Genomic DNA, 144,179 nt, shown 5'->3' with positions numbered 1-144,179 from the left:
AAAGAACAGGAAGAAGGAAGAGCGATGAGAGAGGTGGCGTGTGAGGAAGCCGAGAGAGAGAGAGAGAGAGAGAGAGAGAGAGAGAGAGAGAGAGAGAGAGAGAAGGAGGAAGACAGGAGGGAGCTCTCAGGATGTAGTGTGTGTCTTGGAGATGCTCAGACTGGAGGATTGTTTGGACATGGCCACCGGGGAGATGCCATAAAGGGCCGATGGAAAAGAAATGAAGTGGCGATGAGAACGCTCGCCGGGTTGAATCGCTGAACGAGCTGTGCTGGGAACGTTTTACCCAATTTACTCAAGGGCTCAAACAGTTCAGCTCAGTAATTAATCATCAACATATTTGATCATTAAGTTATTGTTTTAAAACGTTTACTACTTCAACTGTTGCTTGTCTATTAATCAAACACCTTTGGAAGATGTTTTCCATGTTGCTCAAAGCACTGCTCTGCCTAAGAATGGCCTCATAGAGATACCAGGAAGACTTTAGACTCTTCGGTTTTTTTATTTCTACATTTATGTATATATATATGTATATTTTAACTTATGTACAATACATTTATATACATATCAAGACTGTTAAAACAAACCGGATAAGCCGATTTGTCTCAAAATGTGTTTCCACGATGCAGTTTACCTCCCCAGGCCTCGTCATATAATTCAGGCAACTCAGACAAATAATATTAACTTTTTCTTCCATTGTACATTCCGTGACAGGCAGGTTCGTTGCAGCGCTCCAAGCTCTGCAGCTCAGAACTGTCCTTGCATAGTTTATTTCTTTAATTGAAGTACTCAGAGGCAAAAAATACAAACACCAGACCTTAGAAGTCGCACAACTGAATACTTCCCGAAGCCAGCATATATTTTAGATTCATCATCTTTCATTTGAATTCAGGCAGATTTCTGTGAAGGCAGAAGGAGGAGAGCTGCATGAGTAAGCCCAGAAAAAAGTCTGGTTGCCCGATATGTGGGACTCCCCTGCCTTTGTGCAAGATGCTCCTCCAGTTGGAGGCTTTGCCACCTCTTGACTCCATTTTTTAGCCCTTTGTCAAAGACCAGACTCCTGCAGTGTAAAGGAGAAAGAGGAGCATGGAGAGGTAGAAGGGGAGAAAGACAGATGAGGGGGGATTTTGTTCCTCCTGCTGGGATCAGAGTGATTTATCATCAGAAAGAAAAAAAAAGCCGTATGCTGAGACCAGCGCCTTCTTGACCCTTAAATACACACATGCCTCTCTCCTCCACACAAACATCAGTCGTGGTGTCAGGTCTGAGTCTGTCCCTACACACACACACACACACACACACACACACACACACACACACACACACACACCTCTACATCGTATTTGCCCCATCACCTGCCGTCTCCCACTGATCCGTCTCCCTTTCCATCAATCACGTCGTTTCAGGCTTTCCACGCTGCCTCCATTCATCATCCCTTCCTCCTTCCTCAAGCCACTCTCCTTTTACTTTGTCTCCATCCTTCTGTCCATCCATCAGTGGGTACACTGGTAGTGTTTTGACAAGGGCATGGCTACAGGTTAGCCTATACATCATCAGTGTCGGCTGCCCTCTTTAAATGGGATTTTCTTTTGCAAGTCTTTTAGGTTTACGCTGTCGAGTCCATTAATCGCCTTATTTTGCGAGGTTGTTGTCACCCCTGTCTGTTTTGTTTGCAACTTGGTGGAGGAAACAAATTATATTTCAGTGCCAATCTGCTTAACATCTGGTCAGCATCTGCAGATGGACTCGCAAACACATTAATGTGCAAATGAGCATGGTTGAGTCTCATTATCTAATGTTAATTTATATGTGATCTTTACCTTGGGTACAGAAACAGTGTCCTTCAGGCCACCGTAGGGAAGCAGGCAACTTCCTGTCTGCATACATCTTGCACAAAGAAGTAAAAGATGTGTTTCCATCACTGTTTCTGCTTAGTTACAGTAATTCAACAGTTGCCCAAGTTAGAAGAACATGTGATGTGCACATTTCCGTTACAGGGTGGATCCAGGAATGTTTTCCTGACTCCTAAACATTGCATTTTTCTACATTTCCATCAGTGGAGGCCTTTACATCTTTTCAGCCTGTGGTTGGATTCAAGATGGATTCAGATTTTCAAGACAAAATCAGACGTAAAAAGTTCTGCATCAGTTAATCAATAATGCAGAAATGTTGATTTACTGATTCATGAAAATGCAGATTTCCTCATGAGAATGAGGATTTAAGAAATCCGGTCAATTGTTTTTCTTCTTCATGGATGAATTGTGCCACTTTTCAAACTCTCACAACTCATTCAAAGTGCAAAGAGACAGAGGGAGAAGGAACTTAATTAGCACCCTCTTCCTCTCAAGAGCTCTCTCTTCCTCGCGCTCTCCATCCCTCCTTCACGCCCCTTCCTCACCCCCTGCTCTCCTCTTGCCCTCGCTCCTCTCCGCGCACCCGGCCCTTCCTTCCCATCAGCCATCTCACGCGTAACCTCCTTAATCTCTCCCCTTCTCTCTCTCCCATCATTTCCTCCCTTACCTCCGTGGCTCAGACACACACACACACACACACACACCTGCACTATTCATATGCAAACACGCATTATTCACAGGGATATGCATACATACATGGAGATAAGTGCAAACACAAATGTACAGATTTTCAAAGCAAGAAAACACACAAACACACATGGGGGGTTAAATGCAGACACACACATGCACATGCACTCCCACACAAATTGGGTAATGGAGGATGATTACGGGCAAGAGGGGGTGGCGGCTAAGACATGACCTCCTGACTCAAGTAACCACTCGGAGCACGACATTCATGCGAACTACTCCAACCCCTCCACAAGAGCTTGATTGCCTCCTGGAGGAGCTGTGTGTGTGTGTGTGTGTGTGTGTGTGTGTGTGTGTGTGTGTGTGTGTGTGTGTGTGTGTGTGTGTGTGTGTGTGTGTGTGTGTGTGTGTGTGTGTGTGTGTGTACGTTTGTGTGGGTGTGTGGGCAAAGGTGATGAAGAAAAAGGGAGAAAGACGGGGAGAGACAAGAGGTGGAGAGAGAAGCTTTCTTCCATCTCGTCCACCCCCTCCCCCCCTCCTCTCGCCAGAGTACAGTACTTAGCAGAAAATCCTTGATAGCAGCGATCAGCCAATTCAGCCTTTTACCTGAAGTGACCACTTGAAGCAAAATGCAGAAATTGATTAGAAAGTGTGTGTGTGTGTGTGTGCTGTTTAAAGTCAGAGCCAGTCTCTCTTCAGAAGGTTTTCAAGGTGTTTTGTACATGTTAAATACAAAGCGAGCCTAAAGAATTCAAATCCCACTTTCTTTCTCATCACTCCCAAAAAACACTTTCAGGCTACTATCATTTATAAAATCCATCTTCAGAACCTTCTTAAGCCTTTAGAGTTTCTCCCCAAAGCGAAGAAAGGCTTAGAAATGGCCCGAAATGCCTTGTGTAAGTGCCTCATTTTGATTCCAACTCAAGAAGATCCAGAGCCTGCGTTAGAAGTAGTGTAGTCTTTTTTATAGTATTTTACACAAAACGTAGGCAGGCACAAAGAAACTCAGGAATTTAAAAACTCAGGAGCATGGACAGGAAACACCAGGGAACGTGGCAGGAACACAACAGAGGAACTGACAACCAGGACTGGGCAGCTCGGAGACTAAATACGCAAGGGAGGAGGAGATAACTGGGCACAGGTGAAACACTTTGCAATGAGGGAAACAATCACTAAAGCAGGAAATAGGAAATTTAAGACAATAAAACAAGTGCAACAACGACAAAGACTTTGGAATAACTCAACTGATAAATGCATTCTGAAATGACACTTCTTATTCCTCATGGTACAAACAGACAGAGATTTCTGGGATTATTAAGCAGAAAGCTATAGAACAATTGCAGAATTCAATACTTCAGCCTTGTGGTGTTGGTTTGCCCTCTCCCAGTTCCAACATCTGAGAGGTGCATTTCATCCAATGCATCAAGTCACACATACATTTTCATTTCGGTGCATAATAGCCCAAATCATGCAACTTCAGGTTATAGCTATCCCGCAGTTTTCTTCAGCGTGAACCACTTGGCGCGGAGTTTCATTGACCTTGACCTTGGGAACACGGATTATGTGATAATAAAAAAAAGAAAAAGAAGGGGGTTTCACTCTGTGCCGTTTTCCCAGCATTTTATTCCCTTTCCTGGGAACGTTGAGGACGTCAAGTCCATGTTGAATATTTATTCATACCACAGTGTACGTGTGTGTCTAATTATAACAACAATTCGTAATTAGTAATAAATGCGTGTCTGTTCCATGTCTGACTGAGCTTAAATTGATATCAAGTAAGAGTAAAGCTCGGATGAAATAATAATAATCATCAGTAGGTAAATGAATATGAACAACAATGACACAATGAAGAACAGGGCGAAACGGGATGGGAAGATGTCGGAAATACAAAGTGATGATGAGCAAGAACCGAGGAGCACGGGAGAGGCAAGGTGAGGAGAGAGGAGGCGAGGGAGGCGGATGGCAAGTGAGATAGGGGGGAGATGAGAAGAGCGATAGCGCGATGGACGCCTGAAGGACGCGTGTACTTCGATAAAAGATATCATCGGAGAAGATGCTATCGCTTTTCCTATCGCTCGGCACCACACACTGTTAATGGACAGAGAATAGAGAAGTGTGTGTGTGTTTTCTATAAAGACGTATATAAGTGTTTCCTGTCACGATGGCGGCGTCCGCGTCAACTCTTGAGCCTCCTCTACCTCACCATTTCACTTTTTATTCACCCTACATCTGTCTTTTTCCTGCCGAACCAGCTTTCAAGCCATTATGTGGCTATTATATCACAAATGACTCATTCCAGAGAACAAGAGAATGTGCAAGAGTGGGAGAGGGGGGGAATTATCTAATTGAATGAAATCATTTCTCCAAGTTGGCAAACTGGTTCAAGTGCTATTAAGTTGTTCACGGGCTCGCATTAGCTCCGTGTCGCTCTCTGAAAATGTTGGTGGTTGCGGGTAACAAAAGAAAATTGTCACTGGCTAGATGTGTTTGGGGGCTCATCAGACCCTTTCACGCTGCGACGCACACACACACACACACACGTGCATGCACGTACACACACACTCGGGCACATCCATCAGCCAATCATGTGGACAGATGGGTCATCAGCTCCCTAATTGTGTGATTGGCTGAAATCAGCAGCAGAGGATGCGCCGGACGCTTGGATGACACATTAGGTTTCTTTCCATGTAAACAGGGAATTTGTGTATCTGTGTGTGCGAATGCTTTTCGATCGTGTGCAGAATTCACGAGTCTCCTCTTTTACGAGGCTCCGTGCGACGAACTCCAAAAGTGACAACGTCAGAAAAGAAACGCAGAACAAAAAGATTTTCAAAAAATGAAGAGGACTCTTTTCTATTCCTCCACCACCGTGGATCATAAAGGAGTAGATAATAGAGATGTTGGCTCCGCTGACTTGTGTGTATGTGTGTGCTCATTTTTTTTTTTTTTTGTCCTTGCGGAGATGGCGCCAAAACACATTAGAGCACATCTGTCCACTCCATAGCCTCTCCTCATCCTCCTCATCCCCATTCTGAAGAGCGCACTCTCTCTTTATCTCTCTATCCACCCATCCCTCCATCCCTCCATCCAAAACTTTTCTCCAGTAATTTAATCAGTTTAAATTGTCTTTGTATATCAGCGTGTAGGGGCTTCTCTTGCTTTTTTTCCTCCTCTGCCTCTTCATTGCTCCTCTCTCTTTTGAGAACGAGGGTGTGATGCATGGTTATGATGTGTAGCAGCGCCGACTCCATTCATGATGGACACGGGTCAAAAATGTGTGTTATTCTGTGGTTTAACTGAATTCAGGTGTGTATTAGTTTGTTGTGGTGTATTTGCCTCAGTGGATGCAGGCAGATGTAAAAGATGAAAACCGTCCGGCAGTTATCCTCCTTTATTTTATACCTTTTCATTTGTCATCTATGTTTCTAATTTGTTTTATTATTTATTAAATTCCAGTCTATAATATCTCAATGACGTCTTAAGGTTATATATCTTGTCTTTGTGTCAGCTTTCTAGATATATGATTTTCCTAATTTTCCTACTTTCACGCAAAACACATTGAACATGTCGCTTTCATTACTTTGTTGGAATCCGATTTTGTGGGGGTAGTAAATGCTCAATAAAACTACAATACACACAAAAAATCAATGCCAGTGAATGCCAGACACACACGCATACACACTCACACACAAAAGCGTCTTCCTTGAGATTATTGATTTGTCTTTTACTCATGAGTCTCATCTACAATAACTGCCATTTACTGGAGGGATTACTTTATCCAGTTGACGTCTGTGGAAACATACACACTTGCTCCTGAAATGAAGCTGTGTATTTATGTGTGACCGTGCGTGTGTGTGCATGCGTAAAAAGTGTGTGTCTGTCCATCATTGTCATTTTTTTTTAACTGATCCCTCTCTTAGCCCTCTCTTAGTCTTCCTCTCCCTCATTGTGTCTTTATTTCAGATGTTTAATTTATATGCTGTTACGTCTAATTCAATGTGTTTCTGTCTATCTTTCTTTCTCTTTCTCCTCCTCGCTCCCTGTGTCGCCTCATAATTAAAGTGCACTGATATATAATTACTGTGCATATTTACCTCGAGTCCCATCTCGGTGAATGGGAGGCCTCTCCCCCCTCTTTTGTGGCTCTGCATTATCAAATGTTATTATTTGCATCCCGTTCAGCTTCTCAGCCATCCACTCATTAAGTCTGCGGCTTTGAGAAAATTAACAACCCCGTATGCAAATTTAAAATGAAAAAAAAATAAAAAAGGCTCGCTACTAAAGCACGGGCAATATGTGAGTGTGTGGGATCGCGTGTAATCAGAACTGTGCGTGTCCTCAGGAGCGTGTGATAACATCTTCATGTTTCCCTCCCTGCTGTCCGTGAATGCACCATCAATACACTGTCTGCTTGCACCAATGGCAGTATTCAAGGAAACTTCAAAGTTCATTTCAAATATTCACAATAGTAAGTTGTGAATATTCCTTCAAAACATGCAGTGGTAGATTCATAGAAAGGTGCTGACCTTGGTTTGGTCCTAAACAGACAGAGCTGTGCCTTTATGCAAATTGTCGCAGTCTAATAAAAAGTCACCAATAGCAGGAGAAAAAAAACTAATTAACTTTTTTTTTATCCTCAATGCTTATTCAATTAAAGGAAGATGTCCAACTTTAAATAGTTGAATCTAGATTTTTTTTATGGTTTCTTTACAAATTCCTTAATTGCTCTTCGATCACTTTGAAAGAAACCTGTGTTTGGACGGAGGTCATCTTTTATTGAACTCTTCTCTGATGCCACAAGAGATGGAAAATATGTCTCTTGTGTGTATTCCTGGAATAAAAAGAGAGTGAGCCAGAGAGTTAAAGAAAACAAGTGTATTTAATACGTTTTTATTTATATTTACTCAGCTTTGTGTGGCTTGTAAGTTTAGTGGCTTCCTTTCTTCAGAAGGGAAAAAATGCCCTCATATTTTAAAATACAATTTTTGTAACCTTCTCATGCGAACTAGATGGGACCAACCAACGTTAGAGGCGACTAAGCAACGTTAAATGGGACTAACCAACGTGAGATGGGACTAACCAACGTTAGATGGGACTAACCAACGTTAGATGGAACGAACCAATGTCAGATGGGACTAACCAATGTTAGATGGGACTAACCAACGTGAGATGGGACTAACCAACGTGAGATGGGACTAACCAACGTGAGATGGGACTAACCAACGTGAGATGGGACTAACCAACGTGAGATGGGACTAACCAACGTGAGATGGGACTAACCAACGTTAGATGGGACTAACCAACGTTAGATGGGACTAACCAACGTTAGATGGGACTAACCAACGTTAGATGGGACTAACCAACGTTAGATGGGACTAACCAACGTGAGATGGGACTAACCAACGTGAGATGGGACTAACCAACGTTAGATGGGACTAACCAATGTCTAGATGGGACTAACCAACGTTAGATGGGACTAACCAACGTTAGATGGGACTAACCAACGTTAGATGGGACTAACCAACATGAGATGGGACTAACCAACGTTAGATGGGACTAACCAACGTGAGATGGGACTAACCAACGTTAGATGGGACTAACCAACGTCTAGATGGGACTAACCAATGTCTAGATGGGACTAACCAACGTGAGATGGGACTAACCAATGTTAGATGGGACTAACCAACGTTAGATGGGACTAACCAATGTCTAGATGGGACTAACCAACGTTAGATGGGACTAACCAACGTTAGATGGGACTAACCAACGTTAGATGGGACTAACCAACGTCTAGATGGAACGAACCAATGTCTTGATGGGACTAACCAACGTTAGATGGGACTAACCAACGTTAGATGGGACTAACCAATGTCTAGATGGGACTAACCAACGTCTAGATGGAACTAACCAATGTCTTGATGGGACTAACCAACGTTAGATGGGACTAACCAACGTTAGATGGGACTAACCAATGTCTAGATGGGACTAACCAAAAAGAAAAAAGACTGTACATCGCTTTTTCTTGGTATTTACAAATAGTTTGACCTTAAAACCAAAATGTCAAGCTGTAGTCGCATAACCGTATAACACATGCAAATGATAAATTGCTGCCTTTCCTGCATTGATATGTAAATGAACATGTGTCCACATAGCATCGCCCTTGTACATCATCATCATCTTCCTTCAGTATTGCACCTAAGAGATTGAGCAGCGTGTCCTTGATCAGCTCATTCGGCCTGCTCCATTCTACCTGCAGGGGTTCTTTCAAACTTAATCTGATCTTAAAATATTGATTCGATTATATTTGCATTGTAAAGTATAGTCCATGTAAACTCATGCTGGCTCTTCACTCTTATCTGGTTGACGTCCAGATCACACTTTTTTTGTGCATGCATAAGAAAGTATGTGTTCATACAGTAGTGGTTCAGAGTCAAAAGAAATTCTTGGAATCATCTCATCACCTGTTTCTCTCAGTTTATTTAACTTTTTTAATCGGATATTTCTTTGTTCTCATACATGCAGCAATAGTCTTTATGAGTACTGTATGACTATTACTGTACTAACAACAGAAACCACAGTAGGAGGCAATTGAACTGCCTTTGGATGTTAACAGGAAACTGGATTCATGTATATTCTTAAAATGATAATAGAATATAGAAGAAAAGAAAGGTCAAAAGTCAAACATATAAGTCAAATTATTCTGCCCCTTACATTCACGTATCAAACAAAATTATGTTTTCATATATTCATGACATCCATGTACATGAAACCTAAAGAATGATTGTGGTCAAAGTTTTGCGACCTAAGCCACTGAAGGTTAAGTTTAAGGAAAGCTGTCGGCCGTGATTCGATAAAAACGTATAAATAAAATAATAAAAATGTCAGTGGTGAAGGTGCCTCGACCTTAACGGCGTCAGCTTTCCTTGTATTATTTATTAGTCACCCTATACCAGACCAATGAACATTAATCATTATGCAGAAAAGTTGCATAGAAAAGAAACCTGGATTTCTGCTTTTGAATTATTTGCCAAATGTAAGTGTGATGTACGAAGTTTGAAGGAGAAATGTAAGGGGCAGACATAAAGTTTGAAGAGGTGTAGGTGCTGCTGTCTCAGGGTCAGTAGGTGGAGACTTACTGCTCTCGACCCTGCACCACATCAGACACACACTCACACACACAGTCACAAAATCACTTAGACACACTCTTGACCCTGCAGACATGAAGCACATATTCCGCCACGCACACACACCAATACAGATAACTCTTGACCCTGATGCAGATTAAAGTCGGTTGGTGTTTTGTCGGCCAGTCAGACAGTTTAATTAAATCACCTCAGCGACTTGGAGAGTAAAAGACGGAAGATTAGCAGCGTTGGTTTGAAGACACGGGGGCCAACGGTGTAGTTGTGTGGCAGAGAGAGAAAAGAGAGGAGGGGGACCCGGAGAGGAAAGAAAACGAGAAACACGGTGGAAAATGTACAATATAACATAAGACAGGAAGAAAATGAAAAGCTCCGCGCATGAATACACACTCCAAGGAGGCAGGAGTACGATGAGTGTTCAGTTTGTTTGGGGAAGGCACAGACAGACGGGCAGACAGCATACATTTCCATCCTGATTATGCAGCGTCTATTGTCCGATGGCTTGCTAATTATTGCGATGCACAGTGCTCTGCTCTTCAGAAACCATTATGAAGCTCAGATAAGAAGTCTGACCTCTTTCTGTCTGCCAGACCTGTTGGTTCTTACAATGAGAGGGAGGGGTGCGGGGTAGCGACGGTGAGAGGGGAGTGGAGGAAAAAGGGGGTCTTACGTGGCTCTGAAGAAAATGAGGAGGGAAGGTCGAAGCGGGGGTTGATGGACGGATAAGAAGAACGAGAGTCGTGTTATAAAAGAAGTCAGAGAGAAATGAGCAGATTACTGTGTAGAATATAAAGTATGATATGATATGATGCCATGGAACGATATACTATAATGTACAATACTGTCTAGTATAGCATAGTTTATATAAACTATTTTTACCACTTTAGTGTGAAACAGACTATACTAAAGATAGGTGGTTTGTATTACCTACCTTCTTTGTATTTTGATTTGCTCTATGTGGCACATTCAAGACTCCGGTTAGATACGTCTAATATCCCAATATAATATCTTCTTAATCCAAACGATGCTGCTGATTCATTTGCATTGTCAGACGTACCTTTTTTTTAGATAATTTCCAATATTGTCTCCAAAAAGGCCTTTTAAAAAGTTAGTCTCCTCGTTGTTTGCAGCATCTTTACTGATGCAGAAAAACTGAACAGAAAACCTTTATTATGAGGATTGGGACAAATTACAGTATAGGATGAAGGGTAAATTAAAATTTTGATTTTACTCATGTAGACTTAATCTTAATGCTATTATCGCTGTTACCCATTGTTACAGGAAAAATAAAAACATTACAGCTTCCTGAGTTTTCAACACGAGTCCGTAATGTTGGAGTTCCTGAATGTTTAAATGTGTCGTCGCTTTATTTAAAAAAAAAATGAAGTAACTGAATAAACCCTCTCACATAGACACCCAATACAAACACGCAGACACACCATAAAGCAGCCCATTTAGACGAATGTCACTACCACGTATTGTTCTCTCCCAAGGCTAATGCAGTGTGTGCATGAGAGAGACAGAGAGGGGAGGGGGGATAATAGTATTGTTGGTAATGGATTTGGAGGGCTTAAAATTGGATGTTATTAGGACTACAAGGTTTTTACTACATACTTTACATGGACACAATGGAGTGGAAAGATGGGTCAGTGGGAGTTTGGGTTTTCGAAAGTGTGCAGGATTTTAAAATCAGGGTTGTTTCACGAGGAACACTCGCGTCATCAACTTAAAAAGTAAAATGTTATTTACGAAATATTGGTCATTAGTTAAGCTATTCCTCAAATATTCAACGTGGAACAATATCTTGTGTCTCTCTTGTCCCTGTTGTTGCTGAACTTTGGAATTCATCTTTTAAAATTCACCTTTTATTTCTATTCATCCATCCATTATCTGTACCTCTTATCCTTTAATAAGGGTCTTGGGGGCTAGAGCCAAAACCTTTTATTAAATTTTAGGTCCATTTCCTTGTTGATCTTGAGCATTCAGCCGTATCACATGGTCCTCATCAGGAGATTTATCGGCTTGATTGTAATGAAACTAAAGATTTAAAGAGGTTTCATGATTCTGGGCACCTGTTGGACTTCTCATCCATTGGTGCCTCTTAAAATGCCTTTAAAATGATGCAACGTCAACTTTTAGAAGCCTAGAAGGGTAAAATCATCCAGGATTTTATACAAAAAAACACAAAATACAGATTTTAATGAAGCAGAAAAAAGGGAGCTCGAGTGGAGGCACTAAAATGACCTGGAAAATGCCCGGTCATGCCGTTTTTGCATAAATAAATGTTCTTTTCCCCGAGCTTGTTGAATATTTTGCAACCCACTCGATGCATCCTGTGACCCTCAGTTTGGGAACCAGTAAAAAGATTCAACGGAAGTTCAAAAGTTGTTGTTGACTCAGAAAAACACCAATTGACAATAAATATGAAAGTCCAAGCTACAAATGGACATCAAGGTTTATGCATCTCACTGTTAAGCTAGATTTTCTTCCGTGCAGAAATTAGCAGAGGGATTTAGAAGTCGTTAAGATGAAACCTACTGCAAACTTGCATCATGCAGTCTACTTAAGCTTGAGAGACCTTTATATTCTATACACAATCATTGAGCTTTGGATAGTACAAATGCATAATATATGACCATTCTGCCTGAATACAGGGGCAACACGCACAGCAGCATTTTTGGGGTTTAGAGTGAGCATACAACCAGGATTTCACAAAGCAAAAGCTAAAGTGAGCAGCCACCTGGAGGATTGTGAGCTTTTGTAACCTAGATGTGCTGCTACCTGAATTCTTTGTAAAGAATGAGGAGGAGCGTGTGCACCCTTTAAGTCAAGAATGAAAGATCAAGACTGTTATTCTGTGCATTTTGGGAATGCACCAGCTTGAAATTGGTCTATCTACACAGATCTGGATTGAGATAATAAACCTTTATGGCTAAATTCTGTCGATTTTTGCAGGTTTGAATGTGGGGGAAAAAAAGGAGGTGTAGTAGGAAAGAGTCAGAGAAAGAAACGAGAGAACGGAGAGAACGGCTGAGGATGATTGGGAAGGTGTGGAAAAAAAGCGGAAGGACGGAGTGATGAGAGGGGAGGACTGGGGAGGGAAGTAATCAAAGAGCTGGAGAAAGACTGGAAGATGCTGACAAAAGGAAGGGACGGGAGGAGGAGGAGAAATGGGAGCGGACAAAAGAAATAAGTGAACACACTCCCGAGGAGGTGACAGAGGTAGGTGGAGAACCAAATGGAGACAAAGTTTTGTTAAAAAAGGATTTGAATAAACCGCGAGGCACACACACACACACTAGTTGTAATGCCTCTTCAGATCAGGACACGGTCACTCCTTTTGGAATAGATGAATAGTAATTGATTGGAGCAAGAACAGAACATAATGCCCAGTGTGGCTCCTTCAACACCCACTAATCTACCGAGGAGGGTATGAGCACCCTACGTAGGTGTGTGTTTTTTGTGTCTTAAGTATCAGTCTCCAGTGTGTTAGCGGAGTGAATAGAAATTGTTTGACAGGCAGATATTAGGCCGTCATGGCCAACGTGAATAAAAGGGACTCAGGTAGCAAGAAACATAAAACAGTCATTAATGTACGCAGCCCATTCTTCCCTGGACGAGACAAAGACACACATGTTTTTTCCGCGCCGCAACTCTTGCAGCCAAAGGCACAGACTGACAGACGGACGCGCACCGGGGCCAGAGGTGACCCGCGTATCTTTTACCATCAATCACAAAAGGGATAATAGCTAGGATTGAAAAGATTGTAAATTATAGGAGAGAATCTGAAAGTAATCCCTGAGACGTACACACACAATCAATTCACATAGAAGTCTGTAGAAGCTTGTTTTTTCATATACATACACACACACACGGGTAGAATATATGTGACAGGATGTTGCAGCTACGTTATTAAGTGAAATGGAATCTAAAAAAACAGAGCATCTCAATTGGTGGCTGTGTCGAACTAAGTAGTTTAATAAAGCTTTCATATCCTTATAATAATGCAATGAGTAACACAGATTGATAACAACATCAGATAATTTGGTTGCTGATCTAATCTTTGACTTGAAACATGGATAGCGAGGGTCTGAAATAGCTGATTTGTGACCAACCAGGGGGAACAAATATGAACTTCTACATTTTATCATCTTATCTTCGCTAGAACTGCAATGGGATGAAGGTTTTAGTCGCGCTTGTGTCTGCTGAATGGAAGTCTCAGGCAGTTGTTGGTCTCCAGCAGCTCCTGAAGGAAGCATCTGGGGGAAACAGCTTGATTCTCTACTTTTTTTCACTCGTCACTAACTGTGTCTAACTAACAGTCCCCTTCAATTCAATCAAGCTGCACCAAATTTCACAAACTCGTACATGCACGTACGCAATGTTAAAATGTATCTGCCCCCTGATCGGGATCCGCACCAAAATGTATTGCGTTTTTCCCTGACCGACTCCACTTCCTCTCAAGTTTCGTGGAAATCCGTTCTTTCGCTTTCGTGCAATCTTGCTTAAAACCGGAATAAACAATCGAATAAACAGGGACAGGGGTGAAAATAATCTCATTGGTGGAGGTAATGACCGGAGAGATGCTACATGCTCTGTGGAACTGAGGATGTATCTGTGCACGTGACCCTTTTAACATACACACAGTCATTTGTAGAAACATATTTATGATGGCACTTTTAGAGAACCTGATCTCTCGCAGTAAAAGTCGATGGAACCAGTTGATTTCAGATCTATACTTTTTTAAAAGCTCTCTTCCGTTGCTCTTGGAGGCTGCAGAGGGCGTTTTCATTATTGTTACTCTTTAATATGTCTTGAGGCGGTCACCTGTCACTGCGCACCGATGGCAGCAGTCTACTAAATGATGCATGCGGCGAACGGTGACCGGCGACGTGCAATTGAGCAACAGTTTTTTTGTTGTAATTGTTATCCCTCGATGGGAATCATGAATAACACAGCAAGTAAATAGTGTGCATGTGTGCACGCTGAATAACAAGCGTCACCATTTGTTGTTGTAGTCGATGTGTTTGCTGACTAAGAAGGTGACGCCAACTCTGGATGAAAAGGTGCAGGGGCCAAATATAGGGTGGAAGAGAAGAAGGAAGGAGAATAGAAGAGTAAATAAAGTGAAGATAAGTGGAAGAGGAAAGAGTTTTAGATTTTAAAATGGTTGCAAAATAAGAAAAGCACACATTTTATGGAGCATAAATAAAAAATGTTCCTCCTCCTTCGCTTGTTGATCATTTTGCAACCTTCTTGTGCCCCCCCCCCCGGTTTAGAACCAGTAAAATGAGTCAAGGGAAGTTCACATTTGTTGTTGACCTTGAAAACACCAATTGGCAGTAAATACCAAGGTCCATTTAGTGACTGCAGTAGCTGCAGAACAGCCGCAATTGGACCTTGACAAACGCTGTCCTTCCAAAGACAGGAAGAAGAGAAGTGATATGAAGGGACGAACAGAGACTGAGAGCAAGATAGAAAGATATAAACTTATAGATTAAAAAACAAAATGCCCTCCGTCAGAAAGCTGATTTTCTTTTTTGTGTTGGTGTGTCTGGTGCATTTTCACAACACGTGTCCCTTCAGGAGACCCGTAGTTCCCCCACAATGCTCTCTTCCAAACCCAGAGGCTACACCTGAGGAGTGACGACTGTGTGTGGCAGCGTGTGTGTGTGTGTGTGAAAGAGAGAGAGAGGGAAAAGAGGGAGGGAGAGTGAGTGTGTGTGTGTGACGAGGTGTTTACTGTCCATATTGGGGACAGTCCAACTGGCAAAGTAAAGATGGCAGCCGAAGTGGGCCCACCAAACACACACACACACACACACACACACACACACACACATGCGCATACATTGAGAGTAAATCAAAAAGAAGTTATGTTGTGATGTGCCGTGCAGTAACTGGCAGTGGAGTGGGGACTTAAAATTTATAAAAATACATCACCTTTAGATGATTCTATTCAGCCTCAGTCTATTTCTTCACCTGGTCTATTGAGGCCAGTGACAGTGATATATTATGATTATTGATATTCAGGAGAGAAATGGTTCAGTACAGTGCAGATGCTTGGAAACACTTTGGCAGCACATCAACATGCAGCACGCACCCCAACTGAGACGCATACATTTCATAATGTGAATGAAAACAGAGCCAGTTAAAGATCGTTTGTCTCATTTGCACTTAAGAAGTAAAACCCTACAGATTTGGTGTTAATATAAACTTTGTGGAAGATGTAACACTTACAGATACAAACTGTCTCCTGGTTAAACTGACAGTAATTTTTTATTTTTTATTCATTCTTAGCAAAGGAGCAGACCCTATTATAAAAACACAAAAATCTATGAAAATACATGCAAAACCGTACAAAATGCAAACAGTGACACATTAGAATTTACATTAAACACATGGAATCAATCAAAACAGAACATAAAACACGAGCTAAAAGCATATTTCTTAGGCTTGTTAAAATAGCAGTGTCTTTTAAGCTTTAACAGATCTATTCATATTTCTCATGTTTAATATTACCTGTCCAATTTCTCCCCTTTTAGCTCTGTTTTGGTCTCCCCCAACTCCTCAGGAAAATGTCCTAAGCTGCTAAATGCTCCAAGATAAGGGAACGAACCAGATTCTGTTCTATCAGCATCAAAGCTTAAAATGACTGTGACTGGGGAGCTGCAGTTACACCTGTGACCACCAGTTTTCCCCCCGTCTTCACGTACGACTCCACATTAGGACCCGTTAGTTCGCGCGCCCTCCAAATCGCTGCCCTCTTCACCCCCCACACACACACATACTGTGTATCTGTCCATCTGTGAATAAGGGCCTATCTGGAGTGGACTGCGGGGTACTTAAGGCTATCTGCAGCTAATTCAAGATATGTGAAATTGAAGGGAGATATGACATGAGTGGAGAGAGGGAGCGGGAGCGAGCAAAGGGTAAAACACAAGGAGAAAGAGGGAAAAGGACAGAGGGAGAGAGAGAGATGAAACAAGACTAGGTCAAAGCCTAGAATATGGTCAATGTGCGAAAACGAGGACTTATTGAAAACCCCTGTAGAACCACAATTTGCCAATTAGGATATTCTTGATGTCATTGTGTGACGTTTGCATTAGCGCCCTCTTCCTTTACTCTGTTCTCACATATGCAGTATTCCCACTAAACATCCCTCCATCCATCCCTCCATCCAATCCATCCATCCATCCATCCATCCATCCATCCCTCCATCCATCCATCCATCCATCCATCCATCCCCAAATCTGCACGTCTGTGTCCGTCTTTTTGTATTTGCTGTCAAATGATGGTGTGAAATAGTGACTGAAACATTAAGACGACATATTAACCTGCAGTCACTTCCAATCCATTTCCTCGCTGCTGCTCTGAAATCACTGTACTGCTCAAATCTTGATTTTATAACCAGGACAAAATTAAAGTGAAAAGTCAGTGAATGTAGCGATAAACGGCCCCTGATGACGTAACCTTTGGTTTAACTTCACCACAAACTGAACTGTGTTGTGCACTCAGTCAGTCAGTCAGTCAGTCAGTCAGTCAGTCAGTCACAGACATTGAGCAAAGAGAAAGGGACGTCTTGGAAAAGCTTTCAGATAAATGTAGAAATGATAACGCACAAGGACAGAAATTGTATATAGTGTGGGTAGGAGTGTGTGTGTGTGTGTGTGTGTGTGTGTGTGTGTGTGTGTGTGTGTGTGTGTGTGTGTGTGTGTGTGTGTGTGTGTGTGTGTGTGTGTGTGTGTGTGTGTGTGTGTGTGTGTGTGTGTGTGTGACTTTGAGGTGCAGTCCTTGGCACACAGATGCCCCTCCATTATCTGCCTGTCTTCATCCGCTCAACCTACTCTGCCTCGGGCAACTCTCTACTTTAAAGAGCTGTCCAACGGAAACACACACACACGCACAAGCACATGCACATGCACATGCACATGCACATGCACATGGACACACAGACACTTCCTCGCTCCAAGTTCCAGTGGGGCAGGGTGGCTTGGCATGGAAGAGCTTGGCTAACAGCTTGCAAGAGTAAGGTGACATTTCTCTGTATGCAGTGTGTGTGTGTGTGTGTGTGTGTGTGTGTGTGTGTGTGTGTGTGTGTGTGTGTGTGTGTGTGTGTGAGCATCTCTGGACATTTGTGTGCTTGAGCCTGTGTGCGTCCAACTTTCTAGATTTTTGTTGTGTTGAGTGTCTGAATCGCAGGTTCAGAGTTATCCAAGTGTGTTTTATATTTCTTTATAAAATGATCACAAGACAAGGTCACTTCCAAGCAGTAAAATAAATACGTATGTTATGTCGTAATTTAGATGTTAGACATCTTTCTGATTACTTTGCGTGTGAACGCGGTCTTGCAGGTATATCAGAATATAAAGTTGTCAACTTTTGCACTTAAGTAAGTGGTTTACAAATATCTTTCTGCTCTGACAAGATTTGTTGTTAAGGGGTAAATGTTTGCTAGATGAGGTGACAAGAGGATGTTAAATTACAAAGTAATGAATAAAAAGTGCTGCGTGTGTGTGTGTGTGTGTGTGTGTGTGTGTGTGTGCGCCCCTATCGACCAATCAACGATGCACCTTGAAGACACAGCAGATAAGGGAGGAGATAGTCTCACCTTGTTTATTTAACACACACACATGCAGACAGACACACACACACACATTCACGCTGCTCCATTCCGCTTTGACCTGAGGCTTTTACAAGCTTTTCTTTTTTTTTAATAACTTCAGAGTGACAAAAAGGCTGTTATTTTGTGGCTGGTGTGCTGAATAGATTAATTAGAAAACACAAAGCGAGTTCAGCCTCTGGCTCCTCTCCAGTTTCTCGTCGGCGATGAAAGACGAAGCAGGCTGACTTTGACTTTGTTTTGCGGAGTGGAGAACCCAGTGGGAATCAGAAACACTTCACTTAACCACATGACAAATGTTACTGGTGCGGGGATAAAGCAAATAAAAGAACGAGACAGCCGATAGACTTGGATTAATGACAGTGTTACACAGTTCAATTGAGCACGCAATCGCGCGTCATTATGTTGACGAAAATCGTTTAATTTAAAGCATAGTAATCACCAGAAATAGTACAGGGAGTCATATAAAGGCATAATTCGACTTTGAGTGTATTCATGAAAACACTAAAATCGTGGTGGACCTCTAACGTTGCACTAAAGACGGCTCAGAGCTTGTAAAGGTCTGTTGAAAAGTAAGAAAAAGGCTTTTAAACTCATTTATTGTTCAAGGAAAATGCGACTCGAAGCTTTAAACGCAGCGTGTTGAGCAACGTGCAGCATGTTCACGATCACGCATGATGCAGCCTTAATAGGACAGGAAAATAGGTGGTTACAGGAATTTATGCCACTACATTTATTATTGAAAATCAAATAAGTTTGACTAAAGTGGATAGAAACACCTCACAGATGATCAGGAGAAACAGGAAGGCTATGGAAGTTAAATTTCGGGGGGGGGGTCATAGCTAAATGTCAGAATTCTCAGATCTAAGTGATATTACATTTTTGACATATTTGCGATATTGAGTGTAGATTGATGAAAATTTACCTGCAACATAAAATGGGACATTGAGGTGCTTTGATGTGTTTTATGTGTTTTACGCCACTTTTCAATTTTGGTTAAATATCAGTCCATTTATTTCCTGCTCCGTTTTGTGTGGTTTTTGGTTTGCCTTGCGTGAACTGGACCTTAGACAGCTGAAAACGAAGAACTGACAAAGCCCGTCCCAGCTTTTTTATTATTGCCCCTTATATTTCCCATTCCTGCAAAACAAAATATCCTTGAGAGCATTTACCTTATTGTTTGTTTTTATTTGGTTCTACAATTACAATTTGTCTGTGATTACATACGGCAATAGTCATTGTATCTTTGTGTGTGTGTGTGTGTGTGTGTGTGTGTGTGTGTGTGTGTGTGTGTGTGTGTGTGATTATGTGAGCCATTAGCTGCTAAGTGGACGACAGTGTCTGGCAGCGAGCCCAGTCTGTTCCCTCTGGAGGGAATGAGCACGTCTTAAGACCGAGAGAAGGAGCAGCACTCTGTCAATGTTTGGTTTCTGCTGAGTGTGTGTGTGTGTTTGTGTGTGTGTGTGTGTGTGTGTGTGTGTGTGTGTGTGTGTGTGTGTGTGTGTGTGTGTGTGTGTGTGTGTGTGTGTGTGTCTGAGAGAGAGAGACAGAGAGTGTCGTCTAGAGATTTGAAAATGAGAGAATCCAAATTGTTCTCATTAAGGACACTCAAACAATTTCTTTGCACCATGTTTCTTGCCCTAAAGGGACAAAAGTATGGGGGTTTACCAGATCTGATATTATTTATTATTAGAATTTATTGTCCTAAAGTAACCAGACTACTGTCCCCACCCACCAGGCACATCAGGGTGACTAAATCTAAAGGTGTGAGAAGCATTTGAAAAACTCATCTGTATCAGGTCTGGTCAAAAAAGGAATAAATGTGCCTCAGTCAACGTTACAGACAATATTTAATATTTATTCTTATAGGAGAACTCTACCATCACCTGTAGTGAGGTTATATGTATTTCTAGTTTCTTTCCCTGTTCCCGTCACATATGTGCACGCTCACAAATACCCTCTCTGATGTGTGTACACAGCTCCACATCCATGCTAAAGGAGAGGGGAGAAGTGACCTTGGTCCAGCCTGGGGGGCTTCAGCAGATGGAGAGAGGGGCAGAGGGCTCTGGCACGGTAGTCTGCAGCACACACACACACACACACACACACACACACACACACACACACACACTCGTACGGACAAATGCTCAAGCTGGTGGGGTGACATTGTGCGTGTCTCGGCAGGGCCGGCCTCTCGCTGCAACACAATAGCTCTATTTGGGAAGGAAACCCAGACAGGAACATCCCGGTCTGGGAATGTCACAAGAAGATATCCACGATCTTTTCACAAGAAAAACAAACCATCTTTTTTTTTTTTTTTACTTTTACACACATATATGTGCCGATAAAGCGTAGAAGTTTCGACGTCAATGAACACACACACACACCCACAGACATGTCGAAATCTGTCGTTGTTTTCTTGTTTATTTCCTTTAACAGATGTACATCAGACAGAGAATAAAAGCGGCCATTTGAAATCGTTTTGGTGACAGAAGAATTCATAAAAGGCCATTTGGTCTCACTAATTTGCAATATTTATGTGGGGCAATTTCTTAGGAGCCCAAACGAGGGGAGGGGAGGGGGAGGAGGGGGGGTGGGTGTGCGAATGTGCCGCTACATATGTCCCTCCAGATTGGGACAGCGCATTAAAAAAACAGCAGCTAACGAGACGTGGAGGGACGCAGCACGGGGGAGGAGCGAGAGGGGGAGAGGATGGCGGGGGGAGGAGGGAACATTTGCGAGGCTACGACTCTTTGGAAGGGAAGTGCTGCCAGCCCACCTGTCTGCGAGGCTGCCAGCTGCACGGCACGCACAAACGTGCACGTGCATATGGGGCGGCTGGGGCTCCCGAAAAAAAAAAAATGTCGACACATAAACAGGCCCCGGCAAGAATGCACGAAGACAGATTCACCGGGTGCGACGGGGGTTTGGTTGATGGCGTTTTTTTGAATTTGAAGGGAAGTTTTGCAGCATTTGTCCAACTTCAAACTGTGATAGTGTGAAGTGGAATGTCTTTGTCTATTATTTAGCAGGATTGTGCACAAACTACAGGACAGATTACCTACAGCACGTGGTGGAAGGATGTGTTATGGGTCAGGGAAGACGCCATTATATTTTGGTGGATCCCGGATCTTGATGAGATAAAATTCAGGCCTATTTTGTTGGTATCGGTGAAATGAAGGTCCAATCAAGGTGACTGTTGGGCCTTGGCGGTGGTATGAGCCATTCTAGTTTCAATTTCAAATGCACTTGTGCCCTTCATGGGTGTTAAATTGAGACGTGGTCAGATACGTTGTCGGCACATTGCAGGTTAGTGAGATAGTGGTACAGAGAGGCAATTGTGAAATTATACCTTTTTCAGTGATTTTTACATTTTGGCTTTTAGCGTCATTGACCTTCATCTTTTCACTTAACAGTACATGACCTCCTTAAATTTCATGAAACCTTCCCTGTTCTTTGTATCTTTAAAAGTTCTCCTGCTCTAAACCATTGCTTTTGTCACAGTAAAGTCCATTGGAAGCACTCAAATGTGAAAAGACCCTCATGCACATAAACATGTGTATATATTAGCATTGGACCCCCCCATGTTGTCCTTGACTGTTGGTCCATTTGAGGTGCTTTCCATTGTTCTTAAGAAACATATTCAATGCTGCATCGAATATAGAAAGGCCCCCTAATACATATGTCAATTTCAATTATCCTTCTAAGATGGACGCACGTGTGTTTTTCAAGCAGCGGAAAGAAAATCATGCACAATGCACGAGGAAGAGAAAGAGTTGAAAAGAGCTGCGGGGTCGGATGTAAACACGGCTCATTGTGGAGGCATTTATCTTATTAGGAATGGGGAGTGGAGGACACAAAAGGCCGACCTACAAATAAACGCGCATTAACACGTGACACGAACACAGGAGCACGAGCGCAGAACACGCGGCGGGACTCGGAGAGCCAGCGCGGCCGAGTCGGGCAGCAGTGTATCTGTGCAGAGTTGTCTTCCAGATGACTAGGTGGTAATGAGCATGTAGTGGAACTGATTCTCCCCCATCGTCGTCCCCTCCTCCTCCTCCTCCTCCTCCTCCTCCTCCTCCTCCTCCTCCTCCTCCTCATCGCCCCCCAACCCCAACTCTCCCTCCTTTTCTCAGGACTCAGGTGTGCAACACATGGCATCCCCTTGTTTTCTCACTCACTTGCCTTGCTCCTCTTTTTCTCATCATTCCTCCCCTGTTTAAACTATCCGAGCTATTTTCATCAGCGCTCGTCTTTTTCTGCGAGCACGCAACACGGCAAAGACACACACAGCCGCACGCCTACGTCCCGTGAAGACGATGCAGTCGACCATGCGGTGCTCGCATGTTCTCATGAAAGCCGCCAATTCTTAGAAAACGAAATCTTGTCTTTTCACAGCGTTCAAGGAATATTCCTTTTACGCGCCTTAGCATTCACGCACAAATAATGGCGAGACGTAAATAATGACATCTTCAACAATAAAACCCAAAGAAGCAATCAGCGTTAGACTGGGATAGATAAAAGAAGGTTGATGTTGACCTGTTTTTTGACGTAGATAAAAGATGGCCTCGATAAGAAGCCACTCCAAGTTGTTAAAAAGTTAGACAATCTCTGCAATTCCTTTCAATATCACTCCGGGGTAATTTCCTTCCAATTCGCATCTGCTTTTTTTTTAAATATTTTAAAATTTTCGTAACTGTACTTTTCCGTATGCGCCCATATGCTCCCCTCCTTTTTTTTCCACATCACACACATGCACACACACTCGCTCGCACACACACACACACAGGCTCGTCCAGGGCAGGTCCTGGGGGACGCAGGCACTTGAAGGAGTGATTGCCTAATGAGGGAGAAAATCTGTTTTACTGGGGGACAGGAGGCACAGGAGCAATCAAAACAGACTGTATTTACATTACACATGCACTAATTAAAGATGTAATTGACATCAACAAGGAAACCTCGGTGCACCCCATTTAATCATTAGACATTTTATTTCTACTCCGCCTCATCAGTGCGGCTTGAAAATCCCCCTGCACTGGAAACGGGAGCTTTTCTTTCGGAAGCTGCGATAACAAAGTCCCAATCGACTCACGTTACTCGTCAATGCTTGTTTTTTTTTATTAGTTTAAACAGGGTTGTGTAACAGCAAACCACATTGAACCCTGGCGCCAAATAGCTCTGCAGGAAATGAGAAAAGGGACATAAACAAAAGCGTAGTTACGCTTAGATTATGTAGCTAATAGAGTCACTTAGGTAGAATAAGATTAAGATTATAAGAGGTAATTATCATTAGAGGAGAGCAATGGACGAGAGTGTGCAGCTAAAAATAAGGAAAAGTGCTAATAACTTAATCAATTTTTTCAAATTTGTGTTATAGTGCGTTCTACATATTGTGATAATGATTTCATTTCCAGGTCCCTCTGTCAAGAAGGTTGTGTTTTCCCCCCTGTCTTTTCGTTAGGTTGTTGGTTTGTTTGTTTGTGAGCAAGTTTAAACAAAAACTGCTGGACAGATTACCACGAAACTTGGTGGGAGGATGCGTTGTGAGTCAGGGAAGAAGCCTTGAAATTGTTGTTGTGTATCCAGATCAGGGGGCAGATTCACTTTACTCTTGTTTCGGACTTTTTCACAAATTTCCCCGAGGAAATTCGGTGCAGCTTGATTTAAGGGAACTGGTCTAGTGAAGAATTTGACAGATTTAGATAATGTCAAACACCCTTAAACTGTGTATTTCCTTCTTATTGTAAATTTTTCCAACTGTACCTGGTATCAACACTGCATTTACCTCCACATCCATTCTGCCCGTCTGCATGAATCTACACATTATGGCATGTGTGATGTTGAACAGGAAACATCAAGTGAACCACCTCGGCGTGCATCTGCTCTGATCACAACTGCACACTCTCCCTCTCTAGATTATAATTTCTACACAAGAGCGCGGCTTGATAATGACTACAGGACGGGGGGGACACACAAATGCACACACACACACACACACACACACACACACACACACACACACACACACACACACAGTCACAGGTGTAGTTATCCAGGGATTATGTGGGGAGTGTGTTCTCTGATAAAGAATCTGTGTTTGAGTTTGGGATCTGTGTAGGATTCAGTGTGTGATCAGTCGCTGGCCTCTGGGAAAATAAAAGAGAGAGTCAGAGAGGACGGGAGAGAAACAGACGGGTCAAGCTGAACTGGAAAGAGCAATTGATGGAGAAAAAAAACAACGTATACTTAAAGTGTTTCGTAATAGACTGAACTTGTTTTTTAGCGCGTGTGAATCAGGTTGTTAGTTTTCTCCCATTTAAAGCACCGTTCAAGCATCGTATCAGCCAAAAAAGGTAGAATGGAGGCAAAAGAAGAGTGGTTTGTTACTGTGTGTGTGTGTGTGTGTGTGTGTGTGTGTGTGTGTGTGTGTGTGTGTGTGTGTGTGTGTGTGTTGATAAAGGAGGAGCGAAGCTGTGTTTGGGTTTGGGATCAGAGGGGAGAGCAATGTGTGAACAGCACTCTATAAAGCACACAGATTATCAGGTCAACACACACACAGACATACTTAGTGAAGTGAACAAAAGAGGAACCACTGAACTCCACGCACACACACACACACACACATACACACACACACACACACACACACACACACACACACACACACACACACACACACACACACACACGCACCAGAAAGAGATGCCATGTGATAAACACTCTCAGGCAGGACAAATAAAATACACAACAGGAGAGATGTGCTGAAAGGCGAGGGACGTAAATAACCATGTTTTTGATTCGCTAAACAAAAAACATCAGCATAATTAAATATTCTTCAAATTGTTTTACCAAGAAAGATCAGAAATCATGTCCGGCAACCTTTCTCTCCATCGGATGTATTCTGCTCGGGCACTGTGAATATTTTTGGAGGCATATTGTAAAAAGGTACATTTGTTTTTAATCATTTTTCTTGAACCATTTCATTTAGAAAAAGTGATTTTAAAAGGAGCCCAAGTTTAATTCTGTAGAGTGCAGCAGTGCTGGATGAAGTGCAGACTGGCTGAACATGTCCCCACCTACTGGTCAAATGTTGCAAAGCAGGGAGAGCGACTCAAAAGGCACTGATACATGAAGAAAACATATATGAAATCATTTAATACAAAGGGCAGTTAGAACAGCAGGACCATGACTCTTTACACTTCTTAAATTTAACTGTGTATCATGGAAGCGAGTCCAATAATGATAAAATAATGAGCTGAACTATAAGTGATTCAAAATTGAAATATAAATCACTAATATTACCAATATTATAATTTCACAATATTACTAATATTAAGTGTATTGAATTAGCAATGCAGCCTTTTCCTTCCTGGAAATGATCTGGTTTCCAACATCTTCCAGTCATGAACAATACAAATATATTGTTTTATTATTCATATCATCAATATGTTAATATTTATGTTCAATATAGGATCAGGTATTCAGAGGAATGCATTTTAAAGCTGATGTCTTGTATTAAGCTCTGTGAAATGTGAAGTAGTGGGAGTTTTGTGAGTGTAGAGGAATGCATTCAAATCTGAATGCATATGAATGCAGGTCATTTTCTTCATGTAACATTGATTTTAATACATATACTTCAACCTAAATGCAGTTTTTACAAGTTGTTTACACTAGTTTAATTCTATCAGGTTGTTTAAATCTGAAAAATACACGGTTAAAATTTGCTTCAAGCATTTATGTGATCACCCACAATTGCACATATTTTTCTTTTACTTTTTAAAGAAATAGTTTAAATATTACTACTATCCGTGTCTGTTGTTATTTCTCCATATTATTTAACCGTACATTCATTTCGGCGTCCGAAACTTCCACAACCTCAGAATCCTCCACTGATCTCTATCTGTGTTAGTTTGAATAGTTAATAAAGTTCAGGTTGGTCAGTTCACAATTGATAATTAATGGGGGAAAAAATTGTTTTGAATGGAAGTCTGTGGATGTGTGTATGATACATGTGTGTTTCCTACTGTTCTATTGTTACTTTGTGTGTGTGTGTGTTTGTGTGTGTGTGTGTGGTTTTTTTAACATTTAAAACATGAAGGAAAGTTGAGAAAATTAATTTGGCAACCTGTTCGTAACTACGTGTGTGTGTGTGTGTGTGTGTGTGTGTGTGTGTGTGTGTGTGTGTGTGTGTGTGTGTGTGTGTGTGTGTGTGTTACAGAGACAGATGGATGTGAAGCTGGCACAGAATCAGAGGAAACATCAACAAAGAGATCTGAACACTCACACACACACACAGACACACACAGAACCACACATTGTGCTTACTTGTATTACTGCCCAGATAGGTATTTATATGCTAAAACCTTTAGAGCTGAGGTGGGTGTGTGTTTGTGTGTGTGTGTGTGTTTGTGTGTGTGTGTGTGTGTGTGTGTGTGTGTGTGTGTGTGTGTGTGTGTGTGTGTGTGTGTGTGTGTGTGTGTGTGTGGCTACCTGAGGGTCTCTCGGGCTTTCTCGTCTTCCCGTCATGTCAAACCTGCAGCGCTGTGATGACAAGTAGCCACAGAGAGACTCCCCTCTGTGAAACACACAGGCTCAGCACACGGCGACAACATTTCATTGTGTGTATTTGTGTTCACGCAAAACAAAACACAATCCAAACACTTTTTCCTCTCAGCCTTGACAAGGCACAGAGGCAACAGCTGCAATTAGCCCTTTGCTGCTAAAACTAGTCCGATTAGAGGTCTCGTTAGGCGTCGTTAAGGCTTTTACTAACCGGCCACCTAGATAATGAGCCTGCCCACCCAACAACCAAGATACTAATTCTCCTTATGTCTATGCAGAGGGAGATTAATAATAAAGATACAGATGATAATGGGCTATATTTTTTATAAAGATGTTTTTTAAGAAGAAAGAGGAAACGGGTAACCGATTCTGCTGGTCTATTCTCTTCTGGCAGATTGTTTCTCCCTCACGGCAAAGGCTCCGTCTCCTTTGGTTTTCAACCTAGACTTTGGAAGGGCTAGCAACACCTTGACCATCCCAGACTGCGTCCTGGCTTGTAGGGTCATGAAAGGTCTGAGATACAGAGACTTTAAAAGTTATTTCAAAATCTATCCTAAAATAAACAGGCAGCAAGTGCAAGGATGCTAAAACAGGGGTGAGATGGTAAAATTTGTTGGATTGTGTTGGAAGCCGAGCGGCAAGATTCTGGACTAACTCTAAACTTGTTGATAAAGATCTCTAGAGGCGATATTCTATGTGAAGATTCTGGTATGTACCCCTCTGTTCCAGTTTCGGGTTAATTTGATGTTCACATTTCACAGTTTATGTGGCTTGTAAAAGATCTGTCTGCAACTTTGTCTGCTCAAAGAAAATCCAGCTGAAGTTTGACTCACTTTCCTTAGTTCCTGACCTGAAGTAGTCTGTGGGGTGTGCACACTGTGATTTGTAAAGATAGCGAGCAAGATGGGATAAAAGAAAGAGGAGGAAAGTTCCTGAAAAGTTCCTGAAATTATTGAAACCTCACACCAGGCATTGTGAACACATTGCATTGTAAGTCGTAAGTAGTACTCCTGCAGGGGTGTGGTCCCCCTCACCCCCTCACCCCCGCACCCTGAACCAATCAGCTCCAAAAGTTAATCATCTGTGGAAACACTTGCTAGTAATATTCACAAGTAATTTGGTGGGTGTGGGTGACTTTCCTCCTGGTAAAAACGATTAGAGGGTATATTAGATTATCAAATTTGACCAGTTACTGACATCCGACCAAAATCCACTTGAGAGGAAGAAGCAAGATGTTGAAGAAAACCATAACACATTAGTTTCCTTTATGTTTTAATAAACATGGAATTTGTTGCCAGTAGAAACAAAGATAATCCTCTAAAAGCATCACTTTTATTTTTAAAATCAGCCGTGGTAGGAATATTGTTGTTCCCCTTCGCTAATACACTGTAATCTCCAGTTAACACAGAGGTCACGCTCGTGCAGGGTCAACTCCCTCTCTCCCCCGTGGCCCAGGGGCACTCTGGGAGTTTCTCGCAGCAAATCACATCGCCGGGTCAAAAACGTCACGTGTTTTCTACGCTTCCTCCGCCAAAACAATCACGACTGTGATAACGCAGAGGAATCACCTGATCTCAGGCGGCACTTCAGCCCCGCAGCAGCATATGGACTAATGCAAATGGACTTAATAGTTGCAGTGAGTATTAATTGGACACGTGCTCTCACCTCTGTCACCCCCTCACCTGCCGCTATTATTACAAGGCCTGCCACATGACAAACACACACACACGCACGCACACACACACTGGAGCAACACACATGTAACACTAAAGCATTTGCATAATTTTCAGATTATGTGAAGTTGCGAACGCAGAACAGACATATGCAAATGGCTCCGCAGCAATTTACCCAAACAAAGCTGGCACTGCTGTCACGTGAAGGGAAGGGGACGGGGTCGACGACACGGCTAATAGACATGCTAGCCAAAGGTTCAGCGTGTGTGTGTGTGTGTGTGTGTGTCTGTTTGTGTGTGTCTGTGTGTGTGTGCACCTGTACTCATTGGAGATGGACTGAAACAGATGCAAAATGACCATGTTGTAGGACAATAAAGAATTTCTATATTTAGATCATGCGTTACCAAGTTTCTATCATTATCAGTATCAGTACAGACATTCATAGTCTGCATCCTACATTAAAAGAATTGTAACTTTTCCAAATAAATTTCAGATTCAGTATTTTGGAAACAACCTTTTCCTCTTATTCGTTTCCTTTTTGCATCAACTTGATTCCCTTTGATTTTGATTTTTCCATATTTCTCTTTCTCTCAGGAAAGTGAATGAATTAAGACGTAGCAGACGTTCTCAGCAGCACCGTTAAAAAACAGTGGCAAAGTGATTGAGATGCGAAGAGGAGAAATCTATGTAGAAAGACTGAAACTGTTCAAAAACAACACACACACACACACACACATATTTTGGGACTGATAGAGAGATGGAGGGACTACAGTTGACTTGGCAGGAAAGGTGAGAACGCTGGGAAAAGGCTAAACATGAAAAACAGAGAGCGAGAAGGTCAGCCAGCAGCTCAAATGGAAGACATTTACAGCTCCAACAAGACCGTATGCACACACACACACACACACACACACACAAAAATATAAATACATCTGAGCCAATGTCTTTGCTGGAATAATTGCACGAGCGAGCACATCTGGTGCACTTTGAGAACGAGTCCTGGCTCAATGCAGCGATGGTAATGACGGTGTGTGTTTGTGTATGGGGGTGTGTGTCCACTCCAAATGCCACTGTGGTGCTTCACAGGGTTCAGCTCCTCTCATTGTCAGTCACAGAAAAAGACCTCATGGTTAAAAAAAAAAAAAAGAAAAAGAAAAAGCTTTTCATCCAGATTGGAACATTTGAATTTGTAAAAATGAATTAGAAAAACTGTTATTATAATTTTTTTATTTCCAGGCAGATAAAGGGAAGTGGACGCTTTGTGTGTTGATGAAAAACTGTTTTTCTTATATTTTCCACATGAATTGTCTTCAAACCTTTTTCTCCCCGTGCTGGATTTTCTTTGCAGGATTCAACAGTCACACGTTATCTTGAATAAGTAAATCATACCAACATGATAGAAAATATTTTTTAAATGTTATGTTAATTACCTCCAATATTTGTTTGATTGTTGGTTAGTTGTTTTTTCTATTTACCACTAAACCTGGCGGAACGATACAGTATGCGTCAGGGAAGCACCCGTATCATTTTGGTGCAGATTTAGGATTTCCACTGATTTCCCAGTGAATAATTCATGGTTCTGTTAACTGGAATTTGGTGAGATTTGGTGCAGCTTGATTGAATACAAGAGGACTGTTGGGCCTTGGAGGTGGTGAGTGTTCACTAGTAATTACGGACCAAGCTTCACAATAACTCAAGAATTCTCAAAACTAATATTTTTAAGTAAGTTGCATTATATTTTGCAGACCTCTTATCCTGTTCAGTGAGACATAATGAATTAGTTTTACAGAAATACACTTATTAGCTGAAAATCGGCACTATTCTGGTGTGCAGACGTTTTAGTGTGGCATCAAGAAATAAGTCACGTCAGGGAAAAATTAAAGGCATCAATTGTCTAAACTCTGTATCCTGTTCAGTGTAACATGTTAAAAATCAGAAGTATTTCAGTGTTGGTGTGGCTGCAGGGAGTTATCTGACGAAATCTGATAGTTTCTTAGTAAACTGCTGCAGTGGTACCTGTGCAGCTGCGGTGATACAGACGTGGTGAGAAGTGAGAGGGAACACACGAGGCGACAAGGAGAAAACTTATCCCAACCACGGAAATCGCCACGTTGCTTTAAAGTGTTGTCTGTGGTGGCCTTAACATCTGACTGGCGCTAATGATATGCAGAAAGACACTTGAGTGGCCACTAAAAAATGTCCAGTTGTCATGGTGACAGAGGCACTCGAAGCGGCACCTCACACCGAAGGGAAGGTCATTGTAAACACAGTGGAGTCAAATTGGCAGACGTGCCGCAGCTCCCTCTGTCACTTCCTCTCGCGGCGGAGACAAAGAGGTCTATGAAGCCCAAACAGGTGACGGTTGTAACGCTATAATAAACTGCGATTGTATTTGAAGGTCCACACTCGGTTATTTTTGCTTTATTTGTTACTTTAAATACATTTTTCCCGCTCAAAGCCACATTAAATATTTCAAAAAGTTAACAAAAGTCAGCTCTTTTCATGCTCTCATTGACTCTTACACTTTAAACCACCTGAACAGAACTACGGTTGAACATGGTTAATATCAGTATAAAAATATCTCTGCTATAAAACAAGCATTTTCCATTTACTATTATCATCAGGTTGAGGTTGGGGGTATCAATAGTCGAGATCAAATATATCAAACAACTTTAGTACATATTTATAACTCCTTCAACATTCTAACAGTCTAAGTCTAATTTTTGATATTTCTGAAGTTGTAACCACATGTTCTGTTCCTCAGCCACATAAGATTGAGATTAATCCCATAATGTAGGTCACATAATAACATTTAAACCACCTCCAGGATAAGTGAGCATACCCACCCATAGATGAAGACCATACCCACAATGCCACACTGCCATCCGATACCACATACCTGTTTGCCAGATCTGGGCCACAAGTAAGCCGAAGCAATACCGCATGTCGACCAACGGTGTCTCTCATTTGTTTAGTGCTTTGTGGGCCATATTCACCATTCACCACATGGGCCACTTTAGGTTCACGTCCAGATTGTACCCACATTTGTGTTGGGATATTTGGGTCCCATTTGCTATTCAACAATTGGGCCACTTTAGGCTCACATCCACAGAAAAGGCCAGAAGTGACGCATCATTGCCAGAAGTGGCCCACGTCCGTATGCTATCTGGACAGGATGTGGCTAAAAGCTTCAGAAACACAATGTAAATGGACCTTCTTTTGTAGACGAGGATGAACATTCAATTAATATTACTGTGTGGAACTTGACCAAAATATTATATTATTTCAACGTACTTCTCCCAGTTGCAGATACCAAACTGATATCACACTTATTAGTAAATGCTCTCATTATCTGGTGCCACAAGAAAGTGTTTTGCATCTTAAACTGGTCTCTAGTCATTTGGCGCTGATGCCAAACGCGCCACAGGCTGCTGGTGTGACTGAGGCGACTGGCCTCGAGCCGCTGAGCAGAGCGCTGGCTGCGAAGGCCCCCACCTCCGCTGGTAAGGCCTGGGAGGCATCTTAAAGTGCGGTCATTAGGCAGCTACTTGTGTAGGTGTTCTTGCAAGAAATCTTGTCAGGCAGATACCTGCTGTCTAATTAGGCAGGCGACACACACACACACACAGACACTTGCTCAAGGGGAAGAAACAACAAGCGCCGTCAGTGGATGTGCAATGTAGTGAGTAGGACCACTGCTCAGTGTGTGTGTGTGTGTGTGTGTGTGTGAGTGAAGGAGTGTGTGTGTGTGTTTGCTAATAATGACCTGAGGCTCAACCTGCTGTTGAGAACAGTAACTTGTGACTCGGTGCCTTTGTTCACCCTGTAACATCTGGCTGTGACCGAAGGCAGTGGCTGTGTTTAAAATGCATTCAAGCCGAATGGGCCATTGCTCAAAGAGTGTGTTTGTGCCTGTGTTGCGGTGGGGGCGAGGGCGAGGGTGAGGGTTGGGGGAGGTTACCGAGGCAAGCACAGCAAGGACTAAGGCGCGAGGAGTTGATCATCGTCGTGGAAACCTCTGAGGGAAAAAGGCCTGGAAGCCCCTTCTGTCAGCTGGGCTCCGCGACGCTTCCCCTCGACTGCCTTCGCTCACACACACACACACACACACAGACACACACACACACACACACACACAGGGTCCCTCTGGAGCACCAGATTAAGGTCTGAGTGAGTGTGAGCAGAACAATACCCCAGTGTGTGTTTGTGGAGCCGTGGCTAATTGTGTTCATTTGCTGCTCAAGTTGAGACAGCTAGGACACTGGAGGGGTGTGTGTGTGAGTGTGTGTGTGTGCGGTTGTGTGGCAGAGAGAGAAAACAAGGATGAGAACAAGAAAAAGTGGTGATCGGGGTGGGGGGATGGAACAAGGACAGATGAGCAACTGCACAAGTGTGCGTGTTTGTGTGTGTTTTGCAAGGGGGGCGAGAAGCGCAATGTGAGGCCATGCAGGTAATCCTCATTACGACGGGGAAGTGTTCATTTGCGAGGTGTGTTGATATGATGTGAGGTGAGCTGAGTATTTAAGAGAGCGTTCGTTTCTCTCCGTACATCTGCCCGTCCTTGCGCGCATTACACACTAAGATGCACTCGCTTGGGTTCTTGGAAACACACACGTTTACAAACACATGCTCGCTGGCGTTTTGCATGAATTCACTGCTCATGCTTGCGATTCAACTAAATTAAAACGCTAGGAATTAAAACGCTTTTTTTTGTTTTTGTTTGCCTTAATCTTTGAACAACGAATACCCGCGCCAACTCTCACAAAAGTTACTTTATGCTGAAAGTCACTCCGAGGCCTGTGTGTGAAGCCAGTTAGACAGAGTCAGGTGCTTTTATATGCATATAGCTGGAAAGCTCCGTTTATCCTATCATTTTATACAGCATCTATTGTAGCTTGGTTAAAACCCCCATATAAACCTAAATAGCACAAAATCTCATATTGAAACTAGTGCAGTGGAGTTTGCTTTATTGCTATTCACGTGTGGCCTGAATATAAGTTTGAATGATTTACTGAAGTGGTGTTATTTTTTTACCACATTGCATGTTGCAACCAACACAATCTTCATACCCAAGTTTTCGAAACTTTTCAAAATAAGAGATCTCTGATTCAGCTCAATATAAAGCATCACAGCGACCAAAACAAACTTTGCGCCTTGACTTTGACGAACAACATGCTGTAGAAGAAGTGACTCTATGAATGTTGTTGCCGGGATGAAGATTAATTCAGACATTTGTGGAATTCGTAGGTAGAGGTCAAGGAAAGTAAAGACAAAAAGGTAACAAGGTAGAAAACGTTAAATTCTCATGCAGCACTGTGTGTGCAGGGAAATCAGCACCATGGAGAGTTCCATAGTTCTACTGTGATACCTTATTAAAAAGCTGCACTAACCAATATTTCATATAAACAATGCAACAAATAACTTGTGCGATAAGGAATCACTGTGAATCAGTTTAGTGTCTTTCAGCTCATTGTTTTGGTTTTCTCTCACCTTGGTCTTCAGCTTTTTCCAACAGCCGCAGCAGGCAGGCGTTTTTAGGGGGACTTAGAAGCCCGCTGTATTCTACCTCTCCAGCCCCACACAGCAGGCGGGCAGACTAGCTGGTGAACAGAAGGGACCATTTAGGTATTGAGTACAAATGCAGCTATTTCCTTCAGGAGTTGACTGACACAAAACTCAAAGGAGCCTGAATATTAGAGGAGGCGTAATGTACAACTGTTTTTTTATAAGGTGATAATATATCAATACAATATTAGGGATATTTTTACGGCTTTTACGTTCCCCCAAATATCAATGATCAATGATATTTGATCTTATTCATCTCTAAGCTTCCATGCGTGTCCAAAATGGGAGTTACAGTCCAGTCTGTACGGGGGCTTTGGAAAGCATCAATCTGTATGTTTCAAATAAAGATATAATATTAACATCCAAGTCATAATCACAAATGGGGGTTAAGGCTCAGAGTTTGGGGAAAATGTAATAATAAACCCAAATTCTCTCCAAAATAAATGGATACAAGAACATTGAGATCAGCTGAGGTCTGTTGTTCAAGATATTTAAATGCTGAGTATGTTGTCTATGTGCAGCAGGTTTAATTTCCTCACCCAAAGGAATGGTTCATTGGTAGTTGCCCATAGAATAACAAAGTTTAAGGCCTTGATTTACAAAACAAAGCAAACACTCTTTACCTGGTTTAAATTTCCAGGCCCTGATTTGAGTCATTGACCAACAGCACAATTGTTTTACCTTTTTCTTGTCACGAGGGAGCCCAGTGTCGCTGTTTGTCTTTAAAGACACAACAATGGAGGCCGATTGTCGGTGCAGCCGTCCCAGGGAGAAGAAATATGAAACAGAGGCAAATCAATGGCAAATAATGTCATCTTAGAAGGTCACACTCGGACCTTTCGGCTTCGTCGATACAAACACACACTGTAATTACAGCGGCATAGTAACATGCACACAAGCCGCCTGACATCTTTATGACATTTCTAATGATAAAATCACACACACCCACACACACTAAAACTGCGACGTGAAACTTACACACACTTGCACTTTGTGTCTCTGTGCCTCCCTCACTTGTAAACTCTGCAGGCTACTAAGCTGTATTAAACCTCCCTGCCTGGCCACGCTGTGGTTTTCCCGACGCAAAGTGTCCCTCTCTCCTCCCTGCCCGAGGCGAGCGAAGGAGAAAATAAACAACTAAAGAGACAAACAGCGAGAGCCACTTAGAGCCACTTAAAGCCAAGGCTCCTTCCCACAGCGAAGCACTTCCCTAGGGCTACTGATCCGCCTGCCACGGTGGGAGACGGGAGGCTGGAGAGAAAGAGAGAGGAGAAGTGGAGTCAGAGAAAGTCAAGTCAAGTCAAATTTATTTATAGAGCTACGGTCGGCCAAGGTGCTGCACAGTCAAGATATCGGAATCGTGAAAAAAGTAAAGAAGAAGTGAAGGAGAGGAAAGGTATTGAGGAAAGTTTCAGAACAGGCGGAGAGAGATGGAAAGATAGAGAGATAGAGAGAGTCGAAGGGAACATTACCACACTGTGAGCCTCCTGTATGCCGAGGAGAATCAGCCTTATGAGCAGTGGCAGGTACATGCAGGGAGGTGATGTCGATCTGGATAGAGCCTTCCTGATGAGTTGAGACATGTAGCCCTCCCTGCTGTGGGCAGATGGGCAGATACGTATCTCCGCTTTGAAATTTAACTTGTGCCCATGAGGTATGAATTATTCCTCACTAAGTAATTTCAGTCTTCAAATAAGAAAGATCTTTTTATACATTTTTTTGGTCAAATGTCATTAAATAGTGCAATATTGACACACATCTTTGGATTTAACATCGAGAGGATGCACAAGTTCAAGTATTTTCAGCTTAAAGAATCCAAAGATCCATCATATGAGTCACCAAAACTGATAAGATCCACAAATTGATCCAAATCATTCCCAATATCATTTAAAAGTCCCAATAAACAAAGTTATGTTTGCATCTGGTGTTTCTCATAGGTAGAGATCTGGGTACCTTAATTCTTGTTGTGCAGATGTGCCATGTGATTCTTCAGGACAGCGTAATAACCCTGCAAGAGGTCTGGTCCAATGTCAAAGAGTATACAGTTACAACAACATGTGGAGTGATGCAGAGACAGGTTAAACAACCTGTGAAGGCCAGTGTATCATGTACATGTCGTAACCATAATGGTGCCACTGAGCATTTCAAAGGAAAAGAGGAAAACATTTCAAACGTATCATCTACGTCTGTGCACAGAAAGCAGGGTCAGTGGCAGTTGACCTTAAAAAAAACATGGTGTCAAAATGTTCATATCCTGAAATGTTAGTAGCTGCAGATTTAAAGATCTGTTGTAATGTAATCCTGTCGAGTCTAAAGGAGAGATATCTCATAACGGGACCTTAGTAAGCTACCATAATTACTTTTACTCTTTTGTTTTCTCCTTATTTCCTCTGGCATCAAGGAATTTTATTCGTACTTACTCTTAACCAAGTCAGATACAGTATGTAATAAACGTTTTAATTCAAAATGCAACGAAAAGGGGAAAAATAGACTCGATCCCAAGACCTTTAGGGCACCGATCTGTATTAGGCTCTGAACCTGTAGTAATCAGGTCTATTTTCTTCTCCTTTTGTCTCCTCATCTTTATCTTCTATCTCCTCTTTCTATTCCTAATCTACTATCCTCCTCTTGTTAAATGCTTTTTCCCCTTCCACTCCTCTCTGCACTCAACCTCCGTTCCCTGCGCCCCACCCCCCTGCCCTGCCCTTCCTTCCTCCCGTTTTGTCCCCTGACTGCGAACCCAAAGGTCACCTCTCCCCTGAGAGCCCTGTTTACCTGAACCGCTCCCCTCTTTTTGACATTCACCTACTTGGAGATGGAAGGAGAAAGAGGAGGGCTTAGATTTAGGTTCTCTTGGCTCGGGCGGTTATAATTGCTCTGCAAAGCGGAAAAAACAAAATGTTGCTTCTCGGCAGGAAGCTTCATGATAACTTCACAATGGATTTACTGCTCTCTTTCTTCATATGACAATATTCAACTTTTATAATTTATGATCTAATCAACTATGTGGACCCCAAAACATGAAACACACAAAGAAAACACAAATATTTGAAGCTTGAGGGGAGAAAAAAAACAAAGAGTTTGAAATTGACTAGTCCTGGAAATGCATTCACCACACGCTAATTGATGCTTTATTTACACATAAGGAATTCCGTTTCTTCCGCGAGACAGTTTACACCTGGTGTGTGTTTAGCTCCTTGAAATCCCTTTGCTCTGTTCACTTCCAAAGGGCTTCTCGGTTTTTAAGAGGCATGCCATGAAAAAAACAAGTGGCCACTTTAAAAAGGATCCAGCCATGAACAAGAGCCTACTAGACTGTCACGTGTGTGCAGGGTAATGCATCCGCACCTGTGTTTGTCAGCGTTTCGTCCATGAAATGACACTTTAAACGTCCAACAAGCTGCTTTTTCAAGTAGTGCTTTTAAGACAGGAATAGGTTCTTTTCCTTTTTTATTTAAACACACAGCAGACATGCACAGGTTTCGTGTATTAAGCGCATGGAAAACAACATGATACACTGCTACATAGATGAGCTGGTTACTCCTCTAATCATCTTTGAAGCTATTGTAACCTTGCACGGCGTGTGATGTGTGCCTGCGTGCCTTTGCTGTCACTTACACGGCTAACAGTGTGTGTTTATGTTGAGTGTTATGCATGCTGATGGTGACCCAGACCCCCACAGGGCCTCCCACCCCTCCGGTCCTCCCCTCCTGGGGTGAGGGCAGCAGGATGGGGTCAAAGAGACAAATCTACCCCCCTGCTCCATGGAGGCCTGCCCATGACCATTAGTATCCATTACCAGGAGGCATGGACACACCACAACCTGCGGTGCCTGGTCTGCACACACACAGACACACTTGTACAAGCAGAGTTGCAGAAAACACTGAAGTCCACTCGCAGTATTTGTCAATTAGTCTTACAAGCATTAAAAAGCTCATGTTTACATATTTTCACACGTGGCTACATAAGAAAAACAGTTAATTAACATATCATACGTTCATAAATGTGAAAAACACACATGTATACTTAGGCGTGTAAAAATCTTCATGCAGACAAACACACCTGACAGTGAATCAGGCCTCCAGCAGCTTGCGACAGAGGTCCTTACTTCAAACAGACATTCCCAGAGGGGATGACCTTCTGGGAGGCTGTGGGGTGTGTGTGTCTGTGTATGTGTGTGTGTGTGTGGACACGAGGGCGATGAAGGTTTGAGTCGGGCGCAGTGCAGTTGGCCATGACACGTCTCAGTCACGCACAAATGCTGTACACGCACCCCTCAACCAAACAGGTGCGAGCTAAATGGTTATGAATGGGGCTGCTGGACGATCCGACAAGTCTTTTACGGCCGGTAATGTCGTTTTAATAGAAACATCAGGAGCAGCAGGCCGACCCATCTGTCTGAGAGAGACACGCAGAAGTGATAGAGACGGGGAAGTTTCAGAGAAAGGGATCAAATGTTGGAAAAGCAGAGCAAGAGAGAAATGAAGAGAGCAAAGATTGTGCTTGGCTCTTGCAAACTGTGTGTGTGCGTGTGTGTGTGTGTGTGTGTGTGTGTGTGTGTGTGTGTGCGTGTGCGTGTGTGTGTGTGTGCGTGTGTGTGCGTGTGCGTGTCTGGCATGTCAGCTGTGGCTGGCTAACAAGCTGCACCCTCAACAGCCTATTATCTAGAGCATGGCAACTGGCCCATACCTGCAAGGTGTGTGTGTGTGTGTGTGTGTGATTCAGAGCGTGGCAGCTGTGTCATACCTGCGAGCGTCTTCGGGGCGCTCCCCTCGTCTGTAATGGAGCCGGAGAGGGGGATTGTGGGAGAGATGAAGGACAAAACTGATATCTTCTGTCTCCCTCTCGTCTTTCCCTCCCCCCCATGTGAAACAGGGCGGCGTGGACGTTTCCTCCATCCTCCTTGGAGGACAGAGAGGAGACAGGGCGCCAGAGGCCATACACTTACATTCCGCACACACCCACCCATGCACCATATACACACGCATGGTTGCATACAGATACTGTATGTTTGCATGAATTAATCCATATGTCAAGGACAATATCGGCCGCACCGTGCTAACAAACTCCTCATGATCCTTTATCGAATGACACGAGAAAAGCGAATCGCTCGTCAATGGCTGAGTAGTGGCCTGCATACTGACAGTTAAAGAGGAGCTTTCAGCAGAGAGCGCCAGATAGTTCCCTCAGGAGTTCCCACACGTAGAGACCAAAACCAAACCTAGAAGAGAGGGAATATTAGACTTTTGTCTCCCAGGTGGATGAATCATGGCTCCAAATATTGTTAGAAAAAATTCAGAAACCATTTATCCTCATTTTTGAAGCGGAAAAAACTACCAACAAGATGCCATGTGGTTTTGAAGTTTTGACATAGAAACAGGACAAACCAATCAGATTTATCTTTTTTGCAGAAACGAATCATAACAATGACAATTTTGGGGGCGGTTGTGCTTCAGGAGGTAGAGTGGGTTGTCCACTAACCAGAAGGTCAGCGGTTCGATCCCCATTCCGCATACCTAAGTGTCCTATCAAGGCTAGAGAAGCACCATATAAATACAGACCATTTATCATAATGATCATAATGATCACATCAGCCCAAAAAGAACCAATGTATATTGAATCAAATAGTTTAGATTTGCTGTAAAACAACTACTAAAGTGTTCTAGTGCTGCTGGTTATGTGAATAATAATCCGACTTTCCGAATAAAATACACCCAGGTGCAGACAGGCAGTGTTTCCTGTTCAGCTGCGTTGAATATAGACATTCTTTCTCTCCATCCCTTCATTCCTCCTCTCTTCTTTTTCTTCTTCCCCTCACCTCTCGCCATGACCAGAAGAAGTTCTTCTGCACTGGTGCTCGTCCATCCAACCTTGCAAGCAGAAAACCTGCACACACGCACACAGACGGACACATTTCCCACCTACCCACACACACACACACCTCCAATGCATGCATACACACTCACTCACACACACACACTTCCCATCCCCCGCCACATGCGTACACATTCACCACCGGCCACACCAGCAGAGGCCTTAGGGCTCAGCCATCTGCTGCCCACCCACCCCATCTCCCCCCACTGAAGTGCCCACCTTCCCAACATATGCAGCCCTTGCCCTGGGTAAGGTGTCCGGGGCACTGGCCACAGCCCGGGCCAAAAGACGTGGGTGAAGGAGCACATATGTAGCCCAGACGGTGTGAGCTGCGCGAGAGGAAGGGGAGAAAAGACGCGGAGACAAGTCAGGGGCTGGAAAGCTCTCTCCTTGAATCTCCACATCTATTTCTCGCTCTGCCTCACCCATATGGCTCGTTTCTTGCCCGTTCACCACCAAGGTCGCACCCTGCAAAGGGCTACCGAGGCCTCAAGCGAGGCAGTGAAGACCGGAGCAAAGAGATGGAGGCATGGAGCGAATGAGGGGGGGGGTGGATGGGGTAATGATGGAGGGGTTGGCATCGTCACTGAGACACCTTTTTTTCTATCCTTCACTTCCTCTCTCTGTCACTTCCCTTTGTTAAATCTTGCCTCGGGGCATCCTCTCCCATCATCCTTTTCCATCCATCCGCCCGACCCCCTGTCTCGCGGATAAGAGGTGTGTGTAGGTGGAATGACAGCAGCGGCGGACGTTTTGTTTCAACACTTACATTAATTACATTGACTATTCCACAGTCTTCCATATTTCATGAGTGTTCTTTTGCATGCACAGGCGATGCCCCACTCTCCCATTCTCTTTAGTCTTCCCGTGCCTCTTTACACGTTCCAGGAAACCTGGCGCTCCTGTCAGTGTCAGGTTGGGTTAGAACGCCAACAGGGAATTGGGCCAAAAATCGTTGGAAATTGCAGTTGTGGTTACGGCCGTAGTTACTGGCAGTTGGTGGAGTTCAGTTTTAGTAAAGTCAGGTGAGTAGATTTCAAGAACTAATAGGAAAACATGATAATAACAGAAAATACGTATCTTTGGATGAACGTAGTAGAAACAATACTCGTGGTGAATTTCCCAAACGCTCTCAATATGTCGGTGTGTGGACAACAAAAGCAGCTTAAGCACAACATGTGCTGCCAGGCAAACAATCATCATTTCTGTGAGTATAGCTTCACCACAAACTGGTCAAACACAAAATTAAATAACTTCATTAAAAGAGCACCTGTAAAAACAGAGTTACACACCAGAATGCATTCACACACAAAAGCAAACGCAAGACAACTTTTATTAAAGAGTCTTAATCTCTTATTCTAATGCAAATGCATGATGAACACGACAGTTCTGTTCGAAGACAAAAATCCTCCTGTTCATCCTTCATCTTCTGTTTTTTTATCTGACAGAGGATTAAGCTGTTATGTACGTGCATGTGTGTGTGTGTGTGTGTGTGTGTGTGTCTGTGTGTGTGTGCGTCTGACGGATCAGTGATTAAATAAATCATGGTAACCTTTGCTGTAACCTTTCCCCCCCCTCCCCAACCCCTGTCTGACCTTACAAGACCCAAACACATTAAAGACTCCTTCATCTCCACCCCCCCCCTTTCCTCACCTCCCACCCCTTCACCTCTTCTTCATCTCCTTCGAGTAACTGTGATTCCTTTTGTTTTTTACTTCCCCTGCTTCTCCACTTCCTCCTTCCTTGTACGGAGTTTACTAAGTGGGACAAATTGTGTAATATTTTAAATTATAAAAGATTGAATAAAGACAACCCCTTTACAATACCCTCATTCCTTTTCTCTGAATAAGTAAAAGTAAAAAAAGTACTTAACTAAAGATATTCAGCAAAAATATATTAATTTGATTAAAAGTATGATAATATTAACTAAAAACTAATGGAGGACTGTTGCATGGATGTTACTTGAAAAAAGCAAGGCGACATTTCCCAATCACTTTTAGGAGGTTAAGTGAACTTCTTGTTATTTTAATTTAAGAATAAGAACCTGTACCTGTCAGTAATATGCCTTTTACGGTATGCTGAACAATTTATTGAAATCATTTCTAAGTTAAGTTTGCCCCGTGATTGTGAGCAACTCTACAACTTTCTCTCTCTTAATAATCACATCTCGGACGAGTGGTTTACTTTGGATGAAAGAAAAAAGGAGTTTTATTTCTCCCAGTGGACTAACAACAACCTGTGCAGCTGTGTAGATCCCGAGCTGTATATCTATTTACAGTTTGTGTTAGTCCACTGAGAGCAAAGTTAAACCACAATCAAATTCCTTATATGTGTATATGGTCAATAAATACGATTCTGATTAAGGTTCCATGTCTTTCAGTTTCTAGGTTTCTCTCAGTGGAGGAAAACCTTTGGACTTAAACTTAAAAGTTGAGCTTGACAGTTTCTTCTTGGAAACTTTTTCTCCTCTTTCTGAGGAAATGTGATAGTGTAGCATCCGTTTTTAAGGGTAAAGGGGCAGAATCACTCATATTTTATATCATCACAAACAATTAGTAACACGTTGTAATTATTACCAGTGGTCAGTATCTTCTCTCTCTATCCACTGAGCAATATATTATCCATCTTTATCAATATCACATTATCCCTGCGTTCCTTCCATCAAACAATTAATCTGTGTGTGGTTGTCGGTGTGTGTGTGTGTGTGTGTGTGATCTTTAAGATCCGCAGGTTCAAACGACTCCTCACACCACGCCTTGCCACTGAACTCACCGAGAGGTCGCTGAGACACCACAATGTGCACAAACGTGTGCGTACTAACCTGACTGTGTGTGTGGTGTGTGTGTGTGTGAGCTGACACCCTGATCTCCTGCTCTAATACCCTGAGGACCTTTGGTTCCTTAACTATAGGAGGTCCTAAGCAACCGAGTCGCACACACCCACGAACAAACACACACACACACACCCACGTGCACACACACATCTTCAGAGGATATCAAAGATTAGACATCAATCACTCTCACCTCTTGAAGTCTTGAAGAACAAGCACCTCACATGAAAGGTCAGCACGCGCCTGGAGAGCTGTGCCAAAAATCAATATGCAATGATGAAGGTGGTGATGGTGAGGAGGGATGGTGGAGATGATGAAAACAAATAGTAATGACATAACAGCAAAACAATCAAATATTAATCATCATGAATATAAGTAGAAGGAATAAGAGATGTGGTGATTTATTGGTAATCGTGCAAAGACGGATCAGTAAATTGTCATTTAACTTCCTCCACTTACTTTCTTCAATGAAGTGCATCAAGTAAAAATGACCTCTACTGGTAAAGAGGAGGAACTGCAGAAATAGTGGCACAGCTCCCTTAAATCTTCTCATCACTTCAGTCCCTTTAGTGGTAGAAGCCTGGAGCTGATGCAAGTTTATAGCATAGGAAATAATTTAAAACTTGTAGGGATCCACCTTATGTCTTTTTAACATGTAAGCTGCGAAGTAACTAGAATAATAACATGCTGAATTCAGTATTCTAACTGTGTCGACTTAATTGAAAGAATTCAATCAAGAATTCATCAGCTTGAAACTTGGAATCACGATGAGATTGAGGTTGATTATTACAAATAAGTTCAAATCAGCACAGTCCATCATTTGTCACTGTGTTTTTCGACTTTTGCTTTTATTGCCATAGTGGTAGTAACTAAGTATATTTACTCAAGCACTGGAAGTGAAGAACAGATTTGAGTTACTTTACTTGACTATTTTTTATTTTATGCTACTTTATACTTTCACTTCCCAACAGTTCAGAGGAAACTATTGTATTTTCTACCCTGACAACTTTAGTTAGTGTAGCGTTGCTTATTTTTTTATTTTCCCTCTTAATTTCTCTCAATGTTTCATTTTGATAAATGTTGAAATTATCCAATATCTCCGCAAAAATTGAATATGATCAATAAAACAGTGCAAACAGATATATGCACAAGATTTTATTTTTATTTTTTCTTGTCTTCTAATGCTTTTTCATGCATGACTCATACTTATAATGGAGTCTTTACATATATCCAATTGCTATATAGACTGTACCAATCCTCTGCATTAATGCATGCATGGAATTTGTTGAAAGGATTTACACAACGTCGAGTTTGTTGTGAACAAAGGTAAAGGTTTCTGAGTGGGTTAGGATCCGAAGTCTTTCCACACACACACTATACCCTCATCTCTGTTTCCCTCAAGGCCACGAAAACTTTTTCTTTTTCAAATTTGCAGATGGAAGAATAATAAGTGCTTTCTCTTCCGTTGGGTTTGAAACCTCCGTGCAGTTGGGTTGTGCTGAACTTAGTTTGGCCCAGAGTGCCGAGTAACTGATTGAGATAGGAAGCGGCTGAGGCTTATCTCTGAACGCTTGGTGTTTGGATACGTATGATGTCAGACCAGTTCTCAGAATGCTTTCTAGGCTGCGTGCACAGATAAGCTCTGGGATCTGGAGAAGGTAGAGACATATGCAGGTAGCAAACAAGACACAATTGAAATTGGAGCAAGAGAAAGGGTCTCTTTCTGTTTGTTTGTTCAAGTGTGGGTTTGTTTTTTTGTGCATGTGTGTGTGTACGTGTGTGATGTTCTTCTACGCCGAGCTTACTTTAGCTCACCATACTCCCTGAGCAGTGACCGGAGCAGTAAGCCCCCATCCAAGCACTTGGAATCTGGAACGAGGCGAGGAGAAAGAGGGGATGGATGGGAAAGAAAGAGAGCGCTGCGATGGGGGAGAAAAAGGATGGAGCGCAAAGAAAGGGAGGACGGGAGAAGAGCGGAGGCAGAGACAGACAGAGCAGCCGCACATGGAACGGCACGAAACGGAAAGAACTGACGAACGAATGGAACCAAACGAAAGGAGGAGAAGTGTTGGATTGAGGGATGAGAGGGAAGGCGAGGCCACCTCTTCTTCTCCCTCTCCTCCTCTTGTCCCTCCTCTTCCCCCCGTGAGAATGCAGCGCGCGCACGTGTATTTTCTTCCTCGTCAGATCTGCCGGCGCTTTCATTCGCACACAAAGATGGGACGTAGACGTACCTGGCACAGGGGGACGTGAAGGAGCTGGCAGAGGTGTGTGTGTGTGTGTGTATGTGTGTGTGTGTGTTTGTGTGTGTGACAGAGAGAGAGAGCGGATAAAGAGACACTGGCTCACCTTCCTGGCAGACATGGGTGGCCTGTCTGTCTGAGATGTCCCACTTAACACTGACTCACACACTTAACCCGCTCAACACCAGCATGGGCTCACGTTCTTCTCTCTTCCTGCTCGACATTGTTGTGTGAGTGTGAATATTTAGCGTTTTATTATAAAGATGAACGTGACTTCCGACCAGCGTTGACCTGTCATAATTGCCTTGACACCTCCTTAACTAATTAATTGGATGTGGAAGTGCATCTCCCACGTGCTGAATTATCTACGAATTCTGATTCTCGTGATATTTTTAACTTTTTCATGGTGTAAAGACGATGAAGCTGACCGACACTTTAAACCTTTCAATGCTGTGAGTATCCGATGGTTAGATGCTTCTCAGTTTTATTATCCTATAAGAATTGAGCCATTTTCACTAGTTTAATTCATCTGTGGATAATTTCCCCTTTTTTTGTTAAGCAGTAGGTTTTTGGCTAAAAAGCCAAATTGGCGCCCGGCAGCTGCAGCAGGATGAGTTTTTGACGCCAGTGTGAAAATGTGTCCATGCTAAAGAAATTGGAGGGGTCCGCAATGCGACACAAACAAACAGTAAACAAGGAGGCAAAGCAATTGACACATACATGTACAAACACACGCACACACACACAGAGAGAGCAATCCTCTATGCTGCAATTAGCTTGTTTTAAAGGAAACAAATAACAGTAATTTCAACAGAACAGCATCCATAACAATTCACCCCTGGAGGGGATCAGCTATTTGAATACACACACACACAAGAAGAAAAAAAGGATACACATGCACAAGCACACACGTAGCTGGGTATGTGGAAATGGTCATATTTAAATACAACAGACGGACACACAAACACACAAAGATGCACGTACATACTAACACACACAGCTCCATGACGTGGACTTGAGAGCAGCGGAGAGGGTCAGCTCAAGTTATTATGCTACTTTGTTCTGCCTCAGTGGGAAGGCGACACCCTGCGGCCGCGTGCACACACACACACACACACACTGACACACACAGAGAATTGTTATCGCCCATCGACACTCAAGGTGCAGATATAAAAGGGTCGGTTTGATAATGGACTCAGAGAGATGAATTAAAGAACGGGTGAAAACATAGATGGACGGACGGAGGGAGAGCGAAAGACTCTGGTCACTGTTTCTTTGCCTGTGTGATAAAGTTTGCACCTGGCTGTACCCCCTCCCGTCTCTCCATTCTCTCTCTCTGGGTGCACAACAATGGTGTGAAACATCTGCAGCCATACCAGGTAATTACGGCAGGGCCAGAACAGCAGGCAGCGCCGCACCGATGAGCTCCGGCAACCCCCCCCGCAATTAGCCCTGCATCTCCATCTCCTCTCGCCGCGTCGCTCCTCCGATGACCGGCGTGTTATCTCTGTGACGAGACCCCGGGGAACAGAGGAGAGTGGAGAGGGACAACAGAGAGACGAGTGATCTCAGAGGGAGAGGAGGGCGGCCACGCTGCCAAAACTGTCTGAATACCTGAATAAGTCATGATGTCTCATTTTCAAATTCCTTGGATAGTGTTCAGCAGTAATTTGACAACTACTCTTTCACAACTCTTTAAGCTCCACTTAGTTGAAAAACCCTCCGGTGCACAGGAAGTGATCTCTTCAGTCGGATTTTACTTTGACACATGAAGTTTCAAAGCTTGTAGGTTTTGACAAAGACGTAGAATCTGTGGAATCGAAAAAGATGACTTCTCTGGTTCTGCCGCTGCGATAATAAATTGGGCTGTTTTTTTATTTTCATGCACAGTTGAAAATCGTGGAAGGAAAATCCCAAAATCGTTATTTTTTGCTGAGTTGGAAAAGTTGGTGGAGCACGACAAAATCATGCTTTTAGGCTGCGGGTCATTTTAGAAGGGAAATCAGAAGATGAGTCTGCTGCCTGCGTCAAAATGAGAAATGTGGAGCATCTTGTTGAGTAATACTTCACGATAGGTTTCACTAATAGTTAAATACTTAATAAGAAACTGTCTTTTCTTCGAATACAACTTTACTCTCGTAATCTCAGATATAGTTTTTTTTGTAGTGAGATGCAGTAAATAAATCTTAATGAACGTGAAGCAGGAACAAAAAGGCCATCTTTCTAGCTTTCGGTGGCACTTTAACTTCGCAATGTTTTTGCCCTTGCTGCTGTTTCGTGACCCCCCCCCGACTTGGAAAATTAGCACAATCGAGTGTTTATCGTGACAAGCCAACTCCTTATTTACGGTATGGTGGACGGAGACGTGCGCTAATTCACATTTGCTTTCGCCAATTTTCTGGAAGTGAAATAAAACGTGCGAGCCAAAACAACCTGGCTGGTGTTACAATGCAACGCTCAACCAGCAGAGGCCTCTTTTAAAGTCACAGGTCTTCCCACTTTGATTTTTGTACAATCCGACCTCTGTGAAAAGTCGACAACTTTATTAAACTGTTAGATTTTCACCCTCTGCTCAGTCTTTCCACGAAATAGCAGCACTCCTGTGACTAATGGAAGTTACGCTCGTGGGCTTTGGAACAAAACGGGGCCCTGTTCACTTTTGACGAATCCAACACGAATGTCCGTCTTGTCGCATTTGATTGTATCATCTCTATTTATACTGAGCACATCTGATCGCTCTCAGCATTAAAAAAGCTGCAGTAAATAAAGTTGTGACGGCGAGGAGGACGGGGCGTGGAGCCAGCTGGGCATTTTGAAGCTCCATAGTTTAGCAATTCAAATCCCAGCTTATTTATTGTTTTCCAAACTTTTCCGTGGGGGCAGCCTCCCCCCCGCCATCTCACATTTACCATCCACTGTGTCTTCATTACAGGCGTTTGATTGGCCGGTGCATGAGTGTTTGTGCGCACACACATTTACACGTGTCGGTGTGTGTCTGCGTTTACACTCCTCTCTGTTTGTGCGATTGTTTTGCTTGTGCATGTGCTCCCCGAGAGCGTATGTGTGCTTTTTCCCCGACTGCGGGTGCAATTTATGATGTGTCCTTTTTTTCTCTTCCGCATCCAGGAGTCCCCGTCAGGACCCCTAGGCGTCCCTGTGCCCGCCTGCCAAAAACGTCTGCATCTCCTGGACCCCCTCGAGGCAGGGGACAGCCAAATGTCACTTGGACCCTCTACAGAGTGGTGAGGGGAGGACAGGAAGAGGCGAATGGGAGAGGGGGGGTGGCGGTGGAGGAGAGGGGGAAGGAGACGGGGAAGTGAAAGAGGGGGAGGCAAAAGTTAAACAGGATATATCGAGTGTCCAAAGTGTTTAAGGCGACAGGAAGAATATTTTGCAAGTGCTAGTTCTCATCTTTTGTCCCAGATCCTATTTTTGCATCATTTTATCCTCTTGAAACTTTCTTAAAATAATAAAAAATAATGGATAAAAGGTCATAAACTACTTCAAGAATCCTTTTTAAATTGCTGCCGATCAGTTTCCATAAGTTCTTATATCCATTTTCTCCCTCCCCCCCCAGACAACCAGCGGCTTTGGCAGACCGCTCCATGCGAACGCAGCACAAAGATGCCCAGCACTCTACAGCGGGTAGGTCTGCAGTATCACATTTCCCCGTGATCACACACACTCACAGACTCACAAGGTGAACACAATACCACCCACGCTGCTGTGGCGAGAAATTAATCGTTGCTATTTGCAGCTCTTGTAATTTTTTGCCAAATCAATGTTACTGCCGCGCGATTGAACAACCGCAAGACGCCGAGCTCGATGGAACTTCTAACATCTATAGCGAGGTTTGCTGGTTGGATGTCGAACCTGATTAATGGGGAATGCTGCAAAATGAATGTTATTCTTTTTTTTTTTTATTCCTTGTGATTCCAGCTTGATTTTTTATAGATGTGAGCCGACAACATAGACAAAAAGATAGATGTGAGTAAATGGGTTTAAGATCGACTTTACTCTTCTTTACTCGTAGGATTTCAATCTAAACGTGCAGTACACTTGACATGACTTGACAAGAACGCCTTGAGGGAATTTCTTCAGATTTGGTACAAACGTTAATTTGGTCTCAAGGAAGAAATGACTAGATTTTGATGATCAGAGGTCAAAGGTTAAGGTCGCTGTGACTCCACAAAGCAGTTGTTTTTTAGCCTTGTGAAGGAGCAGGAATGTGTCGAGGGAATTTCTTCAATTTGGGCACCGACGGTCACGGTGACCTCGTGTTCTTTCTTATTTCGTCACATCGACAAAATACAACATTCTTTTTCTTGAAAACATGTTATCTTAAGATCACCTCGAGACAGAGACAAAGAAAATTTGGCTTTGGACGGAGGTCAAAGGTCACGGTACCTCGTGTGAGTCTGTATTTATGTAGAGTGAAACTACACTGATCGTCATTGAAAACTAAACACACACTTATTGAAATAGAAATTCAGCTCGATTACACACGTTAACAATGATTTTCTTTTCTTGTTGCAGCTCTTAGATGATGCTTTCTCTCATTTGAATCGATTAATTAATAAATGCAGTGTAACATTTCATCCGATAAACCCTTTGCATCCAAATTACTTTGTCAGTCAGCCAAAGAAAGACCCTTTACATTGTTAATAAAGGTCTCATATGTTTTTTTCTGTCCACCTCCCCCATTCATCATCTGTGTGTGAATTAGTGGAATTTGTATTGTATGAATGTGTGTGTGTGTTTGTGTGTGTGTGTGTCTTGCTCCTTGTCCTTGTGTGGAGGACAACGCCAAGACAAATAGAACATTTATTCATACTGCAGACTGTGAAAGATATAAATCTAGTCATTTTTTAATAGGAAACATGCTCAGTTTAAGTGTGTGTCTCTTTGTGTGTGTGTGTGTGTGTGTGTGTGTGTGTGTGTGTGTGTGTGTGTGTGTGTGTGTGTGTGTGTGTGTGTGTGTGTGTGTGCAAGAGGTACATGAGGTAAATGAAGGAGTATGAAGGGATAAAAACATGTCTTATTCTGGGTCACAGCTGCTGAGATGAAAACACACACACACTTGTAACCTTCTGCTTAACCCTAATTCCCAATAGACCTGTACACACACACGCGCACTCTCGTACACACACACAGACACACAAACAAACACACATATACAATGTCTACAATGTCTTCAAGTCCCCCGAGTGTCCTGCCACACTGGGGGATATACAGTATCGAACTGGGATGTTCATGGAACATGAAAAGAAACAATAGAGCAGCCTTCATACTTTTATTCCCGATTGCTACGACGTGAACATCTCTGCACCGATTGTGGGTCAAGTCCACAGAGAAAGAGAGAAAGACTTAACCATGACGAACAGATTTAATTTCAGAGTGAAGTAATAATACAACAGAGGAGGGGGAAAAAAGCTTTTCGCTGTATTTATCCATTTATCGGATTGTAAAGAGAGTTTTCTCATCACATAATAAATCAAGTCGTATTGACTGTTGGGCATTTTTATGGTTTAGTTTGGTTTATTAGGGGAAACCTAAGCAGAGCATGAAGATGACTCCCCCATCTTCCTTACCTCCCTCTCATAAATAGGAGAAAAGAGTTCATGACAAAAAGAGCTTTTCCTCTCAGCAGGGACGGACTAGGACTTAAAACATGGCCCTGGAACTTTCTCACCCAGAACAGCCCTGCATGTTATTTATCCGAGGCCCCAAGGAATTTCTCGTGAAGAGGGACGTTTTGCAACTTCTACCACAAGCGGAGAAGCAGCAACACAGTTCAGTTTCAGCTTTTTCGCGAGACAGCGGCCTAGAATGAGGAATCCTCACGGGTGTCACAAGTTATTTACAATATTAACGACAAAGCTAAGCGACGGCACGGTCTGCTTGGGAGTTAGGGGAAGTTAAATGACAGGCGACATCAGACTCTCGGCCAATCAGCAGGCGCCGTCTACACCGCGATGTACTAGAAGAAGAAGAGGCACACAACAGGTGAACGCCACCGCACTGAGAGCAACCGAATACAAATTGTGACTCGGGGTCATAACAATTTAAATCACTCAGTCCCAGATTGCAGTATCTTCAGTAGCTAAAGTACGTGTGTTAAAACGCTGGAATAATGCTGCATTAGAAAAGGCAGGTAAGTTAGAATTAGCAGAGAGAGCGGGTGTGTAATTAGACACATTGTCGTTGGTTTACACTCAGGTGTATAATTCAAGCAGCCATGCACATTAGAGAAGAATGAACAGGCTTCAGCTAGTAGCTATCTCTCCAAACAGCAGCTACACTGCAATTACAGATGAGAGATAGGTGTGTGTGTGTGTGTGTGTGTGTGTGTGTGTGTGTGTGTGTGTGTGTGTGTGTGTGTGTGTGTGTGTGTGTGTGTGTGTGTGTGCGTCCACTAATGGCTGTGTGGACGCGACAGTTTAAATGTGTTCATTTGTAACATTTTATCCTGGTTCACCTCACTCAGCCACCGACGCGCAGCAAACACGCACTCAAAGACACACACACACACAAATACACGTGCTCACAAAGCAGAGAAGAGGAAAGAGAGACGAGGACAAGTTAACACAACACAGAGAGAGAGAGAGAGAGAGAGAGAGAGAGAGAGACGTATCTGCCAGCCCATTTCCCAAATTAGGTACTCGGGAACTTTTACAGTTGAGGGATATTTCCCACCTTTATTTTATTGTTTCCTGATCACAGTTTTGTCCTAAATATATATATTTTTAATAATCTTTTATAATGCCCTTGGCCTTCCTGTCCCAAATATCTCTAAAACATTAAATATTAATGGATAAATAATCAGCAATCAAAATTAGGAGTGTCATTTATTAACAGTTAAAACAATAGCTTGGGTTCATATATACCTAAACTCTTTTTGGTTCAAATAATTTTTATTCCAACTGATCCTTTCCCATTAAAGATAAGTACACAAATGACAAGTAATAATAAAGTTTTAAAATAGAAATGACCGAATATAAACAAACCAAAAGAAACAAGTTCATGTAAGACCCGTAGAATTATAAAGACATGGTAAAAAAAAATTATAAATATCCACATGTGTAACTTTTAAAGAGGAAGCACGTCCAATGTCCTTTAAATCAAAATGCATTAGCTGCATTATTTGAGCCACTAAAGCCTCATATAATATAGTGAAATAAATCAAAAGTCTATAACATTTTAAATTCCGACTTAATAGGAAGCAGAAAAGCAAGAACAGATACGCCTGGTTACTTTATGATATGGTATGTGGAGTCAGAAATAGGCCAGTGACGAGGGCTGCTCATGTTATGTCTACATAATAATCTGATATTTAGACGTCCTCATGATGCAACAATTTCTCTTGATTCCCAAATGGGGGTCAAGGTTTTAAACTGCAAACTGGAAATTATTTTTGCTAATGTGCTTTTATCTAATGCAATTTTTCCTCCCGACTGACTTGTAAAGGCCATCCTGTAAATATCAACAAGGGACAGTAATTGCAAACGCTGAAAATCAGAGGAGATGTTCCCTTTGGTGTCAATAAAAGTGAATAAAATAAGGTATTTCTGTGGCTATTCGGGATTTCGACTGAAAGAGCAACGGCTACAGACTTAAATCCTCATTCAGTGGGAAATACTCACCTTTATGTGTTTTAATGGTGTTCTGGAATTTAATTAATCCACATTTCATTATTGTTTAAATTTATAAAACGTGTGGGGCTAATTAAAGTGTGCAACCTACCTCCTTTCAGCACGTTTATCAGCTATTCATACTTCATTAATTAAAGTATCGACAGACATGATCATGAATAGGTGCTCACTTAGCTCCCCCTTGTGGTTATTTGCCGCCCCTACACTTCAGTCACAGGAGATTGATTTTAAAGGGAATTTCTGCCAATCCAAACAAATGGAGGAGAAATATATACAGAAATGTATATAGAGACTTTATTAAAGTATTGAAGTAAAAGGAAAAAAGAGTAATAGTAGAATATAATAAGTAAGAATAAGTAAATGATAAAATTATATTATAGTGAAAAAATCTAATATTGAAATAAGTAAACAGTTATGCTTCATTCATAGTTCGGACCCAACATTTTCCATGGGTTGTATATGTATAATTATCAGATACATTTTAGGAAGTGTTCTCTTGAGGTTACATTGTTGTGACCTTTTCTTGGAACGTTTTCTGCAGGTTACATTTGTGCAACCAGCCGAAAACTCCCTAAAGGTTCTCCTGAGGTTGCACCTTTCAGGAACGTCCATACAAGGTTTACCTTAAAGTTATAGTTTTGCAGCCTTTGGCGAGCTTTCTAGGAACTTTCTTTACAGGTTGTTTTTGTGGAACTAAAAGGGAATCTTTAGGGATCACTCTGCAAAGGTTCTCCTATAAGGTTGCATTTCTGCAATCTGAAGGAATCCACTCTACAAGTTATTTTTTGTGGAACCACCAGAGAACCTTCAGGGAACGATGTTGGGCCCAGTTCCATTTCATGCTGCAGGGACCTCAGAGGAACACTACACAGACCAGGTGAGAAACAAATCATGCTGCAATAAATGAAATCCCTAATAGTATTTAAAATGTGTATTATCATCCTAATTATTGTGTAAATTTAAGTGATCTCCTGTGTTCAGTTAAATTAGAATAAACTAATCCGTGTAGATTTAGTATTTGGCCCTGATTGGCTGTGTTGGGTCACACCCACCAAAACAGGAAGTGTGCACTTTTAGTTTGCAGGCTAGTTAGCCAGCTAGCCTGCTGCTAGCTACACAGGGAGGTCGCAGTGATCCAGGAAATGTTTTAATCGTGTTGACAACCGGCCAGTGTCCCCGCTAACAACGGTTTTAGTCGGATGCAACTGTGAGTAAATGTATAAGTTAGTGTTTGGTTGTGGTGTTTAACTTGTACGGGCCCCTGGAGTCTGAAGGTTAGCCGACTAGCTAGCTGGGTAGCTGGGTAGCTGGGTGTGACGTTAGCCAGGCTGTCAGGTTCCAGTTTCAGTGGGATCAGCTGCAGGGCTCAGAGTTAAACTGTGTCCGGTGTCATCTCCCCGTGTTTCTCCCTCCAGGCACCGTAACATGAAGTCATGGAGGAGCGGAAGCTAAAGAGAAAAAGCCCCAGGACCACCTCCACCAGCACCCCGGCTCCGACCGGGGGCTCTGGCCGGAAGAGCAGCGCTTCCACCGGGGGAAGGCGCGTCGGCTCCGGCTTCAACGCAGGAACCAACCAGAAGAGCAAGAGGAGGTAGGAAGTGGATTTAACTCATGACAGCTTCGTGCCATCTTGTTTATCCGTGGCAGGATTACAGAGCTGATTTACAGGAAGTGTAATTTCTGTTTTTCTGTTTCCCAGGGGAGTCAGAGACAAAGCCAGGTGTCAGGCGGGTTCGGGGACTAAACCGACTCAGAACCAGGGCCAAGGGGCACCGATCATCCAGCACTCCTTTCTGACGGATGTGTCGGACGTGCAGGAGATGGAGAAGGGCCTGCTCGGTCTCCTCAATGACTTCCACTCAGGGAAACTACAAGCCTTTGGTACTTCACACAAGATCCATAATGTTAACCTAGCTCAAGATTCACTCATTCACGACGTTTAGAAGTTACAGGATTTTAGGGGGCGGTAAAGTTCCAAACAAGACGACAACCTGACACCATTTGACAGCAGCTCTCCGTGTTTCCTTCACCCCAGGCAACGAGTGCTCCATCGGCCAGATGGAGCAAGTGAGAGAGATGCAGGAGAAGCTGGCCCGCTTGCACTTTGACCTCTATGGCGAGGTGGACGAGATGCCGGAGGACCAGAGGAAAACGGCCTGTGACACCAACATGGACAATTTACTTCAAAATGTAAGGCAGCCGCAGTATTTATATAAATGTTTGCAAATTAGGCATTATTTAAAAACATTGTAAGTTATGATATTTTAATAAACAGGACCACTATTGTGATGAAAATCCCCACAGAACAGGTCGGGAACAGATTAGCTCTACAAGTATTTGTCATGCAACACATTGAGCTCTTTAAGTTGCATGATTCTGTTTAAAGCTGTTCATTGGTGGGGTGTTAGCTACTTAGTGTTAAACTCTTTAGGAGTTTAGTGTTTTGCATGTATAACAGGAAAAAGTCTCAAATGTGATATATTATTATCAAGATCCAAATGTTTTTTGTCTTCACAGCTCGAGGAGCTGAGTTCTTCAATGTATCCTTTTGACATCAAGCCCTTCATTACTTCTTCATTTCATTTCAATCTTCATGTTTTCTCCCCCGTCTGATCCTGTGACCCGGAAATACGTGTTTGTCCTTGACCCTGCGTTTTTCCAGTCAGAAGCTGAATCTCGCCGATTCCCAAGAGATCCCGAGGACTGCCAGCATATGACTTCCTCTCCTCTGTCGTTTCTCAACCTCGTCTGATCGATTTGTATTATGCCACACACAGAGGAGGCGGAGTTAAAGCTGCTCACCAGCGTTCCCCGTCTGCACAGCGCGATGGATGTATTGTAAGATGTCCGAATAAGGATGCACCGACAGCTTTGCTTTTACTGCAACAGTGATTGCGAAATACAGTGTTTGTAGGAAATAGCTCAGAGTAATGAGAGTACAGTATATTTTCCACAGTGGCTTTGGTGCATCCCTATTGTGGCTTCTTTAAAGTCAAGTTGTAGTCAGTTCCCTTGTTTCCAAACAGTCTGCGTTTGCAATTCTTTGCTTAACCAAAGTGAAGCTGACGATTGGAATCGAGCCGACTGCAAACTTTAGATTTTTTTTGTAAACTCACTCTGCACTTTGTCGCATATCTTGTCACAGGGGGGGAGCCGTGTCTGTCACGTCACTCACGCAGCACCCGCCGCTACAGGTTTGAACATAGAACCTAAAACAACATAGAACCTAAAACCCAAGTATAGGTCTGATCTGTGAGATTGTAAAAAGCTCAAATATATTTCACAATGTCGTAGTTGAATTCTTAAAATCAGCCAAAAATAACATTTGACACGAGAAACTTTACTAAATGTCCAGTCTGTAATTTTTGCATTTGATTTCTTGCTACATTGTGAGTGGCCTGATTTCACCTCCAGCACGCTGCTCGCTCAGTGTTGAATATATTTGCACATATCCATGCAACATGCTAAACCCACTCATCGGTGTTGTGTTGGTCGGACACTTTAGGAGACGGATTAATCCAAATGTCGACACCACACCCAGGCCTTAACTTTTTGATTTAATCATGTTTGCCTTGTCTAACCTGTTGATAGACCACGTAGGCTCAGATTCTGATGATGTAATAATTTTGATCCTGCTTTTTGATTGTAAATCCAACCTTATTCTTTCACATCATATTTTAACCAGTGTTGTTGGGGGGTGTGGGAGTAGTTTGAAGGGTTTTACTGTTTTAACTGTTTGCTGGATTTTGTTTTTATGGACTTGTTAATAAATGTGTTGTCTGACTCTTTTGGCACCGATGTTTTTAATCTGAATATTGTCTGAATAATACCCTGAAAACTTCTGTACTCTTCAAGACCGAAGGAGAATTATTACTCCTCCTGGTTTGTGCTGCGTCGTTAGCTTATGTGTTACACTGATGATGAGGAGTACGAACATGAGGAAGGTCCCTTCAAACTTGGAAATAAATGGTTTGAAGTGGTAAATAAATGTGTTTACGTGGAACAAGTGTTTTTTTCACTTCTACTTCTTATTTCTATCAAAGGTTTGGTCTTAATTTAATTTAATGTTATATGAATAAGATCTTAAAAACCCTGAAATGTGTTCTTGACATCACATCGGAGCATCCTTTGCATTTAACTTTTTCTTGAGGCTAATATCTTTTGCTGATGGTACTGTATTTTAGGTTTTGTATTTTAATTGTAATTGTAATAAATCATTCACCAATCAAATATAATTTATGAATAGTTTAAATGATCATTGGCAGATAATCTCACAGACTCTGGAGGTCAAAGGTCAAGGCTGTGACCTCACAAAACCCTTTCTTACCTCATGAATGCATCTGAAATGAATTTATAATTGATGCTTTTTGGAAACTCGTGATATGAGTGACTTGAGCTCATGTTGACAACCTGCTGTTTGTGTTGTGCTTGTTCAGGCGCAGGAGGGATGAAGGGAGGCGATGAGCTGTGTGAAGGAATGTGCTCATCCTTGTGTTGACTCGTCTCTAAGGTAACTGGAGCCGCACAATGGCAGCAGGTCGGTGCCTAATCTTTCCCCAGAGAGGAGCCGGCTCTGGCAGTAAACAGTGAAGTTCAGTGGGTCACACTGGTTTGAGATCGAAGCGGGGTCTTTCTCTCACGGTGAAGCCTCGGCTCACACATGGAGACGGATCTGAAAAGGACTGGAGAGGCGGTGAAGCGGTGGCAGCTCAGCGGGACGGACGGCCTGCGCTCCGGGACCAGCTTCAGCACCTGGACCCCGCTGAGCAACAAGCAGAGCAACGCACAGGTCAGAGGAACCGACACCGACCACAGACACCACTGACACTTCACATAATCAACTTTAAATCATAGTAGAGTTGTGCTTATTCAGCCACCAGAGGGCAGAAACGGACAGACCATAGCCCCGTGCGTCACACACATAAAACTGCGTCTTTTGGGAGCAGAGGAACAAAATGTAAACTTCCTGAAGTCCATTTATACTTATTTAAAAACCTTCAAACAACGTGAACACATTGCGTGCTGTGCGTTTAGTGAATTCAACGTCTCCACCACGAGAAAACAATTGCGTTTGGTTAATTGGCACATTTGGAACATGTGCGTAAAACTGGTGCGTAACGGTCGCCTCTCTGCCTCCAGTGGAATCTAACGCTGAGGTAAATGCACTGTTTTATTCTGAAAATCAACTTTACACCTTGTTGTTTTTCCTTTATGTACAAAAGTGACTTAAATTGCGTTTAGTTACATGCAACATGATGCTATTTATTCACCCACTGTCATTTCTCATGTAGTCAGTGTGTTTACTCTCACACAAGCAATTTCTAAAAACTATCCCCAATGTAAATTACACACATGCAAACTTTTTACATTTATTCTTATTAAAAAAACTATCCTTGGAGGAACTTGTCAGAGGTAAGGCCCGGTATTGACCTAAGGTTGCAAGTAATGGATGTGAATAGATCAGTAATGTTTGGTGGTTCATTCAGAAAGACTGATATTATGAACTTTCACCTTTATGTAAAGATAAGATCATCTTAAAGAAAAGTTGTAGCTTTATTGATCCTCCACATAGAGGAAATTCAAAATTGACACAGCAGCACAAAAGAGTAGCAGCACGAGGGGTAAATGTGGAAATAGTAATAGAAAACTCAATCCAGAAGAAATAAAATACAAGTAGAAATACTATATGCAATATAAGACTGTTCTATACATAAAGATAAAAGCTGTGTGATTGTGCAATTTGTCCAAATTCTTTATTGCATCTATTTATGGTTGTTAATCACTATTGTTTAGGAAGTAGTTCTGCTTGTATCTCTGACTGCAGTTAAACGACACTTATTCTTACTGAACACATATTTCAATACAAGCAGCCTATAGATACATATGTGGAGTTAAAAAGTAAAGCCAGACTTGACCCAACTTGATTTTTTAGCCGTTATCACACAATTCATCTAATTTTCAATAAGTAACTGGCGTTTTGCCGTGCCGGTGTTCTTTTTCATTGTTCTGGAAGCCAGTTTGTAGCTTTTGGCAAAGCGTCCAGACTCTTATGCAACAAGGCGCAGCATTTGTTCGCCGACGTTTTGTCGCTGTCCCCGTTTTCTCGCAGTTATTCGAGGAGAGAGTGAACCTTGTGCTCCACTGGTTTGACCTGTGGACCGACAAACAGAGGAAACACCTGCTGCATTCTCTGCTCACGCGCTGCACCAAGACACAGCTCACGTAAGCGCATTCCTGGCCCCCACCCTCACACCTCTGATTAAATGTTATTTAATTACATTTTAATGACTAAAAGGAAAATTCTCTGATATTCCGAGCAGGTACTGCAGGGATTTACTGAAGGAGACTGTTCCTGTGACTCAAGTGGACTTCACGGCGGTCCTGCCACGGTTTCTGTCCCTGTATGTGTTGTCGTTCCTGTCCCCTCGTGATCTCTGCTCCGCCGCCCAAGTCAGCTGGCACTGGAGGGTCCTGGCCGAACAGGTGAGAAGCCCAGAGTAAGAAATCTATTCGAACTGAAGTTGAGAGCCACTGAGCACGTCTCTCCTCCCTCTCCTCCCTCTCCTCAGGACTGTATCTGGACCAGCCGATGCACCCGGAGAGGCTGGTTCCTTCCCTACGCTCCCGGAGAAAAGGAGTATGGAGCGTGGAGGAACCACTACGTCTCCTGCGTCTCCACACTGGACTGGCTCACGCCGCGGGAGGCGGCTGAGCAGTACGGCACCTTGAATCAGCAAAGCGCAGGGATGACGGAAGAGGAGGAGGAGAGGACTAAGGAGAGGAGGATCAGGGAGATGATCAGAGCAAAGCTTCAGGAGGAGAAGAGTAAGTGACGGAGAAAACGACAAGGTTTTCATGCTCTCTCCCAAGTAGCTTACATCTGTGATATTTGCAGGACTGTCTATGAGAACCAGGAAAGCATGGGGCAGCCTCACAAAGCAAATCCGAGGTGGAAGTACCCAGATGAGGAGGCCTGACTCTGGGATAACTTCCAATTCTTGGCCTTCCCTTTCCTGGCGTCCAAACACTGTTGGGTCTTCCAGCCTCTGTCTTAGCCGGGACGGGGCTCAGTCCATGAGCGTGGAGGGACTTCAGGCCTCCACTTCATTCAGGTGAACATCCACAACGGTTTCCCTATGATGCTGTAAATCAGGTAGTTCAGCAGGAACATTTGGCAACTGAAGCCGAACTTACGAAGAATATCTAATGCCTTACTTCATGATTCATTGTTAAAATCAAACCATTTATCCTCTTTTAGCGAAAGGCCAAACAAAGCCTGTGCAGCACTGTCCTCCTTCACCCACAGTCCTGCACAACAACACACAGTCTCGCCCACCTACCCCCACACAACTTTCTTATTTCTGATCTCCGACAGAGTTCCTGCTTATGAGGTAAGTGGAAAATACGGAAAAGAGTCTCATCAGTCTGTCGGCGCAAAGCCCTATCTCTGCATGAGATGGAAAAGAAGGGGGAATCATTGTAGATGTAGAATTACAACTCCCTTCCTTTTCCTCCCCATGCTGAACTCAGTTGGTGCTGAGTGGTGTGAAGGCAGGAGTGACTGCGATCTTGTACGACCACAGAGGGACCCTCTCAGCTCTGCTAACCCAGGTGGAGAGGGCCATATCTGGGCAGAGAGTTCAGAGGCTGGGCCTGCTCGCTCCAGGAGGAACGGAGGAAGTCTATCTGCTTCAAAGTGAGAAATAATTATCCCGTGTATCTTAATGTGTGGGAACACCGCCGACGTTAATTCCAGTCCAACGTCAGTGCTAGAAGTTTACCTCTCAGGATACGGTGAAACACATCTGCTACAACCATTTCACTTATTTTATTTTGAAACGAGAGAAATCCATGGTTATCCCCGTCCTTTGAGCCGAGATCTGGGTTTTTTCAGTTTTTGAATCCTTGTTTTACCCTCGACCCTCCAGGTTACACTCTGTCAGAGAGGACCTTACTCACCCCCGACCATAGAGGATTCTGGGAAAAACTATGTGGCTGGGTGGCACCAACTGTAGACGGGGGAGGAATCGACATCTTCGCCCCACTGGCTGCATCTGGTAGGAAGGTGTTGGGACACACGTACTACTCAGTAATTAGTATTTCTGCTTTATGTCATATTTCCTGATTTCCTATTCCCACAGCATCCGGAGTGGCACTCATCCAAACTCTCTCTACTCTCACTGGTGTGGAGGTTTGGGCCCCGATGGGTTTTGCGACCGGAAGTTTCCAGAACAGTGAGTCTCTCATTTGCAAGACTTTGAATCTGTTGTGAATGTTGCTTTATCTTTTTTCTTTCAAACACCAACTTTCCCCCTCTTCTAGTTCTGAGTGAGTGGTCAAACAGCGGCGGGTGTGCCGGGCCATCGAACCAGCAACCAGCGCTCCACTATGTGACCGAGAGTGTTCTGGAGGGCTGGTGCCGACAGGCCGGGTGGATGGAGGAGGCTCTGGGGGAGCTGAGGGTCGGCCTGGGGCCACAGCTGCAGCAGGTCAGCCTTCAGGCCAGGGGCCGGGCTCTGGGTGGGTGTCACGCACATGTAGAATCGAACACATGCACACAGAGCGTGTTGAAACACGTGTACATGCTCTGTGTCCGGTAAGAATCTTTAAATATTGTTTGTAGGTCATTGTCTGTGGGAGAAGATCTGCCTGGAGGAGCTTTCTGTGTCTAAAGATCTAAGTGAGGCTCTGACTGAGGGACTCGCCGCTCTCACCCGACAGGAAGAGGTGCGGACGACTGTGTCGTAAGGCAGAAACATTAACCTTGGATCACAGCCTATCAGTCCAAGGGTCTCATTTCACATTTCTGCTCTTGCTCCTTCAGGCCAGACCTTTGGAGTTTCTCGCTGTTTTTTTCACGAGGTGGAGTGAGGTGAAGGAGAGAGGAGGGAGTCCTCCAGAGGACGAGTGGAGAGCTGAAGGAGCAGACGGTTTCCCGTTGGCACCGCGGGGCTCACAGAGATTAACGCCTGAGCTACCACAAGTGCGTGCACCTTAAATTTGTCCACCCAGAGACGGTTGAAGTAGCACACTTGATCTTTACAGCTCCTTGTTTTGTCTTTTAGACCGGGTTAGATTGGAGAGGTGTGGCTGCCAGAGAGCTGCACCACAGCGAGGGTCTTTATCTGGGGAGACTGGGCGCTGTGCTCAAGGTAAATCCTCCAGAAGTTTCATTCAGGAAATGTGTTGATGATATCTGACTTTAGAGGCTATTGTTTCAGGTGCAGTCCTTCCTCGGAAACCGATTGAATATTAGGTCATACAGATGCTAATAAAAGATAGGAACTCATTCTTTCAGCAATCTACGAGGAGTTTATAGAATTCCAGGTGTCTTAGATATCAAATGAATCATGGTTCTGCAGGTGCATGACCTATTTCCCCCCCACTTTTTATCAGAATGTGAATCCACCCACCCAGAAAGTGTTGTTTGTCCATTTAAGTCGAGGCGAGAGAAGAGAAGATTGGAAAACCTAAGTATTGACCCTGCTGTGTGCCGCAGGTGTACCAGGAGCCTCTCGCTGCAGCTCTGAACTCCAACAGAGCCATTCTCAGCTACGCCGACATCCAGATTATCCTCAGCCCTGTCGCGCACATACTGGAGCTCAACAGGTACACACACACACACACACTAGTGGGGCACAGTCTCATTTGTGTCCCTGTGTGTGGACGTGACACGATCGGCGTGCGTGTGTTTGTTGCAGAGTGTTTCTGGGAGATCTCCAGGCGAGGCTGCAGCAGTGGGGGGCCGAGCAGTGTGTTGGAGACGTGTTCGTCAAGCTCTGCTCGGGTCTCAGAGTCTACACCAACTACCTGAACAACTACACCACGGCCCTGAGCACCATCGACAAGGTAAAACCAAGGCATTTGTCTGAGGTCATCACTTTATTTATCACTATGTAACACAGGATTGGGTTATGAAATTACAGTTGCGGTCCCGCTGCAATAGATATAAGAACTAGAACACAGTGTACTAGTGTAACCTCTCCAAAGACTCAAACAGACCCCTTAAATATATTCATTAATGAAGAATCATTTAAACTGTTGATTCCCTACTGATCCACATTATCTACAGCCACACATTGGAGGTAGTTCCTGGTTTGCAGATGTTTTTGTGACAGTTTGACGGCCGAAAATCCCCCCCACCCTATAAAACCACATTTAAATCCACTCACGGGGATGTTTTTATTAAACATGCTCATAAATATCAGTCCCCTACATATGCCAGATTTTTTTCTAGAAAATACATTCAGTAGTTTTCTGTAGTTCCCGGTGAAAATGTAACCTTCTTGTAGGTAATCAAGGTAATAACTTGAGGCTATGCATAATACAAATAATTAAATGCTGAAAACTTTTAGTATTTTAAGTTTCCGAAGTCAGCTTTGTGTCTTTCCTCTTTCTTCTTCTGTGTGTGTGTCTGTCTCAGTGCAGGGAGACAAAACCGACATTTCGAGCTTTCCTGAAGAGAACTGACAGAACTCTTGCAACCCACATGCTGAGGTAACCACACACACACACACACACACACACACACACACACACACACACACACACACACACACACACACACACACACACACACACACACACACACACACACACACACACACACACACATGCATATATATATCTTAAATCATGTACTTGATTCCAGTTGTTATCCACATCTGACCAAAAACATGCCTGTAAACATGTGTGTGTGTGTGTGTGAAGCCTACAGGAGCTGCTGCTGTGTCCAGTGTGGAGAACACAGGAGTACGTGACTCTGCTTCAAGCTCTGTCCTTACACACACAACCCGGCCACCCTGACCACACACACATCTCCTCTGCCCTCAGCACGCTGCGACGCTACAGGGACTTCACGCAAAAGGTACAGCGCCCAAACACGTCACACAAATACTACACAAAACCGTGCTCAGTGCAGTAATGACACAAATGTTCTTTTCTGTCTGTCTCAGTTAAAGCGTAACTCGGAGAGAGACAGACTGATGGAAGAAACACAGCAGAGGATCCAAGGCTGTCCGGTGAAAAACACCAGCTCCCTTTGTCTCCGTTTCATTTTCTTCCTCACACCCAAAACTAAACTTGTATTAATTTGGTATGAATCTGTCGTGTGTGCAGAACCTCAGTGAAGGAAACAGGCAGCTGGTAATAACTCAGGATGCTGCTCTGCTCAGGAGTCCTGACGAGCAGATTCCAGACTCTCTCAGGTAACAACCCAAATGGTTTCCGTTGGTTTAAAAGAATTCTTTCCATTAGTTTTGATTGAGAAATGATTTTCGACGAGAATAAGACATTTCTCAAACTATCTGAACAACTCTCTGTACTTAAAGTAGATAAATGATATTATTTCACGAAGCTAGATAGATTTGCTTTAATTAATATGCTTGATTGTCATGTATTCATCCTGTGTGTTTTGTGTGTACATGTCTGATCAGGGCCTATGAGCACGCGTCAGACGTGGGCCTCTTCCTGTTTAACGACGCTCTGGTGCTGACACGGCGAAGTGTGCATCACACACCTTTCGCGCTGACGCACCGGAGCACACACACTTTCCTGGCGTCCGTGGCCCTCACCAGCCTGGCTGTCAGAGAGATCACACACTCGCGCTGTACGTTTGGTTTCCGAATGAAGAATATTCAATAATGTCACAATTATAATATATTGTTTTTTGATGAATTGATGTCCCTCCGTGCAGACGTTCGCCACGCCTTCGTCCTGGATGGTCCTCGTCGGTCGTGGGTCTGCGCCACAGAGAGAGGTGAGGAGAGGGATCACTTCCTGTCCGTGCTGCGTTCAGCCATCAACGCTGCTCTGACCCCACGTCAGTGACACAAGGAGGTTTGGACACCACACCACCACTGTTTTCAAAAAAGACAAGGAAAGCCTCAACAGATAATAGTTTCATATCGCTAGAAACCCACAACGCCCCTGCTACCTTGTTGTATGGCAGATTCTGAATGTCTTACTATATCTATCACTGAGTATTTCCAGATCGAATAATGCGATTTTATAAGTTAACATAAGAATATTTTTTAAGTATTTGGAAAGAGGTATTTTATCACTACTCAATCCTGCTGTTTTATTAGCACAGTATTACAGTACACTGTCAAACTGCAAAACTAGATTCCCCAGTATCTATCAAGCATACCATTACAGCATGATTGATGCTGCTCATCATAATGTCTACTCTCTTGCACTGTGAACCGGGTATAGCTTGAACTGCTGCAGTGGTTTTGTTAGTTGTAGTTGTTTTACTAGTGAAAACACTCTGCACTTACCTGCTGTAAATACAACAAAGTGGATTTTTCTAGAATGGGAATCGCCCCCTTTGTGAAAACACGTCGCCCTCGATGTCCTTGACATCTTTTAATTTGTCCGGAGCTGACGCTGCTCCAAAAACAATTCTCTACTCTTTATATAATATCTTAAATAATAGATCTTGTGTCTCTCATTGCACCACTTATATGTCCAACAATATACACTAGTGTAAGTGTGAATAAAGATACATGTAAAGTTTTCATTTGACTTTCACTGAGTATGCATGCTTTTCATTATTTTTGGCCTTTTACAGGATCATAACTTTAATTTGGGGCTCCACTGGAATAGAGTTACATGTTGTAACGTTTAAGATGCACATTATTAGTCTCAAGTACTTATTTTAGTTCATGCTCAAGCCCGCCCTTCTCTGATTGGTGAACCACTTGGAGCATGTGTCAGAAATGTTACTTCCCTTCGCCAGCGGCTTCCTAATCCGCTGTAAACACCTCTGTAGCCTCGGTAACATTAGCCTCTGTTCAAATGAGGCGTTTCGGGCTCCTCTGTTTTCTGTATCAGAGAAAATGTCGTTTTACTGTGGACTTTGGACCTTGGCTGACTTGTTTCTGGCCCGAAAAAGTTACGAAATGAAAGAGAAAACCCAGAAAAATGAATACAGCATCATAGTTTCTGTCCCTTTTTAAATATATATTCAAATCCGAGACAATTCTCTTGTTCAAGGTATAAAAAGTCTTTATTGATAACCAAAAATAACACAAATGTCACATTAGAGAGATTATCACTATCAAGAAGCTGCGTTACAACACATTCGTTTTACACTTATGTACATTATTGCCACTTATTCTTAAAAAATATGTGTTCCTTCTTTAGAAATGGATAAATGACTGTTTCAGGATCTGTATTTAAGATGGACACAAATACACACAGTACAAATGAACGTTCATTTTCAACAACATGACGATACATCACACTGGGTGCTCTAATATTCAGTTTCACTCCACTTTGGATCACAGTGACACACAAAAGCTGCGACTGTATATAACGAAACCCATTTATTGAAACGAATCTACATCGGAACTACATTCTACAAATGTTTGCTCTATCAGCGTGTGTACGGACACAATAAACAGCTGCACTTTGCGGTTTGCAGAGCACCACAGATGAGGATTGGGGTTATAGAGTTGCAGATGAATTAAAGTTAAAAGACTTTTAGAAGAAAGCAGTTTCGACTGTTATTTTTCTTTTGCAGGTAGTTTCGAAGCAAAATCCCTCATTTTAGGTTGAAGTTGCCATGAGGATGTTTTTAGTGAAAGTGAAATATACTGTAAGCTGACTCTCTACCCTAAAAGATGAAAAAGCAAAGGAGTATCATTGATGTCACAGTTTGCGGTTCACCAGATTGGGGTTGTTGTTGTTGTGTGCTGCCGGCATGTGTGTGTGCTGCTCTTTCCCCGTGGTGACATGTGCGTGTGGCGGCTGACTCTTGCTCTGCGTTCCCGGGTTCGCCGCCGAGCCGCTCGTCCCTTTCTGGGAGCTGTAGCTTCTGGGTTTGGGGATTCTTGTAGGTCCTGATCGTCGGAATGCTTCGAGAGGGACCTGCGGGGGAAACAATGAGGGAGAGTCAGACGGAGAGTAAGACTGCCGTGTTTCCTAAATGCAGCAAAGAAAAAGATGAGTGATTGTGATTTGGACTTTCTCCAGAAAAGGCTGGAATGTTTTCAGTTGCTCAGTCAGGATGGTTGCAATACTGATTATGACCACTAGATGGTGGAAAATCACAATATATGGACAGTAAACGACCACAAGTTTTACTGCTGCAATAAAAGCACTGTTATGGAAAAACAATATTTTTCTACTTCTATATGATATATAAATGTTTGTCTTGCATTTCTGTAATAGCACTGTAAGATTAACACTTTAACCAGTATCCCCACTGAATAGGTGGCTGTGGAAATGCATGACAGTACATACATGTTCAGTGTAAATATACTTTATTAACTACAGGAAATACTTGTGCACGTCATTCAATGTCCTATAAGTAAGAGATCAAAATCCAATAAGGTGAAACTTGGAGCATTAAGTCGATAAATCAGTAAGAAGAACATTTATCTGAACCTATTGACGTACATTTAGCATCATCATAGTGTATTTTTCATGTTTTAGACAAAATTTATAAATAATAAATCAAGTAAATAGTTAGAGTTGTCCAGTACACACACACACCTACACTGCATGGAAAACTCCTAATGGAAGGTTTCTTAAAACTGCTTCCTATTAACGAAAACCTGTTTTGACTGTTGTAGCCCCGGTTCATTTTAATAATAATAATAACAGTGCAGGTTTCTTAGGAACCAGTGCTTCACTGTTTTCGCAGCAAACAAGGAAAGGGAAATATGACGGGAGACCTCCGCATTTCTCAGATTCTTAAACAACGTACTGCTCCGCTTGCTGTGCAATCAGGTTTCAATCAGCGTGTTTACATGCGCAGCAGGATGCCAGGACACTGAGGTACATCTCTTTTTGGATTGCTGCGTGCACAATAGAGACCATATCCTGTTTACAGTAACTCTGATAAGATGTTTCCACAGTTATGAGAAACCTCGACGGGGGCTCGCACACTGAGCCACATGCGCTCCCCGTGCGCTCGTGTTTACTTCTCGCAAATTCATGAGCAAGATTCAGTGATTTCTATAAACAGCTCGAACGAGCAATTATCCAAAGTGCTCTGTGCGTGCAACCACACGAGCTGTCATCTTTGTCATCGGGAGTTTTGCCTTTTTCAGAAAACGCTCTCGCTTCTATCTTCCTAGATTTCATGACTAATGTTTAAGAAAATGTAAAACTCCTGAGTGTCCAGACAAATGAACAGTCAGACGTCTGAGTCTGCTCCAGAGACTCAGTCACTCAGACAGTAGTCACCGGGCAATTATGTTCTTCCAAGTTGCCACTGGCACATGATTTACTTTTTCAATCACATCATCACAGCTTGAGTCTTTGTTTCTCTCAGAAGGTAATTGCATTTTTCAAAAGACGCCCTCATTTGATTTAAAGTCACTGCAGCATTTGAAGACACTGTATCTGTTTGCCTCGTTCCTATTTGAAGATTCTCTACATCTGAGTTCAAGTGAAAGTTTCCAGTGTTTCCATGAGTTTCATCACGTCACTGACTTCATTCCCAGGAACCATCCTCTCTCTCTCTCTCTCTCTCTCTCTCTCTCTCTCTCTCTCTCTCTCTCTCTCTCCAACTGGATAATGTTCATGTGGATCTTGAGGTTTTTGAGAATTAACAAAAATCCGCAGTGAACTATATCCTTAAATATTCATCCAGGGTATAAATTTCAGAATAAGTAGGGCCTTCGCTTCAACAGAACTAATGGGCCAGAAAATCGCTACGGGCTCCACGTCATGGGAGTGTTGTTGATTCTACGTGAAAAAAAAAAAAACCCTTAATGTGCAGCTTTGTTCTCTCATATATCAGCGGTGCAGCGGGAGTTCAACTAAGTACTTCCTCTGCCCGGCGCTCTGTAACACCGGCTGTTTCCACAGCAACCAAACACGAGGTTTGTTGTGGTGCTCATGCAACAGTGGGAGAGGAGACGTTCACAGCGTCCACACACACACACACACACACACACACACACACGCAGGCCTTTTGTTGAGAGAGTGCCCCCACACCACTGTTTGTTCTCCTCCTCCGGTTTATTGTGCCCGTCAGTCAAGGTGAGGAAACCCACCCTCGCCATCAGAGCGGTGCACACCTCGCCTTTCTGGCATGCGGTTTGGTAATTAGGCTTAGATGTTTGTTTAAATTGACCTCAGCGTGTTTTTCGATATTTTATTTCCCCCCACATGAATAATCAGCGGCGGCAGTGTGTGTGCAGTGCGATTACCGCCTCGGTCTCAGCCAACAGAAGCAAGAACTGCTGTATGCTTCTCAATGAAGGGCCCCTCTGGCGTCCAGGCGTGTCACCAGATACTCGTGCTATCAGTCTGGCGAGGACGCCGTGCACAGATCTGTCCTCTTTGGCCGAACCAGATGAGCACAGTTTATGAATCGACTGAGTGTAAAAGTGAGTCAGGGGGCAATTGAGGTCGCAGACAGCGATTCCAGCTGCTGGACGCTTTCTGGAGTCGTGATTTAATGAATAGCATCTTGTTTAGCCCCTGCATCATTTCATCGCGCCCAGACGGGTTTGGATCCGGTTTCTCCAGCTGCGCTCCTTCCCACTCATTCAATTTAATGCTTGATTTAATCATCTTCTCTTTGTCGCACCGGCTTGTGTGTGTTTGCGTGTTTGGGTTGTGTTTGCCACTTTCCTGCAACAGTTGTCTCCCTCCATCTAAACGACACTGAGGATTTGGTGATATTTTATAGTGTATAAACATAAACTTACCTGTCTAGTTGTTGTCTATTGAAGAAGGTCATGTGACGTCTAATTCAAGCTCATCTAATTTTCTATGATTTTTTGGGGAAAATTTTAGAATTTAGGAAAGTTTTTAAGAAGAGGAGTGGATCATCTCAAATCTGCTTTTTACCCTGGAGGAGCTTTGGACAGTTATTTATTCAGGTGTGGCTCCTGCATCTTCACCTTGGTGACCTGAACTGATAAGTTTTCAAGTTTGAAGCAAAGAATTCATAGTATTTGTAGTATTTATCTATAAGTTACAGTACACATTAAACCCTCTCAGTGGCTTTGAACTATCATAGTTAATGTGCACAGTTAATAATTATCTATTAATTCCCTTATTAAGACCTACATTCTTGCTTTTATTCACATTTACAAAAAGAAAAATTCAGATTTGGTCCCTTGAGATGTTCTGTTTCGTTTGGTATTGAGTCATGACACGGATGAGTGAAAACCATCCCACATCCTCCCCAATGTCTCTCATCTCTCCGTCTGCGCATCATCTGGTTCTGACCTTAAGTGCCGTCCGAAATTCAGACAAATCGCACGTATGTGTGGTAACTTTTCCACTGTGCGTGCTTCAAACCACACGTTGAAGGATGTTTACATGCGGGGGAACATTCGTAAGTTCGACTGGTGATTAATTTCAAAGGACGTGATTCATGGGGAGAAAGAAAAAGAAAACAGTCGCTTCGGGTTACAGCCCTCTATGGCTCACAGGCTAAGTGAGACTTTCTGCTGAACGGCCACTGAGGTTAAGTTATCAACAAATCCATAAATGTTTCTGCGATCCAAACACTGGATCAAGTTCATTGTGTGTTTCCTGGGGGAGCAATTGTGCAATATGGACCATTTTTTTTCCTCTGGATTTCATAAGAACGATGTGATTTTTGGAGTAGTACCTCTTGTTGAGTGAATGTGAGAAAGCATAGTCATGAATACAAACAACTGTCATTGAGAACCAGAGATCTATTCGTCTAAATTTGTGTTTTTTTATCAATTTCTTAAGCAGTGAACACCTTTTACGCACTAACTGCATTCAGTTATGAACATAATGCATAAAATTCATGTGTGAGTTCACTGGAAAAGAGCGATTGTAATTCTATCAAATCTTAAACCGCTTTAAATGCAATAGCACCACCCTCAGGTTTAAAGGTTTTGAGCAGAGGCTCCACTGTATCATTAAATAGAGCTTCGAGTTCACATCTCGCTGGTTTTCATTCTCGGTCACTGGGTTTCTGTGCAAGAAGAAAACGATGACATCAGCCTATGATTGTAACTCAAGCAAGCAAACACATGTGAGAATCCCAGGATCTCTTTTTTTAGGGGGGGGGGGGTCTTGTCATCTGGTAAAGTACGAGCACAAGGTTTTTTTTTACTCTTTGGTATTATTTAATTAGATCTAACAGGAGTGTTGACAGGTTTCATGTTAGAATCTGAGCACGTGAATTGCAATCTTTTAATGACACATAAATACACTGGATTTAAATCTCGAGTGTTACAAAAAAAAAAAGTTACTGTGCATGCACCAAAAGAAATCAAGTCAAACAACCTCTTTCAATCTAATTGCATTGTCCTCCGATTATTTATTTTTTTATTTTACACAATCAAAACATGCTGGATTTAGTGAATAAATGAAATTGGCAAGCATGGATGTCAAACTAAAACATAAACACATGGTTTTTGCACACTTTAATTCTCAGGAAAGTCCAAACAAATGATTCATAATGCACTATGTGTTATGTGAAGTATAAAAACTGGTATGATACATCAGTGTGAATAGTCGGACTATATGGCACATTTGCCATTGAGTACAATACAGTAAGTGCACATAAGTTAAAACCCTGGTGTTGTGTCAGAGTGTGTTCAAATGATATTGTTCTCTCATGCAGGCAAACAATTGAAAAAATGAAAACATTCAAACCTTAGTCTAAGCTCATAAATCAAGTAAAACAGACATGTAAATGTATCAGGGTGTAGAGTTGGGGGTTTAAAGGGTCTTAACTGGAACTGGATTTCATGGGCGTGGTTCAAACAAAGGATGGGATGGAGGGTTTGGGGGGGGGGGTTATCAGGTCAGTCGTAGACATTACTTACTGTAATTTGTGATGGCCTTTGGATTGGGGTGGACGTGGGCTTAATCATGATGCTACTTGTGATTTTGCTGTGGCCTTTGGCAGCAGGAGCGCTGCAGTTGGCGAGCACCTGAGTCCTTTGCTCTTGGAGTCCGGGCGTGTGGCACGGACTCAGCGTTTGTGTCGGGGTGCTGATGCTCTGGATGAAGGGGCTGCCGAGGTGAATGTGGATTTTGTTGTCTTCCGTGGTGATGACGTTGGGCCCCGAGCTGTTGGACCTCTGGACCTGCCAGCTGCTCTGCCTTTCCGGGGTCACGCGGAACACGGCGTGCCCTCCGACGACCTCCACCGGCTCCGTGGAGAGGGAGCGGTCAGGGGTGCCGGTCGTGACGGACACGATCTGTATCGGTGACAAGGCTCTGTCCGGTGTGACGGAGCCACAAGAGTCTGGGGTCATTGCTCTGGAGTACGTGGCCATGGTGAAAGGCGAGAGGGCCCTATCTGGTGAACACAGCTCATCGGACAATGGGGAACCTTTAGATTTTGTTGATGGGGAGATGGATTTTGCAGTAGGGGATAAGGAAGCGTTCTGGATGATGGTGATTCTCTGCTTGGGTGGACCTCCACTTGTGGGTATGACGGCAGTGCTGGTGAATGACTGGGTGCTTTCTGTGGTTGGGCTGGTGATCTCTAGCGTTGCTGTGTTGTGTCCGTGGTCAGGAGTCACTTTAATGTGCAGAGGCTGCCCGGGACTGTGGGTCAGCACGACATCTCCGGGCTGGACGTGATTGCCGTTCTGCCGCGGCGGCACTCTGCCATTCACCTGATGTGGGGCGTCTTTGCTTTTCAGGAATGGGACTCGTGCTCTTCTCATGTTGTTGTTCAGGTTATTCACGTTATTGATGAGTGAGGGGCTGCATTTGGATAGCTGAAGCTCGTTACTGTAGTTTTCATTATCTTCCGGCTCGCTCTCGTCATACAGTTTGCCGTTCACCACAGCGCGCTCCAGTGGGGCCACCGTCTTGCCGTTGGGAGACATGAGGTCGAGGGGCTCTGTCTGAACTTCCTTGGTGGCAACGTGGAGGTCTGAAAAGCGTCTTCCGTTCATGCCGGGGCGGAGACTTTTGCTGAATCGCCTGTACCTTTCAAGCTCTCGAGTGAGCGTCTCCATTTCTCTGGCCAGTTCTTTGTTTCTGACCTCCTGCTGGGTCAGCTTTCTTTGCAGTGACGAGTGGTCAGTTTTCATGCGGCAAATCGACTCCTCTGTCCCCATGTATTCGTGTATCTTCTCTTTCAAGGCTGCCACCTCTCTGCTCAGGTGACTGGACTTTGCCTCCTCCTCCTTCAAGCGCCTGTAAAGAACATGCTCTTGGTTGCACTCTTTCTTTTCAGCCAGTTGATACTGGGAAAGTTCTTTTCTGGATATTTCCAGCTCCTCCATCAAGGCCTTTGCCTTCTCTTCCTCGTTGTTGAGTCTTTTCTCCAGTGATTCACACTCCTCTGTTTTTAATGAATCGCCCTCGACCACCTTCATGTCCTTCAATTTGCGTCTGAGGCGTTCCACCTCCTGCGTCAAATCCTGAACTTTGTTGTCCTCCTGGTGGAAGCGGTTAGCAATAGGTGTTTTGATGTGCTCCTCTTTAGCTTTGTTCCTCAGGTATTCCCTTTCTTTGGTCTCCATGGATTGCATCCGTTTCTTCATCATGTTGATCTTTGAATCCAAATCCAAGCTTTTTTCCTCCTCCAGCCTCAACTTTGCCTTCAAGTCGTCCCTTTCCTTTGTCGCGCTGCACATTTTCTCCTCCAGCTCAGCCTTTGACCTCAGTGCTTTCTTACTCTCCTCAATGAGCTTCTCCGTGACTGACGTAACCTTGTCCTGCTCAGCCTGAAGTTTGCCGGTGCTGTTCTGGACCTTGTTCTCCATTTGCTTTATCTTCTCCGCCATAGCTTTCCTCTCATCCACCAGCATGACTGTCAGAGTCTTTAACTTGGTGAGATCTTCCTTCAGTGTCAGCTCAACTTTTCCCAGTTGGGTTTCAGCTGCCTCCAGCTCCTTGACCCTGACTTTCAGGACTTCCAGCTCACTGGTCAGCACCTTTGACACTGTCCTCTCCTTCTCCAGGTTACTTTTGAGCGAGCCGCACTCTTGTTTGCTTTTGCTGAACGCGTCCTCTAATTTCTCCAAGTCCATAATTCTGTGGTTCAGTTTATCGACCTCAGCCTTCAGACTTCGGCTTTGATTGGCCTCTTTCTCCAGTTTCTTGTTGAGGTCCCGGCAGTGGTCCTCCATCCTGATCAGCTCTTCATCCTTTCCCTCCATTTCAAGGACCCTCTTACGTAGTTCTTCGAGCTCAGACATAAGGCTGGAGTTTCCACAGTCGCCACGGCTAATTTTATCCCTGAGCTCCTGCAGTTCCTCCTCGGCTCGGCGCAGGGTCTTGTTGGTCTCCTCCAGCTCGTCAAGCTGCCTGCTGAGAGTCGACATTTTCTGGCGCAGCTGCCTGCTTTGGGCATCCTCGCTGGTCAATTTGGCGGTCATGGTCTCTTGCTCCAGGTGGTATCGACAAGCTTGGTCACGCAGCTCAGACTCCAAGCGAAAGACCTTTTGCTCCTCTTCCTGCAGACGGGCATTAGCTGAGCTCAGCTCCTCCTGGGCCTGTGAGGCGCTGGCACTTAAATCTTGGACTTTAGCCGTTTGTTGACTCAGCTGCTCGGTGAGACGCTGCTGTTCATCCACAACCATCAACGCAAACGACTTGAGTTTTGTCAGCTCGTCCTTCAGACTCGTGAACTTTTTGTCGCTCTCCTCGTCCTTCCGTTCTTGGTAGGCCTTCTCCTGGTCAATTAACAGCTTCAACCTGTAACAAAAAACAAAAAACAGGGCAAACGTGAAGATTTTCAGTGATGACGTATTATTTCCCGCTGCAGTTGCAATTTCTCAGTAACACCTTCAAGTAAGTTAAATCATTGTGAAACTAAAATTGTCAGGGTTTTTTTTTTTGACTTCTATGAAAGGTGCTTCCCCATTGGGTCAACTCCAAGCAATGGCACATCATAAACACTGTTATTCTCCCTGCCTTTCTGAGGAGGACTTAAGGTTTTATGTCATGGAAAATTTAACACATCATAAAATACCAGAACTACTTGAACTCTCTTAAGGTTGGCAGTCTAAAATACCTGGGGTTCTTTTTTTTTTGTTGCCAACTAATTCTCACATGGGTTGCTGAGTTGCAGCTGTTGAATATTCAGCCTTGAATCAGGGAATTTCTAAAAGTTTCCATCAAGGGTGCACCAAAGGACCTGTTCAGTCCACTGGGAGACTTGGAGAAAAGACGAAGTGTGACGGGTTGTTAATATGAGTGATCAGGTTGGATTTTGATAAATCTGCAGCATTCTTTTTTTATCAAACATATTCCCATCATTAACTATGTATTCAAGAAGTTAGTACATTCATAAACTGCTGAATAAATACGTGTCAAAGAGAGGAAACGGTCACAACATTGCCCAATAAGCGACATAACTGATATATTAGAATTACAAAACCCAATAGCAGTCTGGTAAAAATCAACGTGACAGTTTTTGCGTGTTTGATTTATATTTCCGTGAATAATTGCGCGTGTACACGAAAACCCACACGGGGTGAAACAAATGATCCCGAGGTACATTACACATGTGCCATTAGTCGCAGTTGCAGCGCTTTGAGTACAGTGTGTCGCCGGGGTCAGGGCGTCTGGTCCTATGCATATTGTACAGTACCGGGGCCAGAGTCTCCACAGCCCCAGGGGAAGGGATGTTATGACTGCTGTGTGTGCAGCTGCCAGGCATTTCCACACAGATGGCCCACTGGCATGGAACAATCCTTTAATTAAGGGGTTCCTCTACTACCAACCCTCCTCCCCACTACCAAAAAAAACCACCACCCTCCCCATTTTTTTTTTTCGTATACATTAAAAGGAATTCCCCCTGCTTCCAAAGGCAATTACACTCCCACAGAGTTTATACTGAAGTGTACACACACACACACAAAGAGAAACGCACACTCTCAGGGATCGCTCCATCCACGTGCCCGCTGGGGTTTTGGGCCCATGATGTAAGTTGTGGTAGGGCGGGTCACTTCTGAGCAGTGGAGTGTGTGTCATTTCTTTCTTCAGTAGCTGCTAAAGGGTGGGAGTGGGCTGGGGGGGGGGACACATGTAACTGGATCCATGTGTTGTACATGAACACTGGACCATACAAAACACTCAATAAAATATTATAAGGATGTGCGTAATAATCGAGAGTTCATTATTAGTGTCGTTGGGGTGGATTAGGACATGTTGGGGTGTTTTTATGGCCATGTTTCAAGAAGCAAATAAACTGTAATTATACAGACTTGAATTTTTTTAAAGCTGCTCCCTGCTAAAACGGAAAATCCATTCCTCAGAAAGATGTGTCATTCAGCCAGGGTGTATCGGATAAGTTAAATGTTTGCACTTTACAGATAAGTAATACAAAATGCATTCAAAAAATAATGAATACGTATATAAGGATTTTTCTTTTTAGCAGAGTATAAAAGTTAAAGTCTTGCCTTCACCTTACTTCACCAAGTACTTCTACTTTTGGTACTTTGCGTATTCGATACTTGTAATTCGTGTACTTTTACTCAAGTAAGTTTGTGAAAGCTCCACTTTGACTTGTAACTCTATTTGTAAAAGATCTGAGTCCCTTTTTTATCCACCTCTTACATTTTGTGTTAACATCGCTGCCACCCCATCATTTTAGTCATTACAGTTTTCAATCAAACCCCAATTCCACCAAGAACTTGCTCCACTTGAAGGTCTGTGAATATTCCAGCTGCTCAGACTTTTCTCTGTCTGGCTTTTGTGGATTTAAAGTTACCCTTGGCTGTGAAGAAATGCTGATAACATGTTTTAATCATCAAGACTCTGGATAAGTGTGTAAAGGACGGGATGAGTTATCTAGGAACGTGCATGTGTGGAAAAATTGAACTTTCCGTGAGGGGATATTTCGAAACGGTGAGTAAGACTCTTATGAAACAAGCAGACATCTCCCTCTGGGACCAGCCTGTCGCCTGTAATCACTGTTTATTCAATCCCTTATCTCAGACCCCGCTGTTTTTCTGGTGATGTCATCCGCCGAATTCGAAACAGAAATGTGCTTTGCTCGCTGGTGGGACTGGAAACTTTGTGTATCGCACTGTATGTACATGAGGCCTCTTTACATTAATAAAGGCAAGTCCTGTCAGAGGCAACCGCTCGTAACGCTCAAAACACGGGGCCAGCGTAGCCACATCTGAGGCGGACTTGCGAGCTGTGGGGGATAATGGACGGAGTGAAAAAAAACGTAATGAGTAATAATAGCTCAACTGACCAGCCCTTGCATCTAATGCACGTCAGTCGGAGCAGCTGCCACATGCATTCAGGGAGCGCGTAAATAATCCAGCTGATCTATCCAGCATTCGTCCACATTTCCGTCCCCGTCATGTTTTATCTCGGCCTTTCATGCGGAGGTCCGCACACATTGAAAGAACATTATTTTTTGGGAGACATACACTGTAAAGCCGGTGACGTAACGGTTTAATGGCATCTGACCACCCACTCTGCAGCCTGTCCAGCCTTTTGCAAGAGGCACCAATTTTTTAACACCCGGTTTCCCATGAAAGCTGACGCACGACCACCATTGCTGGTCGTTAATGTTCCGCGGAAAAACGGGTCACGCCGAGTGATTCGGTGGATCCGGGTGCTAGAGCGGACAGCTGAACTTTACACTATTGTTTCTGGCTTTGTTGCAAATATCCTCGTTGACTCTCTCTCACGTGCACGCAGACAAAAGTGAACCTAACGAGCAAACATTACTTTACAGTGGGCATCCCTCGCTTTACTTGAAGCTGGAAACTCCGGCTCACCCGCCGCGCGATGCTGCGTTACATGTTCCATATGTCAGGGCTGCTGTGCCATTTCCTGACCGCAAGTGATGAGGTTATATATGTGAGAGAGTGATGTGTCCTGTGCGCGCACACAGGACCACGTCAGTTTTAACAGGAGACTGGTGCACGGTGGGCTGAATGCCCTCCTGTGTGACAGAGTTTGGAGGGAGGACACTGATTAATGCAGTGTATTTAAAGTCCACACAGGCTGAGTGATGTGCCCCCAGAGTGCAATCTGCATGTGTAAAATACGGAGCAGTGATATTTATTAACTTCCTGGTGGTGGCATTACAGTTAATGTAGTGGTGTGTTACCAAGAGGCCAGATTTAACCGTCCTCAAATAGTATTTTAATAAGCTGCTACCTTACACCCCCCCATTCAGTATTTTAATGCCACAGACAATTTTCTGTTATTAAAAGACAAGTGCGCTTTCGTAATAAGTTCATTTCCAGAGGTGACTCTTCATTTCAATTCTATAACGTGTAATTAACCTCCATGCGAGCTGTAACAATTATGTAAGAGTGAGTCAGGTTTTCTATATCTTCTGTTCAAACAAGGATTTCTAAGTTGGTTCCTTCAACCACAGTCTCACAGGAGAGAAAAGATCCGGATTCATCAAATCATTATGAGTCGTCAGATGTTTCTAATAAATTAAAAAGTCAAATACTAAATGCTAAAACACAATGAAATGTGAAATACACATTTCATTGTACATCATACAATCATCCTTGCATGAGGACCAAGTCGTCTCTATCTTCACGTTATGTCATTTTGACCAGTTCCCAATGGGACGAAGTTAACTTTCCTCTGGGATACAGATTTAAACCTCATCCCTGTTTAGAGTCATTTAAAGTCATTTCTTGAGTCACTTCTCAGCCAGCATGTTAGAACAGTTACTTCCTCCGTTTCTGAATAATGAATCAAGTATATGAAATTTAACTAAAGGAAATTAAAATCAAATTAGTTAAAGTTTCTGCTGAAATTGACTTGTATTTTAAGAATTTAAATCCCTTTAGTTACATTATTTAATGTTTACTTTTGGGAAAACATTATTTTAGAGTTATTAAAGTGTTGTTTTTTAATTGACACTTAGTACATTAAAAAACCCTTTGACACAAAGTACACAAGAGCACCAGCGTGAAATGATGCTCCCCCTGAACATCTCTAGGTTTCCGAGCCAATCGGGAATTCTTTTAAAAGTTTAAAAACTTTTCCTCCCACAGCTGCTGAGGTTTGTGTGAATGTTCCTTGTGCCTACCTGCGCCAAAGGCTTCCCCAGTTTCACTGCCATAAGCTCCGTATGCTGCCGCACAACACCCGACCCTCAACTCTTCCTCTGTGTGCGAGTCCCGCTCTCTTAGTAGCTGTAATGTGGGCATTCCTACAGTCAGACCAAACAATAAGGGATGTGCTCCCTGCCTATGGACCATTACATCATCAACATGTCCTTATAAGGAGTTTTGCATTGCAGAGGCTCGCAAGAAGGGGGTGTGCTTGCTCGTATGTGTGTAAGCTCGCAGTGTGTTCATGTGCGAGCGCGTCCCCCTGAAGTAACTGTTTAACTAGAGGATGTGGCAGAGATGAGGGAAAGGTTTCTCGTTGACGTCTGTAACGTGTGAAATATCTGGCCGGTCTGTCACTTGCTCCGGAGGCAGGGAAGTGGGTGAGGAGAGACGAGGAGTTCGAGTTACACCGTTTCCTTCTGGCTCTTGTCAACTTAAGTCACTTGTTCAGCCAGGGAGGCAGGAAGAAGAAAAAAGAAAAGTCAGCTCGCAAAGTTTAATTCTCGGATGGGGATTTGTAATTGAGTCCACCGCTGAAGAACAAGACAAGACATCTATCTTTTTAAAAATGGGAAATGTATATTCACGGCCCACACCTAACAGATCCCCTGACATTTCGATTTTCACTGAAATGGGTTTGTTGCTGATTGAAATCACAGAATGACAATAGGCTCTCACTTCTCGTCCGTGTGTAGTTTCAAGGGAGCGACGCCAGCGCTGCTAACAAAATGGTTCAGGGAAACCCAGAGGCAGAAAACTTTTTTGGACTCAGACGTCAATGTGTCCCTCTGACAAGTGCTTTTATTCTCTCAACATGTGTCCTTCAAATATTTCCACCATTTATATCATTATAATATAAGTCGGTAAGTCAAAGTACTCAAAATGCAGACTGGCCAATTTAATAAATAATAATAATTGGAGTAGTAGTTTGACATTTTGGGGAAAGAAACAGCTTTATGGTTCAAATTATAAAATGAAATATAACAGCCTAATACATCAAGTACTCAAAGAAGCAGACTGGCCAATTTAAAGGTATTATAGTGCATGATAAATTATTATTTTATTAGAGGAATAATTACACATTTAGGGGAAAGAAACAGCATTATGGGTAATGGTAGGTGGATTTTTGTTACCTGTTAACATTCTCCATGCTCAAGCACTGCGTTTAAAGATATTAAATATATTAAATGAAATGTATTCTGAGCAAATATCATGATATAAGTATATAAAGTAAGTACTCAATGGCCAATTTCAATGTAATTATTACTTTCTCCTTGATTCTCTTTCTTAATTTTTTACAACTAAAACCTCCATTAAACAGCAGAAACTCCACAAAACTGCACTTGAGTAAACCACTTGATTTAAAGTACTTTGCTTTCTTCAGTCAGGGGAACGTTGGGAGAATATCTGAGGCGGGTGTTGGGTAATCAAACATCCTACCTGTGGCTTCGAGCTAATGGCTCCACAAACACAACATTGGATTGTAATCGCAGCTTAAGCCAGCGCGCATTTCTCTTTATCAGTGGCGCATTGTTCGGCGCACAATGCCTCAGTCTTTACTTTCATTATCAGATCGCTCTTATCCAACTCACACATTTCACATTTAAAGTCTCAGCATCATGTGTGTCCCCCCAATCGTCATTAGGTGTGTTTGTATTGTTCTTAGATAAAGTCAAAAATCCGGATTCAACAATAAGATTTAAAATTAAATCTGTGTTTTCTGTAACCATGTGCTCCAGGCCGTGCAGTGCAGTAATAAATGATCCCAGCAGTGTAACGGGATAACAGCGAGACTCTTCCTGCCTCCTGCCCGCTAAATAAAATATGTCATGGCTTCCCAATGGCTGAGGTCACCGTTGCTAAAACATTACGAGCTTTGCCCCCAGAGCAGAGGGGAGCGGAGATTTCCTGGATTAATGTAAAGCTGCACCACGTAAAAACATGTCGTACATATAAGGTCAATGTGGATTAAACAAGTGGTCCATCAGTGGGCGGCATCCAATCTGACCTCATGGCCCCTTTTGAACACTGCCGCACAATTACAAGTCTGTGGTCGTGTCCTTTTGTTCCGTCGTTAATTTCTGGCTTTAAAAGCTGTAATTAGAGTTGGAATAATGAGAGGAACGAGGCTGATGTGTTCAGATTGGGTCACCTTGAAATACGCAAGCGTCTAGAAACCATCTTCCCCAACAAACTCGTCTTAACCCCGAAAAATGTGAAACAGAAATCCCCCGTCTTTCTACGAACGGCGACGTCCAAGCAAAGATTAATTCGCTGTCTTCTGAAACCGCTGACGGACGCCAGCGTGCACACTGTGACATGACGTCTGCTGGTCTAACGTCAGACGGAGCACAGTTCCAGCGGGAGCCAGACACAACTCCCAAATTCCTGAAAAGAAGTAAACCGAAAACATGTGTTGTGCTGACTACGTTGGAAAAAAAAGCAGTAATGATAACAATTAATCACAGTTCCTCGACCAGTCGGTGGCGACGGGTGCTGGAGGACGATGAATGTATCGCTGTATGGGAACGTTTGGATGCGCTCTCTGCGCCGCTAGAAGCCAAACATAGCATTTGTTTTTGGTCAGGAGCTCAACATGAAGCCGGAGCAAACACAACAAATGTGATTTATTTTGGAGAATACTGCATGTCTTAAACCGAAGTACGGTTTGTGTCACTGGAGGTCGGGTAGCGCCCTCCATTTTTGCGAGGTGTGATTTAACAATAATAATAATGCTTTATGATTTATTTGAATTACTTCTTTGTTTTGTAATGATTTGGGTTGGATTTCAGATTCTGTCATAACCATAAACCCACTATTTGGAGCTTCCTGTGCTCTGTGTGCTGCTGTGTCCTTGGTTGGAGGCTATGGAGTGATACAAGTAACCAATCAGACCCTACGCCCAAGTGATGGCGTCATAATCAACCAATAAGTGTAATTCTTCGTGTTTGGGGCACGTAATGCGACAATCGACACTGTGGCTGATTTGCTTCGGACTCCATTTTGTAGGCAAAGTTTTCAAGATACAAAGGAACAATCTCAAAGGGAGAGAAACAAAGCTGTGTCCAAACTCACCCACTCATTCACTAACCCCTACTTTAGGGACTTCTATGGAGCGGACTATATAGTGAGGTCATCGGCAAAAGATAAAAACTCTTTTCAAACACTTCTCCCACAGTAAATGTTTATTTTACACTTAGAATTCATTCTTTTAGGTAAATAACAGGTTGAATGACTGTTTAAATGTAGAAATAAACTTGTTTGACGCAGTTTGTGCTTTGATGAGCTGCCCTGCTCGTATTTACATTTTTTTATCGAGCTGTTCCTGCTGCTCTGTCCTGTCTCCGCTGCGAGTGCAATGCATGATGGGATATATTGCTCGGGTAGTGACCATCAGTTGTACAGAACTTTTCACGATGCATTCTGAGAAACAATGAGTGCACTATATAGGGTATAGAAAATGTCATTAAACATTCGGGCTGCATGACCAAATGGCGACCTCACTATTTAGTGATTATAGGCTGAAGGAATGGGAGCACAACCAGAGTGCCATGGTCGGGCTTCCTGCTGCGCCCGAGTCGCGACTCTTTCTCACAAACCAAATCCTGCGTCCACTTGAAAGTACGACAGCTCGATTTCTGAGACTTTTCCCTCAAAAACTCCTTTAAAGAAGCACAGTGAGTCTTAGCCACAAGGCTATGCATGGAGAATTGGTCGACTGAAATGGACACTAGGGTTAGGGTTAGGGTAAAGCAGGATTGATTGCAGGCAATTTAAAAACACAGTATTTAAAAATATGCAGAGTCTCAGAGTTCAGCCCTAAAATGTGATGTATCGTAGTGTTTCCTTTCTCTCCCCTTTTTCCCTGCAGCAAACTTGTTTGTTCTTGGAACCAAATTAGATTCTATTTCTGGATGTGGACAAATTCGGGACCCGGAGTACTGTAAGCTTGAACCAGATGTCAGGGATCACACACAAGAGCCGGCCACACAAACATGTTTGCTGTGACAAGCCTCCGCCGTATGACAAATAGTTGGGAGATGAAGATGTGTTATGTAACCCCCCCGCAGGATGACTGCAGTGCTGACAATAAACAGAAAAATGAGGAGGTTTGGGATTTGGTTTGGATGAGCATCGTGTGCGGTTCAGCGGGGCAGTCGTTAAAATCCAGAGGCTCGGCCTTCCGGCATTTCTTCAGAGCTGGAAATTCCAGGTTTACAAATTACAAAACATGAGCTGCATTGATGAATTTAAGGATGTGATTAGAGAAACTAGTCCTGCTCCAACTGTGCGTGACCCGCGCTCTGAGGCTGCGCTCCGTTCGAACTGTGTCAAAAGGAAAAGCAGCCTCAGGGCATCCTTGTGGCCTTGTGGTTAAGATGCCAACCTTGTAATTGCAAAAGTTTTCCATTTTGACTCGGGACCTGAGCTGTGTGTCACAGCTCTCTATTCCTCCCCACGTTTCTCAGTCTGCAATGCAAACTGTTGCCGTCCATTAAAGGCAAAGGGCAAGAAAACTTTCAAGACACGTGGTTGTTCAAAAAAAGTAGAATCTGAATGATTTTTTGCCACAAAAATGCACTAAAGACGCCAATGAATACATACAGGCTGTACTACATAATGAATGACTGAATAATCGTTTTTACAATCAACCACATAGTAAGAAAAAGTCTCAAATGAGGCCAATACGTGGTCTGTTTTTAAATGTACTTGTTTTATGCTAATTTCAGTTTAAACCAATAAAAACTCCTAAAATTCGCTAGAAATGTAGCAAAAAATGCTTTATCCTACACACGTGGAACTGTTTGTATCAACAAATAGCAATGGAGACAGGTTTAGTGAATGGATCAAGATGCACAAGAAGCTTCAGATCTCAATGAGGAGACTGTAACGATCCTAAAAATCCTAAAAATAAATATAAATGGCCTATTTCAATCATGTGTTGTACAAAGTTTAGTTGTTACATCATCTTATTGGTTGTTGTCTTTTCTGCGACTTGGGCTGTGTCTCAATTCAGGAGCTGCATCCTTTGGAGGACGTGTTCTAGCCAGCCCTTGAAGACTGCATCCTTCGAGGGCCGCGTAGACCATGAAGGTTGATTAAGGCCCAATACTTTAGCATGAGACCTCACTCTGAGGCGCAAGGAATTCTGGGATAGGTTGGGCCGGTAAGAATCCACCCATTGGCCCCTTAATTTCTCAAGGATGGAAGGATGCATTTGAAGACACAAATTAATTTTCTTTTCCTCATTCGAGCTCCAGTTGGATGGAAACCTGACTTATTACTGAAACTGGACTCTTCTGGATTGTGTTTCATCTCCTCACCGGTACCTGTAGCAACGTGTTAACACCAATACAAGGACTGTATCTGGTCTTAATCCTCGCTTACACTTCAAACACTTGATATGGGATATCCCTGAGTTTTGTTACTCGCACAGTCTCCAGCTATAACAAACGTACAGCTGTCGTATGAGCACATTAGGTAAAGACACATGTTAAGAGTGTGTAGGTGCATGTATGTGTGTGCACGTGGTCCCTGATATGAGGCGTGAATCTGTAAAACCATGAATGTCCAAACCAGATGGAATCGAGATATGGCGGAGCGCAGGAAGTTTTTCCTACCTGTGTTTTCTTTCTTTTTTTTTGCCCTATAGCAATATGTGTGAGTTAAGAATCTGTCGTGTGCACAACCAGACAGCCAGAGACAAAGACTCACACTTTCTCCTCTGAGTGTGTCGGTGCGATTCCCCGCCGCACATGAGACAGGCCGCCTCTCTGCAGCCGTCACAGACGAGGCCTGGTCTCGCCCCGAACACTCAGCCTGACACGCACATGCCTGTGCGATACGTACACAGCCCGGGGGCTGATTACCTGACATACACGCATGACATCATCGGCTTGTAATCAAATCCACATGTCTGTCTCTCTCTCTCTCTCTCCGCTTCTCGCTGGAATTCTATCTCTCTCTAAATCCATGACTTTGCCTTCATATTCCTCTTTCTGTTTGTTTTTCTTTTATGCCCTTTTCTCCCCCGTACTCTCTTGTCTCTCCCTCCCTCCTTCACAGCCGTTCCCTGTCTTTGTCTACCACCTCTTCTTTTTTTTCTGTCTCTTGTTTCTGATCTCAGTCTGGGCCTCAGCATGGGCTTCGCTGTTAAAATGGAACGTGATTTTGATTGCCAGGGTAAAAAACTCTTGTGTGGACATTTGCTGGCCTTTTATGGCCAAAATCAGCTTTTTTACGGCCGTTCTCTGGCTGGAGACCTTTTGTTCGTTGTTGTTGTGATGACAGGTTGTCGAGTCCGGCTGTAATCGCCTGTTCAAGGTGGACCTGGGTTTTATCGTTTTCCCCTAATTGTGTTGTTTTCATGTTTTCATCTATATTTACGCAACTTTTCCTTTATTCTAGCTCCACCTTTATTCCAGGCACAAGTTGTGTCCGAGCATGCATATGTGTGTGTGTGTGTGTGTGTGTGTGTGTGTGTGTGTGTGTGTGTGTGTGTGTGTGTGTGTGTGTGTGTGTGTGTGTGTCTCTGTAAAGGTAATATGACCTTGACCTTTCACCTCCTCCGGGAGTTTTGTTGCTCTAAAGGTATGTCTGCTACTCTCTTAAAGGAAAAGCAGGATTTAATTGGGTCACTTTTCTCCTCACTCACTATTTATCCTTTAATTTAAACTCAGAATTCATTAAGGATCAACTTTTCCCCTAAAAACTTGCATATATATTTCTGGGGACATTTTACGGATCAGTCAACGACCATTCATTATATTTGGCTCAAGAAAAACACAAACATGTGCTCGTTTCTGTTGAGCCTGTGCGTCTGTCCCTGTCTCTATAACTCACTCTTGCTGTTACATAACCATGATTTCACAGGTTCATGCAACCCCAAGGAAACTCAAGAGCACTTTTATCTTCTTGTCTTTCATATTTAGGTTTTTATAATGATAGAAAAAAATCTTGTCTGGTCCCGTTTTCTGGTGACAAACAAATCTGAACGTCTGCGCCGACTCTTCTATTCTCCTCGACTCGTTTCTCTCAGTTCTTGCGAGAGTTCTTTCTCCAGCGTTGGGAACAAATAGTTCCCTCAACTGAACTTCATAACGAACGCAACACGTCACCCTACCAATGCAGGATGTAAGATCACGGGCAGGAATCAATCACGTACATTCAGATTGAAGGGCTGGACGAGGGCGGACAGGTTGTAATTAACAGACTCGCAACAGCTATTGCCTCGGAAGGGATCACAGTTGGAGTTAGAAATCAAGAGAGGTGTTCTGAGGTATTCGTGTGTGTGTGTGTGTGTGTGTGTGTGTGTGTGTGTGAGCAGACAGCGCAGCAGGCGTGCGTCGGCTGCCCCCGATTGGTACAGCTGATAATCATTACCCCTGCATTACTGTGGACTTTGATCTAAATCACAAACACTTACGGAGGATGTTGCGATCACTGTTTGCACAAATGTGGTAGATTTCAAAGCCCCGCAGGCCTCACGTTAAACCGCCAGCCATTACATGTGCAGTACGCCGAGGACCTGGCAGCGACTGGCTTTACATCATGTATCATAGGCTGCAAACACAGAGGTCGTCACATGCGGCGAAAAGATCCAAATCTTTATACAAACACGAATACGCCACTCTGAGATAAATCATCTTTCTATACGACAAATTTACAACAGCAACACCGTTGTCGGGGAAACGTAATGGTCGCCAGCTTACGTTTTCTATTAACATAATGAGGAAATGTTGATTAATGGATCTGGTACGTTGCAGGAAGAAAAAAACGCTCATGCTGAACACATTAATCCAGGCTGGGGTCAGGAAAAGACCCTGGTCTGTTTTAATACACCGAAATCTGCAGTGACTTGAGACAAGGCCTGTTTATTAACATTTAAACCAGCAACCTTAACCACAGTCATTTTGTTTGCAGAAAAGTGTTTATTGCTATGCAAATGTAATTTCCAGGAGGCACGCAGATAGAAAGGAGCAGAAACTTGTCACTTTGGAGACTTGTCCTTCCGTTGTTTCTCAGGGCGTTTTCACACCTGTAAATCTGAACCAAGCGATATGTCTACATTGTTTGATTTGTGAAAGCCCCCTTTGACATTTGAGGTATCCTACAGCAATGATTCCCAAGCAGCTCCTCATAATGTTCATTACTTCCTCGTTATGTTCCGTGTGTGTGTGTTCGTTTCAGTCAAATTAGTCATGTTGTTTTAAACGTTACGTAAGACTGGATTGTTACAATGTTTGTAATGGGGATCCCGGAATTTTCAGTTTTCAGTCGTGACTCATTTGCAGAACATGGTGTTGGGACACAGCAACTGGAAAGTGAAGGCAAAAATCCCCCAAAGGGCCGATATCTGTGTTTATTCTCTCCCTAAGCACAAATATCTGGACGTATTTTCTTTTATCAAATCATTATTTGAACGTTTTTTCCCCGCCTGTTCTTCAACTACCCCTGGCACTCAGGCAACTTCAGCTTTAGAGCCAGATTCTTGCTTTTAAACTCACACGCGCACATGGTGTTGATTCCATTTGGCTTCACGCCCCTTCGCAACAATGGCAATACACAATAGAAGTTGTAACTCACACACACACACACTAATTTGTACAGCTGTCAGGTGAGCGGGGTGGATCTTCCTCCAGAGACTCTTTGATGGGTTCCTGATGGATTAGCGTTGATCTCGAGTCTGTGGAAGCAGCACAAGAGCTGCTCTCTAATCAGATTTCAGGGAGCTGAGCTTTCTCAAATAGTCTAAAAATGCTCCCTGCCACTTTTCCCACCTGTGTGTTTGCGGAGCTGCCTCGTTAATCTTTTCCTTCGGAGCCACAAAAGCTGCGTTTTCACGTCTTTCTCACGAATTCCAGCGTCTACACCGTTCCGCAGAGCCGCCCCCTTTACCAACGGAGCAGCCTCTACCTGGCTAATCTCTTAATGTTTGCCTTCCCAGGGGCAGCAACCACATCCCGGGCCTCACCTCCGTCCTAATCAGCCGCTCAGCCTGCGCCGAATCAAAGGTTGTATTTATGCAGTGCGAGATAACTGAGCTTCAAAGACCTCAGCGCTGAGGCTGTGTTTAAAAGGGAGCATACGTCTAAGTGCTGGTTCAACCTGGGCAGATTACAGTGTGACCACCTACCATATAGCATTTCATTTAAAGGTTGTCCCCTTTGAATTTACACGGAAGTGAACGACAGTTTTTGGTTTAACCACCAACGCTGCTTTCAGAGCAGCCGGAGCAAACAAACTTCTGTTGAGTATCACCCCACAGCTACAGAAGAAATTCTCTCATCAGTGTTATGTATGCAACTCCTACTTGGATATCTGTCCCATTTACTCATTCCCTGACTTATCTCCAAACACTGTCCAGCGTCTTTAAACACAGGATATGGGTTTCCTAATCTGGTCATCCTTTCACAACTTCATTAATGGAAGGAGTCCAAAAAAAGCCTCCGCAAAATCCACATCGCTGATGGTGTCATTGTGTTGCTATGTCAGCAGCGGCCTGATTAAAGGAGACGTGTCCAGAGGCTGTCATACACGGGGATCAGTCTGGGTTAGAAGAGAGTGTAGATGAGACAAGTTGGAAGGGGACAAGGAGTTTAGATTTAAAATTCATAAGTTCTCGTTCTCGTGTTATGAATTGGCTCAGACGCTCTTAACCCTCTGAGCAGTTGATTTACTTTCGTGTCATGTCCCGACAGCTTCTTCAGTCCTGCGTTCCCCCATGTCCAAACCGCACCGTTTGAAACTCAACTCAAAAGATTCAGACTTCTTGAAAGATCGATATTCTAATTTGATTTGACATTGAAATAGGAATTTGTCAAACAATCAACACTCTTTGCGGTAAATAGATGGTGGCTGCAGTGATGTGGTCATAAATATGCTCATACGTGATAAAAACATGATCAAACGTGAACGGACATCTTGCTGAAACCGATGCCAATGGCCATTTCCATCTAAAGTGATGTAAAATCGCATCTGTGCCTCCGTCTAATCCAAATAACTGTAGCTAAGTGTTCATGTCAGTGTGATCAGTATGTAGGGGAATGCACAGCAGACTCTACTAAGAAGCTGTATATTTCTGTTGCTCCTCCTGATCCGTCTGTACCTTCCACCATCCGTCTGTGCGTTCTGTCTGTGCCTCTGCGGCGTCTCTCTCTCTCTCTCTGGCGATGACACACCCCTGACGGCGCTCGACCAGATGGCCTCGTTCGTCATTTTATCTGAACCCTCTCATAACGCTCCCGGGGCTGCGCTCAGCCCTGCAGAGGAGCGCGACCTCAGATGACACGTCGTTTCTCAGACGTAATGGCTCACATGTGAGTGGGATTATTATGATCAGCAGAAATGACAGGTGATCCCTTACAATTTCCTGGGGGGAAATGTAAACGGACTGTACGACACACAAAGGCGACGCAGGCCAGAGAGGTCTCGTAATGTCTGGATGCACATTTTCTGATCTCGCCCCACAATTCCTCGTCCCTAATTAACTGAATTATTTTCCCAGTGCCTTCCAACTTACATGGCAGAAAGGTTTCTTCTGGGTGTAACCTGCCAATTGACATAATTTACGTTGCACGCACAGCAAAGTGAACAAAAGGAAAGAAAGATATCAAGCGATTTTTAAATCCAAACCATATTATAACCACTTCCTTTTCACGGTTTATTAAAAGCGTTGTTCCCTCCCCCCCCCTTCCTCCTCTTCGTCTCTCTCCGTCCCTGTCCTTGTCTTCCTCTCTCCCCCCTTCTCTCACCCTTTCCATCACAACCGCTCTCCCCAGATCCTCCCACTCGCTGCTCACCTCTCCCTGCTTCGGGAAGAATGTAAATGATAGTCATTCGGGACGTAGGGTGTGACGCCTGAATGAGACGTGATGAAGCAAGTGTGCGAGCGTCTGTGTCTGACTTCCCCTCCCGGGATGAGACCCCCTGATGGGCGGGAGGTCTGTGATCCTGGACACAGGCCCTCTCTATTGTCTGCTCGCTTCCTGTTTCGGGCTTTCATCATCCCAATGACTTCTTGGCAGCGGGCCTCAAATTGTCACCGAGCGTGATTTGAAGTGAGGAGAAGCAGACACATACCACTTAGCCGCCACGTCATTGCTTTTCGATTTCTCATGGATGCTCGCATGTCATCCTCCACATCTGTATTTGTTGTTACAACGTCTTTATCCTCTCAAGACACGTTTCTATTGGTGTCGTGTCATCCTTTGTTCAAGTGTGTTATTTAGTCATGGCACAGAATAATTGTCCTGGGGGGGGGGTTGTTTACTTGTAGAGTAGATGCTTGGCAATCTGTGACCGTTCTGAACCTGCCTGTTTGGAATGGGCTGTCTGCTCGGGCCTGCGGTGATGCCGGTTGCAGTTTTCTTTCTGAAACTGTAAAAAGTGACCTGCTGTAATTGAGCCGTGGAAAATGCTGTCCACGCTCTCTTGGGTTCTTAACGATAAACATGCCGAGTGTGAAGCCGATGAGATGAACGTGAGCCACATACAGATTTCTGGAGTTATTAAACAGAAACAAGTGAGGTTGTCATTGGATACTGATGCTGTATTCATGGATTGTTGGAGGTGCTGTAATTATCAGTTTCTATCTTGTGTCATTCCAGTAACGACCAAAACCACTGTTAAACGTTCTTTAAAGAAGTTGACATTGACCTCCTCCTGTTTTGTTTTCTGAGTGTAGTGCAGACATCTAGACTGACTGATGACTCTTTGAGTTGTTTGCTTCTGTAAATGATCGCTAATTTCCCATCAGTTTTTATATGGAAATAGTCATGAATAGAGAAAGACCTGTATAGTCTGTCAATGTTCAGTCAGTAGCGGACCACAGACATTGATGGTGTGTCTTCAGCTGCCAGACATAAGACAACTGTTGCAAAGAGAGAAGCCCTCCCAGAGACCATTTTATCTGCTCTTGTAAATAATCAAATTTCAGTTTGATAACACTGCCATAAGCTATTAACTGTAAAAATGTGATGCCATAGATAAGTTCAGCATGGCAAAGGGACAAAAATCCATCTTGCTGTGTTTGCACTGAAGCCAGTAAATAGATCACCCTGTTGTAGTTTTTCTTTTTAACCGTGGCTTTGTGCCATGCCAGTCCATAAAGTTCGAAAGCTCTCAAAGAGGTGGAGGAAAACAAGAGCATGTTGGGGGAGAATGTGGTACATTGCAGCCCCTGTGTTCCCAGGTCTCTCGGCTGCGTTAGGCTCCCCGTGGCCAAAAAACACTTAGAATGTTGATGAAGTGCACCGGTGGGATTCCTTAATGCACGTCAAGGGGCTGCCTGAAAGGATTGGATCAGCCAGGTTATTAATGAAAGGACCCGATATTGGAGTTTTAGCCCGTCTCTATTCTGGGTGATGTCACCGTCTGGACAGACACGACTAGTCTCACCTCGGTGACTGAACACAACAGATGGCCCACATCTGGACGGATTCCAGAGAGGCATTTTAGCACTGAGGGTTATGAGCTTTAGCTCCGTCCACCGGCTTCCAGTGATGATGAGGATTGATGGTGATTTTCTTTTCTTTTAGTGCAATTAGCTCTGGCAGGGTGCCGGTGTCTTGAGAGGTTTTTACAAGATAGAAAAAAGAAAAAAAAGTAAAAACATCTGTTGGCCGAGTCGCATGGATCTTTACATACACTTCTGTCTCCTTTCTGACGAAGTTCTGAGGAAAAGCATGTTTTTTTTCCTCATAATGTTTACGGATTTATAAAAGCGAACCCAAACATCTTTTATATCAACATGACAACCTTTGCTAAATGATACAAAACACGATACATGCGTCATTGTATCAACATTTGATCCTTTTTTCTGTTCATTTCCTTTTTCCCCATCTCACCATGTCAAAGCAGTGTTCACCATTCATTTTCTCGATTGTGGCAGCCTGCAATATTCAAATCTGTCCAGCCACACTTTTATAATGAACCAAAAAACGTTTATTACACTTCTCATAATAACATAAGAGGTGTTTTGCTCCATTGCTGTGTTGTATTGCTTTGTGCAGCGCTATTGCATCCATAAAGTGTTTACCGTCCATGCCGGCGGACAAACCTCAAAGTTTCTGCTGCAATTGTGCGCATACCTGCTAGTGACATGGAATGCACATCTTGTCTTTCACTCTTTAGTCTGTGTACCAGTCACACAGACCAACATTTAATGGGCTCTTCCTTGGGCCATGTCCCACCCCTCCATGAAATTTTAAAGGAAATGGTTCTGTAGTTTTTGCATAATCCTGCAAACAAAGATGAAAACATAACCTCCTAAACTGAGGTAATAACTTTGTCCACTAAATGCTAAATTCGCATTTTCATTATATTTAAGTGATGAAATTATTTGCATGCAAAACTATGGGTATTGTTTTTCACTCGTGGAAGAATTATAATCGCAAATATATAAAAGTTCTGCATCATTCTGCAGCACTTGTTGTGCATACCCACCAGGGACAGTTTCATGCTGTTGGCCACTGAGCAGCTCCACTTGAGTAACCGGGGCTTAAGTGGGACATTTGGTTTGATCCTTAAAATGCCTTTAATTCTACCCTTCCCAGCACGAGAGAGGCTAACAATTTAAAACATAATATTAAAATTTGGATGCAGTGCGGTCCCTCTGAAACGGCTCCAAGGCCTCGCAAGGCAAAAGAACAGCGCAGATCAGATTTTTGTTTTAATGTTATTTTGGGTTGAGCATAAAACTGGCTATAATATATGGCTGCTCGAAATGTGAGCTCATAATTTTCTTTGTTTGAAAAAAAAAAAAAGAAAGAAAAGAGTGTGCCTTTGGAATGAGCTCACGCTATACTTACATTAAATTAGAGAGATCCCGGCATGGCATTTATTTTCTCTGGTGTTTGCTCTTTGTCCAAACCACAGATACCGTACCTCCTCCCTGGCATGTTTAAACTCTACAAGAACCCGTCCTGGATTGTTGGACGCCTTAAAAACCGGATTATAGGTGATGCACGTGGCCTGAGAATAAAGTGTGTGCCAGATCCGGATTTTGCATTTGTATCCAGGTGACTGCACCAAACAAACCAGGGCAAATAAAACACTCAGCTCTTTGGGTACGCAACCTTACTTGTCTCCTCACTGACATGGATACTTCCTCTTTCTCCCACTTCACCAAAACCATGAGAGGCTCCTGAAACTGGATCGACCCTTTAAACTGTTTTTCCACCCTTTAGTCATACTCCCCACCTCCCCCCCACCTCCCCCTCCCCACCTCCTGTCACTGCCAGCAGGATTTCGAGCCCCCCAAAAAACATTTGTCCAGAGATATCAGGCCGCTGGAAAAGTCTGATTTCATCGCTCTAATCTTTTATGGCAAAGCGCACAGGCCCGTTGTACATCCCCCTGCTGCCACCCCATCAAAAACATTATCTCCTGGATGTCTTTATCCTGCAGTGTTACAAGGGTATCTCACTAAGCGCCAGGCATTTTACGGCTCACCAGGTCAACACGACGTCAGGATGGGAGACTTTTTTGGAGTAAAACTAAATTGACTGCATAATTTAATCTTGGAAAAATACAGTGTAATTGAGGTTTTGGGGCTGGCATCAAAAGGGGCTGCTTTGCTCTGGAAGGGACGAGAGTGCGGTTCAGAGTTTAGGGTGGAGGAAGGTGGCTGTTGTTTGTTTTGCTGTTATGACACTGCAGCTGAGACACAGTATGCTCGACAATTTGCGGTCCACGAATAAAAATGATTTAGGGGTTGCCGCCATCGGGCTTGTTGTACCAGTGTATTAATTAGCTTGGCACTGGTTTCGTATCCTGCCATAAAAATACAGAATTCGGGGCTTGTGTGAAGTCAGGCATCTTATTGAGGGTTGAGTTACATTTCTGCCGTGTTTTTTGCAGAGGCTTGTGGGCTTTGTAAAACACTAAACTGTTAAACACTCATATAAAACAGATATTTCTCAGGACATTACTCACAGATACATAATAATTAAGTTTTATTAATTTCCTTGAGCTCTGAATGGAAGCAATAATAATTACAGTGGGGGGAAAGGTGTGTCTGAAACGATAATGTTTACTCTCGTATCTCAACCCTGAAGCAGAGCAGTGCCAGCCATTCTCCGGTCTCATAACCCTGCAGGAAAACGCTCTCATCAATCATCCCCTAGCACCTTGCGTTGGATCGGGGAGGAGGGAATTTAAAACCAAACCGTGGCTCGTATTTCTCCGTCTTGTCAAAGCCCAGGATGCACTGGGACAGGGTGGTCCCTCTGACAGCTTCCTCTATTGTTCCCCGGCAACGAGTCAATCTCCAAAGTTTTAAGTTTTGGTTTCCATATCGCTGCTCGACACCCGACCGCCTCAGGCTCGACAGGTCCTCCTGGAGGCCGAGCGCACAGCCTTGAGATTCTTCTCCTCCCACGGCAACCGCAAACCCACGTCTTAAGTTCGTACACAGGGGTTTTACAATGTCCGTAAACCTGACGTCTTGAGATTCCTTTGAGATGATAAATGTTCGAGATTGCGAGATTACCTAACACAAGAAAACCAAACAGCTTTGTCTTCCTTCGTAAGGGAAAAGTAAATTGAACCCCGTCCCTTATAAACATAGCTAATTAGCAGTTACGACCTCCGAATGAGTCGCCTCACACCCTAAGAAAGTTACAAGGGCTATTTTCAATTTAACACGAAATCCCATAAAGTCCCGACGGTGGCTGCAGACGAAACGACTCGAGCACGGTGACCTGTCGAAAATATGAATCTGACACTAAAACAGCAGATTATTTCTATCTCAGGACCTTTGACAATAAAACTCTATCTTACCCTCTGGAGAGTATTAAGATGTGGTGAAATCAACAACAGCGCCATAAATCACCGACCCCTGCTCCCCCTTCGACATTTGCTGCTTTGTTTACACACTGAGGTGTCCTCCATCATGTCCTGTAAACGAGATCTGGAACTTTTAGGCATTTGTCTAAACATTTGTTATGTGTCGGGGGAACCGAAAGTGCCAAATACAGTCAGTTTTGTTGCCTAAGGCTTGGCTAAACTGGGCCTTTCCTCCCAGCAGGCCGAAACAGGAAATGAGATCATGAGCTGTTTTGACAGGAACATCCTCTGTAGACTCATCGCTCATCATTTTTTACTTTTTAACTTTGTTTTATATCTACTATATATCCTACATAAGTAAAATATTAAAGAAGGATTGCTGTAGGATGCCATGTTCTTAATTTTGCATTCAAGTCATACCAGTGACCAATTATCTGTCGGAATATTAGTATGTGCTCCAAAATACTAAGACAAACACTGACCCCAAAGCACTTATTAGCAATATGTTAGCAATTAAAAATGATATGTAGCCAAGCGCAGAGCTAAGAAAGTTTTATTTTGTGTATTTGTCAATAACTATAAGTTATAGTTTTATAATTTTTCTCTTTTAAACAGATTTATTAACAGTTGGGTAATTCAATTAAAGTATAAAGCACATTGCGTGTAATCATATTTTACAACAATTACTGATTCCAGCTATTATATAGACTACGGAATTAAATGTTTTTTCACCAGATCTAGAAGTCTCAGAGGCTTGAAATGATAAAGCCTTATAAATGTCCATATACTGTACCTGCTTATGTCTATGTTAGTATGTTTAAAACTGTTAAAGCCAACTCTCTCTGTAAATGTTAGGTACAGGGAGTGTTAGAGAAACATGAATTTCCTACATGTCCGTCATGTTAATGGCTGAGTACAGTACAGCCGTAATCTTGTCTTTGTTAAAAAACTGAAAGGGGAGAGAAAAGTTGCCACATTGATTCACTGTCCCTGTTTGCACAGTTCATCACGGGCACGTCCAGATAGGCCATTCACCCGCAATGAGACATTTGATTTGGCAGATCCAGGCAGGCGCTTTTCCTCCCTCCATAATTCACTCACTATCTCAACACCGACTTGGCCGGCAGCGCAGGCACAGGCTCATTGTTCGGTCGCCACAGCTGCCAGCCTCGACGACGTAATGTGCGCGCTTTCTCGCTGCCGCTTCCTTCCAGCCTGACAGGACAGCAGTCGAAAAATGGCTTCCCTTCGCCGTGTTCTGCCAAGCTGTAACTCAAGAAGGTGTCTGCTGGAACAAATGTGAGAAGAGGGTAAAAAAAAAGAAAAACGAGAGAGCTCCACCACGTCAAGTTTACATGTTGGTCTTTAGATTTTCTCTGCCTGCATCGGTGCAATTTGAGTCTCGCCTTCATTTGCTGTCTCCGGCCCCAGCAGAGGCCACGCACGGTTCACGGCAGGCGTAGAAATGTCACACTTACTCCACATTAGCTGCATTTTTGCCGCTTGACCCCCCCAGCCCTCCACCCTCTGTGCTATTTCCTTTCACAAATAGGAGATTAGCTCATACATCACTCTCGCAGATTCCCAGTCATTTGTCAAGCGCTGCACAGTTGACCTGCCCCGTCACACGGTAACGGTTAGAAATAAGTTGTCAGGCTGCTCCAGTAACACTGCTCAGGTAATTGTACTGGAAAACTCCATATTTGAGATTTAGACAAACTCATGGGTTTTGTTTATGCCATTAATAGTCCCAGTGATCTTCCAACTTGATTCAAATACGACTTTTGTATAGACGCCATGATGTCTGTTGACCTTGTTAACCTCCCTACAATTAAACAATCTCATGTAAATACTGATATTTACTTATATTTGGAGAAAAACTAAGCAAAACTGAAAAAAAAACTAAATATTGACACTTCTGTACCACCTCCAAGGAGTAGATTCTATTTTAAGGCTCTGTTTATAACGAGTCTAAAAATGGTCGGAGTGGAACGAGCACGTCCTTGTGGTCGGTGAGGTCTAATCGCTGCATTCTGTCAGGGAGATGTAATCACATTACGCCATGCGGTGACGCTGCTCTGGGCCTAATTACCAGCCAGTTTACACACGTTAGTGGAGCAATATTTTTTTGACAGTGTTGCACACTTTAAGGTACGAGTGCTACACGTGGAAACTATGCTTTCATGTGAGCGGCCGTCTGCTCCGCGTTACCGGCTTCTGCCTTCTAACTCTTTTTGATGGGCACCTGCACATCTGCAGTGCAGAGGTGGAAGGAGCATCTGTGAAGAGTTAATGCACCTTGTCTCTTTCAAATAGTACCATCATTTCTTATCCGTGAGGTAACAATAAGAAATAGAGGGGGACAGCGATCCATGTTCATTGCCAAATGCAGGTCTGCAGTGCAAAAGTACTGTGTTTCTTTTACTTTTGAGAAAACGACTTCATTTATTTTAAGAATCGGAGAAAATTCAAGCAGCTTTAACTTCTCTGATCTGGAAAATTCAGAAAAATCCACAGTCTGTTTTACTTCAAAGGTTAATACAAAAGCTTTACTGCCCAAAATGCATCTCAAACACACGTCTTTACACCCAAGATTGATCTTAGACTAAGCAAAACATTATTCTCCAAATAAATCAGCCTACAGAAAGAAGAAGTCAGCGTCCTGCACTCGATAGATAAAGTTGTGCAGCTTTAAGTTTGAGTTAGTGAAGGAAAAGGAGCCCTGTTACAGTAGATTCAGACAGATGAGCGTGATGCTGAGGAGACTGTCGAGCAATGTGTTTCGTTATCTGGCCGAAGCAGCAAAGGGAGTGTCGGCTGATGAGCTCAAATTAGGTCAGTAGCCGCACAGTTTTTCCTACGAAGTGGGAGCGATAGTGAAGATACACAAACAAAGGTGGGGTTTGAAGCAGGGAACACAAATGCAGCACGATGTGAAGTAACTTCTCCTTGAACTTTAATGTGCACATCTACCTCTTTCTGTGTATTTTGTATCTTTTATCTCACCTATTATGACACTATGAGACCTCAGATTGCAAAGAAAAAAGAATAGAGCATGCTAAAACAAAAGGTTTCAATTCTACAGGAAAAACAAACCACTCCAATCTAATACTGACAGTGATGGAATAAACCATTTATTCAAATTATAAGCAAAAGAATATCAGTGAAATAAACTGGTTTAAAGTATAAATGGCCACTGTTATTAAATTGGTTATTAACATGTTGCCATATTGCTAATTTGTAGAACATACAATATAACAATTCGTCATTGATATGTCTAAAAGCGACTCGACCTATCTTATATATTTTCCAACAATATTCAAACCCAGAGAAATCCACTTTTAGCCTCGTCAGTCAGCCAATCAGCTGTTCTTTCCTTCCACTGTATCTAATGGTCACTCTTAATAAATCACGATGATTCATCGTCGTTTGCTGCGTGACGTAGATGAAACTTTAAATACATGAACCTCATCTGGGAACATAATTTGTGCCCATGTCCCGCGGGTTCGATTTCTCCCATGATCCCACGCTGCTTCACGACGTCATCAAACCAGGTCTTTTGTTTTAATTTGGCTTGAAGTTCCAGATTGCACGTTTAAACCGTGACTTTCCACATCTAACTACAGATTAGAACAATCCACATTAGATTTTATGGACACTTAAACTGTTCAAACTTCCTGGATCACATTGAAATTGACTCATAAAGTCCAAAACATCTCATCATTATTGGCAACTGAGCCACAAAGACCTCACAAACCATCACAGTAATCGTTAGTGTCTTTTTAAATCTAAACTATTCAGTTGTTCGACTAAACTGGAAGAAATTGTCACGAAGCCTTACCAAGAAAAGTGATGAAGACTTTCAAACTAAACCCAGTCACTATTGAGCCATGGCGTCGTCGTGACGAGTTTAGAGACGAGGCAGAATGTGTTTTGAGACGCTGTAAAGCGGTGGCTGCATGTTCTGTGTGTGTGTGTGTTTGGAGGCTGTTGCTGAATGTGTCACATTTGTGTGATTCCTGACCTCAACACGGGGGCTTTCGCCGGTGGAGCTTCAGAGAGTGCAGCTGCAAATATCCAAATAACGTCACGTACTGTACAATAGTCAGCTCGAGGGAGAGCTTTCCATCCCATATAAGGACAAATTTGACGCAGAGCTTTCGAGAACAACACTCGATAGAGATGTGTACATCCCAGTACCAGAAATCTAGTACAGAGCTCGTGGTTTAAAACTAAGCAGGCAATTTCTGCTATCACAAACATAGCTCATCCTCTCATTTATCACATCAGAAGCTCCAACCGGCTTTGAGCAGGAATGCAGAAAATGCACGAGGCTGGAAACATTTTCGGGGTGAACGCAGGTGTCCGCGGAGTTCGAGAAAGACTTAACAGCCTTCGCTAAGAGCTCAACGATCACGCGTCGGCCCCGCTTGATGAATGAGGCAGATTTTCGTCTCCTCGCCCACAGTTTTTTGCCGTAGCGATTATATCTTAACGATACAAAGGTGAGGACAGATCCTGCTCATGCATGCAGTGGAATATGCGTAGGCATTAAACAGTGGAACAGCTGCTTGAAAACCTCCTGCTGTCATTTGTGCAAAACCATTTTTTCCCCCTGCCTGCTTCGAGCCTGCAGAGGCAGGAGGGATCCTCAGCAACCAGAAAGCCCAGTTCATAAAAGAAACGTTTAAAAACGCTGTGTGTGTCGCTGCAAAAGAACAGGGCAGGTCTGGATAATAAGCATCTCGGCGATGATGAGGGCATCGCCGAGGAATGTCCTCCATCACATCCACATGAGTGATGTCACCAGCCCCGCTGCAGTTAAGTCAACCAGATGGCATGAACATATACTGCGCGCCCTGCAAATCGTTAAAAGAGCAGGAAGAGGGTCATGCGGTATCACGCTCGCTGCTACCGTGCTTTTTTATCTGCGTTAAAAAGCACAGTAACGGTGATTATCACTTACTGTGCCAGTACTTTCACCTACACACCCACGGTTTACTCACTTTTAATCTGCGAGCTGATTTCCTGGTCGCTCGGCCTGGTTTCCATAGCAAACTCACAACTGTAGGAACTTCCTCGTAATTTGCGCAAAAGAATATAGTGAGTAATAAAATGCAGAAAATTATTATTCAGTATTTTCATGGGAAAGTACGAACAACTAATTGAAGTGAGTCATGGGATGTTGCTGAAACCGAATGATGTCCAACACTCATAGACATCTGACTTTAATTATGATCATATGCGTTAGGTGCCAAGTAGATCAACTCCACGATATATCACGTTTATTCATTTTATATACAGGGGATGTGGATTTAAAGGCAAAATAAATATACGTAAAAAATATACGTTATTTGGTTTAACTTGTAGTTTGTATTGTTCTCCTTTTTATGTGGTTGCTACTTCCACCAAGGAGGTTATGTTTCCAACCCTGTCAGTTTTTTTGTTGGTTTGTTTGCAGGCAATATTTCAGAAAAACATCTAAACCGATTTCCAGGGACTTTGGTGGAGCAATGCAGTATGGGTAATTTTCTTTTCGAGAATTTCTCTGCATTTTCATCATAGTTTTCCCTGGAAATAATTCATGAAAGAAAAAGACATAAGTAGGGGATTCATATCTATGAGTGTGTGAAATGTGGTGAAGCATGAATTTGAGTGTTTGACTGTTGGGCCTTGTTGGAGGTGTACGCACGACTGAGTGCCTTTCTAGTTCCTCCTCGGATTAACGCATTTAAAGGAGTGTAGTGCAAATGTGTGTAATATTGCACAAACTTATTTTTTCTTCTACTTTATTCTTGCTTGTACTTTTACCTCTGGGCCTATTCGTGTCTTTATTGGGACCAAATTCCCTCTTTGTTTGACTATTCACTCAGCGCCGCTCAGCAAGTAAACCCTGTCCAGGGAAACACGGAGGGAATGTTGTAACAAGATGACCGTCTCTCCTGCTGGCATCGTGTTACGGGGGATCTTTTCACAGCCAGTATGAACAGATGGAACTATCAAGAGTGTCCAAATCCACAAATCAGATTTTTCTATTAAGACGGAGCTGGAAAAAAAAAGTCAGCCTGTCCTTCGCTGGTCATAAGTATCCAGTTCTGAGCCCTTTTCACCTTTTAATAATCCGTTTTTTCTGTTTATGATTTTTTGCGGCTGCGTTTGTGAGGTGCAGCTGCCAAATATGAACACTTACTCTATTAAAAACCTAATGAAAAACCCAAACTTAGCAGCAGCAAGTAAGAATTCCAACCTAAAAAAAAAAAAAACCTGGCCTCTGTAACATTAGACACTTTGCCTTCCCTCTCTCTCTGTGGTATAAACTGATCCCAGAGCAGCTGGCTGGGTAAACACGAGGTTACATCATAAGGGTTCTGGTATTCAGAGGTCAAGTTCCATGCCGTCATGCTGCAGATGTCAGCATGTGAGGTTCTGTAAAGATGGAAGGATGAATTGGAAGTTTGATTCTTGGCATGTATCAACACACTGGGTTCAATGCAGCCGATGATGTATCGTAACAATAAGGTTTGTTTGTTTTTTACGCTATGCATGAAACCAAAGGACACAGATGGTCCTGACATTTTCTCCCTGCCCCTCAGTTCCATACAAAAGATGGAAAAGGGCCTGTGTGTGTGTAGATCTGTGAGCTGAAGTCATGTTTAAAGTAACATCTGTGGATGGTTAGGATGTCGCTCTCGCTCTCACACCCCTGCTGCTCCTGCAGTGCCCGCCGCGCGATGAGGTCACCACTCATGAGCGTCTGCTTGATCGACAATTAATCAGAGAGGAACCGGGGTTCATCAACCCCGAACCCCTGCCTGGATTTACATGCTTTTCCAGGGAGGAGGTCAGTCACGGAATATGGTGGAAAAAAGAGGCCTGAGCGTGTGTGTGTGTGTGTGTGTGTGTGTGTGTGTGTGTGTATATGTGTGTGTGTGTGTGTGTGTGCAATTTCGAGATATAAAAGAAAAGAAAAAGGTTTTGTCCGCTTCCAAACTCTGTTTCAGCTTTCCAGGCCCCAGTGAACGGAAATGATTACATGCAGCTAAAATGCATCACACAACATTTAACAGAGGGAGTGAAATGAAAGCCCGGTGCGGTGCGCGCTGCCGCTCGCACTCTGCAGCCCGCTCTCAAAACACCGAGCGCTGCTTCGGCTCTCCCTCAAACAGGCGATAAGTGGCTTTTCCCTTTTCGGAGTCAAAGCTTATTGGGCTTTGCAGTTTTTTCTCCTCGCGCTCTGTAATAATGTTTTGGAAAGAGCGCGGAGCAGAACAGAAGCCGCTGAACAAACTCTGGGTTTTGTGCTCGGGCGAAGGACGAAAATGTCGTTTACTTAAGCTCCTCGGGGATTCTCCCTTTCTCCCGGCCCGCGGCGGTCTTGATGACATGTCTGCCTCAACATCTTTAGAGGATCAGTGGACTGTTATACGACAGAAATATATCTTCTCCACGTCTTGTTAAAACCTGCTCGGCATCAGCTCCTGATGTTTTAACAGCAGAGTACATCCCCGGTTATATTATTTTCCATTTTTTCATGTTAACCATATTTTCTATAAAAACCTCATACTCACAAAAGTGACATGACTGCTGCCCTGGCTCTGTTCGAAGGTAACACCACCTCCAAAGCTCACTTATTAACACCTTGTTATGTGTGGTGTGTATTAGCTGTTAGAATGTCAAATTGTGGTTTTGCAGATGGTAATGTGCAGAACAGTGCTTTTGGAATGATTCCCTGAAGCGTCAGCTGACGACCTCAGAACCTCAAGAAACAATCCCGCTCTTTAATCCCCATAAAACCACAAATTGGTTGCATCAACTAATCGGCTTCCCCGACTCTGGTCTGTCTTGTAGGAATTTGAACGTTTCGAGCTTTACCACACCGGGTTGTTTACCTTTTTAAAAACACACATATACTCTTTGGCCATGGTAGTGCAACTGTAGTTTGATCTGTACCGTTTAAGACATTTCCCCAGATTCTATCCGTGCAAAGTCCTTTTCAATCAATCCCATTTTTTTTGTATAGCCGGTTTTCAAATATCACAATGTGTCTCATAGGGCTTAACAAGGTGCAACACCCTCTGCCCTTAACCCTCAGGAAAACATAATATCCTCGGTGGAGGTAAATATCGCAAGTTAAAATTTATCCAGAAATAAAAACCCAAACTGCAAAACATCCACATAACAATAAATATCCAAGTGAAAACCTCTGAGACACGATCTTTACACACAAAGTAACAGCAACAGTTGAAGTTTAAGACACAAACGCAGCTCGGCTCCTTATTTATGAGCCCAAAAAAAGGAGCTGATCCGTCTCGTGTACCCTCGCAGCAGCGCCATATAGCATAACTTATAATTATCCATATGGCGGCACTGAAAAACTGTAATGTCTCATGTGAGGATTGTCTGGACAAACAAGTCAGGGAGGGAATGAGGTAAGAGGACACCTCAGAACACACACGTTTACCTAATAACTCTGCACGCGCTCGACGGAGTCCTCAGCTACATAAACAACGCCGCGTTCAACCACTAGAGACGGATGACAACAGCAGATGTTCAACACCGCCTCCTTGTACAGGCGCTAATGCCGAAGTCCACTGGCTGAAAAAATACACTCATCAACTGTTTCCATGGTAATCTGGCATCTTGTTAAACACACACTGTGATTGATGCTTCTCAGAGCCATTAGGTTGGTTTTTCTTTTTTTTGTTTGTCCTCTCAGTCGAATAAATCCTTCGCCTTTTCTCACGTGGTAATTAGCTCGGCCCTGGACGGGGGCCTATTTTTCATGGCAGCCCGTCCTTCCTGACATGCCCGGGGACGGAGCGCAGGTCCGTCGTCACGCCGCGTCTCTGGTCCAACTCAAACACTCCGAATGCGGATAAAGCGCAATGATGTGATTGTCCCGGATAGGTCACGGGGCGATGTCCAGCTGTGTTTCCTTTGTGAGATAAACTGCTGAGGGCGCGCTTGTGTTTTTGTGGACGTGAACGTCTGTGTAAGAACATGTGATGTTACTGAGGAAGCTGAGGAAGCTCTGTGTGACACTCAGAAGAAATCAGTGCGACGTGTTTCCACCTCAGCCGTTTCCGTCTCAGCTGGCAATGTCGAACGCCCATTTGGACAAATTCAACCCGGGTTCCTGTCACTGTTACAGCGTTTTGTGGATTGCGTTTTTTCTTTATTGGAAGCGTCAAAACCTCCGCAGTAATCTGAAATAGTTGTCTCCTACTCCGGGACACTTGGAGCAAAATGCCTCCTAACGTGACACAGATGGAATTACAGCTGGGATGAGGCCGTTAGCACAGCACAGTTGACGCAGCTTGGTTGTATTTCATAGCACTTGATGGCATAAGTGTGAGGATTCCTGCCGTCGCGCTCAGACGAAGATGTTGCCTCCCTGCCAGCAGCTCGCTGAGGCTGCACTTAGGCACACAGTTAAATACTATATGCTCACACAGTCACAATGAACATCTCTGCCGTGGCTAAAAATCGGGGCGCGGGCGGAACTACAAATCCGAGCACTCCTAATAAATTCCTAAGAACTCGCACATGTTTAGAGAATCCCCACATCGTAACACATTATGCAACCGCAGCGTAAACAGTCTGATTTTCAAGTGTCCCCTCATCACGAGCCGCTGCCTCCGAGCTTCCGTGCCAGTGAAATGCAGACTCACTGTAGCCGTGTACGAGTTTTCCAGGGTTATGGTTTTTCACTCTGGTTCCCTCAATATCCTCAGTGCTGCCATCAAGCCGAGTTGTAAGATGTAAATCTTATCTGTGTACTGAGGCTCGGGCCTAAATTCTGTTGACAAAGTCCTGCATCGTCTCCAGAGAAAGAAGAAAACTCTTGGTTTTGCTCAAGAAAAATAAAGGACAGATTCCAAGTCAAGTTCAAAAACAATGATCGACCTCCCTAGGGTTGATTTTCTAATCCAATCCTGAAGATAAGTTAGATTTAATGCTCAGGTTACACAGGTTTAGGAGCTGGACCACTCTTTTACAAGCTGAAAACTGCTCTTGAGCATGTCAATCTGGTCTTAGTGTTATTCAGCGACCACGGTATATCCTCCATCAAGGTCAAGGGAAAAGACAAAATGATTTAAATGATTCAAAAGGCCCTCAAACTTTGAGAAACACGCTGACATTAACTCGTAAACACAGTCGGATGGTGAGGAGATGATGGATATCGCTAAAATAAGAGTTATAATAAAGTCTGGACCCAATTCTCTGGATTTTAACTGCAGGTCATGTCTGAAAACGGCTTAAAACACCTGAAAACACATGTCAGGTGGCCGCTCACATACATCATGATAATATCTCCTTCACATGGAAGCAGTTGTATTATTTAAATGCAGAATTTGCTGTTTGCAAAGACAACAGGGTCAGCGACGCTTGTAATTGATTATCCGTGTTGCGTTTTTTTTTTCGGAAGAGGGTCATGTGATGGGAGCCTGACGAATCAGCGAAGGCTACGTTGTAACCCAAGTGTCTACGTCTTAGTACACCGACCTCTCGCGCTCCTGCTCCAGCAGGTTGGTGAACTCGTCGCTCTTCTTCATGAACTCGCCGTGGTTCCTCTTCTCGTCCTCCAGCTTGTACAGGGCCTGTTTGTGCGACTGCTCCACCATCAGCAGCTGCTCCAGCATCCGCCGGTGCGTCTCCCTCTGCTTCTCCACCAGCTTATCCAGCTGTGGACGGAGGAGTCAGTCATTAATAGCAGTCATTTCTGATGCCAAATACTTTAGTTTGAATTAAACATTGGTGTTACCTCAACCATGGGCCTCTCATAAATGTCCTCCTGGAAGTCGTCCGCCTTGCCCTGGATGGCGTCTCTCTGCAGAGCCTGCAGGACCTTCTGTGGTGTGACGAAGCCATATTTGGCCTCCAGCAGGGCCAAGTCAATTTTTTCCGCCTTCAGGACTGTGATCACCTCATCTCTGGCCTGCAGTTGGAGAGAATTGGCGAATTTGGTTAGATTCAACTTGACAAACTTTAAATAATCAGGTTGAAAACCTCCACAGCTTTGAAAAAAATAGATCCAAGTGGCAGTAAGTCATTTACTCTGAGACGTTTTTGCATAATATCCAAATTTGCCTAAAAAAGGAACTATTTTCGTTCTATTTCTTTGTTTTCACCATTTAGCCAATTTTACACAATATAATTTATGATTTGGTCTTAAAGAAAAGCTGCAGACTTTATATTAAGGCAGACGTTGCCTTGTTGATGTCATGCAACCACTCCTCCGGGAGATTCTTGGATGCAGAATGACAGGAAGTTGTCTCAGCTGTTGGCTGTCCATTAACACAGGCCTTTATCCTGCTGATCCACTGTGTCTGACTACATGTCTGACTGGGGTCAGTGCCATGTCTGCAGGCCTGAGGGCTGATGTCTTGGCAAAAAGGTTCTCAGGGCCACGTCCATGTTTTCTCCATGCATCATCTCCACAGATTTACCTGTAGCTCTCCCTCCAGCAAGCTCAGCAGAAAGACCAGGTCATCCCGGGAGAGGTCCCTGCCCTTCTCCCTGCGACCGGCCTTCGTGGCACCACTGCTGCTGCTGCTGCTGCTCCCGCCGCTCCCACCGGAGCAGGTGCTGTTCTTGGCCGTTTTGTGATTCCGCTGGATGGTGCCGGTGTCATCCGGCGGCTCGCGGTACCTGCTGCGGCGCTCGGCCCTTCCCGAGGGCTCCTCGCGTTCGGCAGATCGCTTGCGCGTGTCCGCCTGCACTAGCTTGGCCTTGGTTATGTCCTCCAGACTGTTGCTGCGGGATCGCATGGTCTTTTACCTGTTGATGGAACCAAAGAGGAAAGGATGAGATGATCTTTTTCCGCACCATGTGTCTTCTGTGTTACATTATTTATCTTCCCAAACAAAAACAGTACAGGAATACATAAAGTGCAAAATATGAATGCACGCCCTTGACTTTGAAATACTTACAAGAAGAAAATACGCAGATGCTTTTACTCTGTCAAATATAATCTATCCTTGAAGTTTAGTGCATTCCAGGAGTTACTTTGTGACTGATGAAATGTTTTATTTACATTTTTCTGGCCAGAGAATTTATACATAAGTGGGAATGAATGCCAGTATCACTCTACCGGCCCCAGTTTGATGTCCTACATATCCTGGACTGCCCGTGCACAGACTCTGGATACCAGAAAATAAATCAATACTGTATTAAACAAGCACAGGGCGCATCAACAATAGGAGCAGAGTCTGGATTTCAAATGGCTGTGTGCAAGTCTGAACATATTTCGCTACACCTGCAGTTCCACATTTGTCATCTGTCCAGCTCAGCAGCACCGTGTTGTCATTGCCCTCCATATTATGAAATAGTCACTCGGGGTAATAGAGTCATCATCATCACGTCCAACCGTCAGCCACAACGCGCCATTATGCCACAAATTCTTTGACGTGCCAGAACGCATGTAGATCCCGGAGCTTCAGCACCGGCTCAACAAATTACCCCAAGCTGCCGACCGTTATTCACGGCTGATGAATTCCACCAGAACGTGAACTTTTTTCTTTTTTTTTTTTTTCGGAGAAAGGCAGCCAAATCAGTCTGCCAGAGGATTTAGGCAGTGGAGCGACCGCGCTCGTCTTGCCTACCCACTTTGTCTGTTTTACAGATGTTGATTGGTGGTCTGATGTGTTTGGGCCTGGAGACCGATCGGAAAAAAGGGGCAACATCAGGCGTACGGGACTTAGCGAGCGATGAATCAAACGCATTGTGGCTACCTACCGAGGTCTGTTTGGAGTACACACTGTGTCTTTGTGACATCTGGTTTATGAATGGGCCATTCAGTGACTCACTGACTTCGATCAAAGTATGATAAATAGATAAATGCTGTAAGCTGCGAAAGAACTGTAAGCTCCTCTGCCAAGTCATTTATTACTTTTTCGGCATTATGTTGGGCTAAATAAATACATCCAAAAAGGCAGAGCAGAAACAAAAGCATGCTGGGACTCATTTCTGAGTGTTTGATGTCAGAGAGAACATTCTGCCCACAGGCATTACATCATCATCCATCCAGCTCGACTCACATTGAAATGTTTCCAAGGAGCCGAGCTCCCGAGCTGCGGTTCCAGCTAAAGACGCTCTTTCACAACAACATACTCACTTTTATTAGGTCATTTGTAACTTGGCAACGCAAAAAATAATGATGTCAATTTTAATCACGCACTCCTGACAATAAACACCTTCCTGTCAGCTCAGGAATAGATGGTGGTGTCGGCTTCTAGCTGCGCTTTTAATGGCTTTCTTTCATTCACGCAGACCAGCGAGATATTCTTTAAATTGTTTGGAGAAGAATGGATTAAATTGTATTTACTTGGATGAAAAGCAAAACAAGAAATCAAATGAAAAATCTGTGAAATGAAGTCGCAGGATTTTATAAGAACTCAAACAGCCAATGAACAGAGTGTAAATAAATAAATGGGAGTAAAATGAATATAATGATGATGATTTTTAAGAGAAAGATACAAATTGATGTGCCAACTAATATAACTAACTAGTATAAATGAATGGCAAAACTTGAACTTTCAATTTTAACTACTAAACAATGTATTTATGCTACTATACTTATTATCTACTTGTTATTTAGCAGATTATTAAATGTATCTGTATAAAACTTGGGACATTACAACAAAAAAAAGCAAATGAGAAATGCATAGAAAAACTACCCAACAGTACTATGTAGCTGAAATGTGGCTCTATGTTATGTATTATTAAAATGCAGTTGGTATATCAATGCATCAGTAATAATCAATCAAATAAATTACAAAAAGGACTTAGTGTATTTTTACACTGTGGTGTTGCTATTTTTATAAAATAATAGATTATTAAAACACTTCAATCTACTAGTTACGCATCAAAAGAAACGCAAATATCCACCATAACTACATCAAACCAGTTTTCTCACTCTTAGTGGGATATAATATCTCATATTGGCGACCACCTACACTTTGATGGTATTTATCTGTGCATGTGCTTATTGTCCGTCCAAGGAAAAAAGGAAAACTAGTTTCAGCATCAGTCCCTGGTGTGCCACTGAGACATTAATGAAAATCCCACCACTTGCAGTTAAATCAGCTCCACGCGCTCCAATCGCAGGTTCAGAAACGACCAGTCGGAGGCTCCTGGAGTGTGTGTCCAGCCTGTGTGTGTGCGGCCCTCTGACAGCTATGTGTAAGAAAGATGGCTGGGTGATTGCATTGTGAACACTCTAGGCACGGCGCCACATGATTCAGGGCTGAGGTAATTCCCTGCCGTCTAACACAGACTCCACATCGACTTACTCAGAGATCTGGGCTACGGGGCGATAGACAGAGCTGCTCTGAATGTGTGTGTGTGTGTGTGTGTTTGTACAGATTTAGGCAACGTGCAAAGATACAGGACTATCTGTGTTTTTGCAATCTTACCCAGAGCATCGTTAGAATTGTAGTCAATCAACTCACACCGACACAAACGTGCATTTAAGCTGGAGGTTTCAGATTCGAGCTGAGATTGCGCAAACAAATCTGAGGGTCCCAGACGTGTAACGTGGCCCCGCTGGGATTCCTACATGTGCAAGTATCACGTATCTGCAAAATCTCCGAGATGGATCAGAAATACATCACGTAGTTCATAAAAAGGTTCACCGGGGGGACAGGAAAAATCGCTTCACATTGGATTTGACGTGTCTCCAAATCAGTCCTTTACTGTCGTGGTGGGAGTTGAGTGAATAGGTTTTGTAACTAAAAGGTTCGGCGCGTCCGGTGAGTGATGGTCCTGATGTTTCTTAACTGGGTTATTTGTTGCTCCAACTGGAAACTTGGAGCAAAGCTGGAAACACTGGAATGTCCAAAAAGAGCCGTCCAGGAATGAGCTGATTTGTGTTTGCAGAGGTGAAAATAATTTGTTGAACTGTAGTTACGCCGCTCAAAACACATTTTTAGAGATTTAAATGAGGCCTGTAATGCACTTAATGCGCTTAAACGATTTGACAAACATAATGAGCTTTGTATATCAAGCTCATTGATTTAAATCCAAAATAAACTTTTCCTTTAAATGTGACAAAAACAAGATTTAAACTCAATCTGATGATCCAATTTGATACGATACAACTCCAGCTAATCCCAATTGTCTTTGTTATCATCCCAGCATCTGCTGTCAGTTTCACACTAACACAGTCCAAGTCTAAATAGAGACAGGGTGTAAATAGACGTTTGAAGACAGTGGCGCTAAATGAAAGCGCGGCATAGGTTTGGAAATTTCCTCTCAGCCCCTTCTCCCCTGGATGAGGCAAAAAAAACTGGCTCTAAAAAATGTTGTTTTGAAATCTTGTGTTGCTTGTGTGCACTCGTATTTTCACCATGACCGCATTGTGTTGTTTGTGTCGTCAGCTCGGAGAGGGGGCGAAAAACATGACTGCCAAAACACGAAGCGTAATTAGCCAGCATCTGTAACGCGAGACCTCAGATTACAACGTCGGAGCCGTTTTTTGTCGGATGAAATATCTGAATCTGTCACCGGTGAGGGAACGGATATTTGATTTAATATGTCTCAGGCAAAGAGATCTTTTTACCTGGACAACAAATATGTCAAAGTCCCAGTGGATCTGACAGTGTCGTGTTTGTACCTGTGCACGTGACGTCATCACGGTGCATCATCTCTTGCGCTAATAGACGACGACAGCGTGAATGAACAGGTGTGTGACATGTGTAAAACTGCCCAGAGAGACGACTGAGCCGAGCTTTGTCCTCCGACTAATCCCATCCAGCCGATGTTGGAGCGGTTTGAATACAGTGCAGTCATTTTTCAGTTGTTATGATTAACAGGTGCTCAGATCCTATGCAACGGACTTGGCGGCTCAGTTTGGTTTTGACAGCGAAGGCAACAAAAGGATTCATTCAAGCACAAGCCTCTGACTTTTTATGTCCGGTATGCAAACGTGAATAAAGGGATGTGTTACTGTTGTGTGCACACACAGAGGATTAACGTCTGCTAATAAGCAATTATCTCATCTGAGGTTCACGAGTAGCTTGGATATAGAGTTTTATACAGCTCCTCTTTATCCAGTGGTCAACCACAGGACTGAAACATATATGATTTATAATAATTTAACATGGTTGTTCAAAACTTAGTGCTTTTCAGAGAAGAACTTTGACTCTTTTACAGTTTTGTTATTATTGAAAATAATTTTCTCTCAATTTCTGTCGTAAAATGTCTTGAAACTTGAAAAACAGAAAGTGGAAGTCATCCTAAACAAGAGGGAAGTGAAAGTTCTTCGTAAAGGTTAAGGACAAAAACTAATGTGGAGAATAAGACCAACACATCACCAAAGTAATCACAGTTCAGCCTGACGGTAACATGTGTAGTTGTTGATGCTGTGGCACGAACCACTAACATTTATCAATCACCAAAGTCAGTAGGATTCATCCTTTGTGCACCGTGAACATCTGTACAAACTTTCATGACAATCCCCACAACAACCGGTCCGCCAGCACGGTTTAAAATTAGCAATATAAATAAAAAAGAGTTTGCTTATTCATTCATGAGCTCTCCTTCCCCTCTCTTCCTCCTCTCCCTCCCTCTGCCCTTCCATTACCTCGTGCTCTCATCAAGCGGCGAGGACAATGTCTGACGCCAAAAGCAAAGCTGTTACTGGAAACACTTGGCACTTTGGACAAGTCTAGCCGGGACCACCAAGGTTTCTCCGACTATGGCTACCAGGTCAAAAGGCTCATTCATTCAAAGATTTTACGCGATGAACTCACTCAGCCAACCAGCCAGTCGCTAACTCATAAACCCCACGAAGTCCGTCTATAATGGCCATTGGGTAATTTTATCACACATCTGAACACTTAGGAAAGCGATTTAGACTTATTATTTTGGGACTTTATGATTGTGAACCTTTTCTGTGACTGTTTGGACTCTGGATCTAAACTGGAACAGCAACTTCTCCCCTCGCAAACCAGTTCACACGCTCACGGGGACACAAGGATCTTTTTCAAATGAACACAAGGATGGGCTTTGAGTGATGACTTCACTTTTCATGTGAGCTGGAAGTAAAGTGGAGGGAGGGCCGTTAAAAGCAGGAGGGTGAAAGGTGAGGAAACAGGTGTGCCACTAAAACTATACCTCTCCACTCCTTGCACATGCACACACACACACACACACGCACACACACACACACACACACACACATGCAAACACGCACATGCGCACACAGCGGCCTGTGCGGACAGTTTGGCAATGCGAGCAGTAACCCGCAGACACGCACAGAACACATGCGTACATGTACACAACCGCTGCCGCCGCGCAGGCACACACAAATCACGGGCGTAGATTCCTGCAGCCTGACATCACGCCGCTGTCAGGATGATTGAGGGGAAGAGAAATGCAGATCAAAAGGCAGCAGGGAAAGGGAAGAGAGGGGAGGGAAAGATGTTAGAGCGGCAGTATATCCTGAGGAGGATCTGCTGGTCGTCTGCAGTGGACACATGAAATCTTCTCTTACAGTAAATTCAAGTACGACTTCTGCAACATCTTTCCACCTCCAGATCCCATCGGAAAAACACTTGAATCTTAATGTAACATCCCCAAAAATCCCTTTGTGAAGATGGTACTTTATAAATCTGTCAAGGGAAACAACAGATTTTAAACTGAGACTCGCGGCCATGAAAAATGGATCATGCACAAGGGGCGGGGGGGGTTGCTGGTTTTCATAAGGAGACAAATCAAGTTTAAAATGCTCATTTTGATCCCAGCGTGCATTGGCTGAGAGCAAACGCTGCATCAGAGGTAACTGGGAGCAGCAGGAGGGGGAAGTCTGATCCACGCATAATCAGATCGGACGGCACACGCTCTTCACAAAGTGCTGGTCAGGTGGGATGAATGCGAAGAGGCATCCGCGTAGGGGACTGTGAAATCAAATATCCGTTTCTGGCGTCGGGACGATATGTATCTCATTGTGTCTGTCGTTTTTCTGGCCGCGAGATGTTTCGAACCAGGTTGATTTTGCATCAGTGCCTCACATGCACATTTTATCAGTTCATCATGAAATCGGTTGTTTCGACTATCAATCTTTCCTGCCTGCTGATTAATGTTGCAGCAACTTCGTCATCCATGCACATCATTCACAACCAGATCTAGAACAGGAGCACACAAGGTCCCCTTGGATTGAAACAAGCCTTATAGCTACGGCCGCCCTATGATTCCCAGCTACACATTGGTGCTAGTTGAAGGTTTGAAACCGCATTCGTTACCACACAGCATCTGAAAAAAGCCTGCACCCCCTCTGAATCCACTAGATACAGATTGCTATTTGGAGCCACAGGAAATTGCACAAACAACAGGCAGACAAACAAACGCAGAGAAAATCGTAACATCCGAGAGTGAAGAGTTAAAAAATCTAAGACAGAAATAACAGCGAGTGAAATTCAGCATCAGTGATGAACAAACTTAGGGAACCAGAAGAGGCCAGAAATCCCTGAAATGCCAAACCACCACTTTTCCTCTTGGCTCAGTGGGAGGTTCGGATTTATTTGGCCGAGCGACGTGAGAACATCTTGAAATGAGCTTGATAAGAATATTAGAGAGTTTGTGTCAAACGTTTTCAAGTTGTTGCGGCACAAGATCTGTCAGTTTTTCGTTTAGCTGTTACAGTTGCCTGAATATAACTGTGTTGTAATGATATGTAGACGGATATACTGTGTGTAAATGTGTCAGTAGTAGCATTAAGTGGCAGTTAATATGTGGCTCTAGAGAGCTTGAGGAACGTTTTAGAAGAATACTTGTGTCTCCCTTTGAGAATGTAAAAAATAATAGTTTCATCTTGTATTTAAAGTGTTTTTTAAACACATCAAATGCATCAGTGGAGCTAACAGCCCCCAAAGAATGACAGTGAGAGAGCTGCATGCTGTGCTGCAGGGGTTTCCGTCATCAAGACCCAAAAAAACAAAAAAAAGATACAGCGAAATGTGTACAAACAGTGCGAGTGTTGCCGCAGCAACAGGTAGCCTAGCAGCATTCCCGCCTCAAGGTTGAGCGAGGTGCCATAAAACTGTCGGGGTTGTTTCCTGCGAGCATTAGCGCCGCTGGACTGTAAAGCAACGAGAGAAGTGGTCTGGGAATTCCTCCGCACTGAAGTCGTCCACAGCTCGGGGGCAAGGGGGCCGCGATTCCGGCAAAATGGGCTGCGGAGGAATGAGACAATCGGGCGGACAAACAGAGATGTTCCCGCATCACGTACAAGGCTCCCTGTTACTTCAAGCTGCAGGATGTATGTCAGGGACTCGCTGCTGCAGAGCTGCTCGCTGTTAAAAGGCTTTTTTCCTTCACATTCTTTCTTTCTTTCTGCTCCATGATGCAATCCCAGGAAATCTTTGGCCCTGGCCAGAAAACTCTTAAGAGTGTCAGCTTTGCACAATTACCCTGCAAGGATCCTAGACGGCAACGGTCGAGTTCCACTTTGCAATTCTAAATTCAGTTATAGAGTCCGTCCTCCAGTTCGGAGCGGTGGTGATGAATCTCCCTGAAGGCAAATACACTGAATTTACCTCATCACGCAGCAGTTGTTCTGAAATACTGAGTCCATAATGTGCAGTGGAAGGGCATCTGTTTTTTCACCAGGGGGCGCCATGACGCTTTAAAACCTTTAATGTTCATAACTCTCTTTAAGTGAGTAAAAGTTTCTATGTGCAAAAACAGAATTATTGCCCTTATATGTGAAGGGGCAGCAATACAGAAGTGAAATTATATCTAAAATTAATATTTGAAGGCAAATAAACCCTAATCTGCCAAATTAAATCACACAATCAAATCTAGAATCAATGGATTTGCAAATGTTTTCCTTTTTGCGAAAGTGTAACTACTGGAAACAAGACGTCTCTACTTCCATTCTCAGTCTATGTGCACCGATGATTTCAAGTTTCCACATTAGTCTTGTATACGTTTCGAACAGGGGCATGACTGTTTTTTTTCTAAACTAGCTGTAATGACCCCAAATCCTGCTCATACATATACATGCACATGTTCAACACGGAGAAAGTTTCCACTCGGATGTGAGAACAAACATGATTCTGCACACGTTTTTTTTTTATTCATTTTATTGGTTTCTCTCTTGTTTAAATCCTGAATCTAGAGATTGAGGGTTTTATTAGTCAGACACTAAAATCATTGACAACCCATTAAGCAGAAATGCTGTTGGGGTTTTCCAAACGTTGCAGCTCTAATGTCTCCGAGACAAATTTGTGATTTTGAGCAGCATAAATCAAACTGACTTTACAGACTGACGGGGAGCGGAGGGGGGGGGGGAATAAGACGATAATGGCGTGAACCTCAGGGTGAGATGTTAAAACCTCTGGAGGAGGACGAGCAACTCGGACACATTCCGAGCCAAAACAAACCAATCACCGTGTTTACGACCTCGGAGCGTTTCCGCGGGACACGACGTAAAGCAGCTGAGGACAATGGACGTGATGTGTCCTCGCGCTTCCTCTGCCAGGTTTACATTTGACGGAGTTCTCAGTCTGGGGCGAGAGGCCAAGTCTGATGCTCAACCATGAAACGTGGCCAAGCGTACGTGCACGTGGTCTTCTGAATGTGCGAATGCATGCACGCGCACACACAGAGAAGCACACACACACACAAACACACACGTGCTGTCTGGTTGTTTGTCTGCTATTGTGCAGGAGCGTTGCCATGAGAATGTCTTTCTCATGATCTCATGGCTGGCTCCAAATGCTGCATTTTACTGTGTGTGTGTGTGTGTGTGTGTGTGTGTTTGTGCCAAGGTCCTCACACTCACCAAGGACAAACCCAGGCGGCGCTGCAGTTCCGGCGACCTCTCCAGCAGAACTGGGCCCAAATGATATTTTTTTAATGGGACCAGTCATGCTGTTTTGATTCATGCATCAGTCCAACAGAACATGACGCACATGGAGCTGAACCTCTCTCCCCAAGCGCTGCTCTTTGGAGCCACAGAGCTCGACTCTAAGTTTAGCCCCAAGTCGGCCTCGTTCTAAACACCCCCAGTGTATTTAATATCTTGTATCGGCTGTCTCGCTGGCTGCAGGTGCTCCACGCTCCGTGTCTGTCACCTTGTCTGTTCTGGGGTGGGGGGGTTTGAGTTCGGCCAGTAGCTGCTGGATGTCACACGGAGCAAACCAGAAGTGAGAGGTCGTCCAGTTCAACCCGAAACTAGTCAATATTTCATACGGTGAATAATCACCTGACTCCGCAGTCTGCTTCGGAGCTTGATTTACAGCCAGCGTTTGAATGGAATGGGGCCGTGCGGTTTTGCAGAAATGCGATGTGTCTTCATCGCAAACATGAGCCCTGATCAACCTCTACATTCTGTGGTTCATCGGCTTCGTCTGAGGTGTCAAGGTCCCTGCTGCAGATGCAAAATCCCACATAGTAAAATTGTTTTGGATCTGATTTGGCCCCTGTCATCCGGCCCACATACCACGTGGGTTAATGGCCTGATCCTGTTTGCCAGATCTGGACCACAAGTGAGCCAAAGGTGCCAAAGGTGGCCCAAATTTGTTTTGTGCTATTTGGGCCATATTCACCATTCACCACATGGGCCACTTTAGGTTCACATCCAGACTACGCCTTGCCAAGAGCACCGCATGTTTGCCAAAAAAAAGGCCCACATTTGTTTTGGGACGTTTATTGTTTTACAAGTGGGCTCCTTTAGGCTTGCATCCATTTTGTTCGGGCCACAAGAAGACCCACATCTTTATGGTTGAGCACATTCTGCCGCTGAGGCCCAACCGTCCCTTTAGAATCAACCAAGCTGCACCAGATTTCACACACTTATAGATATCACCCCCCTAAATACGCTTGATTTTTATTCAGATAGAAACCCAAATTGAATAGCTTTTTTTTCTTGGTTCATGTCTCATCCACTCACCAAGTTTCGTGGAAATCTGTTCTGTGGGTTTTGCTGCTGACAAAGAAATCAAGCAACCAACAAAAGAAACAGAAAGGGGGCGCGAAGACATAACCTTTTTGATTATTCCTAAAAGAAATATCCAGTAGCTGTAATCAAAGTAAATACTATGACTTAACGGGCGAGAGGAACAGAAAATAAATAGTGTCTTTTATACAGGGGAGAGGAAAACCTCTGAGACCAGATAAAATGAAGCGACGCACGAACTTCACATTCAAATTCCCCCTTTGATTAACAACCATCTATCGGAACATTTTAAAAGCATAATCTGATCCCCTCGTCCCTCCTGCCACCTCCACACCCCCACTCGAGGGGCCCCGTGTGCCCGGCGTGACGGGGCACATCCAGACAGATCCGATGGTAGGAAGGTGCGAATAGTTGAAATGGACTCTCACCGCAACCAGGCCACCGGGGAAGAAGACGAATCACCTATACAAGCCCCGACATAGTCAACACTGTGATCCTCTCTGCTGGATCCCAGACACGTACTCACTGATGACCACATGCAGACTAAACCAGCCAAATCGTCTCATTTAAAGCAAGGCCATATTTTTTTGTGCTGTTGCGCAACTTCAATCACACTTATGAGAACTAGTTCCCGCCTATAACAATATCAATCATATTATAGGTATTTACAGGCACTTGTGGAACTTTTGCATTGCAATGTCTGGATTTCGAGGTGTCTTGGGGCAGTTCTGTGCAACGTTCTCGATGTTTTTCTGCAGGAATAATGAGCAGATTCCTTCATCAGGGGGTTGGGGCTCATTGGATGGATAGGTATATCATAATGAACCCTCCAGGTACAATATAGCATCAGGAAACGGTTGTTCCACCCTCTTGTTGGTCGTTTAAAAGTCAATATGGCTTGAATCTTAAAATGTTCCCATGATTATTGAAAAGATAATTAGATTAGAAGACTCCTTTAAAGACAAATCCTGTCCTAGACAAACTATAATTTGTCTTAGTATTAGTTGTGATTATAACCTTGTCTTGTTTTCAAGTGTCATTTAGAGGTCTCGCCATTGAAGAATGGCCCATTGCTCGGATCAGCCAGCAGAGGGCAGCACCTTTTTATTTTTGGGAGTGTGCATGTTGGAGCTTTTGGACTCTGAGTGATGCTGCTCAGCTTCATCAGCAAGTTGATTACAGTATACAGTATATAGGGGTGGGGGGGGTATAAGAGCTATTTTAGGTGGTAGAGGAAATAGTACAGTGGCAAATAAGTACAAAACATAAGAAAGAAATGTAGCATAGTTGACCCTCTAAGTAAAAAAACGAATTTACAATTCATACAATTAAAAACAAGATGAAAGTGTTTTAATAGAATAGATGCTGTGTTGTTCCAGTCTGTTGTAGTGTAGTTTATTGTGTAGCTCCAAGGAACTGGATGCTTACGTTGTGTTTTGAGATAATTTTACTCCACAATCAAAAGGGAGTAATAATGTATTTATCTCATATCGCTTTAACAGATGCTTTGGTTTCGATGAAAACAATGCATGTCCCATTTTGTGCAGGAGACCCTCTGCTTTGAGGTAACCTGAGATTTTGTGCATAAATCCCCAGACTGAGGCCTGACAGCAGATCAGAAAGTCATAGGGTTCATCAGCTGGTCAGTTTGTCTGTAGTAATTGCGTCTGTGGTCAAAGAAGCCACGTAGACATCTTCATCCATCACGACAAGCTGCGAGTTCACCACTGACGCAGACGAGTGACAATAATCTTTTCATTCGTGTTTCCTAGACAGCGTCCGGGGAGAGAGATGGATGGGAAAAAAAGCTGAAGATGATAAAAAGGATAAAACAGTTGTCATCACCAGGTAGTCACTCATTCAGCGGAGCATTCCCGGTCCGTTCGTCCATTCGTGTAGTGACAGTAGTGGATTACAGGGTCACAGCATCCATCAGCTGGTCCACATACTGTTACTTTGCCTGAAGCGCACACACACAAACACATGCTGGCGTTTACTGGAAGAATAACTCTGCTGAAGTGGTTTTAGTTCATGTGTTACTGTGAACACTGAGAAAACAGTGACTACAATAAAGGACGTGTTTAAAATGGATTGAAATATAACACGTATCCTTTCAGACATGTTAGAAATTCATTAAAAGTCAAAGTCTTGAAGAAATCCTGCGACGACACTTCACAAACAAGTCCCCAGAAAACGGAAAATCTCCCCAGTTCTCACCATCGTGATATTAAACGCTTTGACAATTTAATTCCGAGATTATTCACGATGCCGCCGAAGAGCTTTGTTCAGCTCGGCTCTGATCAAATGAGCCGAGCTTCAAAGTGAGAGCAGTGGAGTGAGTCGTCTGTCTGGAGACGTGCACTGACTTCTGTAGTTTCTCTTTGCCAAGAAGACAAAATGGATTTGAAGCATTAATCTTTACATTCTGATGAGCTTCTTTAATCCTTGGATATATTCGCATAATATTTTTGATTTCCAGATATTCTATTTAGTTTTTGTGACTGTGAAGTATGCGATTGGGTGGCATTGTGTCCACAGGTTGTCCGTCCATATGTCTCACTCTTCTGAACACGATATCTCAAAAACAATTCAGATTTTAGTGATCAAAGGTGAAGGTCACAGTGACCTCATGTGTCTAGATTCGTTTTTTTTACATGGTTCCTGATATAAATCAATTTATTGAAAAAACTATTAAATACGAACCTTTAATATCCTAAAATGTTTCCTGTTATTTTCAAATGTTATTATCACTACCAACATGCTCTTAATGATTTCAAGACACAGAGGCGTGAAAGAAAAACCCTCCCTTCAGAAGCGTAAAATATCAAGTCACAAAAGAAGCAGAAATATAATTATTGTTGATTATCTCCCTAGTTAATGACTGTTACATGCCCCCTTCTTTTTTGTGTGCCTGTAATCCAAACTGTCCATTGGCCAACAAACCCCACGCTAAAATTAGAGGTCATCCAATCCCCGGCACTGTAGAGGAGAAGAGGTGCCGAGTGGTGTTGGACCACGTCCTGCTGAGGAATCGTACCGTGGTCCGCTGCATTTGTGCTAAAGGTTTTATTTATCAAGTGCCAGGTACTTTCCAAATATCGGCTTAAATCACGGAGCGGTGCCGGCCTGTAATTGAGATGCATTCGTCCTATGTTCCAAAATGAAGAGATTTAAAGGGCCAGAATGGGGAAATTCACTTTATCAGTTGTGTGTGTGTCTCCTCACCTCCTGCAGCCAATAACCCATTCATGTATGAGGAATTAAAGAGTCAAATATGATTACTGGGTCTGAAGGAACTGATGTTTGTGCAGCTTGTTAGATTGTTGCTGCACATGTTGTGTTTGCTTTGCAGTCACAACTTCTTTGAATATCCCTGGAGGACATTTTTGTGTACTCATACTCAAATATTCCTACTATAGGAATTAGTTTGCAGATATCCCATAATATCCCTCTTTGTGGATGCAACTCCCACATTCAACTTAAGAAATATATTAAACACGCTAATAAATGAAGACTTTGCTTCCTTCCATCTTTCCCAGTTCCCAAGACACCTCCTCAATAAGATGTCCGACTCACAGCTCGGGCTCGTAACAAGTCTAAGATTTAATTAACTTAATAATCAATTATATTAAACTATTTGGGGTCACAGGGCCTTTGGATTCGATTTTTTTGGGGGGCCACTTGGGGGCAGTGGAATCAATCTGCAAAACACGATGCTGACAAGATAACAGTTGCTGTAGCAAACAGGCGGCTCTTTACACATCCAGTAGTTACGGAGCAACATTGTAATCCATTTGTCGTCATGTATCCTGTCGACAGATTAACGTAAATCCAATATTTGTTCTGTATTTTTAGCTCCGTTATGGTCTCCACCCACTACAGAAGCAAATATTTGGCCCTTTATGCCACCCGCTGGCCTCTACATCTACCAACCAAAACAATGGGCTGAGAGGGTGGAGAGGGGAACTGCAGAGTTGGGAGATTTTCTGCAGGTTCATCACCATAGCAACCTCAATATTGATTGAAGTCACTTTAAGAGATGCACATCTTTATTTTGTGATTAACGCTGTTGATCGAAACCCTGTTGAAGACTGTAAACTACACAATCCAACCTAATCAGAGTGGAATAGGAAATGCTATTAAAGTATTGGTCTGGGGGCATCACACTAATGCACAGGAGACAGAGTGTGTCCCAGTGTAACCCCCCCCCACCCCCCTCCGATATGCAGTTCTCTGGCTCTTTCTTCAGCTTTCTTAATATTCAGCTGCTGTGCTGCTTCCCAAACAGCGAACCAGCATTTCTCCCTGAGCTGAGTCATGTTTCCTGTGCTTCATTTGTACAAGCAGTGCTGTGATTCTGTTCCTCTGGCCGAGTACCGTTGCATTGTTTGCAGGGTGAGTCATCGCTGCAGGATCAGGTGAAGAATACGTTTTCCCGCAGGTAGCTGGTTCAGAATGAATTCAGTTTGGATGAGTTTGACAGTTGAGTCTTTGTGTCTCGGGCCCTGGTACAAAAAAAATGCTGAAGAGAGGATGCAAGGCTGTTTTCAATTGAAAAGATGAACCACGTAAAGCTGCAGCTCGTCTTATTGTGGCTTTGGCCCCCTGCACTGCTTATGAGTCATATCGGGCCTCATCCCATTCTGACTGCAGCAACCCTGACAGACAAAGTCTGTACAAATGGCACCCGTTTAAAGACAAATGTGTCATCCAGCAAATTAAAGCGTCATTCCTCACCGCTGTAGCACTCCTGTCCTTTCCATCCCTGCGCTCTCGCTTCCCTTAGTTGTTAGTGGGCCGTCAGAAAATAGCCCGATAATTGACCCTGTCGTTTAGAAATGCAAAAGCCACGCAAAGTCACCGAGCCACGCTAAGCTGGTCTCATCTCGGCCGAGTCCATTCCTATAGCAACGGCAAACAGAGAGGGGAAACAATGGGGGCTCGCTGTGTGTCTGTTTCTGCGGCACATATTTAGCACCAGGCTGCCACCTGTGTGGCTTCATCCAATCATGTTACATATGCGGAGAATTTCACAACCGAAGCCGAGTCCCCCGCTGAGGACACAATGCAGAAATAGCGGAGGGATGGGAGCTGGTTCATGTTGGCATGATGGGGAACTATGTAAAGGTCTCGTTTACATAATGTGTGGCTACATGTGAAGCTAAGCTGCAGCCGTGGAGAACAAGCTGCTCTTTGCCTGGGTTCAAATTGATCCGACTTGTGATGTGAGATTAAAATAACACAATAACGAGGCATGACTCACATAATTAATTCTCCAAAAAGTAATTTACTTGACCATAACTTTATATTATTGTCATGCTTTCTCTTGCATGTAGAGACAAACCCCAGTGTACATGGTCACCTGTCCGTGTGCAGAGTGCCCGGGCAGCTGCGGACGTCATTATCCTCATGACCGTGACAGTTTATTGCCGCATCATGGAAAGCACTAGTGCCGTCACACAGCTCGCGGTGGAATCTGACTTCAGTGGACCCTCGTGGTATAATTAACGGCGGCACTAAATAAAGTAAAGGTTGTGTCACGCTCACTAATCCAGGCGGTGTTGATGATAATAGTCGCAGCAGCAGGAAACGAAAAAAGACAGCCAGGGTTGAAACATCTTTTCTGGTGATAAATTGTTCCGATAACAAGTTGTGTCCTTACTTTTGTGTTAAAATCACGTTAAGAAGTTGTACTTTTGTTATAATCTGCAAAAGTTTGAGTTTTTATCCTGTGAAATTATTTTTATTGACACTTTTAAGCTAAATGAGTGGGTTGACATGAGCAACACAGGGACAAGGTCTGTCAATTACATATTATGTCGGTTACATGGGATTGGCACATGTATGTTGTCCATTTCTCCCTCAGTATTTTACATATCGTTCATATCAAAGCCTCACAATGGGAGTAAATGGTGCTTTTCAAGTCAAATTCACCCATTTACGCACACATTCACACAGCGCTTCTCTCACATATCACTTATACTGTGACGGTACAGCCGTCTGTGGCAATTTGGGGTTCGGTGTCTTGCCCAAGAACACTTCAGCATGCAGACTGGAGGAGCCGGGGATCAAACCACTGACCCTCTGGCTCCATCTCCTGAGCCACAGCCACAAGTCACTTCTCCATCTGCCGTTCACGAGATAAATCTGTATCACGTTGTCGTTTTATTCCCAGGACCTTGAGTTGCTCTTTTCAATTCTCTTCTCCTTCTTCATGCTGACTCTCACCCTTTTTTTTCTGTCTTTCTCGTCACACCCCTTGATGTGAAGTGCTGTGTGTTGGGAGGGAAAATACCAAATCCAGACATAGTGTCAGCCTCATTTCAAGAGTGTTGATTTTGAGAAGAACAGATTCTCCAAATTGACTAAATCTATTCCTCGGATATGTCAAAACAATGTGAGTTGTCTGTGCAATAAGTAAAAGTAAACTTCAAAGCCAGTTCATTGATTTTTCCGGCTTTACAGCTTTTTTTCGATCTCACCACGTTGAATTTTCACACATGATCAGAGTCTCCAGCTATCGTCCCCCGCTGATAGTTTGTAATGCAGCGCAGGCAGCCATCCATCACTGATGCCCCGTGGTGCGCTGACACAGCACAGGGCATTACTCACTTTTACACTTCCACAGAGATGAGCAGTCCATTGCAGCAAATCACACTGTAACCTCGGTCCGGCACTGGCTTCAATATACGCGTGTGAATTATTTACGCGCCCGGAGTCGAGCTGTTTCGGTCGGGATGCACCTGAGGGGGGGAAGTGTCTGCTGGAGGAAGGTGTCGGCAATAAAATGCAACCTAAAGATAATGGAACGACCGTCCCCAGTGTGTTTTATTAACTGAGACATTAAAGTGTGACGTCCTGAGCAAACAGGTTGAGCTGACGATGTATTTTTGGACACTGTATTCCTCTCTGCACTTCAAAATAAAGTGCTACGAGCCGTCCTTCCTTGTCCATTTTTATCGCCATCTGTCCCCGAGCCCCTTCTGTTTGTATGTCCTCACTTGCTCACATGGGAACAGCCTCTGCGAAAGCACCTTCCAGCTGATCTGTCAATGCCCGCCCCGCTGGACAAACTGATCTCGGCCGACTTATTTTGACTCCACTTGGCAGCAGAGGGCCGCAGGTCAGGCAGCGAGAGACACCGAGAGAGACTAATGTTGGACAACACTGCAGTTTCTCTCCTCCCACTCGGTATATATAGTGCTCTTTTCCCAGAGCTCAGAGTGGCTGGTATTCTGTGTGAGAAACAGGACCCCCCCGATAGAAACAAGCCACCGCTCCATGTGTCCCTCAGTCCCCACTCTTCTTGGACTGGTCGACCCCACTTCAACGTTAGGACCAGACCAATCAACACAGAAGTCAACCGAGCAAACAAAGGTTTGGTTCGTAACTGACCTCCTGTCAAAGGCTGTGTTCCAAATCTGGGGCCTACTAGACTGTTCCATTTCGAAAAGGCTCCTTCAAACACGTCCTTCCATCCTCGAGCAACGAAGGCTCCTACAGAGGAAGGTGACACAAATCACAGAAATCCTCCACAGGATAGAACGGATCCTCCGAAGGTGGCAGCCCCTGAATTGTGACACCGTTAAAGAAGCCACGATTTGGATAATAAGGGATAAACATTACGCCCCTTAGCAAGACATGACAACATCGAGCAAATTGTACCTCATCATTTATTTAAATATAACTACAGGCCATCTTGGAGAAGGATAACGTCCTATCTCGCCACGTTAAAAGTCTAATGGCTTCTTCCTTGGGTGATGCCCCACCCCTTCATAAAATTGCATGGATATCGATTTAGTATTTTTTGCTCAGATGAAAACAAAACCTCACTGAGGGCAGTAATCATGGGATGGTATCTGAATTATTACGTTTGTATTAGAAACCAAACACAAAACTAATTTAAACTGTACCAGAAAATTAAATGATACTGATATAGTTTTAGCTTGATGTACTGTAATTAATAAAAAAACTAAAACGTTTATTAATTTATTATTTAAGTTACCTGCACATCTTTTTAAATGTGCGTTGAGTGCACTGGTTGCTATTAATTCAGTGATCAAGGCCTCATTTTTTGGGCCAAGCTCAAAAGGCAAATTACACAGCGTCTGCTCCTCGTCCTTGAAAAGCCTCAGCCCCTGTCTTTCTTTCAAATGATTCACAAAGTCCAGCTACGCCCAATCGGAAAATAATATTAGCTCTGGATAAGTTGATGATAGCCCACTGGAAATGAGACCATCCGTTTTAAATGTACAAAACAGTAAAAACGTCATGTGCAATTTAATACTCTTGTGGCATCACCCGGGGAGAGACGTCTCAGGAATCCTTATTAACCTCGAACTGAGTTGCTTTACTTTATTGATTCCTGCGGGGGAAACGCGTTCCTCTCAGCACGAGCGTCTTAGGTGTCGGGCTCAAGGACACATCAGCAGGCTGCCAAAAGCCACCGCATGTCAGACATGGCGGAATGACAGTTACGACCCATGAACTTCTCACCGTGCGTCCCCCTCATGTTGTGGGACTGGGCGATGAGTCCAGACAGGATAGAAATATGAGAACAATAACTTGTGGGAAAGGCGGTCAGGGGAATTCGGTGGTGTTGTGCTGCCACGCTCCTCCAGCGATTAACTCACCGGATAGCTACTTGAAACTGTAAAGTCCAGCTTCAACTCAAACTCTCACGTGAAATGCTCCTCTAATCTCTCCCCATTAATGATGAATCAAACACCTTCGATAAAGCCTCCGAGCCAGGCCGTCTAATCCGACCTCCAGCTGGCGGAGCTCAAGGTGCCTTAGTGTGTGTGTGTGTGTGTGTGTGTGTGTGTGTTTTAATGATCTCTGCCCCAGTACCCTCAAACTGTCAATCACACTGAGAGACAAGGAGTTCGCAGGAAGATGCAGCGGTTTGATTTCTCAGAGTGTCTGACGGTGACCTCACGACATTGGATGGATACTGTTTGTCCCCATGTTTCATTTGATTGATATTGAGGCATGAAGAAATGAAACTATCGATCAGTAACCTATTGCTTCTCTATATTTGAACAGCCAAAATCAAATTGAAACCCTAACCCCGACCCAGATGAAAAAGCTAAAGTTATTTTTCATTCTTATCGTAGTCGTAACTGGAAGAAGAAAATAATACGTGCAGTTAAAATAGATTTCATGTTAAGGATATGAAATAAGAAGAGCATTCCCATCATCCTTTGCCCTCACACGAGATGCAGTCGCAGACAATGCAACCCAACGAGGGAGTCACACCCCACTTCCACTCAACTGACGCTCCCAACACACCGAATTCCCCCTGAACTTGCCGATCCGTCGCCTCCTCGCTGCCTCGCGGCAGATTACCGGCAGCAGAAGGCCGTGGCTCTGCGCCCCGCTGCCGTACGTGCTTAAACAGATTAGCCTGTCACTTCTCGTCACATGCCAAATCCCGAGCCTTTTAAAGCTGCATCTGGAGGCGCGCAGGGGTCCTTCTGTCAGCACAAATATTTACTCCCAGGAGGAAGGCGTGTGGGAGTGTCGCTACACCTGCTGATTGTTTTATGTGTGTTGCAGCTTTTGTAATGTCAGAGGCAACTATAGGCGACTACTTCCCAAAACCAAGGGCGACATCTTCAGCTTAAAAAAACGCCCCAAATCTAAAATATCTCTAGTCTAGTGGAGAGAAAAGTAAATTTGTCTTCCAGCCATAAATGCAACTGTAGACTTTCTGTATTCATAAATCTACGAGAAACCGCAAACCGTAATTCACGCTGATGATCTTGGATAGCCATGCTAATCCTTTTCTCGGTAACATCTCTCTATGCTGACCACCACATACCGACACCTCATCAGACAGCACATGCCGCCGCAGGACATCCCGTCTGAGCACGTGATAATGGCTCTGGCATTCGCCTTTTTTTAAGTCGTACTGTAAAATAATAACGTCTGAGTTTGGCGGTCGAACTCCGCTCGAGCGAAAATGCTTTATAGGCCCTGACATTTGACTGTTGTCCCTCGCTCTCCCACTCCTCTCAGTACCAAACTGAGACATGAGTGCAGGCCCTGGTAACTCGACCCCCCCCGGGCCCTCCCCTCCCTTGCACGTCCTCCCTGCACTGTATGACACCGCCGTGGGTTCTCATGGACATGCTGCCCTTTGGAAATTCCCCGAGCTGCGACCAATGAGAACCGCGTCCACCCTTATCAACGCAGCTTTGACGTGGCGGGCAAACTGACGTATTGACCACCTCATCGGCAAATTGTCATTTACTGCAAATAAAAGAGAATCGAACCTGTGTCGTCGGGGAAATCAAACAGTTTAGATGTTTTGTCTCCTGGCAAAATAAATTCAATCCAATTAGATCAAATTAAGATCATTCCCCATGGACCCCCACCCCAGAGCCTCCGGTAGTCTCCTCTCTAATCTCTGTGTCGGTCTTATTAGCCATAATCTTTCTGAAAAGCCACCACAACGGAGATTAGGTCCCACTCTCTGTGTTCTGCAAATCCACTCAACTCAGACATGTCCATGCGTCTGTGATTTAAGCTTTTGTGCATAGTGATGAGCTGTGTCTCTGCAGCAATTACAGAAAAATTTCCCAAAAATATTTTTGGACAATGGAATTCATAATGTATTCAAAATCATGTACAGTGTTTAAAATAGACATCAGTTGATTTTAAAAAAAGACTTTGCAATTGCCAAGGATTTCTGTATTTTGTGATTCCTGCATTTACCAGACAGGTGAGACCCCAACATGGCACAGGCATGCAGCCTTTCACATGTGCATATTTGCCTCTAAATGAGAATGATCACATTGCATCTGTCAGCGTCTGACCCCCACACACACACACACACACACACACAAACACACACACACACACACACACACACAGTCTCTCCAAGCTCCAGCCTTACCTCTCGCAGCAAAGCTTTAGCCCACTGTGCTGTTGTGCCTCTGCAGTGCCACTGGCTGTTCCTTCAGCCCGTCGGCTCGGATGAGGCTTTATCCTCAGTGTGATTAGTTTTTCTCTCCTCCACCGACGGTGAGCGTCCCTTTTCTCTCTGCGCCGTCGCGTCCTCAGCTGGCCTCTCGTACAATCCAGGTGGTGAAGAGGAGCGTCTCCTGACAGGCTGAAGGAGCTGCTGCTGCTGCTGCTGCTGCTCCTCCTGTATGTGTGTGTGTGTGGGTGTGGGTGTGTGTGATGAGGATGTCTGTGGCTGGGGACTGTGAAGACAGACAGTGTGTGTGGGAGTGAGTGAGTGTGTGTGCGTGAGTGTGTGTGTGTGTGTGTGAGAGAGAGAGAGAGAGGGAGAGAGAGGAGAGGGGGGTGAGGCAGGACCTGCCATGCAGATATCAGCCCTGTTGCAGTTAAATTTAAACCACCCTCTCTCCTGACACCTTGAGCCACGACTGCCCACCCTCTACACACACACACACACACACACACACACACACACACACACACACACACACACACCCAAACAGGGCTCTGACGGTACCATATGGCACTCGACAGAGGACTGAGCCCTGGAGAGTGTGTGACTGTCCCTGAAGAGAGATAGAGTGACTGGCTGGTGGGGGGGGGGGTGGAAGGGGAAATATCGAGAGAGGAATTTGGACATTATATTAGTTGCTGGTAAGAAAATCAAAGAAGATCGAACATATACTACTTTGTTATGCTTTTTTAAATCTTCATCCTGCAGTCCGTTGTTGGCATTTGCCACCAATGTGTCACAAAACACTGCCTCATGCGTACAAGTGCCTACACGACGCATCCCACAGTGTTCTTTGTCGTTTTGATGTTGCAAGAGAACGCCTCACATTTGGCTTTCCACTCCCCCAGGACCTGTAAACAGACGGCGACGTTTAAAATCAGTGGTGTTCCTCAGGTGATTTATTCTTTTTCACCTTGGAGTGGGCTGAGGTTACACCAGAAATAGGTACCTGACTCTAACTGGGTTACTTTCTGATGCAGCAGGGTGGGGGGGTCACAGACCTTTTAGTCACAGCAGCCCCTCAGCAGACGTCAGAGCAGTTATGGGCATTGTTCGGCTTGAGAAGACATTCAGGGGGCGAAAATAAACTGCTTTTATTCAAAGTGGCTTTAGGACGAGATGAATATCCCAGCAAGGTAAACATGGGAACCTGTTGATTTGTGTGAATGTGTTTTTTTTTATGTGTGTGTGTGTGCGTGACCTGAATTGCATCAAGACTCCAGCTGTCAGCGGTTCCTCTCCTTGACACGCTGCCATAAATCTCCCGGCCAACTGCCTTTTCTTTCCCCTTTATTTACCGAGGTGTGTGCAGGGCCACTAAGATGAACTTTCACGTCAACAGCGCCGGTTTATTTCCCTTTAGACCAAAGATCCTGCAAAATGCCTCCATGTAGAATGTAGAATCTCATATCTAAGAACCTTAAAAAGTTATTAAAACATAGCTGATGATTACATTATTTAGGGACTGACTATTGTTTGCGGTTGTCAGAGATTTTATTTGCAATTCCAAGAGTTGGGCTTGTACGTGAAATGTTTCCAAGCAGAAGACTGGAGGGCAATGAGGTGAGATACTTCTGTAAAAAAATAAAAAATAAGTTGGGTTTCAAGCCAGTGGAATATGGGAAGTGACTCAGCTGTTCTGGCTGCAGCTTTTCAAAACGGGGCGCACACGTCTACACAAAAATCTACCCTCACTGAGGAATGATTGACAGGAGCTCAAGTAGATGGAATGCATTGCAATTCAGCAAATTAAAGTATGTTAAAAAACAGGAGTAAAAGGTATATGCAGGGTCAGTGCAACCGCAAAGCAGGCAATTGTGGCCCCCCAAGAAAATCTGAGTACATTTATTCTACAGCAGCGACAATTTTGGATCAGACACCCCCCCTAACATGGCCCCATGCACCAAACCCTTTTTAGACGTTGAAGACTGGAACGTCTAAATGTGTGCATGTGTGATGTGGCCGGAATGGTGATGGTTTCCACTCAAACTTCAGCGTGCACGCGGTTTGTTTCGGTGCAGGGCCCCTCCCCTCCAAAATCTGCGCGGTCAGCAAAACTGCAGCATGTGTCGTGTGTGTCTGTGCGTTAAACTGCACTAACAATAGATACACATATTGCACGCAGGACAAAGAGCGTGCAAGGTTTCATTCCGACATCTTTATTCTTGGCCCTCAGTGACACATTGTTGTAAATCTCTGGTATACATGTTGTCATTCTGCATGGATTATAGTCCATACTGCTGCTGCTACATATATCTAGTCTAACAGCCACTGACAGCTCTGAGCCCTTTACAGTGCAATGTCCCTAATAACAAGGATTTGTTGAAGATTATATTGTGAATGGATGATTATTTATGACCCCACTATGTAATTTCGTGATAACATGTGTAAATTAAGCCCAAGAGAGTGTGAATGTCTGTATTTGTTGTGTAAATAAGTGCATGTGACAGTGTTTGGATTCTCTGCACATATTTGGCTGCAGTACTGTCCACTGATGGAGAAGGTTTACGCCCATGTCATGCTGAAATATGAATAAATATAATGTGGCAGCTGTTAGTGTGTATGTAATGAAACTACATGCGCATGTGGTGACAAGTTATATGTAATGGAGTCAAAAATACATTGACTCAACAAGACTAAGACCTGAGATTTGACAAACGACTGAGGCCAGGTTACTGGAAATCTGAGCACTAAACGTACCTTATTGTCAAGTCCAGAGATTTTAAAGTGTAAAGCCCACGCTGGTCTGAGGCCTGCGGTAACTTCACACTGGTCACTAATCTAAAACATCACAAAATTAACCTCACTGACAGCTCCGAGGGCAGCACGACAGAAAGTGCCGACCTGGACGTCTCCAACAAGCCTCTCATCACTCACACGTGGTTGTGTGTCTGTGTGTGAGTGTCTGTGTGTGTGTGTGTTCATGATTTGGACATGTATATTGCACATGTTCCTGCCCATGTGAGAATACTATCAGTCATTCTATATCTCCACCTCCATATTCCGCTGTCTACAACGTTTACTTTTATTTATAAAAAGGTGATTGTAGCATCAGATCATGTATAAATATAACTACATTCCCCCGGACCTATATGCATGTATATCCCAGTTGTCTTCCTTTGGTTGAGGAAGATCTGTGACGTATTCAAAAGCTCCACACAGCTACTGAATGGATCAGAGGAGTTAATCATTAATCTGGGAGGGATGTAATCTATTCAGTCTTTCTAGCAGGGTGGGAAAAGTGGGCATATGGGGGCCCCAAGTTGAGAGGGGACCCCCAACCATCTCTGCTGAAACCTCCTCACGAGGCCGCGTGACACTAATTTTAGACGTTTGGTTGAAGAGTACAAATATCTATCCTGTATCATGTATTTCTTGGAGTGGCTGATGTCCCTGGGCGTAAAAAGGTAAACACAAAACTGTAAAAACCTCTGACCCGTCTTCCATTAGTCTGTCAGGATGTCAGAGCACCTGTCCGGTCCTCACTCTCTCTCTCTCTCCCACATCCACAGGCACCGGGGAGTTGTTTCATCGGGCCCTTTACCACCCGTCTGCGAGGCCTGTTCAATACGCTGCGTGTCGGAGCGGCTGTAAATGGCCTTTTAGGACACTTCTCTCTGCAGAGGGGAGCTTTTACAGGACGCAGTGGTCAGCCAGGATTCCTCTGATGCCTGTGCACCGTGCAGGCTTTCAGAAAGAGCATGTGATGTTTGGTCAAGTCTCTTTGTCTGTGCACAATCCTGTCTCTCTTTCTTAGACTGACACTTATGCACCACATTGGTTTCTCTATGTTAAATGTTCCGTGTGATTTTAAGGGTCATTCAGAGCGCTTTAAAACACATTTATTTCTTCTTCTATGAGGAAATTCCTGTAAAGTTTTCTCCAAGGCAACCGAGGACCATGTGCAGAACATTTCCGCCCACTGACATAACAGACGCACGTCAGACAGGGGTCCTTACACCGGAGAGGAATTGCTGGCATGAGGGAGACGAGAGAAGTCATTTTGAATTAGATTTTTTTATTGAGGTATGATTTACCAGCCGCAATGTAAAACCATGCAAATGCTTTCCACTCGGCCGGGCCAAAGACAGCGTCACAACGCAACCAATTTATCTGCCACACTCCCTGACCCTCTTCCTCCTTCCTGTGCACCTCGGGCATTATGGGAGCGGACAGTTTAAAAACAGAGGTATTTACGACTCAGCACTCGCCTCTAGAGTTCCTGGAGCTTTGCACTGGCAGTGTGACACCGCCGGGTTAAAAATAGACAGGGTTTTGGTTGGCTATCTGGCTATTTTGTGTCAGGACCCGTGTGTCTGTCTGGACACCTGCCTGTCTATCTGCCTGCCTGTCTGACTCGCAGGACTGGTTATTGCAGAAAGTGGCACTTGTTGGATATCACGTCACTGATGAATGTGGACTCTGTATCTGACAGTGTTGATGTGATTCTGGCCGTTTTTCTTATCCATTACTTGAAATAACAAACTATTTTTCATTATTAACTTCCAATTATTTAATTTTAATTGTAAATTACTCAAAAAGTGCAACATTTGAATGATTTGACTGCCCTTGAGGGCTCAATATAAAATGTGAGGTTTAAATTCAAATGAATCTGTCTCCATCTACTGGTGGGGAGGAGAAAAGGAGTCGTCAGCCACAGGTGAAAATGATGAAGCAGTGATGATGAGGAGGGAGGAGCCAACAGGCAGTGTGTCCATAAACCTGAAGCTCATTTCTGGTTTTTGAAGTCAAGACAAACCTCAGACATGTCGGAGAGATATTTTGACCACAAAGGGAATCGCATCCAATCAGGTCGACAGCTCCAGAGGACTCCCCCTCCTCACGTGGACGTAGTAAGACACTTGAATTTCTGTATTGAGGACGATGAAGATCAGGTGGAGCCACAGCAGAACCTGGAGGTACGTGTGGAGATCTCTTTTAGTTTTGAACTTTTATCCTCTTGCTCATGATTTAATCTGTCGTCCTCTTCCTTTTCCACAGGCAGGGAGCAGAGAGCAAAGTCACCCTGACGAGAAGGGGATGTTTGTTTTCAACTGCCCTGAGACAAGAACAGGTACAGAAATGGTTTCTGCACCCACGTGTTCCTCAGAGGATCCAATTTCCCAAGTTGTGAAGCTGCTTCTTTGGTGTGTCCATATATTTATACATTCAAAGTGTTTTAAACACCTCTTTCCAACATTTGCATTATAACAAATGGCAAATAAAAAGGATTGCAGATTTGACGGCCATATAAATAATTAAAAACTTCTATATTGGATTAAAAGTGAGTTCAAATTAAATCCCACAAATGATTGTAAAATTGTGTTTGTTTTATAAGTGATGATGCCAGCTCAGATTCTTTCCAAACTGCTCTTGTGAATTTTCCCAGTCGGAACTAATTATTGTCTGATTATTTTAACACCACACGAAGGCATTGTCTGCTCTTCTTAAAGTTGCCTTGCACATCACATGGGTAAATAAGGTATTTCTTGGGAAAACAAGCTCTTAGGGTGTAATATAATCATAATGAGTTGAATTTAATTAATGTGCTTTACACTGCAGGATAATGACATCCACTGATTTAATTTTACGACAGCAAGTCTCACGCAAGAGCTTGTAAAGCTGCAGTCGTTACTGCAGACTTGTTTTTGCTGCGTTTTAATTGATTCCTCCTGTTCTTAATTTTCTTGTCTGTCCAGAAACCTCCCCAGAGCCCTTGTACCCTGACTCCATGCTGAGAGGGATGAAGGGGTATCAGCCGCTACCGGGCGACTTGGAGTTCCTCAAAAAGATGAAAGAAGAGAAACTTATTGGAAAACTGCAGGTAAATGTCTTTATCTCTCACTGCTGCTCGATCGCTATCAAGTTCTCTGGTCACTTATTGATCGCAGTTCTTCTTTTCTGTCGTCAGGGAGACCTGGAAGAGGTGCAGAGGGCATTGAAAAAGGAAATGGCGGCCCTGAAACAGGCGTGTGCTACCTGGGACGTAGCACATGCTGAACTCAACAAGGTGGGTTTCTTTTTGAAGTGCAATAAACAAGGAAGACGACAAAACCATTTGTATTAAGACTTTATCTCTAGAATGTCTTTTTTCAAAGTTTGGCAATAAAAGGCTAAAATATGGTTCTGTAGCTGATGCTATGACACATCTGACCTTTTTACCACCACCATAACTTTATCTGAATCTTCAGCCATGATTCTGCGACGGGTGTTTTTACTAGCAGTTTATATTCCACCAAAAATATCATTATCTTTAAAAAGAAAAAAGATGGATCCACTGGCATTTACGGCCTGTTTGATTTTTGTTCATCCAGTTAAGGATCCACCAATGCCCCCAGCCTGCAGTATAACCAGAGCCCACATCAGGCTCCTTGAACATGAAGAAGAGTTGTAATTATCCGTCTGTCTTTCCTCCTAGTTCCCGTCCTGTGAAGAGCTCGCTGAGTGGGTGACGGTGGTCCTCCAAATGACATCGCCAACCCTCGACCTGACAGACCTCGATGCCAAGTCTCTCCTGGCCCTGGTAACGGAGAAAAACGTCCTGAAAGCCACGGACGAGAAGAGAGTCGAACTCGCTTGTCTGGAGAAGATGGTGGAGGACAAGTAATGACCAGCTTGCACAGATAAGCTCCATTTTATTCTTCCATCTATCAATTTTTACGAGCTGTCAAGATATTCTTTTAACTCCTCTGAAGGAAATATTTAAGTTGCCTAAACGTACAACCAACCTTCGACAAATCAGTGTTTTGGCTTTGGTGCCTTCATGTGCTCTGACAAAACTTCACCGCTGTTCTAAAAAAAATGTTTAGCACCGCCAAGACTTCCCATTTTCCTTCTGACAACACTGGTTACTTGTCGATTTTCTACTGGATAAATTGTTCCCGTCATTGTCGATATCCACGGAAAACGTAGGCTTTAATACTAACTACAACAAACATGTGGTAGGAGAAAGGAAGAAGCTAAAGACAGAGGACAGCTTGAAAAACGAATTGCATCCGAACAGGTGAGCGCAGAAACACTTTGCTTGAGATTTCACTCTCGTCAAATCATTTTTTGACTTTTTAAAACTTGCTTTTAGCTGAAGATTCACGGAATGATGAGCCAGGTATCTGACCTGACGCGTGAACTTGCACAAGAAGAGGTGAGAATGGAGAAACAAGTGTACACTTATAAAAACTATGACTTAAGTTGGTTGTGCATCCAGTAAGGAGGAAATGTGGCTTCACAGGAGGCCTACAAAGTTCTTCAGATGCAGATCAAGACCCACAGAGAAATCAAAGAGGAAGAAGCAGCGGAAACGACCTCTGGGGAACTTCGAGGGAGAAATCGCAGACAGGAAAGAAAAAAGGAGAAGTTGCAAGACCCAACAAACCAAAGCAAATCAACAAGGAGCAAACGTACAGAAAATCAGGCCACTTTGAAAGAGGATCGTGCGAGTAAGAGCACAAATGAAACTCCATCAGCAACCAAGCAGACAAAACAGAAGTCTGAAGACAAGTCTGTCAAAGCCGCCAAAGGTCCACAGAAGAAAGTCGAGGAGCAGGAAGTGCCTGTTCAAGCCGTGCGAGGGAGGAGAAAAGCTCCTGCTGCCGCACAGGCCGCGGCTCCAGCACCGAAGAATCAAAGTAAAGTGAAACCCGTGGAGGCCCGGTCCGCGTCGCGGCCGGCCGCTCCGTCACGCAGCAGGAGGAAAGCTGCCGCGGCGCCTCCTGGTGCTGGAGAGGAGGCACAGAACGCTGGTCTGAGGAGATCGAAGAGGATAGCGAGCAGGAGCTGAAGGTCGTGAAATATCACAAATGCTCGTGGATAATTCTTCACAACTCCGATGATCCCGTGACTCATCCTTTATTTAAGTATTTTGTATACCATCGGTTTAACTTTAAATTTATCCAGCACTTTGCTTTATGAGAGAATACTCTACTTAAATGTAGACTTCAGTCTAATAATTGTTTGTATTTTTTAGGAACCTATTGGCTTTTTCACTGTGCACAATAAAGTAATGGTAAGCATCTTTTTATGAGTGAAATGAATGCAGTCGTGAGGAAATCAAAGATTTGAAGCAGTCTGTAAAGAGGGGTCAAAGGTCAACAGGACGACACGGCCCTCGGTGGAAAACTGGATTAATCGGTCGTTAAATTTAAATCCTCCGTACTATTTTTACAGATCGACCTCTTGAGCTCATGTTACAACCGATTGTTCTCTTTCTATAAATAAGAAATCCAACTGTAATCATAGACCAGCGTCTGTGTGCTAATGCAAAGAGCATTTTAATTGTGAGTTTATGAGCTGTTTCTAATTTCTCTCTTGGCCAGCGGACATTATTTTTTACCACACCTCTTCTCTCCCTCCTTTCGCCGTCGCAGTCGGAAATGAGTTACGAGCACCGCCGCAATTTCCCCCCAGTATATCTTGGCCGGCCGAGCGGCAGCGTGGGCGTGACGCTGTCAATCTTGCATTAACTCCCAATCAAATCGGTCTGAGCGGCGAAGAGGGAAAATCACGACTCTGCGTCTGAATTGGAGGGAAAGACTAGTGCCGACAGCTGGAATGTTTCGAGGCACCTTCTTTGGTTACAAATGAAGTTTGAATTGACTCGTGTTTGCCAGGATTTGCTGGAGTTACATCTGTTTTACCTGCAAAAAGTTATATTTTATACATTTGTTCCACCTCAGGTTTTGATCCTTGAATTTTCCCTCCCCCGAACCTGACGAGAGGTTTCCCCTTTTTACCCTTTTTACAACGACTATGCGAACACATTTTATCTGATGGTCAAGTATGATGACCCAGCCAAGACCAGAGTAATACAAGCACAGGGCAGGAAGCCTGCATTCCACATCCTGCTATTAAGTTTAATAGTCTGATATCAATAAAGTCGCTTTACCTCCAAAAAAACATATCTGGAGCAAGAGTTTGTTCTGTAAATGGTTCAGTTTTGGCTCCATATACTTGATTTTTCTTTTTAAACTTTCTCTCCCCCTCTCTCTCTTTCTCCTTCGTGGCTCCAAGTTTCTCTGCTCGTGTTTGCCAAACCTGGAGCCCTGAACTGCCTTGCGAGAGTCGAGGCATGGGAATGTTACCTCAAGTACGTCAATTTTAGAAATCAGATCTTGTTTACGCACCCGGTCCAAGCAGACAGCCGGGATCCTGGCCCAAGGAATTGTGGGTAATGGATTATGTACAAATTGCTCGTGTCTTTGGCCTTGTGGCTGGATAAACCTCCCTCTGTTTTCGGGCACTTCTGAAATGACCTCAATATTTTTCCTATTTATGAAATAGACAGGCATAGAAGCTTTTCTGTCAGTGACCTCATAATGTATAGTTTCATATATTAAAGGCAAAATATAGAGAATGTAAAAGTAGGTATAAGAATATTAGCTGCTTAAACTTCTCTTCATCTGAAAACTAATTTATAGTTATTTAGTTTGATTCAGGTCCATATTTTGGTTAAAATATTAGATTTAGACCTTTTTTTTTTTGGTATATGTGCATAGAGACTGCCCTCTACAGGTTGAAACCAGCTATTTCAACAATTTTGGCTAATTTCTCTTCAGTCCCCTGCCCAATTTTTCAGAATCATGCAGTGGGTGGAGTTGGGCTCAGACCTTAGGGTCAAGTTAGATTTTATGTACTGTTATGTAGAAATTTGAGGTACATTTACATTATTTTCTTTTCATGCTACTTTAAATATTGCACATTATACTCAACTACTTACATGACAGCCGTAATTACTTTACAAATTAAAAATATTTGCACACAAAACACGAAGTTCTTTTGACCTTAAAGGGATAGTTCAACGAAAAATGAAGATTCACTCATTATCTACTCACCACTGTGCCGATGGCAGGGCGGGTGAAGTGTTTGAGTCCACGAAACACTTTTGGAGTTTCAGGGGTGAACAGTGTTGCAGCCAAATTCAATACAATTGAATTAACTTGGTGTCACTTCTTCAAACATTAAAACAACCAAGAAAACATAACATGTCTCCATTGCTCCTGTGTTGTCATCCAAAGTGTCCGTAAGTCCCGACATTCCTATTTGAATTGGAATGGCGTCATGTACACCATGTTTTTAGCCTGAATGTCCGCTGTTCTCCTCGTCTGGGGTCACATTCACACACTGCACACAAGGGTGCTCGCAGGGCGTGGTCGAATTGCTTCTTCCGCTAGCGTCGCTACTCCCGCTAACAGACATTTAGACTACAATCATGGTGTAAATGATGCCGTTTCAAAACGAATTTGATTGTCGGGCTTGCTGACACTTGGGTGACTCCACACCAGCAGTATGGAGGCATGTTATGTTTTCTTTCTGTTTTAATGTTTGAAGAAGTGACAATCTTCATTTTTCTGTGAACTATCCCTTTAAGATTAGTTAAAACGACTGTTCAAGTGATGAGTAGATTCACTGAAAATGAAACTGGCCACTTTAGTACATTTTCATGCAAAACAACAAACATTTAATCATAGAAGTTTTGAATGTGAGAAATTACACCTTTTTGTTTTAATACATTTTGATATTTTCAATCTGTCATAAATTTGAGCTGTTGTTGGGGGGGGTGAGGATGTGACTTCAGGCCCTGCATGGGAAATTGCTCCGTGATAGAGATGTAAATGATCCATATCTGCCATTTAAAGCATAGATGAATGTGTGGAGTAGAGCCAGTTGGGGAAGACGTGTATAATTCATGCAATAGAGGACTAACATCTGTTAAAACAAGTGTCAAGGTTAAAGAGCACAGCAGAAGCTTGTCCTTGGTGTTATTTAGTTGCATGCCGTCGCGGACCATCTGTCCTCCCCTGTAACGTTTCCCTGTTTTGCTTGGACCCCGAAACACGACTGTCCCCCGCTCCCTTGCCAAGGAAAACCCTGTAAAAGCCCTTAAGTCCGAGCCAGGGCCGAGACCTTCGAAGGTGAGGCCTGTGACACATGTTTGTGCCGCCGTGCCAAGTCCAGCAAAGGCAGAACCACACGGAATGCGTCCACGTCTCTGTGCGGAGGCAGAGTGTGAATCCTCGTCGCTCAGGTCTCGTGCCAAACTGCACTCGGATCCCAAACCGAGAGAGCACTTCACGAGAGGAAGCGGCTCTTCAATGTTGGGTGAGGTGACCGCAGACACCAAAGAGCTCTGGTTTGATTCATCAGGGGCTGAAGTGAAATAATAGGAGTGCAGTGAGAGTAGAAAGCTTTAACTTCCATCTAAATTCCTGATTAATTCAAAAAGCAAGTTTTGTAAAAGGGGAAAGGCACTGAATTCTTTTGTTTTGGAATCTACCAGGAAAGGAGAAGACGGGGAGGAAGGACGTCTTCGGAAACCAAACTGAAAAATAAAATGGGTTAGACTAAACATGCGGACAATGCCTGCATGTGCACGGGGGGAATTTGTGGATAGTGAACAATCTTAAGCTTTGTTCTAGCCCCTAAATCCCTTTTTGTTAAACAAGCCTCCACCCACAGGGAATCTCTGCTGATCTCTGTGAAATTTTCTCATTATCACATTAAGAAAATCATCTGCTACATTATTACACCATCAGTTTTTAGGGTTTTTAATAAGAAGCGGAGCCGGGAGTGAGTGGAGTGTGCAGGCGTGACCGCAGTGTCGTCCCAGTCAGGCAGATAATTGGAGATGACGTCATCACTTTTGGAAAAACTTGGGCCCGGTCTCAGCAGAGTAATTGGACGACTTTCAATTTCACTCACTGTTTCACTCGACGTCTTATTCCTGTAAGTGTGTTTGGAGGCTCAGGAATCTTATGTCTGACATTGCGGGAAATGCAGTTAATCTTCTTTTTTTTAAGCAGATTTAAATCATAAGATCAATATCTACTATTAATCTCTATGCAAGTAAAATTGTGTTGTGTATCTGGACATGTTAATACATTTTCTTTAGAGGTGCTGGTGGATGGAGTCATGCTTCGTCAAGATGTCCACATTTATCATAGATGGATCGAACAACTTGTGGAATACAGGACACATTTGTTGTATTTTTGTAAATAGAGGGGGGGGGGCAATAATGTGGTCCAGATGGGAGCAGTTTGAATGAGGAGGTGAGAGGACGGCTCTTGTCCATATTTGGTCATGTAAATCCCAACAGTTTATTGGCTGTTGGGACAGCTTTTCTCAGTCTTGTTCTTTGCTGCAGTGGCGTTACCAAACCAACAGATTTATGAGGCATTTTTTTCCCTCCAATATTCTTTTAAAAACTTCAACTATGCCCCAAGATGTCAGGGACACTCTCTCCCAGGACTGATCAGACTGTGGTGGGCCCGCCTTTGCAGAGGGATTCATATGTGCTCTACAGAAATGAGTGTCACTCTTCTCATCTAGCTTTATCTGGTCGAATTATTCAGGTGAGGGAGTTGTGTGCGATGGCGCCGATCTCTCACCTCGGCGCCGAAATGCCAGCATTTTTGGTTTGGGTGGTCCGAACGCTGCACATGCTGCACCCTGACAGACATCCACCGCAGTCCAGCATATTTTTCGAGCAGCTCATGTGAAAAATGCTATAAATACCAGTAGCCCAAAAAAGGAGGCAAACTGCCCTCGCCGTGCACCTGCAGTCAATTAGTCCGTCGGCCCGCTCTGCCTCAGCCGCGAGTTCGCTTCCATCAAAGTGAGCGTGAATTCTCACACGCAGGATTACTTCAATCTACAGTACAAGGCGACGTGTGCCAGACATGTTACAAACACGTGTAACGTGTCTGGCACAGGGTGGGATACATGTGTGATCCATTGTCGAAACCATCAAATCCACAGTGTTGTTTTTATTTGTCAGATGTAGCTGTTTTTGCATTTGTGTTTAAGATCTTGTACGTCTTCTCTCCTTATTTCATTTATACGCTCAATAATTGGTATCTGATTGTGATTTATTTATAAGATTATAACTGAAGGCCAGCATGGATTTCATGAGGCCTATTTGCAGGAGCGCAGAGAGTAAAAACTCATGAAGCTTTAATATTTATTTATAGGCTGATATGTATGTTCACATCTTTATAACATTTAGTCTTTTATGGTTTTTGTGTTTTGGAAACCTTTTTGCTCCATGGCTGTATTTTCATTCCTGTCCATTGATTGGTGGTTTGCATGTCTTTAAGATGGATTACACAAACTACAGAAGCGATTGTTGGGAAAACTTGGTGGAAGGACGCAGTGTGGGTCAGGGAAGAAGTCTTTCAACATTTTCTTTGATTTCTCAGAAGAAATCCAAGAAGAGTTCATGGATATTGATGAATAAATCAGGCACATTAAGGGAACTGGAGCCGATTAGTTTGTGCAGCTTGATTTTACTTCAGGGAGCTATTTGGCTTTCTAGTCATGGACTGTTTAAAGAGGAATTCCATATTTTGAGTTTGAACATTTTCTTAATTGACTTATTCTCCTGTGAAAATTTGAGTAATTTCACATCTGCCTTTAAAAGATGCACAAAGGTGGATCTAGGTTGCGACAGGCCCTGACTTTACTTTAAGGCCTCGTAAGGTAAAATGTTGCCCCATATAAAGTCTATAATCCAAAGTCAGGTAGTGAAACTTGTAGCCTCTCAGATTTATCACTCACAATAAAATCCATCATGAATTCTTCAGCAGCGACGTTTTTTTTCTCCGTCAACACGGCCTGTGTGTAATCTCTCTGCGAGCGCCTTCCCTCCCTCGGCCAATAATAACTTGTCGTCCTGGCAAATGAAGAGAGCGAGCGCTCAGGCCGTCAAAGCTGGACAAACGGGGCCCGGAGAGAGGAGCTGCTGAGGAGGCACAGACCCACTGCAGAGCCCAGCTGTGGCCTCCCGCCTGTCATTTCCCTTCTCGGGTCTGGCTACGCTGTTGTTATTGTTCCCGTCTCTGTTCTGACTCCGTCTTTCTCACACTCTGTCACCATTCTCATCTCTATACCTGCTCCTTGAATCAACACATAACTTATGCAGGTAAGTGTTGAGGGCAGTGCAGCAGCGGAGTCTATTTATATGGCTGGCGGGTGATGTACAACAATCATGCACAGAGCTGAGACAATACGAGAACGCGTTGTGCATGTCTGTGGCTTGTTGTGAAGTTTCATCGGATGGGATTTAAAACAAAAAATTGTTGTTAGCTGATTGATTTTAAGTCAATTAAACATGTTGAAACCTGGATGGTTTGTCTCTGGCTGTGTTTGGAACCAGTGTATTGGTTTTAATGCAGTGGCTGTGCATAATGATTTTTATGTTGTGGCCGTGTATTACAGCAGAGTAGAAAGTGAGAACCATTACATGTAGTACTCGGGCATGTGGTTATTTCCTGGAGGCAGTAAATACCAGTGTAAACTCTCTTTGAATCAAACTTGCATAAAATACCTGTGGAAAGTATTTGCTTGGAGAGGAGAGTGCTCATTTCATACCCGGCTCCATTTACTTACATCCTGCTTGAGTTACTCGTGCCAGTGCTGGAGTTGAGTATTTTTCTCTCACTATACTGGGTGCAGACTTGTAAATGTACAGGGTATTTTGAGTGTTGCTTACTTTTCTCAAGAAATCACAGGCCTCACTAACATGATATGGAAGTGAGACATTTTGATTCATTCTCTCTGACTGTGAAGCTGTAGGCTGTGTAAACATACCTAGCATAACTTGAGAAATCAAGAAGTGTTTTAATGGTAATTCTGTTGTGTAAGTGTGTTTTTGCAGCACAGACATTTCAACATGACTTTTTTTAATTTGAAATTAGGTCTCCAGTGCCTCCAGATGTGCTAAATTAAATGTTTAAGTAGAAATACAAGCAATATATGGGTTTTTACAAAAATTCAAAAGAGCCACAAATTGCTGTGGATCCTGAGTCAGTTGTAATAACGTACGGTCTGGGGTTAAATTATCCAATTTTAAGGTTGTAAAATTAAAACATTTTTACAGTAACTGTAACTAATCTAGAAACATCTCCGTGCTTCTCACTTGGAGGAGCTCCCACCAGCGAGCAGCCTCACCCAGGCCTGTGTGGCAGAACAGGGCTTGGGTCAGTTTACTCTGCTCCTCCAGAGGAATGCTGGGAATTGTTTGCGCTGTCTGCTGCAGCTTCTGCTGTTTTCCAGCCTGGCTCAGTTTTGCTGTTTCTGGATGCGCACACAGAGAGACACACACAAAGATCCATGCATGTACATACACAGACACTCACTCACCCACTCTCTGACATTCACACACTCTCACTTTATCTCTCTCTCACTCACTGACTTACTCTCACTCACTCACCCACTGTCACTCAGTCATTCTCACACACTCTCACTCACACACTCTCATTCTGACTCACTCACTCACTGTCACACACTCTCACTCACACTCTCTCACTCATTCTTACACACTCGCCCTCTCTCACTCCCTCTAACTCTCTCACTCTTACACTCACTCAAACAAAGACACACTCAACTCAGAGTGCCCCTAGTTTCATGGCCTGCTTGTCTTAATGGTGTCTGAGAAATTTTGGATAGAGGTCGACGTGTGTGTGTGTGTGTGTGTGTGTGTGTGTGTGTGTGTGTGTGTGTGTGTGTGTGTGTGTGTGTGTGTGTGTGTGTGTGTGTGTGTGTGTGTGTGTGTGTGTGTGTGTGTGTGTGTGTGTGTGTGTGTGTGTGTGTGTGAACGTCTGTGTGTAAATCCTGTTAAAGACAGAGTCTGGGATCAACATTTAGTTCCTGGCGAGCGCAGCGTCCTGGTCTGGTTGGCGAGTTGTAAAAGTGAGGTTGATTTTGAAGGTATTAGTGCAAATATTTTGCCAAGTGCAGAAATAAAACAGGGCTTTGTGGTTTCGTCTAACACACAAGCGGGAAGGAATTTTTTGCCTCCATCACATGCACACAAAAATATTTCTGTTCAATGTCACCGGGCAAATGTACCTGAAAACTCTAAACTATTTCACAACATGCAGCCAGAATACCTGCGGTCCGGTGCTCTTCACAGTTCAAAGCATTTAATGTGGGCGGCAAATTAGAAAGTACCCAGCAACTGCAGCTTGACCTGCAGGATAGGGGGGGTGGAAATGATTCCTTAAATTAGTGCGGACAGCTCCGACAGTCGGGTTTCGTGGAAACGAGGCAAGACTTTGGCTCAATGTTGCCGTGTCTGACTCCAGAGGAAAAACATGAGCTTATATTCACACATGCGCCAAAATAGTCTGACCATTATAGTAATGTCATTTTAAGTCCTTTGTTGTTTTAGATTAGTTTTTGGGAGTGTTTGTTCCTGTGATTCCACAGTGATGATTATATTTTGGTTTGAAATCTTTGTTGTCTAAATTATGGTTTGAATAAGACTTGTCTTCTTTAAGGTGGAGATGGTCATACAGAACAATCCAAGTAATTCAGTCAGTAAAGATCGAGGCCTACATTTTCTATGGTATGTTAAATGCAGGTATTTCAAACTCAGCCCAGAATATAGAAGCAGGGCTACTCAGACTTTTATGTGTAAAACATATTTTTATGTTTGTTTTTTTTTTTTATATATGGTATTAAGGCATTTGGACAAGATATAAGTGGAGCACACGGCAGCAGAAAGACAATTTAAAGCAAAATTCAATGGACAATAAAAAAATAAGGTAAACTGGAATAAAACCGATTAAAGAGCAGATTCTAATTTACAGCGCCCTTCATTTTGGAAACCTACAGCCTTACCCTGTATGTTCAGTAAGTCAAAGCCTCTATTACAAGCACAAATAAGACTTAAACATGTCATTAATCTTACTTTCAGACGTATTAAGGGTATTCGAGTGTGAGAATAGAGACTTTAACACTTTTGTTTTCAAAGTTAATATTTATTCAGTCCCCTGAACATGAGTTCTTGTTCCAGCCTTATTCTTGAGTCCACACGTTACTCACCACTCACCTTCTT

General features: G+C 43.5%; 4 protein-coding genes across 5 annotated transcripts; 3 read left to right on the top strand and 1 right to left on the bottom strand.

Moving 5' to 3' along the window:
• Positions 1 to 53,752: 53,752 nt before the first annotated feature.
• ccdc28a (coiled-coil domain containing 28A) lies at positions 53,753 to 56,491 on the top strand. Its single transcript, XM_035150222.2, has 6 exons — positions 53,753 to 53,914; positions 54,123 to 54,298; positions 54,407 to 54,588; positions 54,743 to 54,897; positions 55,225 to 55,247; positions 55,370 to 56,491. The coding sequence occupies exons 2-6, from the start codon at positions 54,141 to 54,143 to the stop codon at positions 55,422 to 55,424; spliced, it is 573 nt and encodes a 190-aa protein (XP_035006113.1). The 5' UTR covers positions 53,753 to 53,914; positions 54,123 to 54,140; the 3' UTR covers positions 55,425 to 56,491.
• A 669-nt stretch (positions 56,492 to 57,160) lies between these two features.
• On the top strand, positions 57,161 to 65,225 carry LOC118103365 (epithelial cell-transforming sequence 2 oncogene-like). The gene is made up of 21 exons (XM_035150218.2): positions 57,161 to 57,496; positions 58,817 to 58,929; positions 59,028 to 59,190; positions 59,277 to 59,532; positions 59,603 to 59,819; positions 59,966 to 60,098; positions 60,238 to 60,403; positions 60,636 to 60,764; positions 60,849 to 60,941; positions 61,030 to 61,227; positions 61,331 to 61,434; positions 61,532 to 61,690; positions 61,773 to 61,859; positions 62,207 to 62,316; positions 62,409 to 62,556; positions 63,131 to 63,204; positions 63,418 to 63,574; positions 63,663 to 63,728; positions 63,826 to 63,914; positions 64,143 to 64,315; positions 64,403 to 65,225. Exons 1-21 carry the CDS (start codon positions 57,368 to 57,370, stop codon positions 64,534 to 64,536), a joined length of 2,898 nt encoding a protein of 965 aa, XP_035006109.2. The 5' UTR covers positions 57,161 to 57,367; the 3' UTR covers positions 64,537 to 65,225.
• A 472-nt stretch (positions 65,226 to 65,697) lies between these two features.
• Positions 65,698 to 127,764, bottom strand: filip1l (filamin A interacting protein 1-like). 2 transcript variants are annotated; one of them, XM_035150216.2, is made up of 6 exons: positions 127,268 to 127,764; positions 105,914 to 106,244; positions 105,229 to 105,402; positions 104,970 to 105,148; positions 71,487 to 74,322; positions 65,698 to 66,579 (listed from the first exon to the last, which is right to left on the bottom strand). In XM_035150216.2, the coding sequence occupies exons 2-6, from the start codon at positions 106,232 to 106,234 to the stop codon at positions 66,361 to 66,363; spliced, it is 3,729 nt and encodes a 1,242-aa protein (XP_035006107.1). In that variant the 5' UTR covers positions 106,235 to 106,244; positions 127,268 to 127,764; the 3' UTR covers positions 65,698 to 66,360. The 2 variants fall into 2 exon arrangements, with proteins under 2 accessions (XP_035006107.1, XP_035006108.1); XM_035150217.2 differs by lacking the exons at positions 104,970 to 105,148; positions 105,229 to 105,402; positions 105,914 to 106,244; positions 127,268 to 127,764 and adding an exon at positions 78,650 to 79,693.
• A 3,182-nt stretch (positions 127,765 to 130,946) lies between these two features.
• si:dkeyp-34c12.1 (uncharacterized protein LOC570187 homolog) lies at positions 130,947 to 135,359 on the top strand. The gene is made up of 8 exons (XM_035150220.2): positions 130,947 to 132,267; positions 132,350 to 132,422; positions 133,048 to 133,172; positions 133,260 to 133,358; positions 133,767 to 133,951; positions 134,294 to 134,351; positions 134,427 to 134,489; positions 134,577 to 135,359. Exons 1-8 carry the CDS (start codon positions 132,115 to 132,117, stop codon positions 135,123 to 135,125), a joined length of 1,305 nt encoding a protein of 434 aa, XP_035006111.2. The 5' UTR covers positions 130,947 to 132,114; the 3' UTR covers positions 135,126 to 135,359.
• Positions 135,360 to 144,179: the final 8,820 nt, after the last annotated feature.

Source organism: Hippoglossus stenolepis, chromosome 24 (genome assembly GCF_022539355.2).
Source record: "Hippoglossus stenolepis isolate QCI-W04-F060 chromosome 24, HSTE1.2, whole genome shotgun sequence".
Taxonomy (NCBI): Eukaryota; Metazoa; Chordata; class Actinopteri; order Pleuronectiformes; family Pleuronectidae; genus Hippoglossus; species Hippoglossus stenolepis.
This window is presented reverse-complemented; position numbering and strand designations above follow the sequence as displayed.

Excerpts from the sequence above, each read along its gene's own strand:
- ccdc28a (XM_035150222.2), top strand. The coding sequence starts at position 54,141 with ATGGAGGAGCGGAAGCTAAAGAGAAAAAGCCCCAGGACCACCTCCACC. Across the intron at positions 54,589-54,742 it reads AGGGAAACTACAAGCCTTTG|GCAACGAGTGCTCCATCGGC; the intron begins GTACTTCACACA and ends CCTTCACCCCAG. Across the intron at positions 55,248-55,369 it reads GAGGAGCTGAGTTCTTCAAT|TCAGAAGCTGAATCTCGCCG; the intron begins GTATCCTTTTGA and ends GCGTTTTTCCAG.
- LOC118103365 (XM_035150218.2), top strand. The coding sequence starts at position 57,368 with ATGGAGACGGATCTGAAAAGGACTGGAGAGGCGGTGAAGCGGTGGCAG. Across the intron at positions 60,765-60,848 it reads CGCCCCACTGGCTGCATCTG|CATCCGGAGTGGCACTCATC; the intron begins GTAGGAAGGTGT and ends CTATTCCCACAG. Across the intron at positions 61,228-61,330 it reads GGCCAGGGGCCGGGCTCTGG|GTCATTGTCTGTGGGAGAAG; the intron begins GTGGGTGTCACG and ends TATTGTTTGTAG.
- filip1l (XM_035150216.2), bottom strand. The coding sequence starts at position 106,234 with ATGCGATCCCGCAGCAACAGTCTGGAGGACATAACCAAGGCCAAGCTA. Across the intron at positions 105,403-105,913 it reads TGCTGGAGGGAGAGCTACAG|GCCAGAGATGAGGTGATCAC; the intron begins GTAAATCTGTGG and ends CTCCAACTGCAG. Across the intron at positions 66,580-71,486 it reads AAAGGCCATCACAAATTACA|GTCCCTCTCGAAGCATTCCG; the intron begins GTAAGTAATGTC and ends TTTCCCCCGCAG.
- si:dkeyp-34c12.1 (XM_035150220.2), top strand. The coding sequence starts at position 132,115 with ATGTCGGAGAGATATTTTGACCACAAAGGGAATCGCATCCAATCAGGT. Across the intron at positions 133,173-133,259 it reads AACTTATTGGAAAACTGCAG|GGAGACCTGGAAGAGGTGCA; the intron begins GTAAATGTCTTT and ends TTCTGTCGTCAG. Across the intron at positions 133,359-133,766 it reads CACATGCTGAACTCAACAAG|TTCCCGTCCTGTGAAGAGCT; the intron begins GTGGGTTTCTTT and ends CTTTCCTCCTAG.